The sequence below is a fragment of the Aricia agestis genome, chromosome 5, assembly GCF_905147365.1.
Source record: "Aricia agestis chromosome 5, ilAriAges1.1, whole genome shotgun sequence".
In the NCBI taxonomy this organism is placed as follows: domain Eukaryota; kingdom Metazoa; phylum Arthropoda; class Insecta; order Lepidoptera; family Lycaenidae; genus Aricia; species Aricia agestis.
Genome location: NC_056410.1, coordinates 1,814,086 through 1,925,855, shown reverse-complemented (window position 1 = coordinate 1,925,855; position 111,770 = coordinate 1,814,086). Strand labels below are relative to the sequence as shown.

At 37.4% G+C, this 111,770-nt stretch overlaps 3 protein-coding genes and 1 long non-coding RNA gene across 10 annotated transcripts; 2 read left to right on the top strand and 2 right to left on the bottom strand.

Annotated features, from left to right (window-relative positions):
- The first annotated feature begins 4,511 nt into the window (after window positions 1–4,511).
- On the top strand, window positions 4,512–103,341 carry LOC121727329 (mitogen-activated protein kinase-binding protein 1). Of its 7 annotated transcripts, none has more exons than XM_042115097.1 (36): window positions 4,512–4,820; window positions 22,516–22,852; window positions 61,050–61,141; window positions 70,426–70,585; window positions 71,563–71,631; window positions 71,906–72,010; window positions 72,179–72,289; window positions 72,628–72,810; window positions 73,259–73,419; window positions 73,879–74,014; window positions 74,356–74,520; window positions 74,883–74,998; window positions 75,390–75,594; window positions 75,806–75,940; window positions 76,236–76,346; window positions 76,611–76,700; window positions 77,088–77,218; window positions 78,552–78,680; window positions 79,221–79,343; window positions 82,314–82,441; window positions 82,628–82,725; window positions 83,388–83,504; window positions 86,827–86,916; window positions 87,342–87,466; window positions 87,907–88,060; window positions 88,491–88,635; window positions 88,987–89,102; window positions 89,484–89,610; window positions 93,935–94,033; window positions 94,953–95,068; window positions 96,212–96,344; window positions 96,844–96,954; window positions 99,972–100,082; window positions 100,392–100,508; window positions 100,952–101,080; window positions 101,494–103,341. In XM_042115097.1, exons 2-36 carry the CDS (start codon window positions 22,709–22,711, stop codon window positions 101,640–101,642), a joined length of 4,431 nt encoding a protein of 1,476 aa, XP_041971031.1. In that variant the 5' UTR covers window positions 4,512–4,820; window positions 22,516–22,708; the 3' UTR covers window positions 101,643–103,341. The 7 variants fall into 7 exon arrangements, with proteins under 7 accessions (XP_041971031.1, XP_041971036.1, XP_041971035.1 ...); XM_042115100.1 differs by lacking the exons at window positions 4,512–4,820; window positions 22,516–22,852 and adding exons at window positions 29,987–30,121; window positions 54,277–54,521; XM_042115098.1 differs by lacking the exons at window positions 4,512–4,820; window positions 22,516–22,852 and adding exons at window positions 29,987–30,175; window positions 54,277–54,521.
- Window positions 80,253–81,470, bottom strand: LOC121727340. The gene is made up of 2 exons (XM_042115114.1): window positions 81,430–81,470; window positions 80,253–81,297 (listed from the first exon to the last, which is right to left on the bottom strand). The coding sequence occupies exons 1-2, from the start codon at window positions 81,454–81,456 to the stop codon at window positions 80,353–80,355; spliced, it is 972 nt and encodes a 323-aa protein (XP_041971048.1). The 5' UTR covers window positions 81,457–81,470; the 3' UTR covers window positions 80,253–80,352.
- A 180-nt stretch (window positions 103,342–103,521) lies between the features above and the next one.
- LOC121727015 lies at window positions 103,522–104,539 on the top strand. The gene is made up of 2 exons (XR_006035611.1): window positions 103,522–103,619; window positions 103,702–104,539. It is a non-coding gene; the product is annotated as an uncharacterized LOC121727015 (long non-coding RNA).
- A 174-nt stretch (window positions 104,540–104,713) lies between these two features.
- Window positions 104,714–109,069, bottom strand: LOC121727042. Its single transcript, XM_042114720.1, has 4 exons — window positions 109,036–109,069; window positions 107,488–107,580; window positions 106,065–106,172; window positions 104,714–104,908 (listed from the first exon to the last, which is right to left on the bottom strand). Exons 1-4 carry the CDS (start codon window positions 109,067–109,069, stop codon window positions 104,760–104,762), a joined length of 384 nt encoding a protein of 127 aa, XP_041970654.1. The 3' UTR covers window positions 104,714–104,759.
- Window positions 109,070–111,770: the final 2,701 nt, after the last annotated feature.

Genomic DNA, 111,770 nt, shown 5'->3' with positions numbered 1-111,770 from the left:
ACCGAATATCCGACATGACGCTCGTACATCGCGGTATGGTTGGCGGTTTCCGCCCTCATCATAAAGGGTCGAGTTGGACGCAAAGAGCATGTCATAAGATCGGCATTCTCTTTTGTGTGTTGAAGGAAACACAGTGCAAGCGCTGTTTTACGCCGGTTTTTTCGGAGTCGACCCATTTTACCGAAGGTTCGCTCTCCCACGGTTAAAAGGGAAAAAAATTCTTTTAATTAACGCACAGGCCAAGAACTTTTTATATTCAAATATAAAAAGTTCTTGGCCTGCGCGTTATTAGAGTCATTAGTTGCGTTTACTCAAAAACAGTTCTCATTTGCATAATACATTAATTTGCATGTACATAATATATAGGTTCAAGACTGTAAAGGTTCACAATGGACTATGCAGGTCCACTACAAGTCATCGCCATTGTGTAAACTGAATAATGGTGTATGATGGCGGACGATTTTCAGGCGTGGCGAGCAATCGCGTGCCCTGCAGTGGGTCATCGTGCCATTGTGTACTGGCTATATAAGAGACAAGATTTTGCACACGTGTTCCTCTAATGAAATAGGCATCAATTATAATTGTATTTCACAAAATTCTTACGTCAAAGAGGTTTTATACCTTGAGGTTGGAATTGTATAGGCTCAAGGTTAGCTAGTGGAACCTTATAATTTCTTAGACAAAATTACACAACAATATTTCGTATTAAGTACCTACAATTACTAACAAATATTGAATTACGAGTAGATACTCGTACTCGTACGTAGGTACGTATATTAGAATTTTTCAAAGTTCAGCCTAAAGGAGGGATTAACGTTTTGAAATTTCGCACGCGTGTTTCTCTTAACGATGAAGGCGTCCACTAAGACGATTTATTCAATCCCCAAGTGTTAAATGCTACCTTTTATCACTGTAAAAAGGTAGTATACTTTAAAGAATATTAATACGACAGATACAAAGCCAAAATTTAGAAAAAAGTTCAAAAAGACACCGTCACTCTTTGACATGCGCGCCGAAATTCATGAAAAACATGGTTTTGTATTGCAAACATACATTAGTTTAAGACTTAAAGGGGCTTATTCGAACAGTTACGGGCTAGTGACCAAATTTGCATTATTTAATGGAAGTTTTACTAAGTATTTACTAAAAAAAATATGTGAAAACGTACGCTGAATTATAAATACCCACCATTTTTGGGTATTTACCCAATCTACCCGGTAAATACCCAATCTACCCGGTAAATACCCAGGTGGGTAGATTGGGTATTTACCCATCGCCCATCTCTTAATAGCCCGTCAAAAAAGTCACGACATTAATAGAGTCGCCACTTGTTTCCGGTGTGGCCTCTTATGGCCACACTGTATCCAGTCACTATAAAAGATTTTGATACTTTACATTAAATACAGTTAAAAAAACACGTTTTAAATAATATGATTTATATAATATTATATTACGTAGTTAAGAAAATTTAAAATAATTATGATGTAGTTATAGTGTGTGTTTAATTTACGACATTACAAGAAACAATTTAATCTATGTATGTAAAGTATTATAATCTTTGTATATGTCATAGTCTGTCACTGTCAAGAAAGTGAAGAAATTAAAATGTGGCATCATCCCTTTCAAATCAATCTAAGAAAAAAGGGTTGCACTACGATATTGCCACTTTTTAATTTCTTCACTTTCTTGACGGACTATATAAAAAATGCAATAACTCGATTAAACGGTTGAACCGATGTGGCTAATTTTAGTCTTAAAATATTCCTGGAAGTCCAGGGAAGGTTCATAAGTAACACGAAGTTCACCGGGACATCTAGTCACTAGTGTCACATATTATGAATTTATAACATATGTGATTTAAGTACCCTCTCCCTGAGAGCTGCAGAGCTACTTTGATGAGCAGTGAGAGCTGAGAGAAGCTCACTCCTTTTTTTTAAATTAAGGAATTACTTATTTAAGAAAATACAAAAAATAAATAAATGAAAAACAGGGTTTTGTTATTTTAATAAAATATAATCATCCAAATAATATTCTACAATGCAGCCGGAAACAGAATCATCGCCACTTTCTAGGTCCATGTAGTTACAGCAGTGGTGTCAAGAGGCACTTTCATCTTCAATAATCAGCTCTTCAATATCCTAATAAAGGGTTAATTCCCACTCCTTGTATTTATTTTCAGTGTTTTTTTTCAAAATAATAGCATAAATTCTCCCAGTCATTTCGGTTATAACGAAACGCTTTTTCTGCTACCTGTAAATATAAAACGTAAAAATTATAATATTATATAACACTGCATCAAAGTGTTAAACAATAAATTTGCTAGTAATACTAGTAACATAGAATATCATTGTAATTACCTGCTACTATGGCGATTGAGCGATCAGAATCGGAAATGTGGACGCGAGAGTTTCAGTGATATTTTCGCGGTTTACTATTTTTCTTCAATGAAAATCTTCGAATTTTTAGCACTATGACACGTCTTTCACTTTAATTATTAATAAAAATCACTTTAACATGTAGTTTTCAGATTGTAAAACTAAATTTAAGCAAATTGAAAATCTTTGTCTTATAAATTTTATGTCATAGAGTATTGATACAACAAAGGGACAAATATCAAAAGAGTGTTGCTATTGCTAAAAAAAAAAGTTTCGCCTCCTAGACATTCTTGACGCACTATACTTTAGGGCACTATAGTCTTCGATCACTAATATACTTTAGTCCATAATACTTAATCTATGCTTTAGTCAAGTAAAAATTCAAAGTAAAAAAAAGGATGATGAATTTGATGATTGATGAATGAAACTTCTGTTTACCGTTCTGAATGAGTAAAATTAAACATTCTATAATGGTGCCATATTCTTATTTTCTGCTTACATAAATCCCGAGGTCAAGCGAAATGAAATCAAATATACGTACCATAATCCGAATTCATACGACATCTGGGTGTATATCCAAACAAATAAAAAGGCTCTTGACCCCCATCTTCTGACACCGCAATAGTTAATGGCCAGAAAGTCACAAACTAAATCTTGAAAAGAAACTTCTCGTCTATGAAAGTATCCTAAAGTATAGTCTGACAAAAAAGTAAAGAAATTAAAAAGTGGCAGCACCGTAGTGTCATCCCTTTTTCTTAGATTGATTTGAAAGGGATGACACTACAATGTTGCCACTTTTTAATTTCTTCACTTTTTTGACAGACTATATATTATATATCTGGATCTACGGCAGTGTTGCCAGATCAGGGGATTTCCCCCTAGATTTAGGGGGTTTTCGACCAAGTTAAGGGCAAAACAGGGGGAAAAAATATTAAGGGGATTTTTTTGGGGAAATCCAAAATACACGTCAAATACAGTTTTTTTTGCAAAATATCACGTTCCTAATATATTTTTTACCATCTTTAAATTACTTGAGCGCCACAACAACTAATCGAGGTCGAGATTCGAGATGTTGAAAAGATGAATACAGTTCGACAAGGCTTTATTTTTAAATGAATATGTAATGATGTCAATGGGCGCTGCTGGTAAAGGAGAACTGTCAAAAATGACGTTTTTGTATGATAGAAGCGTTAGAACTCCTTTTCTCGCCACGTTCATATAAAGCCTTGTCGAGCTGTAATAAAGTTTAGTAATATATTTTTATTGAATATTAAAAGAAAAAAGTAATCAAATTAGTTCAGGGGTACGGCGCCGAGACCATCTGGCAACACTGCTACGGCATCTAGCTGTGGGGAACAACATCTCCATCAAACCATCCTGCAGAGCTTTTGTAAAAAGTCTTTAAAAAATGGGTAGTTAGTCAGAGTAACCTTTATTTTTAAATAGCACTTTCAGTATCGGTACCAGAGAAAATTCAAATTATATTGTGCATTGATATTTATTTTAGCGAAAGCTAAAAGAAAAAAGTGTGTTGATTAAGAAAAAATACACTATGATTGGTTTTCCTTTTCTCATTTTCTACTAACAAAAACAGGAGTTGGTGGATCCAGCAGTGTGATAGTTGCGCGATTTGGGAGTGCTACTGCACTGGTGCAGCTGTCATAGATAATACAATATAATAATAATTTTAATAGAGGCAGCTGCATTGGGTGCGTGCTCCGAGGACGAAATCTTGTCCTTGTGAATATTATCAGGGCGAGCGAAGCAAGCCCACAACATGTATAATTTTGTGGTACACTTTTCGGAAAAAGTATCACGCCTATTGATTTGTGCTATTTTATTTTATTAATTTTTATTATAAATATTATGTGTTATCATCAGTCAGTCAAGGTTTTTTTTAATGTAGATGTGTCATCATCAGTCAGTCAAGGTGTGAAGACGCGATCCCTTACAAAGCTCGGCTTTGAACTAGTGATAGACAGAAAAGATTATAAAAATAACTCAAAAAAAATTGGAAAAAATTTGGGGGAAATTAAAATTAAAAAAGGGCAATACTCAATTTTTGTGACATTATTGTGACGTGAACGCTGAACGGAGACCGGTGATCTTGTTTCTTCATTCAGCATTCTCGTTAGGACTTCGAACAATCCAATCAATTATTTTTGGAAGAATTCGATTTTACAAAGATTTTACATACACGGTTTTAGTTGTTTACTAGGAAACTAACATAAATATACATAGGTGGACATTTTACCGTGTAAACAGTGTAGATATAAAGTTTTTATTCAGTGTTTTTATTATTGTGCTGTAGAAACCTGTGAACAATGTGAAAATCAAGAGACCGACGCACAGTTTTGTCGAGTTTAACGCAATAATTACTCTTTATCGCATATCCTTATCATAACTATTGCATTTCCGATGTCCTGGCGTTCATAGTTTATTTTGGTGAGTAACTTGATTCATTAGATCACACCTGCAACTCTTTGTATCAATTTACTAATTCAAAATTCAGAGATTGAGTTGTCGTTTTTTGGATAAACGGTGAAAGTGTCAAACGGATCATTTTCTGACCTTTGAATGTAATTGTATCCATATTTTAACAAAACAAGTCTAACAGGCATTGTGAATGATTTTTATACTCATTTGAATGAAATTTCCATATGAGGAAAATTATTTGAATTGAGCATAAAAATCCCATTTATTGCTCATTTGAATAAGTGGTGTCAATAAAAGCTAATATTTAAGTTTGCGTGATGTTGATAACGTTATTGCATGTGTATGAATCATATTGGATTGATAATATAAAAAAAAAACAGTACAGTTTTACTAAAAACATTAATTGGTAAAATCTTTTGGTGTAGGTACCTACACCAAAAGAATTTACCAATTAATGTTTTTAGTTAAACTGTATTATATTTTATATATTTTGTATAATATTTTTGTATTATATTTTGTATAATATTTTTACTAATATTATAAATGCAAAAATGTGTCTTTTTGCGACTGTGACATACTGAGTTTTATCACGGGAAAATGATCAAACCTCAGCAGGCGCCTAGGCATCCTAGTTTTCAAATTAATTTGCTAAACTTCCAAGTTTCCGATAACAATAATGCTAAGTACTCACATACGGTTTTGCTCAATAGCAATTACGTTGAGCAAAACCCGCGGCTCCATCTTTCGTCCACACATTTAGCATTGCTCGATAGTTTTATTCTAAATTGATGTATTTCATTCCATCAATCCGGCTCGATCCAGTACCATCAATCCTTCAAGCGGCTCGATGCGAGCCTTCGAGCTGTCAGTTTTGTGGTCCACACAGTAATTATTACTCGATTTGGAGTAAAACTATTGATCAAAACCATATATTGTGAGTACTTAGCATAAGATAAACTTATTGTCACTAGTCACTACTATCACATCTTGATTAAACTAGATTCATGATATGGATAATATTAATAACAAACACAAAAGCATATCATTTGTTTTATCATTTGATAAAAATATGAGGACATTCTTGTGTAGCTTTAATTTTTTTGTAATATGGCTTCAGTATCATCACATACTTAAAATATGTTATTAGTGCAACAGGACACACTGACCTCGGAACCTATAGTTGTGAGATAATACCTCAACGCAATAATATATGATTTAGATGAATAGAATTCAATAATATTCAAATGATTACCATTTTTCTTATTTAACGTCTTGCTTAAGTTTTAGCTACTAAATAATTTATTAATGAAAGTGTAACAAGTATAAAAACAATGTTGCTTGTGGTTATAAAATATTTTGTAAATTTATATAATATGAATATATTCTACAGAATAGTATTAAAATACATCATATAAATTATGTTTTTGGAACATAATACCATCACAGTAATAAAACAACATTATTACGAGCAAATCTTTTAAATATTAATTTACTTTTAAGATCACTATGCTATATTAGTATGTCACTAGTTTAAACCGCCTGTTGTGTAAGATCATAATTCAGATGATATTCAGATAATATTTTGTAACAATACATGTTTGAGTTACCAACCAACAAATATTTTTATGGACTAAGTAACAATACATTATTAAATCATAAAATTATATTAATTTGTATTTAAAAGAATATTAACACAGTAGGAAATACACAAGTTCTCTTAGGGTGGGTTGCACCAACTTACTTAACTATAACTTTAACTACAATGCAAAATGTCAAATCTTTGGTTAAAGTAAAAAATGGTTGCCATATTTTGCCTTAACCATAGAGCTTGACAAGGCTTTAAAATTTAAATGCATGTGGCGAAAAAAGGCAGATGATGAGATGACAGAACTGTCAAAAATTGTGTTTTTGTATGATGACAGTGTTAGTTAAAGTGTCTGGTAAAGGAGAACTCCTTTACCAGCAGCGCCCCCGCCCACATTCATATAAAGCCTTGTCGGACCAACAACGTCTTCTGTCAAATTCTGTGGTCAAAGTTAAGGTTAAAGTTAAATTTGCCTTAACTATAACCATAACTTTGATCATCATAACTATAAAAATAAGTGCACTTAAATTAATTATATTTTATTTTACAAAACTAGAACATATAAAATGCGGAACCAATTTGGCTGAACTTTAGTATGGAGATTCATTCATTCCCAGGTTGTTGAGCAGTTTTTTTAGCTATCAAATATACAGTTTCTGGCGGATAAACGAATATCGATACAACAAGGTTGTGGGTAACATCTAGCACTAAATAATATGTCCTATTATCTCAGTACATAACATGTAGTAAGAAGTATTAGGTAATTGTTACATACACAACAACTGTGAGTTGTGACATAATTTTTATGGATGCTACAAGTAGCATTCATTTCTTCATATTTTGGAGTAATCAGTCCTCTCTTCACACTCACGCCCGTCTTTCATATGCCAGGTGAAAAAGGACGACGCGGAATCATCGATATAGATTAGTTTTTTCCTAATAACTCCGATAAATATATTATACAGCATTTTTAAAATCTGCCAGGTCAGGCAGTGTCTCAATGATAGAATTTTATACAATGTGTTAAAATAAGTTAGTTTAATGCACGGTTATGGCAATATATTATGAAAAATTGGTGAAAATAAGATGCATCTTTGTGATTTTTTTCTATCGAGAAAATTTTAAGATATCGTGTTTTCGCTCCGATCAAAATATTCTTGGAAATATAATATTGTAGTACCGTATCTAAGTTTAGAAAATGAAACACAATTCGAGGCTTATTTTCAAGTATAAACATGAATTATAAAATCGACAATTTTGAGTTAGTCGCGCCCTTGAAGTGCAATTAAAAAAACTATAGAAAATATTCGAATAAGCCACCTTACTAATATTAATTTGTGATGGTAACAAAAGAAATTAAATAAAGATCATAATAAAGAAAATGCTACTACTGCTTACTACGATAAACAATTGTTTACGTAATAAAATGATATCTTATCATTCACTCACATGATACGTTTTTTGGCAAATCTATTTTACTTATATCAGTCAAAGTCGCAAATCCATTATTTGATAACTAAGTGGCATTGAAGCAGGATCGTATTAATATGAAGTAGGGAAATAGTATTTAGAATAAAATAATTTTAATATTAAATAAAAGGTGAGACCGCACTAAGGCTGGTATAAATAGTCAGTACTCAAGATGCGACCCGGTCTCAAGACGCGATTCGGCTCTGTGATTGGTCCCAATTTTGACAGCCAACCAATCATAAAGCCTGAACCGTGTCTTGAGACCGAGATGCATCTTGAGTACTGACAAGAGTCTTGAGAGCTACAGCGGATCGACGCGACATTTTAAGGCGACTTCCGATCCTCGTAGCACGCTACATAAATCGATCGATCTACATAAATTCATATTAATTATTGCTGAAGGCAGGTCAAGTAGCCCTGATGTCACTGCGACCCTTAAGGATCTATTGTGACTAAATTCATATTAAATATTAAGAAATTTAAAAAAAAACCCCGCCAAACAACTTTAAAAAGTAATGAAATAATATATTTTACTGACTTTAATTTAAAGTGATATTTTAGTCCATAATTGTTGTCAAGGTGTGTCGGGGGACCGCTAATGTAGATGTTTGATTTCACATAACACTATAGTGTAAGGGTCAGTTTTCAGCGAACCAAATCGAGACAATCAGTGACATGGCGATACAAAATGCAAAAGACACTGTTGGCGGTCCCCCGACACACCGTGACAACAATTATGGACTAAAATATCACTTTACACTTAGGAATTATTTAAACTTAAAGTCAGTAAAATAGATTATTTCATTACTTTTGAAAGTTGTTTGGCGGGGGTTTTTTACATTTCTTAATTTAATTTTATTTCATGCTTTTTAAACTTGTGTTGGTTATAGTGCAGAATAATTCCTATCAACAGGATCATATTATATCCCAATGAATACATCTAGGAATGTCCTTTTAGATGAGTCCGTCAATATGAGTCCAAATATGAAACCTCCACTTTGGGTTCATATGGAGCTCGGCTCCTATACAATCCAGGTGATGCTGCAGCAGCAGCATGCAAACATTTATTGGTTATCTACGTCTTACTAGTTGTCTCAATTAAAATGAGCCCAAACACGAAACCATTGTTCTAAGTTGGTGAGGAGTTGGGTATCCTATTGATTACCAGGTGATGCTGCAGCACCAGGTCAACTTTCCATTAATGTGTTAATATTCATAAATGTCACAAACTAGAATGCAATAAAGCCCACCAAACGTCTGCAAGTTGCTAATTGGCCCTTCACGAACCAGATGAACCGCGCAGCACGGAGCAGACTGATGATGATGAACTATAGCTAAGAAAACTCTCAATGAAGTCAGCTTTCAAACAAAAAAAACTAGATCAAAATCGGTCCACCCGTTTGGATGTTACGACGCCACAGACAGACAGACAGACAGACAGACCGACACGTCAAACTTATAACACCCCTCTTTTTTGTCGGGGGTTAAAAAATGGTAGGTGTTGTACTGCGTTGCCGACAACTTTGATCGTGCAGAAATTATTTATCACGATGTAACCGCAAATTTAACCATTTCTCGGGACTCAAAGTATCTCCATACCAAATTTTATCCGAATCGGTTCAGCCGTTTAAGCGTGACGAGACAACAGACAGACAAGACAAACTTTCGCATTCATGATAGTACAAGATTAGTTGATCGCTTTGTTGTAGGTTAAAACGTTCAAAAGAAGCCACATATTGTGTAAATATACTGAATAGATATATATATTTATACTCAAGTCACATACACACGTTTTGTATCAGAATACGTAAAACAAGGCCTACTTAAGATTACGTAAAAGTCCCAGTACTTACATTAAGATGCTAAGATAAGACTTAGGTAATTGATGTAATTGTTATTAGGTAGTACCTAGTAAGGTATGGTACTGATTATTATTTATTGTCTATTTTTGTCTATAATTATTCTAAATTTTTAGATGTAGTAGGTAATAGGTACAAATTATCACGAAGAAACTAAGATAAGAAAATAATTGAGCTTCATACTTTATCGAAGTTTAGGTAGACCCTCAGAACTGGATACCTCCTAGGGTAACCGGGACGTAAACTCAATAGTTGCTGGTCGTTCACCTTTATAGGGGTCATAAAAAGGCAAACTTTTAGCTTTTATAAAATGACGAAATTCTGACTGTCGCTGGCTCTTACTCTAATAGTCCAGATACAAAAACCATTAATATATATATATTTTAATATGACTAGGTCTAAGATAATTGGATTTTAGAGCCATATAAAATGAATACATTAATACTAGCGACCTTTATTAAATGCGGAATGATGAATTTATAATGCAAACAGCATAAAATGTTCTTTTCCGTCGTATCTGGATTTTTTGGCACGAGTTTTACAATCTGCAATATTTATACTTATATTTAAAAATATTATGCCAGTTGATACCAAAATTGTAACACTACATTTTGTGATTAAAATATGTTAAAATCCACCACAACAATAAATATAATAACCGGTTTACCGGAGGCCCAATCCCCTAACCCCTACCCTATTCCCTTCCCTACCCTCAACTATTTCCTTCCCTTCCCTTCCCTACCCTCCCCTATTACCCTATTCCCTCTTAAAAGGTCGGCAACGCACTTGCAGCTCTTCTGATGCTGCGAGTGTCCATGGGCGACGGAAGTTGTTTTCCATCAGGTGTCCCGTTTGCTCGTTTGCCCCCTTATTTCATAAAAAAAAAAGAGTTTTATACTTTAAATTTTAACCTTAAAATCTTATCTTAATATATATATTTCTTGTGTGCGTGTGTATGTGACTGAACTCCTCCTAAACGACTGGACCAATTTTGATGAAATTTTTTGTGTGTGTTCGTGGAGATTCGAGAATGGTTTAGATTTACAGTTTGGTCTACTGGAAAATGTTTTTTCAATTAATTTCTTATTTATAAGGAGTTGTTGATTTTGGAATGTTTTACATTAGATCCGGCGGACGGCGCTATCATCGCATTCAATATTATTCTATTTCAATTTTAGTTTGTCCTGACAGATGGTGCTACGATTAATTTGAAAAAAAATTTGTTATTCAATTCATGTGCTGATTAAAATATTAAATAAATAACAATTAGGCTACAATTTTAACCGACTTTCAAAATGGGGGAGGTGTTATGTTCGTTTTCTTATATTCAACGATTACTCCGCCGTTTGTTAACCGATTTTCAAAATTTTTCTTTTGGTATATAGGGTATCATCCCAATTTGGTATTATATTCAGAAAAGTGGTGATCTGATGAAGGATCCATAAGTAATCGAGGGAACTCCTCAAAACTTATAGGGAAACATATGGTGACTTCGGTTTCGTGAGAAGTATTCTAAGCATATGCTACCAACAAGTAAGATTTTGCACCGAGATATACCTGGTATACCGTGGTTCGGAAGGTGCTGAGAGAATTCCTGATTCTTTATAGATACAAGTTTGGGAGTTTCGGCGTTGTTTTAAGAACAGAAAGCATATGCTACTATGCAAATTACATTCTTCATCATCATCATCATCATCATCACTACCATATTATACCATTTCATAGTCTTTTAGATCGAGACTCGAGTTTGTCAAGCGATAATTAAAAAAAATCTATATCTACCTAATATTATAAACCTGAAGAGTATGTTTGCTTGAACGCGTCAATCTCAGAAACTACAGGTCCGATTTAAAAACTTATCTCAGTGTTAGATAGATCATTTATCGAGTAAGACTCATCATTTATCGAGAAGGTTATATTATATTATTACTCTAAGACTAATACGACAGAAGAAACTCAGGGAAATGTGGGAAAAACGGGGGAAATATTTTTTATGGGAAAATGTAGCTACGGATTCTGTAAAATTTCTAATTTACGCGGGCGAAGCCGCGCGGGACATCTAGTTATATATAAAATTCTCGTGTCACAATGTTCGTTCCCGTACTCCTCCGAAACGGCTTGACCGATTCTCATGAAATTTTGTAAGCATATTGATATTGAGTAGGTCTGAGAATCGGCCAACATCTATTTTTCATACCAAAAAATATTTATATGGCAAAACAACATTTGCCGGGACAGCTAGTATCTTATATTTATATTATGTATTATGTAGTGGTAGTACGTCTACTTCTCCGCAGTATACACTTACGTGTTGGTACTTGGTAATACTTTTATTACAAGTGTGCTGTCTCTTGACTGCACTTTGTGGTATTAAAAGTATGTACTACCAATACCTTTAATACGGCGTCTCTTACTTGAAAATAATGAAAAACTAATTTAATTGCGCGTATAAAAATGATTTTGCCGAAAGCCATTCCTTTTCGTATGTAATAAATTGTCGCACTGCTAGTCATAATATTTAAAAACATCCTTTATTAGTTATTACTCACTATATAATGATAGTAGTATGAGTAACCTAACGGAGACCACACATGTACCGTTGTGTGGGAAAGGTTTTTGTTCAACAATTGTACATTTTGGTGGTGGTGTGATGAACTCAAGTCTCCACTGCGGAAGTTATTAGTATCCACGCTTTGTTCAAATAATCCCAAAAATAAGTAAATTCTTGGTAACGTTGACGACTGACGATCGAGACTCTTGGCATTATAAGATAGGTCTTAAGATCATACAGTTACGAAGTTATAATGAGCTACTCACTCTACTGTTGTCTTCGACAAAGCGATAGAAAAGTTTATATTAGGTTAAAATTTGTACAAAATATTTTGACTAGCCTCCTGGTTTGGACAATTATTTATTTAATTTGGGAATTCATCAGTGTCCTTTCGCCTTTGGAGGATACACATTGTGTAATTAGGTGGGTCTTTAAATTATAATATTTACTTTAAATAATTAAGTCTATTGCGTGCCATTGAAGCAACGAAGGTGCGCGCAACATCTAATTGTGTAATAGGAAGGTGTGTGATGGATAAACATCTCTTAAAGTTGCTTTTCACACTAACAAAAGTTCAGGGTCAGCGGTAATTCGCTATGGTACTATGATAACACTGCTGCAGTGGTCTTATTGGTGTCACACGCAATAGTCGCTGTATTTGTATAGGATGATGCCGTAATCGCAGACATTGGTATATGGTATTTGGGTAAAGCGTATTGTGAGAGATTTCACACATTGCGAAGTACTATGCTGGTTAGTTACGTGGTATCTGCTTCTAGCACAGTTGAAAAGAAGTGAGAGTCGTGCAGGCGTCAGAAAGGGTCTAAAAGGACATCTTTATTTTTATACATTTATTTTATTTTCTTCTTCTTGACTTGCGCTTAGTTCTGCTATAATATAACTCTATATTTAGGTTGAGGGAACATATTATAGTAATACTTCTTCAATAACGGATCTCGTTTGTCAGCTTAGCTCAACTATGTATTTCATATAGAGACTTTACAAGAGCTAATTTTGTTGCGGGTCCGAAGACAGTCTTAGCTTGATGTTCCGCTTAAACCACTTAATAGGTTTTGTCGTGGTAGTGGTGGTTGGTTACTAGTTACTACAGTCGATCCTTGCTCACAGAAGGTCCAGTGGTGGGAATGTAAGTGTGCCAATACCAGTTATAAAAAGAGGATAACAATCCAAGCATTTGCTACAGGTGTATGTAAATCCACGCTTCTCTCGCTAATCAATTGCATTTCCATGGATACTTGTCATTCGATGCAGTGTTGTGTCACATACGAAACAACCTGCTCGAGTTAGTTATTTCGAAAGGGACCTTGGGTCTCGGGTAACTAAGGCCGGTGTAACTCGTTCAATAGTCGGAATCGCCCTTTTCCACTCCTTTATGCTTGTGGAATAAAGGGATCGAAATTTGAATACAATTTGACAGAAGAGAAGAGTAAGGAAGAATTCCCGAAATTTATGTTATTAAAATATTTATTGTGATAGTTTTATTAAAGTATATTCCTAGGCTGTGTAATTTGAATGGATTCTACACTCGGCAATGTAAATTCTTCATGGTCGGTTAATATTGTATGAGAATTTGCATGCAATGATACATTTTCATTGTTCAGTAATCGCGCTGGTTGACGAAGAGAGAGGTTGCCTCGTTTGATGTTTATCATCATTATAATTTAATCAGCTGGGTGTTCGCACACAAGTCTGCTGATGTGTCATTAAAATATGACGAGATGCTTTATAGATTTGGCTCACCTTGAAAGTTACTAGGGTAGGGACTACCCTACCCTAGTGACTTTCAAGGTGAGCCCGATCCTTATTCAACACTAGTTTAATAAGGATCAGGGATCTAACATTCAGATTATAAAAGCTCTTATTCAGGAGACACAAAGAACCTTAGGTAATCTTGCCCTGCCAACCCTATTTCTGCGCTATTTCTGAAACTCGGATTGCTAAGATAGGAATAAACCGAATTGATGACTTCTAGACTGGTCATGGACACGTCATTTAGGCCGTTAACCCTTTTCGCAAGGTCACGATTGTCGAAAAGATCGAGTACATTGTTGTATAGCATAATTTAGATTTCCTATTGGTGAAGATGATAATGCAGGCAGCAGGCTTAAGATTTGAACTTGTTTTATTTCTAAGTTGTACGTATACTTGGACCTAAGTTGTAAATTTTTCCACAGTGCAGTGAGCAGCTGCAGCCTGCAACCTATGCGGTTATCAGAGTACATATTTATAACAGCGACTTTGATGACTTTAAGAGTTTCAAAAGTTAAAGAAAAGTGTCTTTTGCAAAAATACTTGGTAGCAGTATTCTAGGTTCGTAAAGTAGACCACTACCTTAGATATCTATGATAATATCAGTTGTCACCACACTCAATAAAATACACAAAAGATCACAGTGAGCTGGTCCGAAATCCATTTTAATCTTGTTTCGAATTAAAATAGGATTAAGATACAAAACTGAAATGAAAACTCATTCGAGCGGAATTTAGCCGTTAATATCTCAACTCGTGGCTCTTAATGTTTTCAACCCTACAGCTCTCTGATTATGCTTCAAATTTCATTCCTTCGGTTAAGCAAAAGTATATAATAGCATAATACTACGTACCATTGCGGAATAAAGTAGAGTTTTGATTGTTTTTGGTAAATGAGAAGGGTTTACTGGCTTGGAGCCAGTTGGTTAGTCATTGGGAATATAAATATCTATTCAGCTTGGAAAACCCGGGGACTTGTTTTAAACTTACAAGGAAGCAAGTTCATAATGCTTGTGGCTTGCGAGTTGCGACTTGCGATATTCAACTAAAAATATATCCTATGTGTAGAAAAACGTGAAAAAAAGTTACATATATATGAAACCTCAACTAAACTTAAATTAAACACTTCTTGTTTTAGGTACTCATTATTTATCATCAAAATTATAGTCGATATGTTCTGGTTGCCAGTGTTTCTTGTTACTGGTAAAGAATAGGAAATAAACTTTTTATCGTCCTATCAATCTTGAATGTTCAGCAATTATTTGATAACGATCTCTTGTTGTGAACGCTGCAAAACGACACCTCGCGTCTTCAGTATGATCATCACTACTAGCCTCTTGTTTATTGAACATAGTATTCGTAAGGGAGCTGGGAGACACAAAATTATGCTGTTTCTCAGGGGTTTTCACGGGAGTAAGGGCCTTTTTTACCACTTTCTGATAAAGTGCCGAATAGGCTATTCACAGCTTTTTTTTTTGAGAATCTCTCCATACTTCATCTGTCAAGTTAAGTGGTGGATAGCCTATTCGGCACTTATCAGGAAGTGTTGAAACAGGCCCTAAACCTTTTAAATAGCTTCATTGATTCGTTAATGTTTTAAATTAAATAATGAATTCATCAAATATTGTCAAAAACCTTATAAACGTAGCATAAATTGTTGGTTTCATACGTTCAGAATATAGTTTCGTTGCAGATGGGGCATATCTACTTATTGAACTTGGCACAGATTCATCAAAAATTGTCCATCAGCAATTTTGCATGAAGTCTCTTCGCGTTCGAAATTGAGTTTTAGAATTGCAGTCGTAGTCGGGAATTCATTCCAATTTGTAAGTTGTGACCGCTGAGTCACGTCGTACTAGTAAATTATTTTCCCTATTATGAAAGTGAAATGAAAGGTTGTCTCGGAAAGCGGTTGCAACTCGCAAGCAACGCGTCCGATAAGATAATATGGGTGTGTTTCTGTGTGTTATTCTAGTAGTCGACTTATCTAGACTACCGATCGAATATTATAATTAGATTCGAAAATTCATTTCAAATATTGACCAAAACTATATTTACAGTACCTACTCTGTGAGTTTTCTATCATGGTCTTCTTTACTAGGAGTTCTGCGCATTCACGACTTTGCAGTAATCCCATGTAGAGTAAAGAGTGCTTTCTATGACCAGGCAGAGACGAGAGAGGAGGATATGAGAGATTAAAAATTCGATGCAACTCATTAGTATAGACTAGAGTATAGAATATAGATTATAGAATATCATAATGGTATCTGCGCCGTCACTCTACTTGGCCTATGATACAAGCGATAGAGGTTTTGATTGTAGCAATCCCATATAATAATAATAGCTCCCACACCGATTTCGGTGACGGTGGCCGGTTTCATTGAAACCAGGCCAGCTACGCAGGAGTAATTTTATAGTGCCCAAGTGTGTGCGCAGTACACAAGAGCACTCTCTGTTCCTTTACTCTCATAACCCAGTGGGACGGAAGACCGACACGACTGGCGAGAGATCAGGCGCAGGACCGACTTTTTACATGCCCATCCGACGCATGGATCATCTTGTCAGACAATCAGGTGATCAGCCTGCATCGTCCTAACCAAACTTGGAAATAACATGTTTCCAACGCGGGAATCGAACCCACGACCTCCGAGTCAAGAGCCGCGCTCTATACCACTAGACCACGGAGGCGTTAGCAATCCCATACACCATGATCGACGTTGATTGAGTGTGCTGTAGCCAGCTTCGCAATCATGGCTAATGGTTACACACCGTGTCCCAAGAATAGGGTAAATAAAGTGCGATAATGGAAGAATTATTTATTAAGTACTACCACAGATTACAGAATACAGACTTGTGGTAAGGATTAACACGTAACAGGAGAAATCATTATCACTGTTTAATTGAATTTATATAAGCAGCGCGGCGCCTCATAGAAATAGTCCGCTGGAATTCTATAGCGGGATTAGATAGATTACGGTAAGCCTGTTTTGATACCGCCACATTAATCCACATAATTGCTGTTGTCGTCGTACCGCCAGATGCCAAGCTGTCCTCGTAATCACTTTTAAATGCTAAGCGGTTTCTTATTAGGTCCAATCAGCAAAATGCGGCATCCAGACCAGGGAAGTCCCGGAAAGTGAATTTTGCGCGGAATCTTTGACTTTTGTTCTAGAGCAGTTGAAACATTGCCTTAATTCTATATTCTTGGGATTTCTTGAAGTTCACCCTGCGTCGAAAGGAGAGAAGACGAAACACTGTCACTTTTGTTTGGATGGGCCTTTTTAGCTGGAGTGACTGGACGTAATATTTTTCTCTCCCAAGCAATATGCCGCTAATATAATATTAGAAATAGGTAGAATGTTGTAGCCACCAGCGTGAAAACATTAAACCGGCTTAACGACATCGGCGGGGGTCACACTAACTGGTGCGGAACCAAAACAATACATCTTAAATCCTCGTGTACCCCTATTGTATGGCTACAAGAGCTGTTCTGTTGTATTGAAATTTTTCATGATAAGCACTTAGCAGCCAATTTTAGAACAAAATTGATGGTTTCGATGAAAATATTACCGTAGTTTTTCTAAGTTACCTACTCAATGTGGAAATATTGCCGTATATTTTTGCTAACTACGAATTCTAGTCGTATGCTCGTTACTACGAGCTACGTGCAGACGATAATTATGCAGGCGTACATTGTTTTGCAATTTCCTTCGATTACTTAGAAAATTTTATCCTCAATGGCATTGTGTTATCCTTGTTGGCTTTGTTGACGATCTTGCGTAGTGTCTTGACTCTTGAGTCTTGCTCATCTCTGAGTTGTCACAGAAAAAGATTTCTACGAGAGAAACCAAAATAAATCTGCCATTTTTCTCTTAAATTGTCAATATTTGTATTGTTTTGCATTTCTACTGTATATCCATACTAAGCCTGCTGACATATCAGAAGCCTATTCTTAGCTATCAGTCCACAAATGTAAAAATTAAGCAACCCTTTGAATTGCTTACTTCTCTGTTTAGAAGAGGGACCAAAGCTTCTTCGATTGATTTTTTTGACTTCAAACACAGACTATTAATTAATATAATGACTAATGAGGTACATAAAGTATATAATAATAAAGAAGTTGTATATAATGTCTTCATGTATACACGTGGGAACGTCTGGTAAGACGATTCTGTCGTTTTGTGCCAATTAGAGCGTTCAGCTGTCGACGGCGTTCGCTTTATCCCGTTGATGACATCTCATTTTACACCAACTAGCAAGCCCAATGACCTGTGGATTAAGCGTGGGACTGTGTCAAGTAGCTGATCTTTTACTAGTCTGAAAATTCGGAAAAGCCTGGAAACGAGAGGCCCTAATTTCTCAGCTTTGACAAATGTTAAACGAAATTTTAACACTGCGCACAAAGTTAATTTGTCATAGTAACCATCAAAGAATTTATCAATAACGATTGAGGCTTAATGAATATAGAATTCTGGTCCTATTCGTGAATGTCCCTCTTGTTTAATAGTTTTATCTAGATTAGTCTCGGGTGTGCAATCTACGAACAAGTCAGCTTACATAAGCGCTAGACTCCCTTAGTTGTTGTCTACAAAGTTACCTATCTCGTCATTCAAAGTTGTTTCCTAATAAATGGCTGTATGTAATAAATGGCCTTTGTAGCTTCTTCAAAAATAAAGCAATATTTTTGAAGAAGCTACAAAGTCTTTTCCCACCTTTTGTCCTGATTCTGCAGAACTGTCATGGCAGATAGATAAGTATTAAGTAGGTATTGGTACGTGCGAACAAGAAAACGCGCAATAAATTGACACACATTCGAATTAGTCATCAATAACTTTCGGATAAAAGATCTTTGTTATGAGTAAAAATTTGACTCATAAGTCATAACAAACATTGATATACTGCAGTACCTATACATACTTTCATTATGTTTCGAAAATGTATTGACCTTTAAAGTAATTAAAGCTTATGTTAAGACAGTAATTGCTTCAAGTACCTCCTAAATACTTGGCAAATACAATATTTTAATTAAATTAATAAGCTAATAGGATTATGTAGAAGGCTATAATAAAATTAGTTCATAAAAGTATAAAAATATATAAGTAAGTACTTACCTTCTTTTCGCATTTTTGGGCCTGTCAAAGTTCAAACGCTTTGAATTCAGTTCCTAGTTGTGAGCTCGTGTTCAATTAGAAACCTACAAAATATTGTTATTTGTTACTTAATCCATTTTTAACCAACTTCCAAAAAGGAGGATGTTATATGTTCAGCTGTGGATATTTTTTTATAACTTGCGCTTACGACGCGCACGCTACTCGCCTTAGTTTCGTACTCGATATATCGTCGACCATTTTGGTGTAAGGTTGAAACTTGAAAGGTTATAATTTCTGGATTGACTGCGAGGGCGGTGGGTTCAGACTTCAGATATCATTTAGCTCTCGAATAATAATTATTAGCGTCTGTTGTATTATAGCAAATTTTGCTATGTTGTTGTGCTTTATAAATATGGGAAATAATAAAACGAGCGAATAAAAAATTACTTTGCGACTGATGATGAACATACTGTTTTAATAACATGAGTGGTATCAATTTGACTAAGCGAAAAATAAACTAAACTAACGACTAATATTGATTTATAATAAAATCCAAAACGAGCTTACAAAATGTGGATTGCGATTAATCTATTTTAGATATTAAAATTCTATCCGAGCGACTGTATTACTAAGTGAGCGACTGGAAATACATAGCGGGCAACTTCAATCTATTCTAATATTATAAATGCGAAAGTATCTCTGTCTGTCTGTCTGTCTGTCTGTCTCGCTTTCACGCCAAAACTACTGAACCGATTGTAATGAAATTTTGTACATAGATAGTCTAAAGCCTGAGAAAGGACTACTGTTTAACTGGAAAAAGGGGTTGTAAGGGGGTGAAAATGCGTAAATTTGGTCAAATTAAGTTAGTTCCAAAAACTCTAAACAGATGGCGCCAAGAGTCCCCTAGATCGCGCTATTGCTTGCTCATGCGTATTTCTATAAGAGGTGGTACCATGTTGCGTTAATATTTCGATTCTTTCGATTGTTATAGTATGTAATTTAATAACTCACGTACCAACATAGATATCAGAAACAACAGTCTACCAATAATAAATACTAAATAGTTTATGGGTATTGGGCAAATCTAAAGTTGTGTAATGCAGCTAAGTTGTGTAACGCTAAATAAGCTTGGTATAAAAAAGTTTAATTTAAAAAAAAAACATATTATGTGCACACTACACGGCTGTTTTGGGTATTTTGATTTAAGGGGTACCAGGGTTTCGAAAAAGCTTTTGACACCAATTTTATTGACACCGCGCGCTATAAACTGAAGTCCACGCGGACGAAGTCGCGGGCAACAGCTAGTATTAAATATAGATTAAATTTTTCTAAGTGAGGTTATTTATTACTAACTACTAAAAAGTTCATTTTGAGCAAACTTTTGTGAGCTGCTTTATTAATGATAATTGGTTACTGATATTCTATTTGAGGCTTTATATTTTATATTTTGATAAGTGTTTTAATGAAAACACACATTGTTAAATGCGTGCGAATTCGAATGGGAGCGGGGCGACGAATCGTTGCAGTCAGGTGAGTTGGGCTGCGGACCAATACGACTTTTTTGGGTTAGGTTAGATGGCTAAGGCGGGAGCGTAGCGCAGCGAAGCTCCCGCCTTAGCCATCGTGGTTATTATTTTGTAAATCACCCAGAAGTAGGAGGCTCCGTCGAATCATAATTAAAGCCAGTTGTTTTTTTTTTTTGGTATAGGTCGCCATTAAAATTTTACCCATTATTTGACGTTCCGTTAAGGATTATAATTTGTGTAATTTATTAATGATTTTATATATAAACGGGGTTTACCCCCCCCCTCCCCCACTCCTCCCCTGCCCCTCTAAATCGTTGGGTATGATTCTAAACTTTTACCGTTATATAATTTAAGTTCCTACAAATAGAACAATACATATTTTGGGATCATCAAATCAAAGTATGAAATCCTCTCTATCTCTGTTAGCTACCGCTTTTTTTCACATATAAAATTGTTGTTCCTCTTATCCAAATGAAGCTACTCACAAAAAATTTAATTGATAGTAATAAAAAAAAATTGTTCTATCCCTGTCCGTAGTAGTCCCTGAATAAAAGTGTTTCATCAAATAGTTATTTCATATTCATTTTTTTTGTTTTAATGTGTGCTCATTATACTCTGCTCATTAGTGTATTATTCAAAGGGGTTTTTGGTATTCGAAACACTTCATTTAAGATAAAATGCCGCTCAGTATAAAAATTACATTTGCCAAATATTGAAAAAAATGCAGGACGTAACGTTGACACTCAAACAGATATTAGGTCGCTCAAAAATTATAAAGCTGCTCATTTTGTATTTTAAGTAACTCAAATAAATAATTTCTAGGTAGCTGTTCTGTTAATTTCTCGTCACTCACTCTCAGTCGCTCAAATAGTAATTCTGTAACCCAAATTTAGTAATTTTGACACCTAAAACTGTAATTTACAGTCACTCGATTAAATACTACCCTATAAATATTATGTCTCATTGTCTACCGAATTGTCTGACTGTTACAGTTACTTTAACTAGGTGATTACCGACTCTGAAGCACCACTTTACCTAGCTTATATTCCGTGAAAAGATTCATGTCATTAAAAAGTTTATCCTAGTTATGCTTCTTGACTTCTTGAGTCTTATTAAAGTTTGTGGATTTGTGAAATTCCTTAAGGTTCATAGTTTTACTGAAATCTTTAACTTGAATGCGTTACGTTTGTACGTTATTCGAAGGAAATCAGTAGACCATGGCATCTAGACTTGGTAAAGTCGCAAATCGCCAAGTGTGTGTACTAGGAACCCTAGGAGAGCCTATTATTATTAGTTTTTTTTTATTATGTGCAGTAATTGACTGTTTTGGGGTCGAATACGTGCGCCGTAACGGCAAGCGGACTCGATCTGTTTTTCGCAGCGCTCGGATGGACACAAATCGATTCTACGTTATTCGTATAATGTCGTTTGTTTCAGTTATGATTAGATTATTTATTACGAGGCTTAGACGCCAAGCCTTGTATTGTCTACTTTGACAGGATGTTCTGTCTGTAGGCATCTAATTGAGACTGTTGAAATGGGCATGAAAATGAAGTATGCATATTTACGATAAAATAAAGACTAAAAAGTAGCATAATTTTCCGAAAGATTTTAATATCCTGCTGTTATAAAACCACCAATAAGATAAACTTAAATTATAATATGAAATATTAATAATACTATAATGACTTGTGCAAATGATCAAAAACACATAGCAAAAAAAGTCGCCAGTCTCGATCGTACCTAATTTTGTTTTCCTTTACTCGTCGTGACCTTGATAATTATTCTATACTCGTCGCCAACCAGTTTCGATAAATTGTTTTCGTTACAATAATAAAGTCGTTCTTGTTCCAGGTAGAAGATGTTCGGTGATAACGAGTGGAATTGATCAGTATTAAGTTCGTCCATTTCGGAAGCTCAATGTGTTTGTGAAGTTCCTCACCATGGCTAGTGATTTACCTAATTCGTCCAACAGTGAATTGAAGTGATTTTCGTGTGCGATGCGAGTGTTTAGCGCCATCTGTTGTCGAGTGGCTGTGATGTGGTGATGGAGGCGGGGTTCATACCGGTGAGCGGCGGCGGCGCGGGCGGATCGGTTCCGCCGCCCGCCGTCGTAGCGCCAGCGGCGCCGAACGTCATACGAGCGCCGGGCCTCAAGCGCGGGAAGATGGAGGAGGCCATCTCGGACCGGGTGAGTTCTAAAATCTTAAGCACTGGGTCGGAAACGGCTAAGTATATCACACAGTGTACAGACTACAGTGGATATCTAAAAATTTATGAAATAACGCTTAATTTGCAACAAGACGTAATCAATTTTATTGTTTAGGGAGTGCCTCCGCTGCCGGCGCCGTTTTCCGTTGTTTGCCGAAGTCACGAGATGTTTGCCGAATAGGCTGCCGGCGCCTATTCGGCAAACATCGCTTGTCAAATGACAGAATAATGATCAAAAACTAGCTAAAGGACTATGAAAAGTACAAATAATAAGGTCATAATGTGAGGATGCATATTTTAATGGTAGTGATGATGATAAAAATGTGATCTGCATAGTAGCATAATAAAGGTACCTTTGCTTCTTTAACCTATCAAGCCTCATAAGCTCACCGGTGGGCGAGACACAATAGAATAACAATAGATTTCCAAGAATCCACGATCGATGGATTAAACAACGCTGAAACTCCTTCGGAACTCGGAAGTATGTACCACGGGGTATATCTGCGGTACAAAATCTTACTTTTTGGTAGCTGAAAAAAGGTAGTAAAGCTAAGGTGGATGACAATGCATCACAAAAAACTAAAATATCCACAGCCGAACATAATATAACCTCCACCTTTGGAAGTCGGTTAAGAAGTCGAATATTTGAAATTATAATTATTTATTTTTAAAATTTGTTTTTAAATCGGTATTCGGCGCTGGAACCTAGCGTTTTACGCATTTTCACCGGTTCCCATTTTGAACGCCGGCGCCGGCAGCGGAGGCACTCCCTATTGTTTAGGGAGCATACCTATACTACGTGACCTACTTTTAAAGATTTTTGGACCCCCCCCCCCCCCTCCCCCTCGTGACCACGCGTAGTATATGCCAAGAGCCCCCCCCCCCCCCCCCCCCCCCCTTCAATTGTTCACGTGGTATTGACAATAATAATTTTTAATCATTTTGTAAGTAGAAAGAGTATCTAGCAAATGAAAATAATTTGACTAGTACAAACATGTACTTTGTGTTTAGAGGAAACACTAGGGCCGTTTTTCCATACAAACGTTGTTTCCTCCCTGGATAATGCCGGCAGAGTTATAATTTTTTTCCTGAATATCTAATATCTATGGCCACTATTAGCATGTTTTCAGTCTTTTTATAATTTAATTATAAAAAAAGATATGAACGTTTAAAAAACAAAAAATGACCAGATTTTCCGCTGTGTTCAAACATCCAGAAAACAAATTTGGCTAGATTATAGAATAAATAAAACATTTATTTATTCTATAAAGCTTTAATTTTTAATGAAAAAGGTACTTAAATCGGTTAAGTTTTGGAGAAGAAATCAGGAAAATTCAAGCTGAAGTTGTCTCTATCGCGCTCTGCGGCGGGAGGCTTGAGGTTTAGGGAGACAGCAATAGATTTTACGAATACCGTACTTGTTTTTCATTTCTCTAGCCCTTGGTGTATCCTCTTAAGTTATTTATTACAAAATAATCTTTGCATGTTTATAATAATTATTACTACTTAATTAAATATGAGAATAAAAATAACGATCACCAAAAATACATTAATACCCAATAGTTTGCCAAAGAGAAATACTTGACACTAATATTAATTAAGATATACTATACAAGGTGTACCAAAACTAAGTGATAATACTTTAGGATGTGTACGTATTCCTTATATAGTGCAAATAGCAGCGCTAAATGTATGGGCAAGCGCCCCAGTGTAACGAGTTTCTCCATAAAAAAGTGAATAAAAATTTTGGTCTTTTAGCGCTGCTACTATCACAGTGAACTCTATGTAAGGAACACATACACACCCTAAAGTATTATCACATAGACTTATGTATAATATATATAATAATAGTCTAAAATTACAATAGAACAATCAGGAAATTAACTTCTAGGCAGATGGCGGACCCAAGTAATTTGGTCGCGTTTAAAGTTAAACCCAACCGACAGATCACAATTAACATTGAATTGACATGATCCGACTACACGACGTTGGTCTGTCATCTATCTAGGAATCAATTTCCTCGATGGTACATACTAGCTATTTTAGTCACGACTGTAATTCAAATTGTAATCGAACACCAAATATAGTAAATGATCACCAAGCTTGATAGCTTCACCAAACTTCAAAATGCCTGACAAGTGACAACAGTGCCTGTTTTTTGCCTTTGTCTGCTATAAATAACCATACTAAATGCCAGTGTCAAGTATTAAATGGCGAGGAAAAAAAATCGTATGACGTTTCTCTCGGCGAAACTGACTACGTGACAAAACTCTAGACCCCCTCCCCCCCTCTCGTGACCGAGCGTAGTATTTTGAAGACCCCTCCCCCCCCTAAATGGGTCACGTAGTATGGGTATGCTCCCTTACGTCTTGTTGTAAATTTTTGGTGTTCAGCCTGTAGCTATGTACATAAATAAATATTAGGTACTAATTATAATATAATAATAATTTATCTAAATCATCATCATCAAAATCAGAGTAGACTGACGTCTTCACTAATAACATGTTTGACAACATGGCTTTACTGACTGTACTGGCGAATAGTCACTAATTACAAGCTATGCAATCGGTTATTCTGTAATCTGTATTCAGTAGGAAATTAGGAACCAGTAAATCCTACTTAGTAGTTCTCGAATAAAATTAGTAAGTACTGATAACTCACAGGTCTAAAAGGAATGAAAACATATTTTATGACAGAAGGTACCAAAATAAGATGCTTTTTTTTAGGGTTCCGTAGCCAAATGACAAAAAACGGAACCCTTATGGATTCGTCATGTCTGTCTGTCTGTCTGTCCGTCCGTATGTCACAGCCACTTTTCTCCGTAATTATAAGAGCTATACTATTGAAACTTGATAAATAGATGTAGTCTGTGAACCGCATTACGGTTTTGATACAAAAATGGAAAAAATATAAAAAAAAATATATTATAAATAGGTACAACTGAAACAATTTTTTTTTCATCTAACCTTTTTTTTTTTTTTTTTTTTACATGGGGAAATGCGTTACGCATCCCCGGCGGATTGGGGCATCGGCCGGGGTATGTGGGACTCTCCGAGGAACTACCCACTAAAACCCCATGGTGCTCAACTCACCGCTTAGGCAAAGTTACGGGCACGATCAACCCACCGCAACTTTGCCAACGTTTGTCTGTGTCAGACCCATCAAAACATGCAGGCTATTCTAGGTCGCCTCGCGAGGTGGCCTAGAAAAGCCCACACGGTGGCCGCGATGTGCAGGAGCACCATGCACATCACGGCTCTCTCTGGAACTCGGTGTAATGGGCGGCGGTGTCCCCACACTACCACCCCGAGTATCCTAGCTAAGAAAAGGCGCTGCGGCCACTCCGTGGTGCGCGTCTTCTTCTCGGCCGTCTCAAGATGCGTGTGGGCTATCTATGGATCTTCAAAAATTATATTGAGGTTTCTAATATAACTTTTTTCTAACCTGAATAGTTTGTGAGAGAGACTCTTCCAAAGTTGTAAAATGTGTGTGTGTGAGTAACTAACTTCTAAAGTAGGGGCATGATAATTCTAAAAAAAATATATGATGTACATTACTATAAAAGCTATCAACGAAGATTGGTTTGAACGAGATCTAGCCAATAGTTTTTTTTTATACTTACGTCATAAATGGTAAACCTTAATTTAACTTTCATTAAATCAATTGAAATATAAAAATAAATCAAAAAATATTTAAGTTCATAGAAATTAACCTTATTGCTGCTGCGGGGAACCCTTCATGGGCGAGTCCAACTCGCACTTGGCCGGTTTTGTAAAGCTTATGATATTTAACGATTAAAAATGCACCAAGTTTTTTAAACATAGTTCGCACTGAATTAAAATTGACTTGACTTGACACTGAAAAATAATACCAGGCCTTGATTTATAGGCCTGGTAGCCGCACTGAGCGGGCGAGGGGCGTGTGCGCCGCGGCTAGTGCTGTTGAATGCTTTGTTTGTTGTCGATTGTGCGCAAGTGTTTTCAGCTGTTGTGATATTTACGTTTTAACCTATCAAGCCCCATAAGCTCACCGGTGGGCGAGACACAATAGAATAACAATAGATTTTCAAGAATCCACGATCGGTGGATTAATCGCGTGGTAAATATTAAAGTGTTATGAAATGGCGTCACAAATAATATTGTTTCGAGTAGTGACAGTCTTTGATATATTTCCCTTTTATTAAACCAAAAAAAGTTAGACCTGTTATTAAACCAAAAAAATCTGAAAGAAGAATACCAGCTCAAGAAAAGCATCAGCACAGCATTGAATCAGATTTTTTTATCATTATCCATACTTATATTATAAATGCGAGACTATGTATGTCTGACTGTTACATCTTCACGCCCAAACTGCTGAACCGATTTTGCTGCGATTATGGAAATACTCTGACTCCCGGGAAAGGACATAGGATATTTTTCATCCTGGAAAAATGTACGGTTCCCGCGCGATAAACTAATTTTGGCACAACGGGGTTGCGTGCGTCATCTAGTTTTTTTTAAATTTGTCGATATGATGCATTTGTTTTACTGTCCCATCCCTATTATTAATAATAATATCTATGGACGCTACACACCACGTCAGTCTGGCCCCGTGCTAAGTACCCGAAGGACTGAACACAAGCCCTTGGGGTAACAGACAACGGAAATATATTTAATACTTTTATACTATACATATATTTAATACACTTCCCGACCCGGGAACTTTGAAAACTTTTTGTTCCGTCGGCGGGACACTCAACCAATTGAGCTACAGAGGTCGTCAAAATTATGTATATCTTTATTGTGCTTGAACAGGTCTGGTAAACCTGGTATCTTTTTTTTAAGACAAGGCATTAAGTTTCTGTCCAATTCCCGGGCGAAGGTAGTTTCAAATAGGTCCACTAATCAACTTTATACACGCGAAATTTCATTCATAAAATCCTAGTATTGTTGATCCTGCGCTCATATTTCTATGAACAGCTTTCACCAGGCCATTAAAACCTCGTTCGCATACGATGAAAATTTACTACCAGATCGAAAATACCTGGTATCGCATGGTATGCTAGTTACAAAAAATCAGTCTCGCTGCTCGCAGTTAACGTGTTCAACCACTGTGCCATTTACTTATTATGTAGATTACAAACAACAATTAATTAATTTAAAAAGCGACATAAACAAGAAATGGGCGAAAAGCCGATAGAAGACTCAAATTTGTCATAAAAAACACTGTGCCATAGTCCATAGTGTTACCAAAGTGTCGCGTGCGATCGTGTTCACCGGCTGTGAAGTGTGAACTATTGCTGGCTCGACAGTCGACACTGCACGGTCGACACTTTCTCCCGCGAGATAAACGAAAGTTCTGATCATCTCCATCCTAATCTCTCTAATCTATCAGAAAGATTTTTCCAAAACCTAATCAACTTTTACTTTTCATCGTGTTTTAGGAATGGTTTGCGATTTGTACCGTGAAATGTTATTTTTAGTTTAAGAGTTAAGGCCCTGTATTCCCAAAAACGGACGATTTTCAAGATTTAAAAGTGACAGTAGACACAAAAATATAGTAATTTAAATTCTGAAAAAAACCTTTTAAATTGAAACACTGTGTTAGAAAAAAAAGAAAGAAAACACAGTGGAATTTATATTCCGTTACACAATATCATGAACTTCACTCGATAGAAAAAAATCCCAAACTTACCTCCTCTTTTAACGAATTTTCCATACTATGTCCAAATTATTTGGAATTTTCAGATAATTTTTGCACTGAATTAAAGACAAAGAATATATCTAGGGCGATTCGTTTTTTTGACTCGATTTAATTGATGTATAAAAAAACGATGATCAAAAAACTATAAAATAGCAGGCGCAAAGGTTCGGCTGGTACGCTTTCAGTCACACACTTTGCGCCTGCTATTTTATAGTTTTTTGATAAATGAGCTATCTAACACTGAAATAAGTTTTAAATCGGACCTTTAGTTCCTGAGATTAACGCGTTCAAGCAAACATACTCTTCAGGTTTATAATATTAGGTAGGTATAGATTTTTTAAATTATCGCTTGACAAACTCGAGTCTCGATCTAAAAGACAGAGACATGGGACGTTGTATGGTATAATATGGTAGTGGTGACTGGTGATGATGATGATGATGAATGTAATTTGCTTAGTAGCATATGCTTTCCGTTCTTAAAACAACGCTGAAACTCCCAAACTTGTATCTATAAAGAATCAGGAGTTCTTTTAGCACCTTCCGAACCACGGTATACCAGGTATACCTCGGTGCAAAATCTTGCTTGTTGGTATGCTACCAACAAGCTTAGAATACTTCGCACGAAACCGAAATCACCACATGTTTCCCTATAAATTTTGAGGAGTTTCCTCGATTCTTTATGGATCCTTCATCAGATCACCATTTTTGTGAATATGGTACTAAATTGGCATGATACTCTATACACCAAAGGAAAAATATTGAAAATCGGTTCACAAACGGCGGAGTAATCGTTGAAGATAAAAAAACGAACATAACACCTCCTCCATTTCGAAAGTCGGTTAAAATTGTAGCCTATGTGTTATTCTGATGTATAAGCTATATTATTGTAAAGTTTCATTAAAATCCGTTCAGTAGTTTTTGCGTGAAAGAGTAACAAACATCCACACATCCATACATCCAAACAAACTTTCGCCTTTATAATATTATATATCGCCTTTATAATATTAGTAGGATAACTGTGCAAAATTTCATTCACCTACGTTTCCCCATTTTTCGTCAAATGGGATACAAAGTTTTTGGCTCACGTATTAATATATAGATAACCTAAGAGCCTGCCTCCACTACTATAAAATGTTTATAATTGGCAAAAAAGTTAAATTATTCCTATATTCCCATTTAGTATTACTTTGTCCTAACTTTTAGCCTGCAGAATGTATAATATCCCAAACATTATAAATGCCACATTTGGGACCTATCACCTAACAGCTCTCTTCCCAATATTCCAGTTTTTATAAGTGCCAAAGCAGGTATCTATATTCTATAACTCAGCTGTTCAGATAGAACTTTTGACTTATCGAATAATAAACACACCGCACACGTCTGACATGGCTGGTGGCAAACAATCACCGTGTCAAAAGTTAGTTGAGTGTGAGGCGCGGTGCGCGCCGGTCGCGTTTGTTGAATTACTCCACAGAGTAGTTCGAGTCCAGTTCTGTGACCTGTGTTCGCCTCTGTGCGTCCCTGTGCGCCTCTGTGCGATACCTGTGCATTGCTGTGCGAATCACCTGTGTGTGCTCGTTTCTGTGTCTCCGTAAATGCGTTTAGATTGCTAACTTGTGCCGTAAGTTGTACGAATACCTAATAGAATAGGATTATGTAATTGTTATTAAAAACGCCGAATTATACTATTTAATAATTTAAATAATACAACAAAAATACATTACCATTCACGACGCTTGCTGCATTTTTATGTAATGAACATGTACAGGATTGAAAATTACAAACTTTCGGTATCACTAATTAATTAAGATTTAGGCATACATTAATTACTTATGATTTTGGAAATAATTTGTAGGAGCCTATTGCTGTTTTTCTATTTGGTTTCTCCCTTAACAACAGATAGGACGCACTAGTGGATGCAGTGTTGCCAGTGCCGTATGTTCGAAAGTTAATACTCTCATTCGAAAAGTAACATTTTGAGGGAAAAAGGAACATTTCGGATAATTTTAAATAAAATTGACTTATAATTTATGGCTAGCTTAAAAAGCTCATGAATCGAAATTAACGTTTCTCTTGAATTTCTAAAATACTCCTGAAACTTCTTCGTTGACAGATCTTGATAAAGGTTAAATTCGCCGCAGATTTTTCTCTTTTTTATGTGAGGCTCTATCCAAATGTTTCTCCTTTTGGAATGTACTACTGCAATCTGCATTTCACATTCTATATCAGAATCATCGTCTGAGGAGCTGTCTAACAAATCAAGAAGTAAGGCTGTATCGCTCATAGTCCATCACCCTGTATATAGAACTCTAACAAAGAATACGTGTGGCACCAACGCAGACTCGTAAGGAAATTAACAGATTTTTATTAATATCGTATCTTAGCCGTGTGTGATAGTTTAAGATACTATAATATTTTATATTTGGGCATCTTAAGATAAAATATGATAGTATCTTCACCGTCTGTGATGCGCTTTAATCTTCCATTTACAGACTAAAAAGTAACATTTGACTGATGAAAGAACATTTAAGTAGATAAGCAATCTCTGAACCAGCCACCGTGGTACACTTGGCACAATTATCATATCATAATAACATAATTCGTCCGTACTGCGGAGAACTGATAATAAACTGACGTATAATAATTACCCTCTCATCACATATATAATAATTATATGCTCGTCTATATTACGCGAAAAAATATCGTTAACAACAATCTGCTAGATAATACATTACCCGTACAAATTAAACGCGTTATTACCTCGACGAGAACATAAAATTATAAACCTGTGTTTATTGTTACTGTATTTAAATAGAGTAAGCATAGATTTTAAATAATGTTTTGTCACGTGTTTCTTATAAAAATCCAAGGCTATGATAAAATTATAAGACCAATAGCAGTCGAATTGCAATTTGGTCTAAAGATTCAACAAATTTCAGTTCCTGCCTCTCGCAAAGGAACATTTTCTGAAATAATTAAAGAAGAAACGAATAATAATATATTTAACTCGAACAGTTTCATTTCGAGCGTGTTTAACTAACGATTTCTAAGTCTGTAAATTGTGATGTCGCCTTTGGCAAATATAGATAACAATTCGTGTTAGAATAATAATGCTATTTAAACAGTTCAGAGTGGGCCTCAAGGTGAGGTTTTTAATGATACGTATCTGCAAATATCACTAGATGAAGAATCATCTGGTACTCATCTACCACCATAGAAAAACTTAAAAACAATATCCCAGTTAGCAAAGTTTATGCCACCTTAGTAACAACCAACACTAAACATTATTACCGTGCCCGCTACGAAATGTAAAACTATGAAATGATAATTATTCATTATTAGTAATTACACGAAATCCACTTGATTCCTACATTACATCAGCGCTAGGAGTTTATTGTTCTTTGACTAGCCGCGCTATCTGTTTCATTGTACTGCCAGATAAGATGAACCGAGATAGTTTGCATCGCAAATACTGAGAAATAACAAAATTGAAAACCGGGTTTCGTTTAATGCGCAACGATATTCGACAGTCGTATCGAAAGGTTATTTTTTCTCTGGCATAAACTTCTTCAGATAATATAGATAGCGAAGATGGAATCGTCCTAGTTGTAAACAAATATAGAAAATAAATCGGACCAAAGTTCAGCTCTTTCTACTGATGAAAGCGCCGAAAAATATATTATATATGACCTTATTTGCGTCATATGCCAAGTTTCATACTCTCTTGATCTAAGGGCTCCCACACAAAACTGCGAATTCACATCGCATCTATATCATTTTGATTATGAATTTTGTCGCAGATATGTGGCCCTAAGCCCTAAGATTTGTGGGAGCCCTAAGATTTTGGCAGAACAGTTTGAGATTAATTGCAATAGAGACGCTCGGTCATTAACAATTTTCAAGGACGATATAAGTAATAATTAAACCTTGCGAGTTGCGACGCTCCGTCTAGATTTTGTGTCGTAATAGAATTTGCGAGACGCGGGCGCTGTGGGCGGGTTACGCGGGTAGGCTCAACTTTTGGCGTCCTAGAGGTCACATTTTCAATATCGTGTGCCAGTAATTACAATAATTTGAATGTATTAAAATGAGGGTTTTATCTGCCATCTATGGTCCACAACTCAGGAACTTCTTAAATCCCTTTGTGGGGAAACTTTTAGCAGGCAAACATTTGCCCCCATGGTGACTCAGGGTTTATGCGACTTTCAATATAAGAGCACTATCAGATAATAAAATTTAAAATGTGCAAAACTGATGAGCATGATTCATGAACTTTACCAAATTCAGTCTTTTCAATTAGCCAAGGACAAATCTATATCCCGTTTTCTGAATATGAACTCCATAAGCGCGAGAATTTCGGCGTTTTAAATCACTCATTGTGCTGTCACTATAGGAAACTGAATCTGGCCATATAAAGCGGTAAGGTATTACTGTACATGCCTCGCGTGCCTTCGAGTAATTAAGAGCAAGGAAGTCGTTCTGACGCCGGGCCGCGTATGGTTCATAGCCATCTTTGATATCGGCCTTCGAATATGGATGCTGTGATTTGTGATGGCGTTCCGGGTTGGATGTTCAATTAGATATTCCGTAAGATGCGACAATGTGAGATGAGTTCCTCTTTTTTAATTGTGTCCGGTTTCTGGGGCTCTTTGAGTTGGTAACGCCAAATCATGAACCAATCGGCAACGGCCAAAGCAAAACGGTTTGTTATTTATGCCTACATGGTACACCTGCACCGTTATCAAACTTGGCGATCGACACCTTTACCTCAGCTCTGTCAAATTGTCGATACTCCTTTGTATGTGGTACACGCTTTTAAAATCCATCACACGTACTCGGTGTGATCCAAATAGTTGTGAGAAACTTCCATTGAATACGCATCGGCTATTTCAATATCATTAATAACCTTCGTGGATTCGTTTAGTTGAGTACCGAGCAATATAAGGTTATCATTAATAATGTAAACCTGTGGTGACATCATGCGGTAATCTGCGCAGTTGCTGCATGTTGACAAGTGACAACACCAACAACCAGGTTTATAGCATCCGTGTTGATGAACCGCCCACCGTTCGGTTTAGCCATAACTTACCTAGTGTAGTCTCTAGCCAGTTGTTGTCTTAGTGACCATTTAATAAACCATAATATTTTGAATTCGATCCTTTTCCTACACTAAAGGCACTCTTGTCGTACAAGATTTACAGTACCTCACCTGAGTCCTGAAGTTATCAGCTTAGTTATCAATTATATTATCTTAGAAATATTTTCTTAATTGCAATCAAATTGCCATTATAAAAACCCATTACTTTAACAATGTAGAGCGGACTATTAAATTAGAATAGCCATGTGCCATGTCCGAACTCCGACGATACATTTCATCCTAAATGGAGTAAGTGCCAATTTAAAGCCGAGTATCTATAAACCAAGATAGCTAAGTGAAGGCTAGCTGTCCTCGACTAGATGTGTTTTGAAATAATTTGAGATTGGGTTAGACTTGCTTAACCTTTGGTTTCAATTAAACTATTTTAAGCATTAACTGAAACTATATACTATGCAGTTCAATTACACCTAACGTTTATTTGATTACGAGGAGCGTAATTTCTTAAATGCATTTACTTCACAAGAAATGTTATAATAATTATTGTTAATTTCTGAACACACGAACGTTAGTCATCACATCAATGTCCCAATTTTACGTATTTGGCAAGGTCTGATCGATCACCGACATATCGGTGGCGGCACAAGAGTTATCATAACTAATGAACACTGACAGACAAACAGTATCATGTCTGCCCGCCGGGTGTACTCGAGCCCACACACAGCCCACGCGTGAAAGTCGCTAGTATTGTGTAAAACGTACACCAATTTTTTTCACGCCTCGATTAGATTCCTCGCTGGAACTCCGAGAAACTCTCTCGAGATATTCGATCAGCGCTCGCAGAGTTCGCACTTGGAAACTATCGGCTCGGCTTCCCAAACTTTATAAGTTTGGGAATTTTACTTAACTGTTAAAATGCTGTAAGTGTTCTTAGTTTTTAACCGAATTCCAAAAATATATAGTTAATAGGTATTACTATTAAGTTGTATGTACGACTGACAGACGAGACAATTTTGAGTACAAAGCATTTTAAGTTGACCGTGTGGTTGCAGTTACAGAGAAGTCTAAAATCAGAAAACCTTTTGAACATTATACCAATTTAGTCAAAAGTAATAACTTACAACAATATACAGTCTTGATATCTTTTAGCTCTCTATTTCTTTAGTCTCTCATAGGCGCAAAGGTTTCATATTATGCAAATTAAGGTAAGTCTTCAATAGACCACTTTCTTTGACCGGCGTGTACGCACTCTAGATTACGATCGAATCTAAAAGAAATTATACTCCATCAGTTACAACTTACATCTATTGTTGTAGATTCGTGTTATGTCAGCTCTCAGTTCCTCGTCACAGTATTACGTTTAATTATACACTAGTTAATGCCCTGCCGAGTGAAGAACACTTTCACATTCGATACTGGATTACAGAGTGAACATGTAAATTGGTTAAATATTTAATTGGAGGCGTCATGCATGATGCTAACTAGAGCTGTTATAATAAGTTATGGAGATTCGAAGGGACCATTTATAATGTCCGTCGACCGTCAGTTTCACACTTTGCACTTCAACTCTCGTTTCTGAATTGAATGAAGAAACAGTCTTGATTATATCCACAATAGTTTCTGAATGATCAGAATCGATTGCACTAATATTACAATTTACATTGTATAATATTCTGTTCTTTAGGATGATAATAAGTTTGCCACCGTCCACCTCAGTAATGGGATATACGTTTCACGTTAGATTGTAGTAGCTAGTTGTTAGTTAAAATAAAATAAAAATAAAATATATTTTTATTCAAAATAGGTATCATGAATCATGATACACTTTTTGAAAGTCGAACGAACGAAATTTGCCTACCACCGGTTAACTTAATTAGGACAGCCATTTATTATCCCCTGAAGGACTCGATGAAATGCTTGAAATTAATCGATAAACTAATCCAACAACTAACAAAAACACTCGAGACCTAGATTTATTGCCGGCGTGGGAGCTATTCTAGATTCAGACTTCAGGCTTAACGTCATATCAAAGCCTATTAGGCTGAGCTACGATAAGATCCGAATCTAAGTTAACGTATGAATCTGGGCTAAGCAAATGTTATTACGACATGTATTCGTATTAAACATTACATAAACTGGTATTGAACGTCGAGTCGTGGAACGCGGTATGTACTAAGTGTAGAGTCTTAGAAATTGAACGTTCAAATTGGTCATGTTTTAATACAGTACGCTGTAGCCTGTACGACCCAAGTCCCAACCATAAGCAGAATTCTTAATTTTGTAGGGTTCAGTATTAACCATGAGGAACTGTAATTTCTAACGATGACTAAGATGCCGGGAACTTTAATTTTACTGTTATGAGTTAATCACACCAAATACTACTCATTATAAATACGAAAGGTGTAGCAACAGTAGTGAATCATTTAAAGCATATGTTAAAAATTATTCTAAAACCTTCAGAAAAGTTTGTAAAGCTGCTAAGGCTCTATATATCAAAAATAAAATTAAAAATTCTAAAAATTAAAACTACATGGAAGGTTATATCTGGTGAGACTGGAAATGTCACCTGTCGTAACACTGATTTTGAATTATACTTTGAAAATAAAAAGATTACAAATAATCTCAAAGTTGCGACGGTCTTTGAAAAGTTTTTTGCTGACATTCCGCTCTCAACTACAAAAAATCTAAATTCCTCACCAGAAGCTGCTGAAAAGCTACTCAGAGACAATGTAAAGGAATGTGATGTTAATTTTAAGTTTAGGGAAATTAGCCCTAGAGATATTATTGATACCTTTAAATTGTTGAATATTACAAATACTACTGATCTCTGGGGCATGTCTACAAAAATTATTAAATCGATAATTGACATCATAGCTCCTCATCTGGCAATAATTTTCAATGATTGCATAAAGAGTGGTGTTTTTCCTGACTTAATGAAGCACAGTAAAGTCGTACCTTTATTTAAAGCGGGAATTAAATCAGATCCGACTAATTACCGGCCTATTTCGATTTTACCGACTCTTAGTAAAATATTTGAAAAAATAATTTTACAGCAATTACTGTTACATTTTAATTTAAATAATTTATTACACAATAACCAATACGGTTTTACTAAGGGTCGTTCCACGACGGATGCTGGTATAGGTCTTCTTTGTAGCATATTTGAAGCTTAGGAGGAGTCACAGGATGCCTTAGGTATTTTTTGTGACTTCTCTAAGGCATTTGACTGTGTCGAGCATGCTACTTTAGTCAAAAAATTGCACCACTATGGCATAAGGGACTCAGCACTCAGCCTTTTGACTTCTTACCTCAAAAATAGGACTCAAAGGGTTGAAGTTAATAGTAAAAGATCCAATGGGACCAAAATAGAATTAGGTGTACCACAGGGATCCATTTTAGGACCATTTCTTTTTCTCATCTACATTAATGACTTACCTTATCTAGTTAAGGATAATGAGATAGTACTTTTTGCTGATGACACTTCACTTATCTTTAAAGTGAAGCGACGGCAGTCAAATTACGACGAGGTAAATAGTGCTCTCTCAAAAATAGTACATTGGTTTAATGTTAATAACTTACTTTTAAACTCTAAGAAAACCAAATGTTTAAAATTTACTTTGCCCAATGTTAAGCAAGTTCAAACCAATTTACTATTAAATGATGAGAAAATGAATTTGGTGGACTCCACTATATTCTTAGGCATTACATTAGATAGTAAATTACAGTGGGGTCCTCATATTGCTAATCTTGCAGGTAAGCTCAGTTCTGCAGCATATGCAGTCAGAAAAATTAGGGAAATTTCTGATGAAGACGCGGCAAGACTAGTTTATTTTAGTTATTTTCACAGTAGAATGTCTTATGGTATCCTTTTATGGGGAAACGCTGCCGACATCAATACAATTTTTGTGCTGCAGAAGCGAGCTATACGCTCAATTTATAAAATGTCAGCTTTTGAATCTCTGAGAGAAAAGTTTAAAGAAATTGGTATACTAACTGTTGCTTCTCAATACATTTTGGATAATGTATTGTATGTTAGAAAGAATTTAACTAAATTTAAAACTAAAAGTGATAGTCACGGTAGAAACACTAGAAATAGGCACAAGCTGGAAATACCAGTGATCAGACTTAGCAAAATAAGTAAATCTTTTAAAGGTCAATGTATACGCCTTTACAATAAAATCCCGGAAAATGTTCAAAATCTATCAATTAATAAATTTAAAAAAGTAATTAAAGAACGTTTGTGTGTCTACTATACGGTCAACGATTTCCTAAACGATAGCACATCTTGGGAGTAGGATGGCTGCTTGCAAGGCTGCTTCTACATATTTTATTATATGTGACTTACAATTGTATAGATTAAGTTATTTACATTGTAAATTTTATTTTTTTAAAAGACAAATTTTCCACTTTTTTACTAAAAAGTGGCCCCGTGCGAGTTTCTTACGCCGGTTCTTCTCGCCGGGTTAGTTCCCGAACCGGTGGTAGGCAACATGTAGTTCAACGTTCTGAAAATATTTGATTCGAATTTATTCAGAAATAAAACAATTTTTATTTTATTTTATTTTTTTAGAACAAAGGAGTACGCTGTCACTGCTAAACGTCAATTTTCTTGTACTATGTACGTCGATTACACAATCGTGGATGTCACGCTCGTGGTATGACCTAACCGGGTCTTATCTCAGTTTGTTCCCGTCATAAAATTGTAGACGCCCACCGAACTGAACTTGTCAGTTTTACGGCTTTAATGTTTATGGATATTTCTTAACTACTATGACCGATGTCTATTATGTATGTTTGAGATAACTGCTCTTGATGTTGCAGCAGCTCTAATAGAATACGTTTTCTTTGGATGGTTTAAGACTGCATCTTTTTGTGGTTTGGGCAAATTAAAATCTGCTTCATTTGCAAGAAACACAATCTTAAGTTGAGTTTTCTAATCTGCATAGAATCCTTAATCTTAATAATCCGTCAAATCGCAGCTATGGTTTGCATTTATCGACCAATTAAATTTTAAATGTCGACGTAAAGCAAGTGTCAAATAGTTAATGGCTTTATATTCTAACAATATTCCACGCTAACTCGTGCGTGCACAGTGACACCTACGACCACCGCAGGACGGAAGGCTGTTACGTACAATTGAATAATTTGCCTTTATAATGCAGTTGTAACACGGTTACCGACGCAACGTAACGCTAATTGTCGACGAATTTACATACCCAACTAACTGTACTTCGGCGGCTCGCTGTTTGCAACACTTTCAACCAACTGAAAAACCACCCATGTACATGTACACTTGATGGGCGGTTCCTTAGATCCTAAAGACTCATGAGACAATATTAGCTTTGGATATTTTTTGACATTTCCGTTGGGGTCTTAAAGTTTAAATGGACGGTTGAAGAAAATGGCCTCTAGAGTTCTATCTTAGAGGTATTCCCCTCCTGCTGCAATGCTTAGTTATGGTTAGTGATTTAATTGAAAGTTAAAAGCCAATTGGGCCATAAAGTTGTACGGCAACTCGGTCAAAAATAGGCAGCATTTTTACTGTTGGACTTAGAAGCTATTCCATTTCCCGAGCCTTTTACGGATAATTTTATGATTTATCCATAAAAGGACTCTTTGTGTTTCAAACAATGCATTATGCAACATACGACAAAAACGCCCATCAAAGTCTCTACCACATCTCTACGCCGGTTTAGCATACGACATTGGGATCGTTGGCAAATAAGATAGCGGCCTTCGCGATTCGGTTGTCACAACAACAATGGCAGGGTCCAGACGTGGGTGCTGCCGTTGGTGTGGTGAGGTTAAGGTGAAATTGCCAACACCTTATATCACCGGAATATGCGGGTTCCGGACGAATAAGGACACGCGGCCTTGATATTTCGACTTGTTATTATTGCCTTAAATAAGGTCTATTACGATATTCTTTACGATGAGGCTTATGTGTTGATGTTAGAAAATAGAAATAGTTAACGCCTTATTACATAATTTTCGAAGTTTGCGTAAATTATTACGGCTGAAAATATTGATCTATCTATCTGCAGATTTATTAAAAGAGAAACAAGGTTAGACGTCAATCTGAGACATAATCATACGGCTGAGCGGCCACCAAAATGTCGTTCATTTTGCGATAACCGCCTTCGTCTGGCTCCCGGAGCGAAGAGGTTGAGATGTTATGACTTGGTGCAAATAGTGCGTAATCTCGTAAGTCGTATCAAATTATGAGGTAAAAACTGGTTTGTGCAGTAAAAAAAGTTAAAAAATCATTCAATAGCTCTAAGCCTAGTTGGACAAAAACTACTGTTGTTTACATTTATCACAATATGGATATTGTGTCATCACTTAACTCGAAATATAATAAACAAGCTCAGATATTATGCACACGATGACGTAAATTAGGCTTTATTATGTTGTGGCCTGGGCGCACAAGGCCGCGGCTCGTTAGGTCTCATTCACGTGCACTAATCCTAGGCTTTTGAATGCACTAGCGTCAATGTGTACTTAAGGTCCGCGTGTTTGCATACGGGTCGAGGTCGTGGTGCTTAGTTCTTAGGCTACTTTGCGTTTTGATTGCAAATGCGTACAAGTATTTTATTTCCATCGACGGCCAGGAATTTATTCACTGTAAAACCCTGCCCGGCATTGGGCGCCCTTATGGGCATCGAACCCAAAACGGGGTCCGAACTGCACCGCCTCTTCTCCGAAGTACCATTTAACGACGGTGACTTCCCACGCCGTAAATGCCAGTCGCATTACTGCATGTGAAGACGGCACGAGAGCGCTTTGTTTTTGTCCATTTGTGATCAATACGCAATCGATGCACCTTTCACTTTTATGTGTGCTTTCCTGCGCGCGCGCCGATGTGATAATAGACGCATTAAGGAGAGATTAGGTGCCAACAGCTCAGACCTTTACATTTCCGCGGCGATTACTGAGCGAGAATAATGGTGCGCTACCGGCTACGTGCCATACCTACCAGTACCACAGCGCGCAGCGTGGTTATGTCGACACTCGACTCGTTATTGTCGACCATGTTATTGCTTTTTGGATAATATGTACATGTATTTTAGTGTCTGTCAACTACTATGATTTTACGTTTAAACCCATTACTTACTAGTATTTTTATTTTTTACGTTTCAACCATATTGTCATAATCTACGAGGGCTGCTATTTATGTATCCGGAACTGGCCACTTACAAGAACAATATTTAAAAAGTAATTACAACATTTGAAAATATAACTCTTTGGTTGAAGAATACATTTTGTTTCATGTGACTGTCAATTATTTTTCCATTGTGGCGTCATTTTGAAAATTGCGTGTCTTCATTTGCCATGGATTTAACGCGTGAACATTTTCGTGCAATGATTTACTACGATTTTCGGCGTGGGCTAAATCAACAACAGTGCTTTATTCAACTCACCGCAACTTTTGGAGATGAAGCACCATCAAAAACCACTGTTTATCACTGGTACAGTGAGTTTAATCGTGGGCGGTCTATGCTCACGGATGAAAATAAAGAAGGTCGCCCAAAAACAGCTGTTGTCCCACAAAATATAGATGCTGTGCGGGAACTAATAATGCGTGATCGTCATGTTACATATCGCGAGATAGAGGCGTCCTTAGGCATAAGTATGACGAGCATACATAAGATATTACACGAACATTTGGCTGTAAAAAAATATGTTCGCGTTGGATTCCGCACAACTTGACAATCGATCAAAAACGGGCTCGTGTCGATTGGTGCAAAAAAATGATAAAAAAATACAACCGTGGTACGTCAAAAGCCGTTTATAATATCTACACAGGTGATGAATCTTGGATCTATGCATATGACCCCGAAACTAAACAACAGTCAACGGTGTGGGTGTTCCAAGATGAGCCGAAACCAACAAAAGTTACTCGTGCAAAAAGTACTTTGAAGCAAATGGTCGCCTGTTTTTTTGGAATTAATGGACATGTGGCTACAGTGCCATTAGAGAATCGTAAAACGGTTAATTCTGAATGGTATACGACCATTTGTTTACCAGAAGTCTTTGAAGAAATAAGAAAGGACAACCGACAACGCAGAATCATATTACATCACGACAATGCTAGCTGTCACACCTCAGCTGAAACAACTCAGTTTTTGGAGGGTCAAAAGATCGAATTGACTGGTCATCCGCCGTACAGCCCTGATTTGGCACCTAACGATTTCTTTTTATTTCCATACGCGAAGAACAAATTACGTGGTCAACGTTTTTCGAGCCGCGAAGAGGCTGTTGATGCGTTCAAAATGCACGTTTTGGAGATACCTCAATCAGAATGGAAAAAGTGCTATGAAAATTGGTTCCAGCGTATGCAATGGCGAATATTTTGAAAAGCAATAAAACCATATTAAATTATATATGTTTGTTTCTTTTTTTAATTCCGGATACATAAATAGCAGCCCTCGTATATTGTATGTATCATGTCAACCATCATCTAATTATAATAGCCAAATATATGCTCTCAAAATGTTCCATTCGGCAAAACGCTTTTCGAAACAAAATAACTTCTAAGTGCTCAATTTACTTTGATGTTAGCTTTAAATTTTAATTATGTGCGTTGAATTTTGCCTATAATAATATGTATATAATTTTTGCAAACAGTCTGCGGTGTACAGCCTATAAGCAGTCAAGTTGCCATTTATAGTGCACAGTGTTTTGCCGCAGCAACGTAAAAGGGCAGCACAACTGTGATTGTATACGCGTTTCCGCCTCCAACGGCGCTGCTTCCGGCGTACGGTGTGCAAAAACATTCAAAAGTAGAATATTTACGAACACACACTAATTGTGCCATAATTATATTTTTGCCAATTACAAACGCAGGTACATAATATTTTAATTTTATTAGCCTTTATCAGTATAAAGCCTCACTGCAAGGTCTTTCCATGGAAGATCGATTCAGCTTTTTAAAATCGAAAAAAGCTATGAATCTAAAGGTGACGTTCCCATCTTCGCGGCAAGCGACCATGACAGACAAAAATTAAAATTAAATGCCACTTTATAAGTTATAAAATAGGCTACAGGTTTCATTTTCTACCGACATTGGTCTAGCGACCCATGCCGCCGCTGCTTTTGAACTGACGTAGAGCAAAAAGCAAAAACCTGTGAAAATTTTTGGCGATTGCATTCGCTTGCCGCCTTGATCGAAACGGTACCATAAGAGAGAAATGAACGTGACGTTGTCGAATACTTATTAATGTGAAATCAATCAAAAAATCTAAAAAATATCTATGGTAATTACTAATTACCAACTGTCGAATTTTTTTCCTACAAAAATATATATTTTCAATAACTTTACGGCAACTCACCCCTATACTGCTGGAACTATGCAGTACCTATATAGGTACTGCATAGTTCCAGCAGACAATTTAATTAACCTTAGGAACAGTCTTCTCGGTGAAAAGAAATAACTGTTTGTGTAATTCAACAGAAAAAAATACCTAAATTAGTTCACAGTAGACAATTCGTAAATCATAACGAGGTAGGCCCGTTTCAAATACATGAAAATTGTAAAATTTTTCTTTTTTAGCGACGAATGACGATAAATTTTTTGTTTTTGTGAGTACTCGATTATTTTGCCGACGGTATCTAGTCTGCTGTTATTTCTAGGTAAATATAACGGCACTTTTTATTTCGTTTCCGACCTAACTCAAAAGAACGAGTGAATGAAGACTTATTGTTTTCGTCAGTTTCCTACATACTATATTTAGACTGTACTGTTAAACGGTATTTAAATATAACCAATGGTATTCGATACTAGATGGCACAGTGAATTTTTCATAATTTCCCTCCTAAATACTCCTAATATAAACCTTCCCCGGACTTACACGAATATTTCAAGACTAAAATTGGCCGAATCGGTTCAGCTGTTCTCGAGTTTTAGCGAGACTAACAAACATTTATTTTTATTTATTTATAGATTTTTGACTAACTCACATGTGTAATTACATGTGAGTTAGTCAAAAATCTATTTAAAAATATATAGATATTATAATATATTAAAAACTATCAAAAATAATATCGAATAACGTTTTTTAAGCTTGTGTGTCAATTTTTTTTAATAAATAAAAAAGTATCTACCAACTTCAGCACCACGTATTGCAAGGATGCTGGCTTGGTGAATGTGGATTCGGAGTACAATAAACGAATAAAGTCAAAAGTTTGTCAAGAATCAAGATTAATACCTAAACCATTAACTAATACATCCGTTTAGATTCCAAATTGATATCGACGCTAAAACAGTTGATACTTTCAATTAAATGTAATCAACTTTCGATCTCGACCGTTGTGTAACAGCAGCTATAGATTGTTTTAGCGATGTTATTGACCTGCAGAAGGTATGATCATTTATATCTCGAGAGGTAATCTGTACGAGAAATAAACTATTCATTATATATGATATTGTTACGTGCTAGGGTTCGAGGATTTGGAGAGAAAGACCTGGTGACTCTCTTGAAGACTTTATTAACACTGCACTAAACACTAGGTCACAACACTTAGCACTAAGTCCAAACACTAATCACTAGGTCCAATCACTAAGCACTATCACTGTCCTAGGTCGTAGCCAAGTCGCAGGTTTCACTGGTTCACTCACTATTGATCACTTGATGTCGCCTTGAAGATCGCTCTGATTGAACTGAATTGCCGGGCCTGCCTTGCGGCTCTTTTTATATGGCGAGACGAATTCCAGAAATTTCCCGATTCACGTAAACAAGTAAACAACCGTGGGAAATTTCTAGTAGCCTCGGGCATGTGCCACAATAAAACTGCCGTCCTTGCGATAAGTGCAGTAAGTTGAATTTAATTTAGACCTTATGGACTCAGTCATAAGGTCTAAATTCAAACACGCTAACAAATAAAGGGTAAACACGTAAACAAACATTGGACCTTTTTAGAAGGTTCGAGTATGTACTTGCGCACCACGTGTCCGTATACCATGTACCGTAACACTACTCCCCTCTTAGAGATGCTCGTCCCGAGCATCATTGTTACTGCCATGGTATCGCGCCAGACGGTCTATGTGTACCACTTTGAATGTCCCTCTTGGTTGCTTTTGAATCCTGTAAGTCACATCGTTCAATCGGGTAACCACTTTGTATGGGCCGTCCCACTTGGTCTGCAACTTTGGAGATTTGCCTTTTCGGCGAGTTGGGTTATGCAGCCACACCAGTGACCCTTCTTCGAAGCCGCTTGTATTCGATTTCCGGTCGTATCTGGTCTTCATGTTCTCACTTGACTGCAACCCATTTTCCCGAACCATGGCGTGTATATAGCGCATCTTTTCCCTTAAATCGCAGATATAATCTGGTACGGTCGTTGGTTCTTCCGGTGATCCTCCTGTCAAGAGGTCTACTAGTACTCGCAGTTCTCTACCGTAATTGACATACGCCGGGGTAGCTTTTATGCTCTCATGCTCGGCGGTACGGTACGACAGAAGGAAGAGCGGTATATACTTGTCCCAGTCCTTTTGTTTGTCATCTACCAATTTCGCCAAATGCCTCTCAAGGGTCTGGTTAAATCTCTCAACCATTCCATCAGACTGTGGATGGTACGCGGTGGTCCTAGTTTTATGCATTCCCAAAATTCTGCACACTTCCTGGAAGACCTGCGATTCGAAATTCCTGCCCTGATCGGAATGGATTTCTAGAGGCACACCAAAGCGAGATATTACTTCTTCGACTAGCTTAGAAGCAACTGTTGTAGCTTCCTGGTTTGGTATGGCGAACACTTCGGGCCATTTGGTGAAGTAATCCATGACAACCATGAAATACTTGTTTCCTGATTCCGTTACAGGAAATGGCCCAGCTACGTCAACTGCGATTCGTTCCCACGGTGCGCCAACGTTATACAAGCGCAGGCTCCCACGGCTCCTTGTCTGTGGTCCCTTCACTGCAGCGCAAGTAGTGCATTTGCGGCACCAATCCTGTACATCGTCTCGACAATGCAACCAGTAGAATCGTTCTCGCACTTTTGTTAACGTCCTCTTTACTCCTAGATGACCTCCTGATACGCCATCATGCATTTCACGGAGAACATCCGGTACTCTCGTTCTTGGGACAACTATCTGAAGATGGAACTCTCTGCCGTTGGTCTTCTCCCATTTCCGGTAGAGTATTCCGTTTTGAAGTATCAGACTGTCCCATTGCGCCCAGTACGCCTTAGTGACAGCGCCAGTGGGTGCTACCTCACTCCAGATTGGTTTTTCATCACGCCGTTTCTTCCATGTGATGATGTGCCGAAGGTCGTCATCTGTTTCTTGAGCCTCCCTCATAGCATCATTCTCCCATGGGCCCAAAGGACTTGTTTTCGTTAACTTTAATGTTACTTCATTAGATTCCTGCTTAACACAATGTTTGCAGTCTTCTGAACACGGCCTTCGTGAGAGTGCGTCGGCATTCCCATGCGACTTTCCGCTGCGGTGTTCCGTCTTGAAGTCATACTCCTGGAGTTGTTCTATCCATCGAGCTACTTGGCCTTCTGGGTTCTTGAATTGTAGTAGCCACTTCAAGGCTGCGTGATCAGTTCGCAGTAGAAACTGTCTGCCGATGAGATACTTGCTGAAATGTTGTAGCGTCTTTACGACAGCCAAGAGTTCTCTTCTTGTCACACAGTAGTTTCTCTCTGGCTTAGATAAAGATTTGCTGAAATATGCAATTACAACTTCTCTTTCACCCTGTTTTTGAGATAACACCCCTCCAATGGCCGTGTTGCTTGCGTCCGTGTCGACTATAAACTGACCTTCAGGTTGTGGATACCCCAGGATTGGTGTTTCACACAGATGTTTCTTTAGTTTCTGAAAAGAATCTTCGGAAGTCTCGTCCCAAATAAACTGTCGTTTATCTTCTGTCAGCCGATGTAATGGCTTGGCTATCTCAGAGAATCCCTTAACAAAACGCCTGTAGTAGGAGCATAGGCCGAGAAATGCCCGCACTTCGGTTTTGTTCTTAGGGGTTGGCCAATTTTGGACTGCTTCTAGTTTCTCCGGGTCCGTCTGAATTCCATCACTGGAGATAACATGGCCGAGATAGTTCACCTTACTCCTGAATAAACGACACTTCTTCGGATTCAACTTTAACTTGGCCCCCTCTATTTTGGCGAAAACTCGTTCTAAGTTTCGCAAATGGTCCTCGAAGTCGCGGCCAACAATGATGACGTCGTCCAAATAGACTAAGCAAGCCTCTCCAACTAAGCCTGCCAGTACACACTCCATGAGTCGCTCAAATGTGGCAGGTGCGTTGCACAATCCAAAGGGCATGACGTTAAACTGCCATAGACCTTTACCGGTGGAGAACGCTGTCTTCTCCTTGTCTTTTGGATGAATTTCCACTTGCCAGTATCCAGATTTCAGGTCCAGGGTCGAGAACCATTTCATGCCACTCAAGGTATCCAGAGTGTCGTCGATTCGAGGTAATGGATAGCTGTCCTTCTTAGTGACATCATTGAGACGTCTGTAGTCCACACAAAATCTTGTGCTGCCATCTTTCTTCTTCACTAATACAACCGGTGAGCACCACGGACTTGCAGATGGTTCAATTATCTTATTCCTTCTCATGTCCTCCAAAAGGCCTTCAACTTCTTTTTCCTTTGCAATGGGTATTCGTCTTGCTCGTTGACGAATTGGGTTCTCGCTTCCGGTATCTATCCTGTGCTGAACCATCGACGTTCTTCCAAGGTCGCCTTCCTGACTGGAGAAGATTTTCGCGTGGCGTTGTAAAAACTTCTTAGCTTTCATGCTCTGCGAATAAGTCAGATTACTCTTGCAGTCATCGAGTAGCTCAGTCACTATTCCATAGTTGCTGGTGTTTGCTGAGTCTGAGCCTGTGATCGAACTACATTTTCTCATCCAGACAACTTCCTCGCACTTTCCAATGACGTCACCTTTGTTCAAGCAGATCTCGCGATCACCAAGATTCAAAACCCTGACCACAGCGTTACTGCTACCACTAACAAGGGTTCTCGCCGTCATTAGTTTTTGCGCTGATATCTTGGTAGGTAAGTCTTCGATCAACACGCATCTATTTAACTTCTTTTTTCCAGCTGGCGGTAGTTTCACCAGCACTCTAGCTTCCGCTCGTCCAGGTATTATGACTTTCTTTACACATTCAACTTTCCCGCAAGCGCCTCCAAGGATGAAAATTTCTTCTTCGCCACACTTGAACACTCCGTCGGCGACATTAATTCTGCAGTTGTGCTTCTTCATGAAATCCAAACCCAAGATGCAATCATCCATAATCTCAGCCACGATAACGTCATGAGGGTATGAGGATCCCCCTACATTAATCGTAACTGATATTTCTCCCAGGACGGGTATTGGCTGACCGGAGGCAGTAAGGAGCCGACAGTTAATTCTCCTCTCATGTCTTCTTGCGGCTTTTACCAGATTTGGGTTCACAATCGTTCTAGAGGCTCCTGTGTCTAGAGTCATTTTGCAATCCGTCCTGTTAATAGTCCCCTGAATCACAAGACTGTTCCCGCTGCATGCTTGGGAGATAACAGTTATCGGGGCTTTCTCCGTGTCAGCCAGCACTCGCCCCTTAGTCCTGGCTTTTATTCGTTTCCCTGATCCCGGGCAGGGAACGAGGCCCCTTGCTTTTGCAGCTCCTCCATTTGTTCCAGACGTTCCTCGAGCATTTTCATCCTTGCCATTTGGGTCTCTTTCTGCGGGCAGTTAAGCTGAAGATGGCCCCTCTCGCCGCACTTGTAGCACATGGCTCCAGAACTTCTCTTCGTAGGAGCCTTAACCTCCTTGACTTCCTCAGAGACCTCGCGGATCTTATATGTCTGCCGTATGTCACGCCGAACAGCCTCGACCTCTAAAGCATGCGCCAATGCTTCCTTAAGCGAGGTGTGGTGACGAAGCCTCACTGCAGCTCTGACCTCCAGATCCCTGATTCCGTCGACAAATGCTTGCACAATATTGGAGTCGACCATCTTGGCGTCAGCTCCTGGGTGTGCCTTCTTGACGAGTTTTTCAATTTCCAACGCCCATTGTTGTAGTCCTTCTCCTGGGCGTTGGACTCTGTCACGCAGTTGGGCACGGAACACGTGCTCCAGGTGTCGCTCCCCGTATCTGGATTCAAGTGCCTCCATCAGGTCTTGAAACCCATTTCCTGTATGCGCTTCTAGGACCGACAAAGCTTGCCCTCTGAGCGCAACAGTGAGAGCGGTCAGGCGTTGTTCATCATTCCATCCGTTGGCAGAAGCAACAGTCTGGAATTGCTGACGATAAGCATTCCAAGAAGTAGTGCCGTCGTATGGTGGCACTTTAACTCTTGGTCCATGTGCCACTCCAGAATTTCCACTACACGTCGCGACTCCTGTGGTTTCCAGGCGCACTACTTTTTTCTGTAGTTCAGTGAGGCCGGTTTTCACATTTTCCACATCCACTCCCAACCCGGTAACGCGTTCGTCCATTACGTCGACGTCTTTACGAAGCTTAGTCACCGTGTCACTAACATCCTTTATAGCCAAAAGCGCTTTTTCTTGGAGGTCCTTTTGTTGCTCTTGTGACTCCTGCAAAGCGCCGAGTTTGCGTTCTTGTAACTCTTGCAAAGCGCCGAGCTTGCGATCATGTGACTCTTGTGACTCTTGCAACGCGCTGAGCTTACGGTCTTGTGCCTCTTGCAAAGCACCGAGCTTGCGGTCTTGTGCCTCTTGCAAAGCACCGAGGTTGCGGTCTTGTGCCTCTTGCAAAGCACCGAGCTTGCGGTCTTGTGCCTCTTGCAAAGCCTGAATCAACTCAATTATGCTTTCCAATTGAAGAGCCATTTGAGGGGCTGCAGAAGCTACGGGCGAGTCAAGGTGGGTAGAGCCAGTGGTCGTGTCTCGGTGGGCTGGGCCAGTGGGCGTGGCCAGAGTGGGCGTGGCCTGGTGGGCGGAGCCAGTGGGCGTGGCCACGCCCAAAGTGGGCGGAGCCTGGGGAGCGTGGCCTGTGGGCGGGTCCCGGTGGGCGGAGCCAGTGGGCGGGGCGTCACCCAAAGTGGGCGGAGCCTGGTGGGCGTGGTCAGTGGGCGGAGCCTGGTGGGTGGGGCCAGTGGGTGGGGCCTGTCCCTCAGTGGGCGGAGCTTGGCCCCCAGTGGGTGTGGTCTCCGCAACTCCTCTCTCGGAGTCAATGGCAGCAGCTCGCTGCGCCCTTGTCCTGACACTCCCCTTGAAGTCCTCTCTCGGAGTCAATGGCATCTCCAAATCCCACTTCTGACACCAATTGTTACGTGCTAGGGTTCGAGGATTTGGAGAGAAAGACCTGGTGACTCTCTTGAAGACTTTATTAACACTGCACTAAACACTAGGTCACAACACTTAGCACTAAGTCCAAACACTAATCACTAGGTCCAATCACTAAGCACTATCACTGTCCTAGGTCGTAGCCAAGTCGCAGGTTTCACTGGTTCACTCACTATTGATCACTTGATGTCGCCTTGAAGATCGCTCTGATTGAACTGAATTGCCGGGCCTGCCTTGCGGCTCTTTTTATATGGCGAGACGAATTCCAGAAATTTCCCGATTCACGTAAACAAGTAAACAACCGTGGGAAATTTCTAGTAGCCTCGGGCATGTGCCACAATAAAACTGCCGTCCTTGCGATAAGTGCAGTAAGTTGAATTTAATTTAGACCTTATGGACTCAGTCATAAGGTCTAAATTCAAACACGCTAACAAATAAAGGGTAAACACGTAAACAAACATTGGACCTTTTTAGAAGGTTCGAGTATGTACTTGCGCACCACGTGTCCGTATACCATGTACCGTAACAATATCATATAAAAATAAAACAGACTCATGTCTAGTAGGTATAATACACTTTCCAAGCCTGGCATTTAATTTACAATCCTCAGTCTATAATAGTGGACAATGGAATTGATTTTCGTACCCGCAGGTCATGTCTAGGGCTAATGGAAAATGTCACTTTGTGGTCATAACGATTAAGCTCACTAAGTTGAGCTTAGCCGTTATTACGCTTTAAAGCTTACGCTCTAAGGCTTACGCTCTAAGGAAGGTAGTAGCAAATATTTGTCGAGGTAATTGTATCCGGGCGGGTCGGAGGTCGCCGCGGTCGCGACATCGGTAAATGTCACTCGCTCGCAGGCAGTCGTGACGAACGGACGTTCCGATAATGGGAATAGAAAGTCTCGTTATGCCATACACTGATTGTGATATGCGACATGTCTAGTTTGGATGTGATTGATTCGGGCTGTTGTATCTGGTTTAACCCTAACTGCAGCACAATCATGACTTAAATTATGTTGTCTAATAAACTTAGTACAATAATAAATTAAGCAGAGTTAAAAGCTTTTTAGGCTTCCGTACCCAAAGGGTGAAAATGGGACCCTTTTCATGAGACTTCGTCTGTCTGTCTCCAGGCTGTATCTCAAGAACTGAAATTTTTACAGATTGTGTATATCTGTTGCCGATATAACAACAAATACTAAAAACAAAATAAAATTAATATTTAAATTTCGATATCAATAATGGCAATAGGTATGCACTTAATGTTTTCACAAAGGCCTTAATTATATGTCTACTTCAATATTTAAGAATAATATTAAAACAAAGAAAAAATTAAGGGGGGCTCCCATACAAAAACACAATCTTTCGCCTATTTTTCCTCTATAACGGTAGGGAACCCTTCGTGCGCGAGTCCGACTCGCACTTGGCCGATAATTCGTATTCTATATTCAAAAGGTGATACATAAAATTAATAATCCTATTATTATGGCCTAAAGTTAATCTGTCAGGCACATAATATTATTCTCATTACTTTTTGCGCAATTGGAATGTTCAGATAGTGAGTTTATTCGAGACTTGGGAGCACCTATGTCAAAACGTTAATATCGGAGTGTAAAAAATAAATTGTGCCATTTATAAGGCGTGGCCGGGCCTCGTTTTCGTGACTATTGGCAACTGGCAAGTCGTGATAGAACTCACTGCGAACAGTATCGAAGTTGCGAAACACAAATTGGTACATTTCATTCTTAAGCATACCTATGTAATATGTATGCTTAAAACTTGTCAGATCACAAGTATGAGCTAAAAATATAGGCATTTTGTATGTTAATCAGATGGTTGCAACTTACAAGTTCTGAAGAAAAATATTATATACAATACATCAGTATGCCACTCCTTTAAAGTTTTAGTTTCTTTAAAACCAACTACATAGTTTCATTGACATTAGTGGGTCAGGGGAGGTCTCTTAAACTATATTTGCGAAGAATGCAAAAATGTAGTGCATTTCGTCCTTTTCATAGCATTTGAAACCTTTCAAATGCTTCAGTTGAGAACTGCACTATAGCAGGCCTTTGCCGGCACCCGGCATTGTTTCTGTTTAGAAAATATTTTTCTTGCACAAGTCCTTACTCCTTACTATTGTAAAACGGTATACCTCTATTGTTATGTAAGAATTGTCAAGAGTTTAGGAGTAAGTGAAATAATATTTTATGAATACGCCACCATCATTTCCAAAGATTGTGCCTATGTTTGAAGCCTACTGTACAAATAAAACATACCATTCCTCCTCAACTTCCCGTCCCTCAAATCCCCATCCCCGGCAGCCATCACGGTGCATTATAATATGACTGGTAGAAAGCTGTTCAATTAAACGGAGAGAGATTTAGCTCGAGAAAGTGGGCAGGTGGTAGGGTGGAACCTACAGCCTTCCGTCTAAAGTGCCTGACACACGTACGACCTTAAAGTACGCGGGTTTTAAGTTTGCGAACTTACTCAGCTCGCGTCGGTGATAGACGTACGAACTTTAAGTACGCGGGTTTTAAGTCCGCGAACTTACTCGGCTCGCGTCGGTGACACACGAGTACACTGGGTTACCATGTCGTCGACGGAATAAGCTTTGTGTTATTTAAGAATAATATCATATTACGTTTTAAAAACTAATAAGAAAAAACTAAATCGAAAAGTTTAAGTGTATAAGTACGTACATATTTTTCACGCGTCTAGTAATGGCTACCTAGTCGCTTCAGCATGGATATCAAAAATTATAGGGCCTTCTGTGTTCTGAAAGAAGCGGCTAACCATACATTACTTCACACAAATTTTGATTTTTTAAAATCTTTTCCTCGATATGACCCCTACCCCCTTTAGCTGTTATTTTATATGTGGATGACCCCTAACATGGATTTAAGCCATTTGGGGCTCGAAGTTCGAACGTCACTTCTATTGCATTATGGATCAAGACGATTTTACACATATTTTTTAATATTTAATTATTTATGTAACTGCCATATATGGCAATACCAATATAGTTATTAGGTACGGATATATATATCCGTCAGCAAGCCTTCCCTAAAAACCGATAACGGGGCGTCCACAAATTACGTGAGGTGTTTACGGGGTCGATTCAAATCTCATCTAATCTCACGTTGCACGTTGGGGAGAGGGGGGGGGGGGGGGGGTCTCGGCAATACTCACGTAATTTTTTTCTCGACAAAATAATACTATTTTGGTCCATTTCATCCAGATTGTACGTATGCTTAAGATTTATTCGTAAGCGTAATCGTTATATACGATTAAGATCATTCACAAATTCGTTCGAAAGAAAATCTAGTACTGCCTGTCAAACCAAACGTTTACATAAGAAACCCACATATTGAACAATCTCACGTGAGATTTGTGGAGGGGAGGGGGGTTGAATAAAATCTCGCGAAATCTCACTAGGGAGTGAGGGGGTCAAAAAATTAAAAAAAAAAACACCTCACGTAATTTATGGACGCCCCCTAGTTGTATGTGGGCGCAATGCAAAAAGTGTTAATTTCCTCCAACCTTGGTCAATGTTAACGCGACCACTAGGAAGTGTTACGTATGTAAAGTAAAATTGATTTAATATGTTTTACTTATCAGAAATACTGTTATAATAGAAATACAATTAGGTTAGTACTTAGTTAACACTTATCATAATAATTATTGATTTCTTCATTTGCAGCTATTAAAAATCATTAAAATGTGATAAGTGATAACTGTTTCTCAATTAACTTTTTACAATTAACTTTTAACTTACTCTAGAAGGTTTTTTACTAGAGAAGTGAACACGATTTATCGATAAATTAATATGTCGAATATCGATGAAATTCTAGACGTTCATTGTAGATGTCAATAATAAGGGTAATGTTCTGTTTGTGTTATGTTTTTAACGAGTATTTTTATTACCAACACACTATACGTGACCTTTGTATTCTGCGTAATCGTCACGATTTACTTATTTCGAGTAATAAAATGGGGTTCTTTAAAACATGTAGGGTTTTCCGTTTTGAGGTTATTGTGTTTTCTTACGAAATTACAAAGCAGTTTCTACAATGTGAATGTGTTTTGTATTTTTGTTGTATGCGATAAGAATTTATTTTCGCAGAATTGCGAATGAAATTACTACAAAAATGTAGGTTAGCTATATAAAAGTTACAATAATAATTTGTTTAGTCATCAGTCAGTCTAAGTCCGTTTAACGAACCGACATCGTGTCTTGGACAGTTTAATTGAACTTGCTGAAAGCTTAAAACTGACAACTCCAATGGGTATAGCGAACATATTATAGCCATCAGGTTGCATCAAAAGTCAAAACGCATCTTCGAGACACTAATTTAAATATATCCCGTGTTGTAGATAGTGTATGCGTCAAAAAGTTGTAGTGCAATATCGAGACGCGCACGCTAGTGAAGTGACAGTGATATCGACCGAGACTGTCGAAATTGGAACGTATCGCATTCGATACATCGATAGTTTCGACGCACGGCAATCGGTGTGGCGGTGAATATATTTTATGACACTAAAATGCGAACATGGCGTTCATTGGGCCGAGGAACAGCGCGCCAGTCATTAAGGACAGCCTGCACTTGCCGGCGTACGAGGTGAGTTTTTATCGATAAAACATCGAGACATCGTTACGATTAATTACATTTTTTATGGAAAGTCGATAACTAAGCCTGCTTTCAGTGAATAGTGGGTTATTAAAACTAACGTCTGATGGCCTACCAAGATATTGTCAACGACAGTAATTAACACGTACATACATCAGAATAAAACTTAACCCATAATTTAACATAGGTAATTAATTTAATTGTTATTCTTTATTTGATAGGTATTTAATATCCATATTATGTCAAAAAAAAACATAAGTTTCATCTCTACATCATAATACATACGTCATACAGGCAACATAGTATGTTTTCTATAGCCTGTAAATTGTTATTGGTTACTAAACTAGCTATGCTATGGCATATATGTATTATAGTTATTGGTTGTTACTTTACTTGTTATGTACAAAGTTCATAGTTTTGATAAAGGTTTCTTTATTGTGATTGGATGTTGCAGAAGCACTGACATAACTATTGCTTTATGTGAATAAGTATAAGCTAGAAAGTTTGAATATTACAAGTTAATGTACCATGTTCCGCATAATGTATAGCAATTTGAGCGTTATAAAATAATATTATGTCATAATAAGTAGTGCGCATAAATATCAATCTGGTTGAATCACATTCAGTTTTGATACAGACTTCTGCCACCCACGTGGCCGTCAATTGATACATACGGACAATTTTCTTATTTCACGCTTATGACCTCATTTCTAACCGTAACCGCTCTGACCTTGGGGCCAACAGCATTTGGATGATTGCATTCTTAGTTACGATTCTAATGCGTTAAATTCTCGCTTTATTATAAACGAGTTTGGCGTGTGCTTCGGAATACCCCACTTCCGGAAAATATTTCTATATGCACGTCATACGAGTTAAAAGCAGTTTTTCTGAGATTGTTACCTTTAGTGGGTAAAAAAGAAATAATTGTGATTAGGGTGTGTACTTGTTAATAATTACTCTCCAGACTCAATTAGATTCAATATCGATAAACATTAGGCACATCACTTTTTGCAATGTACTTAATTTGTAATCTTCGTAATAATTATTGTTGAGTCTTGACATTATGGCTTTAATATCATTCGATAATTGGACTGATGTAATGGTTCTAACGTCCTCTATTACGCGTGGAAACCACACACCGGCCTTGTATTCTTCGGTGCCTCCGCATTACGCTATGGTAACATACTGATCATCTACTTGACCAATTAGATCATAGAAGCTGAGAGTTTTGGGATGTATAGGAGCAATCTTTACATTCAAATAATATTTGGTAATTACGAACCCACCGAAAACTCATATCCATCCCTCGGTAGCAGATACCGTACGTCAAGGGGAAATTCACATTTGTACACAAGGGAAATTTGTCCACTGCGGATGAGCACATATTGCTGACAAGTTGATGGTTCTAGAAGGCAACTAATATGGTGTCTGAATTGGCTCTGTGACGTACACGAAGGTATTGAATATTGATCAGCTGTCGCCTGATGTATCCGCGGTGGTTTATTGTCCATTGAATTCTGACGTGCTTGTTTAATAACATGATACATCCAAGCAACAAGTTTTTAAAAAGAGTTAAACCGTTAGTCTATAGAATTACACCTTTAAATCTAGAGTATAGGAAGTACGACATCGAATCTTAGAAGATAAATAATTAACTTAATCCATATTAGCGGAATTGTGCGTAGCTAATTACAATCAACGTTAATCGTAATATTAAAATATTTAAAATGAACAAGTAACAAATTACACATAGTTTTGAGTAGCAAAAAGTCATACAAAAAATTATAATTGATCGCTGCTTTACCAGCAAAAAATAAGCATAATTGCTTGTCATTATACGGGCTTTAAGATAATATTAATTATTCAACAACAGCATCCGTCAACTTCTCAGTTTAAACAGTTTCCGAATTCTTCATAAAACATCCAACGGATGTTTTCATCAGATGCCTTGTGCTTATGAAAATATTACAATGCATTTGACTTATACTTGAACCTGGCACTGCGAATAAAACATGTTTCCTTTACATAAAACTTACAAGTAATTAATATGTTACTCTTTTGCAAGTTAATCTCATTGAAATGAGCAGTAAATTATATTTCTGGCGGGCTAATTTGAATCTTGTAGCTACGTGAATAAGTTGACTATCCCTCGCAGACGGCTCGTGTAGTTATGTAACAGTCAATGAAACCGGTTATGGTAATTCGGAGGTCGGCGGTTGGTGACGTGACGAAATTCCTCGGCGGATACCCGAGGAACGCTGCTCCTCCTACGCCGAACTGCCACCAGGTCAGGGAGGGATTTTGCAATGTTACGTTTGGCTATGTGATCTGAATTCCGAATATCACCTGTACTCGTATCTTGCTGTATTTTGGAAGATCAGTGTACATTTGGAAGGATTTCTTAACATGCTCTTAATATTCAGATCAGAATCTTGAAGTTGTTAAGGTCGAAATGTTTCTGTAAGATGTGTTGTTTGTAAAGAATCTTTGCAGTGCTTTGAAACTTCTTTCTTCTACGTCGTCTCAACTGCCGTTTTACTGTGTTTAGAACATTTGTACATCTTGAGTTACTTTTAAATTAGAATTGATTTTCTTACCATTTTCAATTTAAATAAAGCTTGCAATGTTGAGTTGGTAAAGAATCTTTACCGTGCTTTAGAACAAACGACTTACTTCGTATTCAAATTCGTGCCCTTTTGTCACATTTCCAGTAACGTGCTATTTCCAACTGTTTCGCATTCACGCGTTAATTGGTCACTGTTTGTTTCATCGACAGTCTCAGCTAGATGTGAACTTTCCAATGGCCGCCGGTAAGATTAATAATTGTAGCGAATAGAACCGCTTTCACTGACGCTCGATATGTGCACTGTGGACAGTGGACAGACAACTATTGGTATACACTAGAATCAAGATAATAATTAGGTTCTGCTGGTTTGAGTCCAGCCGGAATTTGAAAGCTCCATTCTTCCCATGTCTGGAACGCTGGTCTAGGACTTCAAATATACTTTGCTCTTAATTAAAAGCGACCAAATCTGAAGGAGGTTCTGGTCAGAAAGGTAGCAGTAGACTAACTGATGGATACTCTACTACTCGTTTATAATTCAGGGCAGTGCCATACCAATAAAATCGTTCTAGTGTTTTTTCACTGGATTGCAGAGATATCTTAGGGCCACAACATTTCATTGACAAGTCGCCCATGTTTTTATGAAGCCTGAATTCTTCTCCCACGAGTCCTCGCGGCCGTGGAGGTTGGAACTTGGAGCGACAAGGTCGGCTCATCTCGCGGCCTCGCCAAACCTGTTCCGTCGTCCTTCCAATGTTACTACAGGCTACAATACCCGTATCATATTCACTTTTTGCGGCCACCGGAGGCTCGATTCTTGTATCTCGATTCTCGAACTACAGTTTCTCTAGGTTCGCCCGATATCGTGAGTGCGCGAACGGGATGTCCATGGGAGTAGAAGGTCGTACAGGTTTAGTATAAATACAGTTATAAAATAGCTAAAGATTTTACGACAGATTTGGGACAGTCTTCTGTGGAAAGAAATAATTTCTATGTAAGTAGGTCTTGTTTAGGTTCGAGAATCAGACCCCAAGCGACCTAAACGTTGCTGTTTAAACTTAAAACTGTTAATGGACCACGTCTTGTTGTTTACGATTGAGAAAAATGTGTATTTATTTAAAATAAACTGTCGTGGAAAATTAATTATAGCTTGTAAGTAGCGACCGTTTTGAATAATTATTTATTCTCTGACATTCAATCGGTAATAACTAATAAGTAATAACAAACGTGATGAAAATTTGATTTATTTCTTATCAATCTTGTTTGTCTTGAATCATGAATTACTTACGTAAATTCTGAGGTTTTTGGTATCTTCTATTTGTCTTTCTCAAAGGGTAAACGAATATGACAACCAGCCGTACCTAATGCCCTTAGAATGAGGTTACTAGGATGTTTGAGTAACAGTTAAAATTAACCTTGCGCCTATTTGGCTGACTCGGTGAGTTTACACTGCCATGGTTATCAACGCGGCCTTAAACACCATGGGCCATGGCGTTTATAAATAGCCTGCGGTAAACGAAGAAGAATTTTACTGCAGTGTCAACTTTTTTGTTTGGTCTAACAGGAATCTTGTTAGGGACTTATAGCACTGGTTTAGAGTTATAGATATTAGAATACAATGGGAAAGAATTTGAGTTTGTGATCGAATTAGATCTGATTTTATTAATACCTCTCGAAGTGTTACATATAGCAATTAATTACCACCTAATTGAGCGTTTTCATAATTATAAAAACATCCGATTAATTAAAATAAATTGTAGAAAGTACTTACTATTATTAATAACTTAATTATTAATAATTATGAAAAGAGGTCACAAAAAGCCAGTAGCGGAACTTGCGGTCGGCTGGAAACTGCAGCAAACCGCACTTACAACTTCATGAAACGACTTAAACCATTGCGTGTATAGGGTGTTATCGATATCTTATATTAGGGTTGTTGAGGAAGTGATTATGAGGAAGAGGAGGAGGAAGAGGAATTGTCACGCGCAAGTTTAGGGGATGCGGATGAGGAAGAGGATGTTTTTTTGAGGAAGAGGACGCGGACGAGGAAGCGGAAGAGGAAGTACGTCCATATAGTACAGCGTTTGTGGGTGATTACGCCCCCTTATGCCCACAAGGCTCAAGGTCTTAAAGTGGGACTGAAAAAAAAGACGGGTTACACTCCGGGAGTGCCGGCAGAAGTGAAAACTTTATTATTAACGTTGTGCATTATTTTTTTAACCCATTTTTTATGAAAATCTATTATAAAAAAATCGATTTTTTAAATTAATCGAAACCCTTACAATCGATTAAATTTTAACCCGTTTTTTATTAAAATCGATTTTTTTAATTAATCGAAACCCTTACAATCGATTAAATTTTTAACTCATTTTTTATGAAAATCAATTTAAAAAAAACGTTTTTTTTTAATTACTTAATCGAAACTCTTACAATCGATTAAAAAATATCGATAATCGAAAAAAACAATCGATTGTTCGATTAATCGATTTCGATGTTACAACACTAATCTCAAACCGTCTTACGGTTTTTCGATCAGCACGAGAATCGCAACGCGAGTTTCACAGTTTTTACCCATCCGGCATCCCACATCCCACCCACAAAAGTGCTCAACGCCGCTAAAGAAGTTTTCACTTCAAAAATGGCGGCGTTTTGTAGAGGTTGGGGGCCGGGGGGGGGCTAATGTTACCGACAAATTTGTGGCAAAATTCCCTTAATTTAAATTAGGAAAAGAAAGTAGGTGAAATATATTTTGTTCTCAAAGTGGGCAGTGGACAAAAAAGGTCTGGGAACCCCTGATATAGCACTACACTTCGGTCTCATTACGATTTTCGATAAAAGAAATCAAATTATTAGATTATTCGCACTGCGTACGCTTGCTATATTATGTCAATAAAATTAAAACAAACAAGCAAGGAACACCGCGGGTGGCGAGAGGGGAGGTCTCGCTCTCCCGTTCGGTCCGGCATCGCGCTCTGGCGTGTGCGTTGCCATGATTGCCGTTACGCGACGCGCATGCGCAGTGAAATTCCTTATAAATTCCTCCTAAATTTTGAGGAAGCGATAGCGGAAGAGGATTTTTGTATTTTTATTTATGAGGATGCGGTAACGGTTGAGGAACCCAAAATATTGCGGAACTTCCTCATTATGAGGAAGAGGAAGAGGAATCCTCAGCAACCCTATCTTATATCTTTAAACGAGCAATTCTTGTATATATATAATTGGAATCTCGGAATCGGCTCCAACGATTTTCATGAGGGGTTTCGGGGGGGGCGATAAATCGATCTAGCTAGGAATCATTTTTAGAAAATGTCATTTTATTCGTGTTTTATCGAATACCTAGCAAAGCTCGGCCAAATAGCTAGTGGCTCTTTATTGCAGGTATCTACTACAAGGAAATATATATCTTTCTGCTATTTTGTCACGTTTAAAATATGGTATGGAGATATTTTGAGTCCCTGGGAAGGATAATAATTATTTATTAATTAATATTTAAAGCGAATTTCTGCTCATCGAAGCTGCAGACCATGTAATATTATTTATGTTCTGTAGGTCCACTATGATTATTATTATTGAATACTAATGTTATCCTTTATTTTTGATATTTATCAACTTACTCAATGTTAATAAACCTGTGCGATGAAAGCAGAAATTATCGTAAGCCTCAGCTCTAGCGGATTAATCTTTATCAACGCTGGTATTTCCTTTTATAAACGAAATGATTCAAAGTTTGTTTTGTACAGTAATATTATAAGCGCACACTATGATGCCTGTGTTTCACTGGTTCCTATACAAAAGTAAAAGCTAGGCACAGACTACTTAATAGTGACTACTTGAGCCCGCTTAAGTCAAAGTTAATCATGGATTTTTTACGATAACTCTTTTGTTCTACGTATTTATGAAATAAAAGTCCTCTTCGCCCTTGATAATGATTAATATTAACGAGAAAAATGTTCCAGATCAAATTGGAGTCTGTGTTCGGGCTGACGGTGAGCAGCAACGCGGCCCTAGACTGCGACCCCAACACCGAGCTGGTGGCGTACCCGGCAGGGTGAGTATTACAAGCTGTATTGGGTCTCGTAGGGCCGGGACACAAAAACACGGCACGACGTCGTACGGTGCCGTACGGCGCCGTGTCGGACGCGCGTCGTAAAAAACCACGGCACGGCGCCGTACGGCGTCGTACGACGTCGTTCCGAAGAAACTCATCTTGAATTTCTACGTGAGTTTCTACGGCTCGACGTCGTACGACGCCGTACGGCGCCGTGCCGTGGTTTTTTACGACGCGCGTCCGACACGGCGCCGTACGGCACCGTACGACGCCGTACGACGTCGTGCCGTGTTTTTGTGTCCCGGCTCTGAGCCTTCAGCGAAATTGCCATGCCAAAGTTGTTGAATCGGTCATGGCAATTAGTTTCTGGCTCTATATTTTAAGTCTCTATTTCTTAAAAACCTCATATAATATGGGTAATGGGATACTCTCGCATTTCTACGATTACCTATATTTTTCTATATTATATATTATTTCTATATTGCGAGAAATTTTGCGAATTAATCCTATGGATATATCTTTAATTAAAGTAATTTTATGCTCCATACTCTACCATAGCAATTTCGATCTAATTTCGAACAGTAAAAACTTTCCAAACAAACAAACTAAACGAATACTACTCTAGTTCCAGTTAAAAAGTAATATTAGTTTTATTTGTGAAAAGTAAAGTGCATTCGACCTCCGGGTCGACTCGGGTCATCCTGTAGGCCACCGGGTCGGCACGAGTCGCATTACCATAAAGTCGAGTGCACACCGCTATTCCACTACTCTCAAATTAATTTTTTGTATATTTTATACGAAATCTGTGCCAACTCTTCAACTGAGGTAGGAGCGAAGCTTGTTGTAGGTCAAAAACTGTGAAGAAATTGAAGAGCGAATTTCTTGGCTTTTGATTTGACTAATGAGGAAACTAATATTAGTTATATGTATAGGCTTTATAAATGTAGAGTGGGTTTATCTGTTACCTCATTACGATTCAAATTTTGAACCGATTTTGATGGAATAAAAAAAAAGATATAGGATAGTTTTTATCCCGTAAAATGTACGGTTCCCGCCTGACATACAGGCAACATCTAGTACATTATATAAAGTATAAACGTTTTGTTTGTGTAACGGAATTGCTTAGGTGTCAGTACCGGATATTCTATCTGCTCAGAGGCAGTGGGATGGGAGGTAGACGAGTGCCAGGAAATTTGTGCCTTATGAGCCTCAGCTTGTGTGCCAAGTGATTTGTTGGCAATCTAATAAGATAGTTTTGTATGACGACTTTTGTGCCTTTGTGGCGGGAATTTAATATCAGTCTAAGTTATTTAACTGAATCTTGATAGGAATTCAAAGTATTCAATAGTTACCGTAACAATACACTCATTTTTCATCATTTTTGGAAGAGAAAATAGTTTTTAGTAAAATTTAAAAAATGGCTTCAAACTGACCTCATCCTTTCATGTTTGATGTTCCGTTACTGCGTACTTGATATGGACGAACGGTGGTAACTTAGTATTTGGAAGTCTCTCGAAGACTGTTATCAATATTACAGCAGTTATGGCACCCGCGTCACACGTTTAGCATAAGTGTTTAGGCACGGACGTGACAGACAGACAATGGGCTGTTACATCACTGGCTAACGACCGGAATCGACCCGGCGACCGCCACGTATGACATATTTTGACGTACCTAGTCGTCATATACGGCAAAATATGGCAGTCGCAAATGGCATACAAAAAAAGTCGACGGGTCACAGGATTTTTAATATTCAACTTCTTTGGTCTGAATTCAACCGAAATAATAAAGTATTTTATCAACTTTGAAAGCTCTATTGCTCCATTTAGCCGGAGCTTTTTCTGAAAGTTTTTTTTTGCCCGCGGCTTCGCTCGCGTTAAGAAGTATTATATTTAAACCCCTTGGGGTTGGAATTTATCAAAATCCTTTCTTAGCGGATGCCTACGTTATAACATCTACCTGCATGCCAAATTTCAGCCCGATCCGTCCAGTGGTTTGGGCTGTGCGTTGATAGATCACTATGTCAATCAGTCAGTCACATTTGAGTTTTATATACAATAGATTTTGCTTTGTTATAAAGCTAAAGTTTTTCAAATTGCACAATATCTTAAAGCTTGATTCACAATGTGCAATTCAACTTGGATTTGGCACTTTTGATGCGCGATAGCCAGTAAACGCGCTTTGCGTCTAGCGTTGATTGGTAATTGATTACCGCGCGGTTAGTTTACGAATCGAATCAAATCGAATAGGAATTTGTGAATCAACCCGCTGAATCATTTATTCTATGTTTAGTAAAATTGCTATCATGTCTCGAAACTCGGTTCCTTCTGCAATAGTACCATAACTGGTTCGTAATGACGCTGCTATTTTCGCTTTCTATTCACGTTCTGCGGCAACGGTTTAACCCTGACGGATTTATTATTCCCGTTTAATTTGAAAATGGCTTCCATATTAACAGACAACAAAAGCTCATTGAATGAAAGTTGGAAAGCTCGCCCCCTCGGGTTAATACGCGTACATATTATTATGTTGGTGTATCGGAAGCAGTGACGTATCATACGATTTGACGTCACTTGTGAATTTCCAAAAGCGTCTCTCATTAAGGTAAACCTAAAGTAGCAAATTAAGGCTTTGGATCTGGTGGATAAAATTGAAGGATCATTATGGTCTTCTTTAGTCGTCTATGGATTAATGTAGGATAAAATCTTTTTTATTTGCGCTCTCCATAAAATTCTTAGTTACAACTTACAAAGACAAACTACATAAAAGCCAGTTTTTTGGTCCCTGCAGTATATTTCAGCCAACCTAAATCTATGGTACGTCCATGGTAGAGGGTTTTTTTTGTGCACCAGGCAGGCCGCAGGAGGGAAAGTGGGCGTGCCGGGGCGCGGTGCAGACGCACCTGTGGATCGATAACAGCGGAACCCTCGACAGCTTCGTGTCGGTTGAGCGGTTCCGGTCGGGGTGGCCGTTCATAGAGATGCAATAACTGCAATGATTCGGATGCATGGCTCGCAATAATGCGATGATTGCAGTTTTGGTTTAATTGCTACTCTGATTCTACGTCAAACAAACGCTGTACATACGTTGTTTTGACTTTATATGAGAATAGCATTTTGTAGTTTGATATTATGTAACATACTGGATCGAACAAGAAACGAAACTGCAATGCTGCTACAAATATGCAATAGTAGAGTTGGAGTACTGACGGTATAGCTCTATGAGCCAAAGGGTCTGCTAGCCAATTGTATTCGTTGTTAATCGTAATACGTTTTTTTGATAGGTGGCATTTGAGCCAAATGAAGATCATTTTCGCTTGAAGCTAAGTTTTAAAGGAACTTTAAGATAAGGTGGGCTCTTACTTGGCTCTGTTTGTTTCTTAAAATTTTACTTTACTAACAACTACAATGAATTAGAAACTTCTAAGTGAACTACGTGAAAGTAACCTAGGGGCTAGGCTGCACCCATCTAGGATGTAAAAGGGGACTAGTTCGGGGAAATAGTATACAGGGCGTAACAAAACTATTTAAACACCACCTTATTAACATAAGTGATTTAAACGATGGACATGTCCTGTTGGCACGCGACGGGTCAACGCACGGACATTTGTATTCATTTCATTATCTCATACGCTTCATACACAACATGACTGAAGTTTGTTGATAGTGCCAAAGAACAGTTTTTACCACCAGCACAAAGGTGTTATTATTTGACGGCTTCTGTAATAGCTGATGTCTTGTGTCAATTTTGGAAACATCGTCTACGTATCGTACCTTTATTCGATATTGATATTGAATGTACTCTAACTTCTTGGTGGAAATTAGAAAATATCTTTTTTTCGGTATTTATTTGGTGTACTGCGGGGCTAAAATGGTCGCTTTGAAGAATCATGACATGAATCATAATATGATTATTTTTTCTAAAATCGCAAAATGCAACTCTGCTTGCAATTCATTTGTTTGACAGTTTTGATAATTCATTTGCTGAATTGATTGAGAGGAATTGCTAAATGTGACCATTTTAGCCCCGCAGGCCTTACTAAACAATTAGTTTTGGATCTTTGTATTATTGCCCGAATCAGTCGCACGCACACATAAGCGTGGTTTCAGATCACTTGAGCAGAGCAATTCATATTATCAACGTCGAGTACGAAAAAGTTATAATATTATGAGTTTTTGATTTAAAGATGCAAGCTGTAGAATTTTTTGTACTAACGTTTTTATATGTGGCAGTAAACTCTTGTCAGATGAAATATTTAGTTTATATATGCCACCTTTGTATCTTCTCTGCATTGTTACTGCTATATTGTATAATATGTAACATTATCCTAGGAACGGGAATACTTTCATGACAATGCACGCTTGACATGCGATCCCTTTGGGAGCTCTAGAACGGGAAAGGTAAAAGCATTTTGATAAATTTTCAACGAAACAACGTTCTCATAGTAATATACTGTCGAATTACAACACTTGAGGGAAAAGAAAGCTAGGTAACACATTAATTTTGTTGTATTATGCCTCCGATGGACTCTTATGTAATATACTGTGGTAATTTAGGCTGTAATATCTGTTATTACTGTACTTGCGACTTTCTTGTAATTTTACCAAAATGCTGTAGTAATTAGGGAATACCTTATGGTCGTGAGAGTAGCACCGGATATAATTTTATCAATGATAAATAGTTTATGGGTAAAGTTGTGTAATTGGGGGGCTAAATAAGCTTTAAAATTTGGCATAAAATATAAAGTTTAATATAAAAAAATGAAATACTTATTGTGTGCACACTGGACAGCTGTATTGATTTAAGGGGTACCAGGGTTTTCTTATAAAAGCATTTGACACCAATTTTGTTGATTTGTTGACATCGCGCGCTATAAACTGAAGTCCACGCGGACGAAGTCGCGGGCAACAGTATAACGAGTAAGAGTATATATATATATATATATATATATATATATATATATATATATATATATATATATATATATATATATATATATATATATATATATATATATATATATATATATATATATATATATATATATATACTCTTTTTACTCGTTATACTGTTGCCCGCGACTTCGTCCGCGTGGACTTCAGTTTTATTTATGCTACTTTTCTTATTTTTATTTTTTGTTCATTCTTAGTTAGGCTAGTTACAGTTCATATTAGACTACTGTTTTGTATTAAATAAATAAAAAATAAATAAAATATCTTTTTATTCAAAATGGGTATCATGATACACTTTTTGAAAGTCGAACGAAGAAACTACGTTGCCTACCACCGGTTCGGGAACTACCCCGCCGAGAAGAACCGGCGTAAGAAACTCGCACAGGGCCATCTTTTGCAAAAAAAAATGGAAAATTACAATGTTATGGCTTACAGCTATGTAACAAAATTAAAAGAAAAGTAACCTGCATGGAGCCACCCTATTCCCAAGGTGTGCTGTCCTCGAAGAAATCATTGACTTTATAATACGCCTTAGCACACAAACGTTCTTTAACTGCTTTTTTAAATTTGTTTAAAGGTAGATTTTGAACATTTTCTGGGATTTTATTGTATAGGCGTATACATTGGCCTTTAAAGGATTTGCTTATTTTGGCTAGTCTGAACATTGGTATTGCTAACTTGTTCTTATTTCTAGTATTTACATTATGATTATCACTTTTCTTTTTGAAAATATTTATGTTCTTTCTAACATATAAGAGATTTTCCAAAATGTATTGAGATGTGACGGTCAGAATTTTTATTTCTTTAAATTTTTCTCTTAGAGATTCCAAAGACGACATCTTATAAATAGGACGAATAGCTCGCTTCTGCAGCACAAATATTGTATTAATGTCCGCCGCGTTTCCCCACAAGAGGATGCCGTAAGACATTATGCTATGAAAGTAGCTAAAGTAAACTAATCGCGCGGTCTCTACATCAGTGATTTCACGAATTTTTTTAACAGCATATGCTGCAGAACTAAGCTTATCTGCCAGTTTCGCAATATGTGGACCCCATTGTAACTTACAATCCAGCGTTATGCCTAGGAATACGGTGGTGTCTACTAAATTCATTTTCTCATCATTTAATAGTACATTGGTTTGTACTTGCCTAACATTTGGCAAGATAAATTTTAAACATTTTGTTTTATTAGAGTTCAAAAGTAAATTATTAGCATTAAACCAATGTACTATTTTTGAGAGAGCACTATTTACCTCGTCATAATTAAATTGTCGCCTCTTCACATTAAAAATTAGTGAAGTGTCATCAGCAAAAAGTACTATCTCATGCTTATCTTTAACAAGATAAGGTAAATCATTTATATAGATGAGAAAAAGAAAAGGCCCTAAAATGGACCCTTGTGGCACACCTAGTTTTATTTTGGTTCCATTAGACCTTATGGAGTTAACTTCCACCCTCTGCGTTCTATTTGTAAGGTAAGATTTTAGAAGTTTAAGTGCCGTGCCCCTTACACCATAATGGTGTAGTTTTCTTATTAGAGTATCATACTCCACACAGTCAAATGCTTTAGAGAGATCGCAGAAAATACCAAGTGCATCCTGCGACTCCTCCCAAGCTTCAAAAATACTACACAGAAGACTAATGCCTGCATCTGTTGTAGACCGATCTTTAGTAAAACCAAATTGATTATTATGTAATAAATTATTTGAGTTAAAATGAGCAAGTAATTGATTTAGAATTATTTTTTCAAAGATTTTACTTAAAGTCGGCAATATGGATATTGGTCTATAGTTGGCTGGGTCTGATTTCTTCCCAGCTTTAAATAGAGGCATCACCTTGCTGTGCTTCATTAAGTCTGGGAACACACCACTTTCGATACAATTATTAAAAACTAAAGCTAGGTAAGGGGCAATGATGTCAATTACTGATTTTATAATTTTTGTGGACATACCCCAGAGATCAGTCATTTCAACATCATTTTAACTGTTCTGTGTTTTTTTTTTGTTTTTTTTTTCTGGTAATGTAGTGTGGTGTAATGTCCATAGTTCATGAATAAATGTTTTATTATTATTATTATTAAAATATAAAGAGAAGAAATTTTGATTTTCAAAAAGCGGATGAATTAATACAATCCTGGCTCCTCGAGCGCTACAATATGGTGACTTTGAAGCGTAATTTGGGAAAAATATAATAATAATAATAATTATAATATATTGAATATATTATAATTATTAAAGAGCCACATGAAAGTTGTATTCATAAGATTCCTATATTAAGGAAAATTTGTGGATTTTTTTCCCTAAAAAAAGTTGCATGACATAATATTCTTGCACATACTGCAAAAAGGCCATTTGCGGGGAGCTCATTTTTTCTATTTATAATAATTGCAGGAATCACTATTATTTCTATTTATTTATTTTGTTTATTTGCTTAAGGAAAACTCTTTAAGTTTTTGTTAATTTCATAAAATAAAAAAATACGGTTTTTAAAATATGTAAGTTTTATTGCGTAGTCTGTGAGTCGAAAGGTTAGTGACAGTGTAACACCAATTTAAGGTTAGTGATCTAGGGTTAAGAGGGAATAGGGTAATAGGGGAGGGTAGGGATGGGAAGGGAAGGGAATAGGGGAGGGTAGGGAAGGGAAGGGAAGGGAATAGGGGAGGTTAGGGAAGGGAATAGGGGAGGGTAGGGAAGGGAATAGGTTAGGGGATTGGGCCTCCGGTAAACTCACTCACTCGGCGAAACACAGCGCAAGCGCTGTTTCACGCCGGTTTTCTGTGAGAACGTGGTATTTCTCCGGTCGAGCCGGCCCATTCGTGCAGAAGCATGACTCTCCCACGTATAACACTTTTGTTCTTGGCTCTAGCAAAGCCACTGCAAGATTATATCTAACATAACAAAGAACGACTGCAGGAAGCTACGCCTCACATAATAACATGCAGTCTCCGAACACGGGCCGGGCGGCGCGGCGGGTACAGAATACAATATATACATTAGTGTGTATGTGTCACGAGCGTAGGTGAATATTGACAATGGGCTGGACGACTAATCTTAGCAGGGAGGGCACTGAGCACTGAGAGTGGAGGAGCGGTTCGCGATTTTGAGGATAAAGCGATAGGTAGAAGTTGGCTGTAGTCGTATTGTTCAAAATAAAATATGAATTCAATGGGGCCTATTGAATTAATTTATTTTGATCCTGGATCCAGCATCTTTTTACTTAGTCTTTATACTAGTAAACGCTCACTATATGTATACTAGTAAACTTTAAAGCTCTAAACTCTAAAGCTTAGCATATTTTGTGAATTAAGGCTGTAGGTGTAGGTCCTTATATGGGTGTATCCTTAGGTGTATAAAGCTAGAAAGGATTGTCAAGGATTCATGTCACGATAAGGGTGAAGCCAAACGAGCGTAATTTTGTGAGTCGTGAGTCGCAGAATTTCTGCCGCGTAAATATCTTTTCATACAAATCATGACTCACAAAATTACGCTCGTGTGAATCAAACAGGACTTTTTTATGAAACTGAATGCGGCAGAATTTCTGCCAGCAGAAATTCTGCGACTCACAACTCACAAATTATGCTCGTTTGGCTTCACCCTAAATCGCTCAATCAAAACAGAGAAACAGATTGGCCTGCTTCCCGCTCAGTATGTGTCCTCGGTCCTCGCTAACTCATTCGTATGTATGACGGATGACTCGACGCGTCCTTTCTCACGGCCACGACCACACGGCGTATATACACTTTATATACCTTTACATCTTTATTCCTTACACAAAACAATGTGCCGATTACACTCGGGAGAACATCGTTGGATGTGTATGGTGTTCTTCCTTAAATCTATAGGGCAACTGACACACTGCATGTAAAAATTCTAGTATTTCCACCCCAAAGGTGTTGTCAGTCTAATTCGAAACGAGGTGAAGTTTGTACTAATTTATGTATTTAAGGTTTCCTTTCGCTGTAGCCTGTAACACACTCAAGTGCGATAAATAATTTAACATGTTTAGCACAGTCGGTTGGATAATACTTCGAAATTCTAATCATTGTATTGTTTAACTATACATTTGGATCACTCGGGAGGACATAATTCCATTACCTAATTCTGGCATCATTAACTGTTAAATGTAACATCTACATCAATAGTTTCAGATGTTTTCTGTTGGTTAAACATTAGGGCAGTCCTAAGGATATAACTCCCGTGATATTATTCTAGCATCTGTAACTGTTACATCTACATCTCAATCTCGGTATCAGCAATGACTGTAACAGCCGATATTACTCCCGTGTCCTTATTCTGGTATCTGTATCTGTAACGTCCTCACTTCTCGTTCCAGATGCACGGTGGTGCTGTACAACGCGCGCAAGAATCGGCAGACGCACGTGCTCAACTCGTCGCGCAAAAGCGTCACGTGCGTGGCGTTCTCGCCGGACGGCCGGTACCTCGCAACCGGCGAGTGCGGACACGCGCCCGCTGTGAGGGTGTGGGATTTACAGGTATATCATTATAACTATAACGGGCGATGTCCCCAAACTCAAACTCAAACTTTTTTATTCAGAATAAATTTTTGCAAATGTTCTCTGAACGTCTACATGATGCCTACCACAAAGGCTACCTTACTATGAAAGTACCTTACTTTCAATTGTGCATCCATAGTGGGTAAGTGCGTTTTAGAGTTAAACGGATTTAATGGCGAATGCAGGATGGCCCGCTTTTTAAACGCAAACTATGAATAAAACGTATTTAAGATACAAGTGTTATGCAGTCATACCCATCGCAAAATATCCCACTCCGCGTGCATTACGGATTAGGTTTGAGATTAAAAACGTCCTCAACGAGAAAACTTCATCAGCGATTACTGTCGCCCATCAACACTACAACAAAAAGAGTCAAGTTGTCATTCCCGTGATTAATGATCGTTTCAACACCCTCGCGTCGTTATTGGTAATCCAATATGACTCTCATTAATGGTCACTTACTACGTCAGATCCATATAACAGTGAATTTTGTAAATTTGTTGCTACGACCTCCTACAATAGAACTCAAGCGTCAAAAAACGTGGATTAATATACTAGGTAGTAGGTAGTAGACAAAACTGTGATAATGTTAAACATTGATGTTAATACCTTGAAGTTTGGCCTGACGTCACCCCCTTAATTAGCGCCGGTAAACTGCTTCCTAATTGAATTATAAATTACATTATACCTATATTCATGTTTTGGAGTGTCAGTCTAGGCATCGATATCAGCTCGTAATATCCTTAATTAGTAAATTAAATACCATAGTAGGCTATTTCAAATAAGTTGTATTATATTTTAACACTGTCTACCTCTACATATTATATTATGTATCTAGATAGCTGAAAGAAAACAAAATACGTGACCTTCATAAACTCCGTAAAGTTGTATTTAAGTTCCGTTGAGCGCCATCTGTTGTCGAGTAGTGGTGAACGATGACTGTTTTGATGTTTCAGGATCCGACGGCGTCTGGGGCTGTGCAAATAGCTGAATTCCCCGGGCATACGCATGGCGTAAGCTGTGTGGTAAGTCTTAACATTTTGGTTTTGGTTTGGTTACCTGATGAAATTGAATTTATTCTGAAACTAAAAAAAAAAAATATCAGTAACGCCATCTATTGTTAGGAATTTTGTACTATGTACCGTCTTGCTTTGCTGTTATATGAAATATAAAGATTGAAAATGCAGAGAATTAAGTTGTGTTTTAATTACTTTTAATATTGAAGTCAGCATTTGCAATGAAATAATTTATTCTGATTCAAATTCGTAAATTATGAAATATCATCACCTTTATTTCCAGGCTTTCTCCACCTCATCAAAGTACCTGGTATCCGTGGGTTCCCAGCATGACATGATAGTCAATGTGTGGGATTGGCGTGCCAACTTAAAACTAGCTAGTAATAAGGTAAAGCCACATTGTCACTCCCTTTGAAAAAAGTTCAATTAAAATATTGTGTATCTATGTCAAACAATTGCTGTTAATCTTGATTTTTTAACACCACAAAAGAAATGATTATTATTTTTATTAAATTTGTAGAAGCGTATTTATAATTTTATCTCGTCTCATTTCCAGGTGTCATCCAGAGTGAAGGCTGTGAGCTTTTCAGAGAGCGGCAATTATTTTGTGACTGTGGGCTTCAGACATGTGAAGTTCTGGTACTTGGAATACTCTAGAAATGCTAAGGTAATTTTAATTATGCTCAAGTGACATATTTGTCAATGTGTTATGATTAATCTCTAAGGCCCCTTGTCGCTTCTTGTTTGCATATTTGAATTACTAAGTACAACTTCTGTGAAGTCGGGATTTAGTTAGGGAGTCGTTAGTTGGTTACCATCAACATACTACCATGAGACATTGCGGCTCACCACTCAGGATTATATTAACTTGCGCACCGGTGAGGACCGACGAGTTGAAGAACTCGCGTAACTCGAATCTCAAACAGATGACAGCCAAAGAGATAGTGCGAGTGTAATGGCCTTATTGTCCCATAGTTATTCACCAACGACTGATTACATTTCCAGGTGAAGGAGCCCGTGCCGCTGATGGGTCGGTCGGCTATCCTCGGCGAGCAGAAGGACAACGAGTTCTGTGATGTAGCGTGCGGGCGCGGCGCCGCTGCGGGCAGCACGTACGCCATTACCCGCGGCGGGCTACTGTGCGAGTTCAACGCGCGACGCCTGCTTGATAAGTGGGTGGAGCTACGGGTGAGTACGGAAAATTTCACCCTCAATAATAGAAAAATTTACCGATTGTGTTACTATGTAAGGTCTTTGTCTATCTGTAATTTGAGTTATTGTTCATATTTAAACTAATTGAAAAAATTCAATTATTAAATTTATCGTATGCTTAAGACCGTTGCTGGTAATGACCTACGAGTTATGAAATCTAGAAACGGACCTCATTGGTCGCTCTTGTTAAATTTAGTTTTACTAGACATGCGCTACGTTTTTAATAACGCTGATAAACTGATAAATTACCGATAAGTTAACCTAAGGGCGTAAGATAAATCTTTTTAAAGTAGAATTATATAATATTAAGTTATGAAGAACTTGTTTAGTTACTGATGATTGTAGTGGCTTATATTTTATTGACAAGTAATCCATAGAATGTTCACGTTACCATTTATTTATTTACGATATATCGTATTTTCAGACGACGTCAGCGAACTGCATGGCGCTGGGCTCCGAGTACCTGTTCGTGGGTTGCGCGGAGGGCATCGTGCGGTGTTTCGAGCCGAGCACGCTGCGGTACGTCACGACGCTGCCGCGCACGCACTACCTCGGCGTCGACGTGTCGCAGGGCACCGGTATCAGGTGAGAACTTGTGTTATGTGTACTATCAGAGAATTCGTTTCATATGCTACAACAGTAATAATTATGTAGAGAAGTTGATTCAGAGGTAGATGGCGGGCCTTCGTTATTTTGGTTGGGTTATAATGTCAAGTCAATGTCAATCCCGGGGTGCCGGATGCCTAACATCTTCATACCAAATCTCATCGAAATCAGTTCAGCGGTTTAAGTGTGTAGAGTAACCGACAGATAGATAAACAAACACACTGTAAGACCGACACAAATTCGCATTTAAAATACTAGTACTGATTTTAACAAGCATGAATTTTCAAGGCCGAGAAATCCCCTTAGTTCCAATCTCGTTCGCCTATCACGACCGCATGTCTTTAGTCTACTATGTCGGACGAAGATTGCATATAATATGAGCTTATATTAGGCATCCTATATTATAATATCAATACTAATACATCATTCAATTCACAGTCACATGTTCAGCCAGCCGAACAACGCTCGATATCCAGACGCGGTGGCGCTGACTTACGACGAGCGCAACCACAAGCTCACGTGCGTGTACAACGACCACAGCCTGTATGTGTGGGACGTAAGGGATATTAAACGGGTGAGAGATTTGTTGTGTGTGTTATGTTGTTACATAAACGACATCTTCTTGTGAATAAATATAAACTCCACGCTTACGCTACTTCATGCGGCTGTTTCTGTTTGATACATTGATAAAGAAGACACCAAAATGTTATTTTATTGACAGGCATAATTCTAAATTAATTTATAAAACTAGAATTTGAAAATATACTATGGGAACCGTGTGTTTCCTTCTCCGTTGCCTATTTTATGTCAAAATCGGCCTAATAGTTTGAGCCTATGCCATAGAAACAAACTTTTCCTCTTTATAATTAGTATAGAAAAATCAGCATAACTCACACAAAATACCGAATGTTTCAGGTGGGCAAATCCCACTCGGCGTTATACCATTCGGCGTGCATATGGGGCGTGGACATGGTGGGCGGGGACGGGCCGCTGCCGACGGGCACGTTCCTCACGTGCTCCAGCGACGACACCGTGCGCATGTGGTCGCTACGGCCTCAAGAGCCCAATATATACAGCAACGTGAGTATTATTATTTATTTTAGAAGGAGCGAGTGAGATACGACAGTCTTAAAGACTACTGTATTACAAAATATCTGTTATTGTGTGTGCGTCTGTAAACGTTTTGTATAGTAATAGTGAAGCGCGAGCCTTTAGGGTTATAAGAAAGGGAAACCAACCTCCTATTTAGTAGATAAGATTTCCGATATAGAGGATGCTAAAAGTGATTTGGTGTTAAGTAAATTAAATTTAATCATTTGAAACTCGTCATTTCTGCATCCGCCATGACTTACTGCATGAATAACATGATTATATTTGTACTTTACCTGTATATATTATATTTGTAACTTATTTATTTATTTATTTAACATTTTTAATTTCAGGAATTAACCAAAGTGCTATACATAGATCCTGAGCTTAAGTTTTTGAAAGACGTTGATCTGACGGCTACTAGTGATAAGGACAAGTCGAAGACTTACGACGACAAGATCGGTGTGAGGTAACACGAATTTATTTACTTTTATAATTATTAGAAATATTTATATATATTATAAATAGTTCTAAATATGAGTACAATGTCTAAGCTTAAATAGTCTAGTAAGTAGTCAAAACCATTACAAAGTTTGTCACATTATGTATTACAATTTTTTGTACATGCAACTTATCATGTAACACAATCGTTCCTTGTCACATAGTAAAATTACGTGACCTACTATAACGCCATGGCGCCGACTTTAGTATTTACGCGTTTGTTTAATTGTAAGGCAAGGTCTCACTTGGCTATCTCTGGTCACCAAGCATTTCAATACAAAACATTTTGATACGTAGCCGGTGACGTCACTATTGGATCTACTAACTAATGTCTTAATTAACTAATATAAACTCATCAGATGCGTGCGCGCTTCGCCGGACGGTCGGCATATAGCGGCGGGCGACCGCGCGGGCAACGTGTGGGTGCACGGCGCGGGCGGCGCGCGGCTACACGCGCTCGAGGCGCACGACGCGGAAGTGTTGTGTCTCGAGTACAGCGCCACGCCCCGCCTCCTCGCCTCCGCGTCACGTGACAGGCTGATACACGTGTTCAGCGTTGATCAGGTAGGTGGGAGTTCCATTGGGTGATATACGACCAAGTGAGATGGTATACTTATTATTCTTTTATTTATTTATTTAAATCAGGCGTCTTGGCCCGTATTATAAATTAATTATTATATTAGTAAGGGGGCTAAAATAGACCAACAAAGAAAGCTGGATTTCGAATACGCGGCGTAAATATTTTTATATCTAAAATAAAATATATTTATTACAGGGCTACCAGATCCTGCAGACGTTAGACGAGCACTCGTCGTCGATAACGGCGGTGCGGTTCCTGAACTCGGGCGGCGCGCTGCAGATGGTGTCTTGCGGCGCCGACAAGACCATACTGTTCAGGCATCTCAAGACGGTCAGTTTTTGCGACAAAACCAAGGGAGGGAGGGAAAACATAATATGTCGAAATAAAAGACTCCTAGTAAACACTTTAGACTGGGTAAGGTTGAATACTTTCGATGTAAATAGTGACCTGAACACAAGATTTTTAGGGGGGGGGAAAAGTCATAATACCTACCTGCAGTTGAAATAAAAGATACACAGTAAAGTAAGCATTGAATTTGGAGAGGGGTTTGCTCTATTCAATTAATACAATTAGTAATTTTCGAGTTTGACTTCAACGTGTATTGTAAAAAAATTGAATTTGTCAGGGTCAAGACGGCAGCCATCAATTCGCGCGCGGACAGAACGTGTCCGGGCGCACTACCCTGTACGACATGGAGGTGGACGCCGGCGGTCGGCACATACTCACTGCTTGTCAGGTAATATGCTAGATGTGACATGAACCATACACTTTCCAGTATGAAAATTATTCTGTGTACTTTACCCTTTGACTAAAAGTCAAGTTTGTCTGTTCAGGCGTGAACAGTACACAGCCAGACAACCATACTGAAATATTCACAGACACTTAATAATTAGTATGGAAGTCAGGCTTTGTCCCATTCTATAAACTAGCGATATACGAGTATAATAAATAAGTCTTATTTGAATAGTAGCTGTTGTAAAATGAACGTCATTATTTCCAGGACCGTAACGTGCGAGTATACAGCGCGTCGCATGGCCGACACACCAAAACATTCAGAGGGACAACAGCCGAAGACGGAACGCTTATAAAGGTAATTACTGTTTAAACTTTAAATATAATATATTTAAATGAATTTCTATGAACGAATTAGCCTCGTGAGTTGTGTGCAACATAAACAATAATTACAGGCAACAACAGTCATAGAAAATAATAATAGTAAAAAAAAACTAACTAAAAACGCTTTTTTTATTATTATTTTCAAAATATTTTAACAAATTATTGCATTGTCATTGGCTCTTCATACATATGTAAAGTTTCGAATTTATAAGACTATTGGAGATAGGTAAAAATCGTGCTCAAAAATTCCGCTACATACATACAGCCCAGGCTTATAGAAGCGTGTTAATAACATTGTTCAACTGGATATTATATTGTAGGTCTTTTACAAAATATAAAGTGGTTAACATTATGTTAACAGGTGGCACTAGACAGCAGCGGTATCTATCTCGCTACCTCCAGCACGGACAAGCTGCTGAGCGTGTACGACTACTACTCCGGCGAGTGTATGGCCACCATGTACGGACACTCCGAAATCGTCACCGGCCTCAAGTGAGTACGGCATAGCTTATAAACTTGACTAATAGTGGTTTTTTTTTAATGTAAGGTCGAGACCCAGTTTCATCAAGCAATGTTAGATAAACAATGGCTTATTAAATCAGTTAATGGCCTGTTAGAGCTATCGAGCGTTCTACCATACGCTAATGTCATGTCAAATCGCCTAACACGGTGTTAAATTTAATTCCTGCTATGGAGGTCCGTTAAATATTTAACAGGCTGTTATATGAGTCAAAATAACAACTTTCAAAGACAATAATATGCAATATCAATAAAAGAATCTGTTTTGACTATTGAGTCCTTCCGCCATGTTTCCGCTACGTCCTTATTATTAATTATTTTCATAGTTATGAATAATTATTTTTTTTCACTTTGCCAAAAATTCAGCCTTCGGATTTTCCTTGACATTGCAAATATACTAACTTGTATCAAAATTACCAAACCGAAATATGTAAATAAAAGTTTGTAATATGATTCATGTTTTCACCTTTGACAGATAATAATTATTAACGTGTTAAATTAAGAAGAACTATTATAGCGTAACAAATGTATGCGATCAGTGATATTTTAATTTGGTCGCATTATCTACTATTATACTACTATGAAAGAAAGTAACACATTGCAGCAAACATGTCGTATTAATCTTGTACATTGCAATTTCGTCGCCTTATAACAAGAATGAACGAATTGATAGTTGTTCACTCGTTGTTCACTTAACATTGCATTTACTAATCCGCTGTTAAATTTTTACTGTGGGACATAAGTATTTTAACAGTCTGTTTAATTTTCTAAGCTCCGTTAAGTAATGCCTCGTTAGGATTTAACAAACATAGGTTGGTGAAATTGGGTCCGAACAAATTAGAAAAAAACTACTGAAACGAATGGTGTATAGTTTGTCAAGAAAGTGAAGAAATTAAAAAGTGGCAACATCGTAGTGTCATCCCTTTTTAGGGTTCCGTATTTCTTAGATTGATTTGAAAAGACAACACTACGATGTCGCCACTTTTTAATTTCTTCACTTTCTTGACAGACCATAGTTTTCATATAACACATTTCTACGAATACAAACAATATGGCGATTGCTTCTCTGATAGCGTCGTAACTGATAATAAATTTTACTTTCATAACTCATGGCTGAATATAATTCAGGAGCACAATGTGTAATTTGACTCGAGTTCGACAACTTCCGCAACTACTAACAAATAAATGCTCGATGAGCTAAGATCAATAACTGAGTGGTATGTTTTCTTAACTAAGTCGACAAGTAACTCGACATAATATTAAATTATAATAGTACCCTACATAAGAATATGTGAATTTGTCGTAGGTTTACTCCCGATTGTCAGCACCTGGTGTCGGCGAGCGGCGACGGATGTATATTCGTGTGGCGCGTACCGCACGACATGGTGGTGACGATGCGCGCGCGACTCGCGCAGCAGGCGATACGGCAGGGCAGGTTAGTTATAGAAGCTTGTGAATATATCTCTTATGTCCTTTTTATGTCCAAATATTAATGTAAATGTAGTAGTTATTTATAGACTTAAATGCTACGAATTCGCTATAGTGTAATTAAGTTTCAGTGATTTTACTTAAGGCATGTTCATAAACTTGCTATTTGTTACATCATTAAAATGAAATAACTTAATTGTGACTTTTTTACTCAAAGTGAGCTCTTATTAGTTAATTATGTTGCGTGGTCGCAACTGTCTATATTCCCATTCCCCTCTTATTCTCATATCTGTCGTTTCTTTAAAACGTCGCTGTGTCGATGCAACGCACCAATATGGTCCCGCTGTGAAAGGTTTATTTTAAATTCATCTTTACCAGTATCTGTTACTACTTACTAGTGGCGAAAACTAAAGATACGTGAAAAGGACAAAACTATGTATATTCTAAAGCAAAGGGGTTAGTAGTTAGACTTCAGTAGTTTTAGTTTGATGTGTATAGACCGTCAGTCTGTCCGTTTCCTCCTACAAATGACGTCATCTCCTTTTAGGAAGGTGGGAACGAATGGCGTGGCGGCGGTGTGCGAGAGCGAGCCGGACGCCCGCAGCTCGCCGCCGCGCGACGCGCCCGACCCGCTTGACCCGCTCAACCCTCTCAACCCGCCAGACTACACGTGAGTATAATATGTTAAAGTTTTTAAGTATTGTACTAGCTGTGCCCCGCGTTGTTACCCGCGGTTTAACGTGTTTTTAAATGATTTAACATAAAATACTATGAAAAGTATCAATAATAGGGTGAAACGGGACGACACATGGTTCTATAACGGTTTATGGAAGTGATGATAATTAAGATGAAAGTAATTTGCATAGTAGCATATCCGGTCACCGCTTTTATGAATATGGTACCAAATTGGAATGTTAACCTATACACCAAAAGAAAAATTTTGAAAATCGGTTCAGAAACGGCGGAGTAATCATTGAAGATAAAAAAAACGAACATAACACCTCCTCCATTTCGAAAGTCAGTTAAAATTGTAGCCTATGTGTTATTCTGATGTATAAGCTATATTATATGTAAAGTTTAATTAAAATCAGTTCAGTAGTTTTTGCGTGAAAGAGTAACAAATATCCATACATCCATACATCCAAACAAACTTTCGCCTTTATAATATTAGTAGGAAGTAGGATATTAGTAGGATTTATATTGCAAGTTTGTATGCATTATCATAGAAATCTATACTTATGTTATAAAGCTGAAGAGATTGTTATTTTGTTTGTTTGAACTCGCTAATTTCAGGTTCGAATTGAAAAATTATTTGTGTTGGATAGTCAATTTATCAAGGAAGGCTTTAGGCTATACTATATATATATATCAGAGAAAAATATGTAAAAATCGAGGATAATATCATTTGAACGCGCTTATTGCACAACTCAATTTGACAAAGCTATAAAGTAAACCACAGGGAAGGACATAGGCCATAGCCGAGCAAATTAAGTAGGTCTCATCAATCATGCTTTATAATAAGGATAATCTTGCATTTCATTTTATAATGCGATTATAAAATAAATGCAAGATTATCCTTATTATAAAGCATGATTACTAAGTTGCTTTTTAAATATACATGTTTCGAATACTTGTTGAAGTTATTCTATTCGTTGGTCCTAGGGGGGTCTAGAGTCTGACTAAATTAAAATATTTGCATCCGAATCTTCGACGTCCATATTATCTGCCGCATTCTTTCTTCTGCTATCCATTTTCTTCATGAGATCCACCTTCTGCAGCGTAACTCGGACTAGGTCCTTCAGTATAGCGCTGATGTCCCCGTCGTGGCTTAGGACTCTTCTGATATAGTCGCGCGTGCTCGAGTCCCTTCTACTCGTGTTGACCAGTTTGTCGATTGTATCGTCGATGTGTTTCCTCTGAGCGCCGACGTTGAGGACGCAGAAATGATAGAAATCATATCTGGAGGCCGTTTCGTCGTAAATGAGCGTCACGTTTCCCTTCTCTCGGCCGACTTTCTTCACTATGTTCAGTGTTAAAGATTTCGTTCGCCCTCTGTCCCCGCTCCCCTCGTCCACACCCACGATATCGAAGTCGTCCTTGCACAGCATGTTTATTATTCTCGCGACTGTCGGCTCGACGAACGCCTCGCGATTCAAATGTTTGACGGTGAAAGCGACGCGGCCCTCCTGTGATTCCTCCGGTTTGGCCGTCACGCTGCTCGGAGTGGTGGTTCGGTTCGCTTCGATCTCGTCTGCTGTGGGCATCAGCTGGTCCTTACACTGGCAGGCGCTCCCGCAGCACATGTTGACGCAGGATTTACACTCGGAATTCTCCGGCTGGACTTCCCCGATGGCCTGCTGGATCTTCTCCAAGGGGGCCGGGTTCTTGCACTGACATTCGTCCCCGCAGCACACCGTCACGCACATCTTGCACTGCATCATCATCAGCTGCCGGGGAGGGGGAGGGGTGACCCGTGCATGCTTCAATCCCGTGCCCGGCCGAGGCGTTGAACCCTTGCATTCTCTGTAGTAGAATACGTCTCCTTCCATACTAGTATCTTCTATGCTGGTGTATCTTACCCGTTTCCTCGGCATTACGATTGTCAGTTGGAGGAGAATGATCATCTGTGATAACAAATAGAATACTTTTAGTAGTTCTTTTACTCTAAATTCAAACCTTTGAAACTAAACATTGAACGTTAGGAAGTATAGGAAACAATAAATTCATAAATAAAATAACGAATTGTTAGAAAATACCTTTTGGATTATTATCCCTAGCTTCATCGTTGAGTGCCTAATGTACACAAGAAACGGTTCGTAATCTTTGTTTACAAACTTGGTAGTTTTACCTTTTTTATACATTTTCATTTTCAGAGTAGTCGACATTTTGTTGCGGCTTGCACTCCACTTCCGCAACAAACAGGGATTTTGGTTTTATTTTGAACTTACCATCCTATATCTTTATTCGTATGGTCTTCAGCTTCATATTATGCTATTAAACTATCATAGAAAAAAAAGTTTATTTGAATAAAATTATAATTACTTTAAATTATATTTAAATACGCTTTAAAAAAAAAAAGAAATTAACTACTAAAACTTTTCTGTAAACTATAAACTTCCCTACACGATTTATATTTTACAAAAGCTACTCGGGAGATGTTAATTCTCGCATTTAAGTACTTAATACCTCGATCGTGGGAACCGCAGACACAATGGCTTTTAAATTTTTATGCGGCACCTGGGTGCCGCTTGGGAGTTGATGGGTTAATTTGGTAATTTCTATGACATCAAGTTACAAATCATCAGTACGTCTGGGACCAACCACGTGCGGGTTTCCTCAGTATGTTCGTATTCGCCATACGATAACCATTTAAATGACATATACCAATAAGATCTAAAAATGTATTAGTATACGCCTTCAAATTGACATAGCCCGACCGAATAACGTAGGTAGGTTTTTTTATCGGTAATTAAAAGAACTCTCAAAAATAGAAACATCGATGAAATAATGACTCTGATATCTTAAAATTATCCAAGATATAAGAATTCGAAAATCACATAAAACGAACCTTCCCAAAAAAAAATGTTAATCTTTGACCTTGTCAACATCCCATTAATTTCTCTATATCTATTGTAAACAGATTGCGAATCGGTCGTTTACCGTCGTGGGCAAAGAAGAGTTTGGGTGACGAGTTGGCCGCGCCGGAGACACCGAATCCGGAACCACCGCCGAGAGGGAAATGGGCTACACGAATACTACCCCCACCTGGTATGATAAAACCCATTTTCGGCCTAGTGTGTTTAGACCTATGAATAATAAAAAGTTTAGACACATAGATACACATAGATACGCCAAATTTTGCAAGAAGACAAACTCAATTTCATTTCATTTTCATTTCAATGCTAAATGGTGATGTTGTTACTTGTTAGGCTTAACATTTTGTGAATATTACAGACAAACGTGGCGATTCAGACGGCTCAAAGGACAGTTCTATAGACAGCGGCACAGACACGAGGTATATAGAGAAGAGAAGAGAACTGAACGTGAAACAGGTACGCGAATATTATCATTACCTACTCACTTGACTTTTGAGTTAAAGAAATTTGAAGTATTTGTGTGGCTCGAAGGACCAATAAAATTACTCGTAAAGGATAAGTTTCAAAGCCGAGGTTCTTACAAGAAATGTTGTATAAAATTGTAAATAGTGTAAATAAACGACTAATATGTGGCGTTAATCACTCACAACCGCTTGGTGGTGGTATCTGTGGAAACGGCATTGCCATGTTCTTTTCTTACTTTGAGATAAACCATGACTAAGTTATCTAGTTTGTGTATTATAAACAGTGTATATATACACCAGGCACATAGAAATTTCGAGACGGGCCAAACGCTACTTGTCTCTTTCACTCTCACACAGATACACAGCGTGAGTAAAAGAGATCGGCGATAGATTAAAGATATTTATATTTTCTTCGCGGCCAAACTATAATCTTTGGCAATGCCGTTGACTCAACAAACTAATATTTTAAGTTATATGTATGTATTGTTATGTCCTAATAAAAATGTTGTTCTTCTACATTTCAAAAGTGTAAGAAATGGTCAAATGGGAGTTATTTAGTTCTTACTATTGTTTTATATGTTACTTTTATTTTCTTATGTTTGTAATGTTTTTATTTACTTTACACGGTTATGGTACTTATTCCTTGTGACATAGAGGCCGAAATCGCTCAACTTGTCTCAACTGCCGCGCGTCGAGGCTCTCTTCAGGAACTTTGACGCGAAAATGAAAACAACTTACGATATATTGACAATATCGCCGAGAGTCGAGAAGGTTCCACTATTTTTTTAAGCATTGTGGCACACGCTTCAGCTACATTATGCCATGAAATGTGTCGTCCATGTTCTGTTGTCATCTTGTTTTTGTGCCCGATTCTAGTAAATCCAACATAAATATCGTCGCTTCTTGTTCAGTTCAGTCCGTTTCGTACAAGCGGGCCCCTAGACGATCAATTTTATTGTGTAACTAGCTGTTGCCCGCGACTTCGTCCGCGTCAGCAAAATGTGATAAAAAAAGAAAATGAAAAAGAGAGAAATTTTCCCTTCTTTACCCAAATAGTAAAAATGGGATCTTGTTATGTAGTTGATCTGATAACTTTTCATAAATCATCGAGTAAAAAACGGTTCTTTCAACAAACAGACACTCCAATTTTATTTATATATACAGTGTGTTTGTGTAAACACCGTTATCCTTGAAACCATCAAATGAGACTGTCAAAATGAACAACTTTTTCTATAAGAACAATACTGGGAACTCAAAAAAATGCCGTCTTCATACCCATACAAATTGCCCATACGGATGCCCGGATCGGCAATTTGTATGGATATGAAGACGGATTTTTTTGATAGTTTCAAGGATAACGGTGTTTACACAAACACACTGTATATATAGATTATAGATATTGAACATCCCGCGCCTTCAATCTGAAGGCGTGGGCGTGTTCAATATCAACCCTACACGGTCAATAATATTACGCAATATTATGTGATATCTATACATCTATACATCTATATACATCTATATACATATAAATAAAATTGGAGTGTCTGTTTGTAATATTGAAAGAACCGTTTTTTACTAGATGCATATGAATGTATATAGGGTATAAACACCAAAACAACATTTTTTACAATTTTAGTCTGTATGTCTGTCTGTCTGTCTGTTTGTTCCGGCTAATCTCTGAAATGGCTGGAGCGATTTTGACGGGACTTTTTTTGGCACATAGCTGATGTAGTAAGGCATAACTTAGGCTACTTTTTAACCGACTTCCGAAAAGGAGAAGGACATATTTAACTTTTTTTATATTGGTTCGTGGACAACTCCGTTGTTTGTAGACCGATTTCCAAAATAATTTTGTTGTTGTATGAGATGTAGCCCGTATTTAGTAACATGATCACAAAAGTGATGATCTGATGATGCAATCCATAAGAAATCGACAGGACTCCTTAAAATTTATATGGAAACATATTATAGTGATTTTACGTTTTTCTGAAGGATGTTAAGCTTAAACTACCAAAAAATAAGAATTGGCGCTGAAGTACACCCTGGTTCCGAAGATGCTGTACAGAACTCTTGAATCCTTATAGATAAATGTTCGGTAATTTTGGCGTTGTTTCAGCAACTAAAAGCATATTATTATGTTAATGTGTCAATAATACTAATCATCATCATCACTATAATTAATATGCCATGAATCATCACATTATTATCAAAAATCTTGCCTTTGATTATAATATTGTTCCACCGTTAGTTGACTGATTTTTAGGGTTCCGTAGCCAAATGGCAAAAAACGGAACCCTTATAGATTCGTCATGTCTGTCTGTCTGTCCGTCCGTATGTCACAGCCACTTTTCTCCGAAACTATAAGAGCTATACTATTGAAACTTTGTAAGTAGATGTAATGTGTGAACCGCATTAAGATTTTGATACAAAAATGCAAAAATTATTAAAAATTTTAGGGGTCCCCATTGGTACAACTGAAATAAAAACTTTTTTTTCATCTTATATATGCGTGTGGGGTGTCTATGGATAGGTCTTAAAAAATCATAGTATTGAGGTTTTTAATATTATTTTTTTCTAACCTGAATAGTTTGCGAGGGAGACTCTTCCAAAGTGGTAAAATGTGTCCCCCCCCTCTAACTTCTAAAGTAGGGACATGATAATTCTAAAAAAAATATATGATGTACATTACTATAAACATTACTATAAAGATCTAGCAGGTAGTTTTTTATACGTCAATATAAATGGTAAAATATGGTTAACCTTAACTTTTCTTTCATTAAATCAACTGAAATAATATAAAAATAAATCAAAAACCTTTTAATTTCATAGAAATAAACCTTATAGCTGCTGCGAAACCCTTCATGGGCGAGTCCAACTCGCACTTAGCCGGTTTTTACTATTTGGGTAAGGAAGGGGAAAAGTTGTCTCTTTTATGTATGTAAGTATGTATGTTACGGTGGAATTTTGGAACTCAATTTTAAGGTAGACATTTCATTTTCTTTTTTTATCGCATTTTGCTGACGCGGACGAAGTCGCGGGCAACAGCTAGTTGACAATAATTGACAATAAAATTGCTCGTAAACAACAAAATAGTGTGCTTATATTATTATGTACGTCAAGCGATGTCGAACGCTTGACTTTTGGAAATCTGGCCAATTGCCAACGCGTTTGACGTTGGTTTGACATTTATGAGTACACCAAGTAGTTGATAAAAAGCGGACTGGATCAAAGAAGAATTGAAACTGTATTTATGTTTCATTTAACAGCAGAATCGAGGTGCTGGGTTTAGCCTTCATTGATTTAGTCCAAGAAGAGGATCACGTAATTATTATTGTTAAAAATGATTTTATTTGCACGCTGTCCTACTCGCACACTATTTGACAGCGTGTCAAACTAAACGATATTTTAACATCAATAATCACGTGATTTGGTTTGACTGAGTTAATGATTGCAACTCCTTTCGCTTATTTCAAATCATTCTTGACTGTTTTGCTACTCCGTTCTGCTTAGTTGATGTTGGTAGTTTGTAAAAGTTGTTTTTATATTTCAACTTTTTTTTTCTTTTTAAAGTCTATTTTATTATTTACTTTTTTGACAACATCAGGAACATTTGTATTTCACGAAAATAGAGTAATACTATGTGTAATATTCTCTTTTTCTCAACAGAAAATAAATTATTCTATGAGACTACTATAAAAAGTATCTTTCTCTAAAACTTGAATACTAATGTAAATTACTAACAAAATATATAATTAATTTTAAAATAAGATTGTAGATGGTTACTAGTTTAATTTTAATTATCTTTTGTTTTTGCCAACGATAATACACTAGAACATCTTATATCATAGATATAAGTTTTAAAATCTAGTTGTAAACGTAGAGGTTTAATATAGATCTAGATGGGCTATTCTTCAACGCATGTCTGCTTTATGTGGGTACGCTTGTGCTTAACGCTTTTTATTCTTTAAGCTGTATCATTTTGTATTTTGTTGAATCATTTTAAAAATATAAGTTTATAATTTTTAATGATTATTTACTTTTGCATGATGTGTTTTTTATTTTTGTATATTTTATGTTGACGTTTTTGCATTAGGTGACACTAAACCTATCGAAAACTCGTACAAACGAGGTGCGAACTCGGCACCACACTGACGACTCGTCTCTTGGCAGTATAAAGTTCGAGGTTTGATTTTTGTTTGTTATTATTTTATTATTGTTTCGTTTTTCGTCTTGGGTTTATCTGGAGTAGGCTAGGTCTGGGATTACTGATTAGTTATAAATAATTATATTGTGCTACATAATATAAGTTAAATGAATGGTAAAAATTGTTTTACAAGCTATGGACTCCTAGTTTATGTTTAAAAATTTATTGTGGTGATTGGCCTTATTTGCAATTTTCGGATTCTTTCTCTGCGCGATAGCCAATAAACGCGTACAGCGCCTGACGTTGACCAATAACCGCGCAGTAAGTTTTTGAATTTGAACTGAAATTGTAAATGACCCCGCTTGTGGTGGTTTGGGTTGCTACATGCTATTATGTAACAAAGATTATGGTGTGAGATATTTGAAATCTTCTGGACGTTGTCACCAATCACACTATCGTTTCAGGACCACGAGTCTACGGAGCACGATGGTGATATCGAGGACATATCGGACGGGGAGCGGACCTCGTCGTCCGAGAGCCGCAACCGCCCCACTTACTACCCGGGCAACAACGACGATGAAACTCCTAGGTATGTAGTTCATATACGTAAAGGAGCATTGTATGCAATGCTCCTTGACATAATATAGGAAGTGTACATATTATAGGAATGCAATCAACACACTATGGAAATTGAGTAGCAGAAGAATAATTGGAAGGTCATATATTTTGGTACTAAATTAAGAAACTATGATCTTATACTAAACATTAATTTGTTAATAGCATTGGACACGCTTAAATTTTTTACCGTAGGATAATTATTTTAAAAATGTCGACAGACGTATAAATACGGAATTCTATAAACTACGACACTTAATGCTATTAGAAATAGACGCACCTGCATAAAGTGTAAAATTAATGTCAAAAAATGGATGTACCATATTTTATACTTCTACATCGAAAAAAGTCAAATAAGTTAATAATAATATTGTAAGACACAGTACCTGATGATTATATTGGTTCAACTCACAGCGAGTTCATGGTGACGGCGATGGACGCGGCCGAGCTGCGGCAGTCGGTGCGGCGCTCCAAGCGGTGGGCGGCGCCGACCACGCCCGCGGCCACGCCCACACCGACGATCGCTACGTCGCTCAGCGGCTCGCCTCACGACTCCGAGGACGATGAGGTATCATTCAATCAGTCATTTATAGAGAGTAGAGTAGAGAATGTCAGTTATTCATTCCTAGAATGGGATTACAAAATAATGCCCAAGTAGTGTTAATACAATGTGATTATAGTTTCTGCTCGACCGGTTTTAGACCTTCCTACGACCTAGAATTTAACAAAAAAGTAATCGCAAAGACCGTAAATAGAACTGCGTATTTACACGTGTAAACATTTTATATATGGGCAAACATATGAGTAACAATACGTACAAAATAAGGCGCGTGCACGTACGTAACATATCATAATTATTGTGTGTCTCTCTATTAAATTTGCCAACTTTATCTAACATAAACAAAGTTTTTACATATTTTTAAAGCTTTATAAACATTACTAATTTCATCATACAATTTTTTACTTCCATAACTAATATTTGCGGCTCTCGCATGCAGGTATCGACGCCGTCGGGCGACAACGGCGACCGCAACCCGCTGTCGGGGTCGTGCGAGTCGATAGACACCGCCGGCCGCCGCGAGAAGTACCTCAAGTCAGCCTTCGACAGCCTGAGTGGGGTTGAGGAGAGCACGCTGCCGGGAGGTAAGATAGTATAGATATAAGATAGTTTTCTATGTAATGAAGGTTAATCACGCTGTTACGTTCTGTAACGCTGTTTCAGTAACGTCAGTTGATCAGTTCACGATTCTTAGTTGAAACTACACAAGAATTACGTTTCATTGCATTTTATTGCCTGTCATTTTCTTTTTTTTTGTTTAGATTAGAAGAAAATTTAGAATAAATTAAATAACCGCCTTTGTATTATAAAAAGAAAAACATAAAATTGTGGATAACTAATTTTGGATTTGTAATCTCTGTCTACCCTAATTCACTTTCAAGGGTTTATCTTGTAAAGCCTCAAATTGATATTAATACCTTCTATAACCCCCACAGGTCAGCGGTCATTATCATCGCAGCACATGCAACAGCGAGTACCGGACCCGGAGGCGGCGCGGCGGCGGGAGGAGCTCCAGCGACGCATACGCGAGACAAGGAAGCAGCTCGAGAGTGTGCGTATACGTTAAGATATGATGTGTGTCATAGCTCTGAGGAGGGGCTAGGGGCGGGGTTAGTGCAGGCCACGCCCGACTATCGTAAAATATCTCATGGGGAAAGAACCCTGACACATTCCTTAAAATGCGCGCACGGATGTAAAAGACACACCTTCGTTGTATGCGTAAATGTATGTCGCATCTGGCGTTGTGTATGCTCAAATGCCTGATGCGACTTAGGAGGGGATCAAAGATGTATTTTTAAAAGACTTTGAATACTACCTAGTCTTCTTAAAACTTCGCTTTCACCTCTGAGAATCTATGTCTATATTTGTAAGTGTGATAGAACTTTAACTATTAGTTCTAGTATCTAAACTCCCTGATTTTTTTAAATTGCAGGTAGCATTTAGATCGAATCTCAAGTCGAGTCAGTCGACTACGGACCTTTCGTACATACCGGAGAAGGATGGGTCCAGGCGCAACAGGCCGGTATCCATGGCTGTGCCGAGCAATCCGAGACCTTATGGTGAGACCACCTAAATTAAACTTGTTTGCATAGTTAGCTTGTCACAACACGTCTAATGTTATTTTTGTTTCTTATTGTATCTTCTACATTAAACGATTTAGCAAACGATATGATCAATAGAATATAGTTAAACAAAATTTCTTGAATTGTATTTATAAGATTTACCTCCAATTTTCAAGCTAAGTATATAAAAGATGCCATACTTAAAAACGTAGATAAAATTTTGTGTCATTCTATTAACATGTTTTGAATTAAGATATGACAAGGAACAATAATTGAGTTACAGAGTACAATAACATTGATTGCATTTACTAACACATTCATAAAGATCAACCATATTGTCATTTCTAGGAAACTAATTCATTGCTACGAGCGATTACATGATTTTATATATAATAATATTTTGTCAGTGTACTAACCGATTTTATTCCTCCCTATACGCTGACCAGGATACGCTAATCCCCATATTTTCCCAGAAGAAAATTTAGACAGTCTCTCTACTAATTACTTTGATAGTCTCAACTACCAAAACAGTAATTTAGATTATCGCAACAAAAACCCTTACGCCATTCCCGCTAACTTGAACCACAAGGCGCTACCAGAATATCTCGACAGTGTATCATCTTGTATACCTCCCCGAAGTCACGCGGCAAATGACGAGCGACCGACCAAAATGACCAGCACAAAACCTACGGTAGCCAAGAAGCAGCCGCAAAAACAAAACTTAGCATTCACTATAGACTTCGGGAAGAAACCAAACTCCAAAGTTTTCGACCGTCTATTTCCATCTGCGGAAAAAGACGACAATAATCCTCCGCCTCCTAAAATACCGCCCAGGAACTTTCATTTGAATCTAAACGAAAAACCACAACCGAAAGCTACCAAACCCAACGCTAGGAGTATATTCAAAAACTATAAATCGTGTCCAGTGTCTCCGGTCTCTGAAGAATGCAAATGGGCGGATAAGGTCGCTCAGAATCAGAGTCAAAGTAAGCAAAAAGAAAGTCTGATAGACGCCAAAAAGAGAAATTCCTTAAGTTTCTTTGTCGGACTTGACAGTAAAATTAAAGACAGAAGAAATATTGTAGACACCATCAAAAGTGATACTGAGAAAATGATAGCTGAAATAACCAAAAAATATGGGGACCTCGATGATTTTGAGCCAAATAATCAGGGAGATTTAGATTTACAGCCTACAAAAGAAGTTCAAGAGAAGGACGACGGAAACTTTTCGTCTGATTCATTGGAAGACTGCAGCTTGAGTTTAGATGCTAGTTGTAAAAACAAACTTTATTCTAAAAAGATATGCAAAAAACATAATAAAGCAAAAAGTATGCCTCGTCGGGCTGTGTCTAATTATGAAATTCATAAAAGCTATAACGACAAGCCTGCAGTTCCTATGAAACCTTTAGGTATATCACAGAAAAGTTCCACATTACCTCGTAATATGCCATCCAATTTAGAAGACATTATCGATGAGGATGTCAATTCAAATAATGCAATGTATCGATGTCAAAGTGTTTTGACTAAACGTTGTGTGACTCGATCGAATGAATCCATGTTGAGCGATCATTCCAACTGTTCTAGTGTTTCTAATGAAATATTCTTTAAGTATGGGAACGAAACATCCTTCCAACAGGCTAGGTTTACTGACAGCCGGTACAACTTGAACGACTCGCAGAATTGTTCATTTGAGAATCTAAACGAACCTGACCAACGCTACCTAGAAAATCATAGACATAGCAGTGCAAGTTTCTTTTTAAACCAGAAAAAGTTTATGAAATCAAGCTGCAGCCAGGAATCTATGCTTTCAGACGAGTATCTAGATAATGAAAATCATTTGTCCAGAACCAATTGCAATTCTTTAGAAAGTATTTTATCGGATGATTCTGAATGTACAAGAAGTGCTCCATTAGAGATGTTATTTGAAAATGCTAAACATTTCCGCAATAGAAATAACCCCATTGCGGTCCCCAATAGTAAAAGCTGCTATGAATTTGACAACACTTCTAAAAGTTATGGTTCAAGTCCAAATAATCCGCAATTTTTGACGGGTTACATGTATAATAACTATTTTGGTGAGGCATCTAGTCCACGAACAAATCAAGTTGAGCCTGCTTATGTTTCTGCGGCGTCAAAAGCTCCCGTTCATAAAGTTTGTGGGTTTGAAATTCCTAAAGAAGAGTTTTCTGGCCATAAAACTGTAACTAGATCTAAAAGTTTGTATGATTCGTCAACAAAACAACATCCTCCTCCAGCTAAAAATATTGCTTACTATTTCGACGGTAGTAGCGTTCAACAATACGCAAGTGAAAAGAAAAAGACAGATGAGATACCACGATTAGGTAAATCTGATTATATGGCAAATACAAGCAAATCTTTGCACCCCCAGTTTGCTGATAAACATAAACATATGAGCACAATGGAAGGTTGTGAACAAGGCGCGATGACTAAGTCTAAAAGTTGCAGCTTTGAAGTAGTATTAGAGCCAGCTACTAAACCTCTTAAGACTCTAACCGAAAAAAGAAATTCGCACGTGAAAAGAAATTTGGAAAAATTTGAAGAACAAATTAAAAAGGGCGCTCAAACTAAAACGAGTAAAAACCAGCTAAACAAGGAAAAGGCAAGTAACTCTAAATATTATAATGCCACAAAAAGCTTAGAGCGCGACTCGAGTCAGAAGAATAGTAATAATACCAAAGTCACAATGGAGTTCGTTCCGCATAAACCTCCAAAACCAATTAAAAGAACTCCTTCAGTTAAAATGAACAATAGAGTGAAGGCTGGTCTCGATAAATCCACACTGAGTTCATCTATTTCTTCCCAGTATAAAGCAAAATTAGATGGTCTTCAAAATAAAAATTATATTTCTGGTAAAAAGCGCGAAGACAAAAACTCAAACTTAGAAGATACTGCTGATAATGATGAAAAAACTTTTGATATTTATGTAAAAGAGAAAGACGTCAATGAAAATAGATCAGAAATACAAATGGATAGCCTCGAAGTGTATGCTATGCAGAAGATGGAAAGAAATAACTACGTGAGCATGGACTCGTTAGACGTTACCGCTGATGACAATCACGACTTTGCTAAAGATTCATTAGACTACTATGCAGAAAGGGATGCCGCTTACTATGATAAAATTCAAAAGGAGCAAAATAATTTAAAACTTTCAAAAAGTGAAGCAGATTTCATATCGGCAACATACAGTGGTGAAAATGTTAACGCTAAAGAAAATATCGCACCGGATACGAGTAATGAGGTTATGAAATATAAATACATCGAGAGAAAATTGGAAATTATCAACAAACTAGTAGAAATGGAGGAAAGGAAAATCTTACAAGAGAAAATATTCAAAGAATGGCGGATGCGGCCATTGCGAGCTAATATAAATGATGGAAAAGGAGTAGTAAAAGTGTTATCACGAAAGTTTGAAAAGTTAGCGAGCAAACGGAATACGGTACCTAATTTTGCATCATTGACACTAGAGGAGGTAGACACAGATCCGGAAAGTCCTGAAAACAAAGAAATAAAACGAAATTTAAGCTTGCCAGACATATTAGATACGGAACAAATAGGATTGACGGTAGAAAACATTGACATTTCGAATACAGCTGAAACCGAGGCGGACCATCCTAACGCCGAACCCTCAGAGCCCGAAGAGAAGACTCAACTGAATAACACGTTTCAAAATATCGTAAAACCTCCCAAGTCACTTCCCCAGAGAGTTTACAACGAGATGGTCATACCGAAGACGGACGTACATTTGGACAGCGAGAATTACGAATCTTCGACTACGTCTTCTAGCTGCAATAATTCCCCTAAACACATGAGATTTTACGGGTTCAACAGACCGAAAACTCCATTTCGGAAAGTAATGCGTCATCCGACTCCGAGATTATGTATGGAGAATCAGGTTATGCAGGGTAGAATAAGGCCAATGTTAAGTGGGAATGCCGTAAGAGGTCTAGCCAAAAAGATGCCCCTAACCCCGGTACTGCCGTCGAAATTCACGCCGTCAACAGGTTGGCTCGCATGTCTAGATGTTACGGTCGTTTCTAGCTTTGGATTATAGCCGCGTCTATTTTGTTTGAGCGTATCTTATGATTTACAGCGATACCAAACCACGAATCATGGATTGCTTTCGACATTGTGTTTCAGCATGGTTTTATTTGCATTGTGTAGTGTTTAGTTTTGGGCCAAAATAATTTTTGACGTTCAAAATACCTTTCTGCACTTTTGCATTAACTAGATCGAAGGTTAAAACTGACGTCACAAGTTATTCTGGCATGCGTGTGCGCATGTTAACGTTGCGGGTGTGCAGCGCGCTCGTTAGCGCCGCCGGAGCCGGAGGAGGGGATGCGGCGGGCGATATCCCTGTCCGACCTGGCCAAGCCCGTGCCCGCGCCCAGGATGAACCAAGGTTTGTGGTGCTGGGAGAAGGGGACTAACGCCCGTATCATTCACTCAGTCGTTTCCTCGAGATTTCCTCTGCTCGACTTAACCTCAACCCTAAAAAAATTGTCGTTTGTTCAAAAAAACGTTGTAATTTTTGGGGTTTGTAGAATTCGGTTGAGTCGAGTGAAGGCAATCTCGAGGAATCGGCCAATGATATGGGTGTAAAAGGGTCGAGGTGGCATTTACTCAAATTTTCTACTAGAAAAGGACACCAATGGGATTTTCAAGTTTCAACCCTTGAACTTCTGCTGCGTTTTGAATAACATTTTATTTGCTTAATGCTTTTCTACTTAAAGCCTTTAATACTTTTTAATGTTTCTTTTTTGTAATTAACACTTCACAAACTTGCATCTGTCACTTTTGTGTTTTAATATCAATGAATGTAGTTGCATGAAATATATTTAGTTTTAAATTCTTAAATGGTAAGTAATTAAGTATGTTCAAAAAGTTTATGTCATAATAAATCCATATGGGTCATAGTGAAGTTATGGCTCAATTCTGGCTTGCTCTTTAAAAAAAAAACAAAAAATAATTATGATAAGCATTTTTCCTTATACCGAGATATGGGGGTGCTTAATTGATACATCGATGTAGTAATAATGTAAAATAAATATAATAAAATTAGAAGAAGACACATAATTCTTTACTTTCTATCACTTATGTTCAGTCTCTAACAACAAGTAATATAATAACATCGAGAAAATTGATTCCTAGGCAGTTAACAGACCAACGTCATTTGGTCGGGTCAAATCATTTCAATTAATTGTGATCCGTCGGCTAGGTTTGACTTAACGCGACCAAACTACGTAGGAATCACCTTCTCTGATAGTACCACGTAACCAACTGCTAATGTTTAATCTTTGCTAACTATACATCTGGTGTAGGTGCGCCGAAGCCCGCGCCGCCGGCAACGAAGTCGCCGAGCGGGTTCGTGCGGCCCGCGCCAAGACACACCAAGACCAACATGACCAGGAGTTCCAGTGTTGGCGTGCTCAATCAGGTACACAGCGGTAGTTCTGCTAAAAGTTGCAGTAAAGTAAAAGGTAACTGAGACACCGAGCTTAGCTTGGAGTTCAAAGGGAAAAATAATATAGATAACCTAAAATCATTTGTCTTTTATCGGTTTTTCAAGGATACGACCTAGACCCAGTTTCATCAAGCAATGTTAAATAAATAATGGCTTGTTAAATCAGATAACGGCCTGTTAGAGCTATCGAGCGTTCCACCATACGCTAATGTCATGTCAAATCGCCTAACACGGTGTTAAATTTTATTTCCTGCTGGGGAGGTTATAATAGTCAAAACAACAACTTTCAAAGACAATATCCAATATCAATAAAATAATCTGTTTTGACTTTTGAGTGTTGCCGCCAAGTTTCGTCACATCCTTACATATTATTTATTATTTTTCATGTTATGCATAATTATTTATTTTCATTTTGTCAAAAATTGAGCCCTCGGATTTGTCTTGACATTGCAAATACACTGACTTGTATCAAAATTACCAAACCGAAATAAGTAAATAAGAGTTTATATTATGATTCATGTTTTCAGCTTTGACAGATCATAATTATTAACCTGGTAAATTAAAAAGAACTATTGTATTGAATAACCAGATGACGTATTATACGAATAAGGTGAAAATGACACATTGCAGTCAACACGTCGTATTAAACTTGTACATTGCAATTTCGTTGCCTTATAACAAGAACGAATGAATTGAATGTTATTCACTCGTTGTTCACTTAACATTCCCCGCGTAAAAACGATCGAAACGCTCAAAATGCCTCCTATTTTAAGCGTTTTGATTTGATTTTAAATGGAACGCGGGGATTGTATTTACTAATCCGCTGTTAAATTTTTACTGTGGGATATAAGTATTTTAACAGTCTGTTTAATTTTCCAAGGTCCGTTAAGTAATGCCTTGTTAGGATTTAACAAACAGAGGTTGGTGAAATTGGGTCCTAGCCTTACAAATGTTTAAATTGTGTAACGACTAAAAAAGTATTAATAGTATTGTAACTGGTTATCCGCGTCACGTACCAAGTAATCGGGTGTGCATTACGCCTGAAATGTTTACGGTAATGGTACGTTTCCAGATCGATTAGTAGTTTGTATAAATAATCACCTTGTTAAATTACAGAGCGACTCGGAGTCTGACCAGCCGACGCGCCAGCAGGCGATGCGCGCTCAGGGTCTCATGCGACCTACCATCAGCTCCATGAACAAGGCCGCCGCCAACACGCGCCGACGTATGCCCAACTCCTATTACACAGGTATAGAACTTAGCAGGCCTAAACCGGCCACTTTGAGTGAATCGTAAAATGTTTTGAAAGAAGATGATTTACAGTAACTTCTAACAATTCACCTTAATTATATTTCAGTGTATTGACATTTGATGTTTCACATTTTCAATGCCGTTTCACGACATCTGAAAAAAATGAATGAAAGAAACAAAATATGAAACACTCAAAGTGGCCATTTTAGACTTAATGCTTGAAAATTCACAGACACTGTAAACTAAACAGTGCTTAGTTAATATTACGCATAAAGCAGCGAAAATACACAATATTATAACATAGAACTTAGAAGATTGAAATTGAAAAATGAATAAACAAACATTAATTTTTAAACATAGATAAGAAAATTGCACAATAAAAGGTGATATAATCAAATTAAACTACTTTATAAGTGAAACAATTTAAGACGCTTATAACTAACGCAGCCAGCCACACGCTAGTGCTGGAATAACTAACCTCACTGTTGTGCACGTAGATTGCTTCGTAGCGGGGCGCTCGGAGTCGTCGTCTGAGGAGGGGGCGGAGGGCGCGGCGACGCAGCACCGCCCCCGCGCCGCCTCCGCTGACCGCGCCCAGCGACGGATAGGTGAGTGGGATAAAGCTTAGAACAAACCTACGCGTCAGTGACGGAGCGTCAAGTTGTCAAATGTGTTTTTTGTTCACAAAACACACATTTGACAACTTGACGCTCCGCTTCGCAGTCGCCTGGTCGCGTTGGGTTGGCCTAAGTTTAAGGATGTATATATTATACCCTAATTAAAACTTTATGAGTGGGATTAAAAAGATGCTATACTCTTAAAGATTGGAACTCTTAGGTAAAATATGACAAGTCGAAAGTAATACAATTTTAGCCATTTTGCTTAAAGTTATCCTGTCTGTACTAATAAAATAAATAAATAAATAAATAAAAAATGTTTTATTTCTGAGTAGATTTTAAGAAAATACTTTCAGAATGTTAATATTAGCTACGGTGCCTACCACCGGTTCGGGAACTATCCCGGCGAGAAGAACCGGCGTAAGAAACTCGCACGGGGCCCACTTTTTTTACCAAAAAAAAGTGAGGTAAAAAAATTAATCTTTTAAAATAAAATTTACAATGCTGTAACTTAAAATTATACAATGTCAACATACATACATAGTAAGTCATGTACAATAATGTAGAAGTAGCCTTGTAAGCAGCCATCCTACTCCCAAGATGTGCCATCATTTATGAAATCATTGACCTTATAATAGGCTTTGGCACACAAACGCTCTTTGACTACTTTCTTAAATTTATTAATGGAAAGGTTTTTAACGTTTTCTGGGATTTTATTGAAAAGGCGTATACATTGACCTTTAAAAGATTTACTGACTTTACTAAGTCTGATCACTGGCAAATCTAGCTTGTACTTATTTCTGGTGTTTCTACAATGAATGTCACCTTTGGCTTTAAATTTACATATATTTTTTCTAACATGTATTACATTATCTAAAATGTATTGAGAAGCTACTGTCAGAATACCAATTTCTTTAAACTTTTCTCTCAAAGATTCAAATGTAGACATTTTGTAAATCGAACGTATAGCTCGCTTCTGCAGCACAAATATAGTATTAATATCGGCAGCGTTTCCCCATAAAAGGATACCATATGACATTCTACTGTGAAAATAGCTAAAGTATACTAATCGTGCAGTGTCTTCGTCAGAAATTTCCCTAATCTTTCTGACTGCATATGCTGCAGAACTGAGTCTATCTGCGAGTTTAGCAATATGAGGACCCCACTGTAATTTACTATCTAGTGTAATACCTAAAAATACAGTAGTGTCCACCAAATTCATTTTCTCATCATTCAATAGTACATTGGTTTGAACTTGCCGTACATTGGGCAAAGTAAACTTTAAACATTTAGTTTTCGTAGAATTCAAAAGTAAATTATTAACATTAAACCAATGTACTATTTTTGAAAGAGTACAGTTTACCTCGTCGTAATTAGACTGTTGTCTCTTCACTTTAAAAATAAGTGAAGTGTCATCAGCAAAAAGTACTATTTCATTATCATTATCCTTAACTAGATAAGGTAGGTCATTTATGTAGACGAGAAAAAGAAACGGGCCTAAAATAGATCCCTGTGGGACACCTAATTCTATTTTGGTTCCATTTGATCTCTTATTATTGATTTCAACCCTTTGAGTCCTATTTTTGAGGTAAGATGTCAAAAGGTTGAGTGCTGAGTCCCTTATGCCATAGTGGTGTAATTTCCTAATCAATGTAGCATGCTCGACACAGTCGAAGGCCTTAGAGAGGTCACAGAAGACACCTAAGGCATCCTGCGATCCCTCCCAAGCTTCAAATATACTACATAGAAGACCTATACCAGCATCCGTTGTGGAACGACCCTTAGTAAAACCGTATTGATTTTCGTGTAATAAATTATTTGAATTAAAGTGTACCAATAGCTGTTTTAAAATTATTTTTTCAAATATTTTGCTAAGAGTCGGTAAAACCGATATAGGTCTGTAATTTGTCGGATCAGACTTAATTCCCGCTTTAAATAAAGGTATAACCTTGCTGTGCTTCATTAAGTCAGGAAAAACACCATTCTCTATACAGTTATTAAAAATCATTGCTAGATGAGGAGCTATGATGTCAATTACTGATTTAATAATTTTTGTAGACAATCCCCAAAGATCGGTGGTATTCTTAATGTTTAATAATTTAAAAGTATCAATAATGTCTTTGGGGTCAATCTCTCTAAACTTAAAATTGACATTACATTCCTTTATATTATCTTTGAGTAGTTTTTCGGCAGCTGCAGGTGAGGAGTTTAAGTTTTTCGTAGTTGAAACCGGAATGTCAGCAAAGAATTTTTCAAAGGCTGTCGCAACTTCTAGGTCATTGGTAATTTCTTTATTTTCAAAATACAGTTGAAAATCCGAGCTACGACAGGTGACGTTTCCAGTCTCACCAGCTATTACCTTCCAAGTAGTTTTAATTTTATTTTTGGAATTTTTAATCTTTTTCTTTATGTACATAGCCTTAGCAGATTTGCAAACTTTTCTAAAAGTTTTAGAATAGTTTTTAACGTATTCTTTAAATGCTACACTATTATTAAAACATTTTTCTTCATACAGACTATACAATCTTTGCCTGCTTATTTTAATTCCTGCAGTCGCCCATTTAGTAAAATTATTTTTCATTTTTTTATTGTTTCTAACCGTTACTGAAGTAAACACACTGTTAAATTGGGTTCTTATTATCTTAAATAATTTATTAAAAGCTTCATCTGAGCTATTCGACCCATTCAATAATTGAATACTTGAACTTAGATTATTTCTAAACTTCTCAATGCGTTTAGTATTCACAGGAATAAATACAAGCTTTTCCTCTAAGTTATTATCACAATTTATATTATATTATATTAATTGACAAATAATAGTAATTAGATGGAGTACAATGAAAAGTAACTATGCTGTATTAAAATAGGACTAGAATTCTGTATCGGGAACATCTTTACCTATTTTGATAGAAGATAATATCCAACGTATTAGCATAATTTCGTTTAGAAGTTATTTTAGTATGTTATCGTACCCTTCATATCAGTGTAACGTGTGTATCATGTATAAGGTCGCAGCGGCAGCGAGCGGGATATCTCGGCAAAGGCGCGCGAGGTGACAGCACGACTCACTACCAACACGCGCCAGCGGAACAAGCCCGACACGCCGCCCGACAAGGACCGTAAGTCCCACCCACTACTTATTTACGTACTGATCTTCTTTGTAAACTTATGTAATAAGAAGTTTAGTACAAATTTAACTGTATTTTTTGCCGTTGTTTGCAACTAGGAGCGCTGTTTTGATTCCATGAAAGTCACAGTGGCAAGGATTTACAAAAATTTGCGCGCAGCATTCAAGCTGCTTGCGAAGTTTTTATAGATAATTTATAAAAATGTCTGTAGCTTGAGTGCTGCTAACTACTTCTGTTTGTTACCGAACTGTTATTCCAGTTGGCTGGTCTTGCGTATATCTAACATGAGATATTTTTCAGTATCGCCGGCGGAGCTATGCGCATCGTTGAAGGAGCAACTAACACGCACGGCCGGCAAAGTGGTGCAGCTGTACCGCACACTGCAGCACGAGCCCGGAGCCGCCGCGGAGATCAGCGGTGCGTATACACCTGCGTATACACCTGCATATACACCTGCATATACACCTGCATATACATCTGCGTATACGTGCACGCATACGTACACGTATCCTTTCCCAGTTATCTAATTGCAGCAATAGAGCGCATTATGCTGCATAATGCTACGTTCAAAGGTTCAACTACTACAAGCACTCTCAAAAAATATTCACGTTCCAAATTAAGCAGTAGAACACTTGGGCATTTTGCAATTGGAAAACAGGGGTAGTCTCAGTGAGACCTCAGAGAACTTGTCAATACTGTGGCAGTGGTTCCAGTGCAGGGTGTTTTCCGATTGCCGTGGACTCGCGTTTGTCTGCTTCTTAGTCCCGATTCCTTGGGGCTCGTGCGCAGAGATATCGCATCGATACATTACTGCGCACGTACTAGCATGTTGGTTATCAATTATAAAATCTATGTATCAGGTCTGGAGGCGGCAATAGTGGAGACGCAAAAAGTGCTGCGTGGAGCCGTGAGCGCGCAAAACGGCACGGACGGAGACGAGCGTGCGCTTGCCGACGCCGCCAGGCACCGCCTCGACAGGGTAGCTAAAGGTATAGCCATCACACTTGACCTATTTCTCTGTCTTCTTCATGGCACCACGTAGATTTTACACGTAAATAAACGATGTAGTAAATTATGTGTGGTGACATTAGCGAACGGTACATCCGTTTAACCGTTATTGTCCTACATTAAAAGACAGTTTTTGAGATTCACAAGCACAAGCTCGTGTTATTTTATATATCAATTTTACTTCTGCGTGCCTGTCGATCGGCGGGCAAGAATTCCTTATGCAAAGAGTATAAACATAAGACGGGGCAGAAAATTAGTTATTTGCTATCGTGCCTTTAACTCTCAAGTTCTAATCTAAAGTTAAAATATAATATCAGATGAAACTTAATTATAACAACCTACATACATTAAAAAAACAGTTGTATTGAACACAATATTAACTCTTTGTCAACAGAAGCGACCTCATCAGGTAACCCTGCCATATCACTGATAGAGCAGTATTCGGACATCCTCCTCAACATGATGCAGAGCAAGATGGTGAATCAGTTTTCCCAGAGCCCGCAGAGCCTGCCGCCCGCCGCGAGAAACGAGGGAGACAGCTAGTACATAGACAGGGACGACTAAACCAAATATTGTATTACTAATAAGGATAACATTCGTAGATTCATGACTTTGAGTGGTTCGTGTTTAGGTCTTGAGTCAGTCTGACTTAAAGTTAATCTTGGATTGTTACTCTTCTTCAGTATTTATGAAAGGGCTTACAATATGATAACAGACGAATATAATTGTCGCAAGCGGGGTAAAGTGTTGCGTTGTTTGTATTTTAAAAAGAAAATGACATTGAAATTATAACATCAACTCTGTCTTTTTAAACTTATAATAATATTCTAAGCTATGAGTATTTTATTTCACTCAACTATGGCATGTCAAAATCATGCGAATTAAAATATCTAAATCATTGTAACTAATACTTTGCTAATTTTTGTGCTACCTTATACTGTAACTATTCTACTTATTTCTACTGTATTGAACTGTTTTACTTGTAATTATGTAAATATTATTCTTATGTTCTAACATTTTTAGTCTTCCTAAGTTATATATTCTGGATATGAATACGCGCTGCGTGATTGGCTGTCAGATGAAGCGTTATGCGCGCCCACCTTTGTAATATACTTTGCATTTATACTTAATTTGCATTTTAAAGGCGACCATTTTGTTACATTCCGCCATCTTATGACGTATGACGTGTATTACTGATACAGTCGTTTCATCATACTATAATTGTCGACAAATTATGTTTTATTATCCTACTCGAAAAAAGGAGGAGGTAATAATTGTTTGCGGCAAATGTCATAATTAAAACTAAGTAAATGTCTAGTGTGATTGTCTAACGGAATAAATAATTCGCTCACCATGTTTGATATTTAAGGTTAAATAGGACGCTGTTAAATAATTAAGAATAAAAAACAACAAAAGCATTGACAGAATGAGAGGAAAATATGTGTATGGCTCCTTTGAGTACTTCGTGTAGGAGAAAACTTGAAGTCACAATTTTTAACAATCACAATTTGTAGCGACAAGTTTAGGTATTAGAATTATTGTCTGTAAATAGAAGCTTTGATTTTACGAAGTCGAAGACAAAATATATTTTCATTGATTATGACATTCCCTATTTAAACATTCGTCCTTTTTGAAGAATGTGTGATATCTCTCAGTATTGCCTCTCTTTCTCAGTGTTGCCAATTTTTTTCAAACAACGAATGAAAGAGAACGCATGAGAGATATTTGACACGTTTTAAATGAAATAAAATCGTCAATTTGAGCCGTCGCTTTTGCAATTAATTATATTATTAAATCGTAATTTTAATAAGTAATAGACACAAAGCTAACTACGGCTATTTAAACGATGTAAAAACGGTACCAACCTATTTTTACTTATGAATAATTGTATTTATGTATATTCATTTAATTTTGATAACTGTCAAATATTCTACATAAATAAATGATAATAATATTATGTTCACACATGATGATTACTAAGCATGATAGTTTAATAGGTTTTGTATTTAATTCCAAAAAACATTCAATTATTGCTGTACGTGATTCTGCATGCACGATGTCAAAGACTATTTGACAGCTGTCAAAATGCGCGCCAACATTGTAAATGCAATATTGTAGGGTCATTGACCTAATAATGTAGATAGTTTTTTTATTTAATGTTCAAAATTGTAATGCCATTTACGAAAAAGACTAATGTTCATATAAATAATGTTTAGTGTAATATTATACGATAAATATTGTTTTTTTTTGTTTTTTATTTATTTTATGTTGTTGCTGGACCCTTATTTTTTCCTGTTGGTATTTTATTTGACAACATTTACCTTATTTTCCAAGTATAACTTAAGTATCTTTTATATTCTATTATGTAAATGATCCAGCAACATTTTCTCCTTTTTTTCTTATTTTTACCTTAAACGTTAAAGTTGTTATTTGTTTAAAAAAAACAACATGGGTTGTATAATAATTGGTGGAATGCACTTAGTACTTATATAAGTTGCTTCAAAGAATAGGTTATAGTCTGTCGAGAAAGTGAAGAAATTAAAAAGTGGCAACATCGTAGTGTCACCCCTTTCAAATCAATCCAAGAAAAAAGGATTGGAAGGAGAACTGATCAAAAACTCCGCGATAATATAATGACTGCTAAGTGCTTAAGCTGACTAACAATGTTGCAATATGCTGTTAGCTACAGACACTATAATACCACCTTCATCTCGTCAGGTGGAAAAAGAAAGTTGTTTACACTCTTAAAGTAACTACTACTTTGGTAAAGGAAAATTTTATATCAGTTAAGTTAAAACGCGAAATCAACCTGCGGTTATGTTTTTACTGTATTCATAATATTTTATTTTGTGAACATTTAAAAATATGTCTCTCTCGTCGTGTCGTTGAGCATTCTATTTTAGGTATTAGTACTAAGGACCGCTGTGAACTATCACTACTTTTAACGTAGGTGAAATATTTATTGAATTTTACTAATTATGGAATTGGGGAGGAATTAAATTCTTAGAATAATATTATCACGTCTTCGTAGATAATTATTTTTGGTAGAGGCCAAATATTTGCAATTAACCGACCGGTTTATTGCGTAACTTATTTGCACTAATATTCTTATACATCACACTTTAGGATAAGTTTATAAAATTCTAGGCTATAAAGTAAGTTTTTTAAAGAGAAATTGAAGAAGCCATCTTACAGATCCAGCAGTTACATATTTGCCGTTTCCTAATCTACTAACAATTGATGTTGCACGCATTACTCTGTCCGCCATTTTGTACCGTTTTAGCCGCCATTTCGTGCACTACAAGATGGCGTCGATGTGTGAGGATGAATGTTTCATTGTAAGGTAGTTTGTTATGTATTGGTCGTTTTTCGTCCACAGCGACATAAGTCGTTCCTCGTATGTACAGAATTTCGTGTAAGTCCATTTTTATAGAAATAAACATTCAAAATGTAACAAAATTTTATTTAACCTTTGGGATTCATATACTTACAGGGTAACACCCAGAGCAAAGCCGTCCAAATAGCCACGTACATAATGCGAAAAAAATGGAAACACTTCCCTATTTCCCACATCTTAAGGATTATTGTCTACTATCACGTTTAGTATGATGTCCTCGTAATATGTGGACGACCCCACAGAGACGAAGTTCTTTGGCACTGTTATCTGGGTCCATCATCATCATCATCATCATGAGCGTCGTGTATGATGTTCAGCTCGTACGAGGGTGTTTGCAGGATGCCGGCGCGGATCAGGAACTCTATGAATGGCCGACGCACTTGACGCTGGTGGTATCGCGCTGATCTTATCACTGAAACGGTAAGAATGTCGTTTATTATACGTAAGTATATATATAAGTTTATTATAGCTGTAGACTAAAAATGTTCTTTAATAATTACTGTAGGCAAATTATCGTTTCAACCACAAATATTAAGGTGATTCACCTTAAAAATACCCAGTAAATTAAACCATTACCTAAGAAAACTAATTAATATTTAAGTGCATTAAAACACTCTTCTATGTAAATGAAATTAAGCGTAATGTTGGTGTTACCTATATAATTTTTGAAACAAAATGGTGATCCAGATGGTAAGATAAGAGTTTTAATTTGATATTACTAATGTATGGATGGTGATGGTGTTAATGGTCAGGGCCCCGCTACCATATGTGCAATGTGTGCAATGCACACGGGCGCCATCCTCAAGTGGCGCCAAATCGCTATCTTTAGGGGCGCCAAAACCAAGGACCCAAAAAATTTGCCTAAAGGGGCGCCACAATCCTTTTTTTGCACACAGGCGCCAGTAGCCCTTACGGGGCCCAGTTAATGGTGCATTCAATAATGCACCATCTGAGAAATTTATTACAGGCAGATGGCGGGTTTAGGCATTTCGGTCGGGTTATGTGAAGCCCAGCCACGACAGCCCAGCCCAGACAATGGCCCAGACAGATCACGACCAACATCTATCAGTAGATCCGCAATCTGCCCATGAATTTCGCTAATGTTACACACGACTACAATGCATATGAGATAGTATAATACCTACTTTTGTAATGTGGGAGAAGTCAATAAAGATTTTTGACTGATTGGGATAGGTAATATTATGTTGAAGTTCCATAAGGGTCAATTTATATCGCAACGCCACGCGTAGATGCATTTCTGTACTGGTGCCTTACTCCTGAAACTGGTGCCTTACTCCCGAAACTGATATCGATTTCGATTTTCGATTTCAACGGTTTTTTGACATTTTTTAGACATATTTTAGATGTCTAAAGTGTCAAAAAACCGATGAAATCGAAAATAGAAATCGATATCTGTTTCGGAAGTAAGGCACCTGGATTGAAAGATTTCAATTGCGTGAGACGTCTTGCAAATCTGTCAAATCCATACAAAAGAAATGCATCTACGCGTCGCGTTACGGTCTGAATTGACCCTAAGAGTTTCCAATCTCGCTAGTAATATCACTCACGTGTGGCCTGCAGCGGCCTGGTGTTGGTCTGCGGACCGAACTCGTACAGCACCTGCAGGTCCGCGTGGTTCCCGAACCGGAACCCGAAACCCACGCGGTGGTCGTTACCTACGATGTGAGTACATGATAAAGTAAAATTTATTATGTAGGGCGAAAAAAATGTTAAATATCTATTTACGTTTCACACCATGTCAGCCTGGCCCCGTGGTAAGTACCTAAAGGACTTGTGTTACGGATACCAGATAACAGAAATATATATTCATAACTTTTATACTATACTTATACATATTATTATATTTAAGATTTTTATTATATCAGATACATCTTAGGAACCGGGACCCATCAGGAACATACATTTTTTTTTCCGTCAGCGGGGTTCAAAGCCCCGACCGCTGGGTTGAGCCGCCACACTTTCAACCATTGAGCCACAGAGGTCGTCAAAATTACTAAATAGTATTTTAGTAAACATTCTGCATTTGTAAAACTTAAACCGTATTATTTAATCCGTCATTGCATCAACCCGAAACAAAAATAACCCTGTGTTAAAATGTCACGCCTTTCCTACCATAAGTATTTACTAGAAACGAAACGAAAGAAATTACGTAACATAACCATTTTAGAGTTAACTGACATAACATTTAACTTAGGGTAAACCCAGACTGGTGCAAGTAAGGTTATTACTAATTTATTACGACAGGAACTTTAAACCGATAACATAATGTTAGGAAAAAATAAAATAAAGCGGTTGAATTTTAAACTCGGCGGGGCTAAAATAGTCGCTTTGGAGAGTCATATAATTAATCATAATATGATTAATTTTTAAACTCCACTTTGCGTGCAATTTATATAGTGATTCACTTAGATTAATGATTGGTCCCGCGAGTGGCGCTCGCGCGCGGAGACCAATCATTAATCGAATCGAATCACTTTTAAACTTCACTTTGCGTGCAATTCATATAGTGATTCGCTTCGATTAATGATTGGTCGCCGCGCGCGAGCTAAAAAATTAATCATATTATGATTCAATATATGATTCTCCAAAGCGACCATTTTAGCCCCGCAGTTTACTTTTTTCATTCGGTTTTATACAGTTCGATCACATCCCGTGACGCAACTACTACGGTCCGTTCATCTACGCCGCGCTATGACGTACTCGTAGCGTATCCCGTAACCCGTTATGTAACCGCTACGTAACCGCTACGAACTGCTACGTCACGTTACGACGTAGACGTCCTGTTACGTAAGTGCTACATCATGCTACGAGCTACGTAGACTACCGCTCTACGCAGCGCGTCCTAAATATTTTTTTTTTCAATTGGCTTTTTTTTACATGATTGCAGATGATTTCTGGTTTTTTATTCGACATTTTTAAACAGAAACCTTATCTGATATTTGAAAAAAAACACGCCATTTGGGGTGTTACCTTTTAATATGCGCGGTGCGAATCCGTAAATAGTAGTGAACGCCTGCGCAACGTCCTCCGGCGCTATGAAGAAGAAGCCATATGCGGGAAAACCTGTAAGTGTATTATAGTAATATAATATCAGTTTTGTTACTTTATTATCGGGGAAAACTTCCTTTATTTAGAAACGTGCATGGTAAAATTTTAACTAGTTAAATTATATATTAATTGATAGACAAAAACAATACGAATCTGAATGATAAAAAATAAAAATCTTATCTTACTCTATAGAATCGGTGCTAAGTTTTGTACCGTAATTAACAAATTTGTTAGAAGTCTAAAGTGTAATCTATCCTATCTTACTTATATTTTAATAGATGCGTAGACATATTTTTGCTATGCCTATTACGGTTTTATACCGCTATAACTCTCAGGAATTAAATTGTAGGCCCTAAGATTTTACTACCGGTAATTTACAAATTGATGGTTATTCATGAAGTTTTGAGAAGAATCTGTATGAAAGTGTGTCAGGGATAATGTGTGTGTGTGTGTGTGTGTGTGTGGCAAGCGGCCGTGAACTGTTGTGACACGGCGCACGCGTGACGATCAGGACTGTACCATTATATGTTGCCATTTAAGGGTCAATTCAGACCGCAACGCGACGCCTAGATGCATTTCTAAATTTGTACTGAATTGACTGCTTTGCATGTCGTTTCACGCAATCGAATCTGTTAGAAGAAATGCATGGGTCAATTCAGACCACATATTCTTGTGCACCTGTTCTTTTTTGCGTTTACACAGTACAGAAGTCGAAGTACAACAAGCCACCCCGGCTTCGTATTAGTAATTACAGTAAAAACTATGAAACGATCAGAATTTTTTACTGTCTTCTGGATATTATAAACATAAACTCCGGTTGATATACCTTACTGTTATTTTAAAAATCTGCATCAAATCCATACTAATATTATAAATGCGAAAGTGTGTCTGTCTGTCTGTCCGTCTGTCTGTCTGTTACCTCTTCACGCTCAAACCGCTGAACCGATTTTGCTGAAATTTAGCAAAATCGGTTCAGCGGTTAAAAAGGAGATACTTTGAGTCTCGGGAAAGGACATAGGATACTCTTCATCCCGGAAAAATGTACGGTTCCCGCGCGATAAACGAATTTTGGTGCAACGGAGTTGCGGGTATCATCTAGTTAAGATATATTTTTAATGATCTAAGCATAATATTATATTATCTAAGGACACACAGCGAGAAGCTATTTTACACTACACAGTAGTGATATCAATTTCGTTACTGTAGAAAATAATAATATTTTTTTATTACAGATTAATAATTACATAATATCAAAATATATGGTTTTAAATTACATAATTATTTGATTTAATTTTCCAAACCAGCTTTAAAGTTACGCAAGGCGACAAAAAGAAAGTATGTTATGATTTTATTAATTTATAATAATTAGCATTCTCAGAAGAAAGCTGGGTAGCTTTCTTCTTTAGCTTGGTGGGTAAGCCTAACTAACTTATAATCGAAGATAGTAAAATATAACTGTCGGAGACTGACCATCACAGTTAACTACCTTATCTAGTATAAACATTGTTGCAAACATTATATACTGTTAGTGTTTGTACTTTGTAAGGTTTTATACTTATTAACCAATAGATTTTAGAAGGGGAACCATAAAAAATTATTATATCTGTATAACCAACTACAGTATGTAGATATTTAAGTTTTAATTTATTTTACATATTTTACAACACCTTTTGGTAAATTTGCTTACACAAATAATATGTTGCAATAAAAGTTTATACTCACATTGTAACAAAAACAGTGTATAGATGAAATTTTCATTCATTATAAAAGTTACAACTAAACTTTATTTAAAACTAGCTGACATGGCTTCCTCAGCAGCAATGAATGCCTCTAAGCAACAACAATAGATATTAAGACATTATTGTTTAAAATAAAATCCCACGATTAAAAGTAATTAAGCACGCAATATATTGAGTAGGGTATACTTAACCTTTGAATAGCAGCCCTAAATTAGGATCAATAGCGCTCCATAATAATCTTTACAATAGAAGATGCGCCAATATTTGGTCGTCATGAAACGCTGCAAGTTAAAAGCTATCATGGTCTCGCTTTAATGTTATAACTTCATATGATATCATAATATTTGTTTAAGAAAAACAAGGCCTTTGCATCCGTTGTGGATGATTTATGCAGTATTTTCAGAGCAAAGCAACCACTCGTCAAATTGCCTGGGACAAGATTTGAAATGTCCGTATGGTTGCCCAAGCTCGGCATTCTCGCGACATAGTCGGCCTAGTCCAAGAATGAACACTGAATAGGTCAATACGTCTGGGACCATTCATGAGCGGCTTTTTTCACGAGTTACGATGTTTTCTTCCATCGTACAGGCGTCCGTATTATGTAGTTAAGTTTTAAAAATGTCCAAAAGATCACGTTAAAAATTACCGTAAATAGAAATCACAGTACTCCAATATCCTATGGTCACATCCCAGAACATAACATCAGTTACAACTATTATTACAGTCGAGCGGTGCAAGCGAATAGTAAACAATGTCTGCCAATTTTAGTCCATTAAACCTTAACGCAACCATTTAAGTCGCAGTTTTATTTAAACTAGTGATCGCCCAATGGTCAAAATTCTTTGAAACAGCTCGGTGCACTCCTTCTCCATTTAAATTTTAAACTATAAAGGAGTGAGCACATTGAGACGGGCCGTGCCGGGGCTCAGCGTGCCCGGGCTCATCGCAAAATCCGCCTCCATACAAATGAATGACGATTTAGTAGTCCAAAGTTTTTTGTAAATTTTAATAGAAGATCGATATTATATAACAAATAATATAAAAATTTAAAATGCATAATGAAGACAGTCCATATAAACATTTTAGTTTTATTTTAGTTTCAACCACGTAGAATACATTGATTAATAAAGGTAGATTTTCGGTAGAAGCTAAAACACGGTCTAGTAGATTTTAGTAGAATATAGCAACGTTTTTAATATATCGAGTCACGAGTGATTTAAGAGTGGTCACATTGGAGCTATCCAAAGTACTCAAAATCCGTCAATGCGATGCGACCCGGCCCGGCAATAGTGTGCTATAGCGCATTTTGCGCTGCGTTGAGTCCCGATCCGCCCCGGCACGCCCCGGCACGCGCCGACAAACTGTGCCCGTACCTTTACAGTGCAAAATTTCATACACCTACGTTTCCGCATTTTTGGTAAAAATGGTCCAAAGTTTTTGACTCGCGTATTAGTATAATATAATAAAGCTTAGCTATGTTCAGCATTCTATATAATCCTATCGTGTATCAAACTTTTTCTAGCATAGAAAAATTATTTTCAGGGGAATCAAGTTTTCAGTTTCGTTTTATCTTTAATTTTCGTTATAATATTTAGATAGAAATGAATAGTAGGTATATTGCAGCGGATCTACGACGCCAAGTATTCGATAGTGTTTGGTAGAGAAGAGTGTAGTAGAGTCTTGTGTTACTCAGTGTTGTTATTAGTGTGTCACAAAAATTATTACGATAATATACGTAAGCTATGCCCCTCATTTATAATTTCACGTTAGTGAACAAGAGTGATAACCAATGATATTCTACTTATACAGATATGTTACATCCATACTATTTTCCGGCTTAAATCTCTTCCGAACAATTTTCAAATTCAAAATTGCAAACATTGACAAATTTGACAGATAAGTGAAACAAAAGATACGAAAAACCATTTACATAAAAGAGACAGTTCTATTTTTAAATGTCGAATCGTATCGCTGTCTCTTTCTTCGCCTAAGCTATGACGAAAATTAGATTTTTTCCAGATTGTTCGAAAAAATAATTGAAAATGTAAATAATCGAGGTATTTATCAAGACAAAGGATCAAGACATGTGGTAAGAGATTCCATGTGTTTTGTTCACTTTCGAGTCATAATTGGTACATTTTCGATACACGCACGACGTCATTTTCAATTTATTTAGGTAAGACAAGACGCAGCACGTTCGTGACTGCGCTCGATGCAGACTAAACAACAGACGCCCCAATTGGGCCGTATTTGAATCTTCACAACGCGCGCGGTAGTAACATAATATCTGCTTTGAGTTTTTCATCATTGGTGATAACTGATAAATGACTCGCTACACAGATAAGTGGATATTACTCTCAGTCCATGCTAATAATAATTACCTTTACCACTCGTAAGCTTTCTATAAAACCTATCCCACCGCTCAACTCGCCAAATATGAAAGCGGAGAAATTGAGCGAGGAAAAT

Excerpts from the sequence above, each read along its gene's own strand:
- LOC121727042 (XM_042114720.1), bottom strand. The coding sequence starts at position 109,069 with ATGTTTATACTAGATAAGGTAGTTAACTGTGATG. Across the intron at positions 107,581-109,035 it reads TAAGGTAGTTAACTGTGATG|GTTTTCCCGCATATGGCTTC; the intron begins GTCAGTCTCCGA and ends ATACACTTACAG. Across the intron at positions 104,909-106,064 it reads CAGGCCGCTGCAGGCCACAC|TGATAAGATCAGCGCGATAC; the intron begins GTGAGTGATATT and ends TTACCGTTTCAG.
- LOC121727340 (XM_042115114.1), bottom strand. The coding sequence starts at position 81,456 with ATGAAGCTAGGGATAATAATCCAAAAG. Across the intron at positions 81,298-81,429 it reads TAGGGATAATAATCCAAAAG|ATGATCATTCTCCTCCAACT; the intron begins GTATTTTCTAAC and ends TTGTTATCACAG.
- LOC121727329 (XM_042115097.1), top strand. The coding sequence starts at position 22,709 with ATGGAGGCGGGGTTCATACCGGTGAGCGGCGGCGGCGCGGGCGGATCG. Across the intron at positions 73,420-73,878 it reads TCGCAGGGCACCGGTATCAG|TCACATGTTCAGCCAGCCGA; the intron begins GTGAGAACTTGT and ends TTCAATTCACAG. Across the intron at positions 94,034-94,952 it reads CGCGCCCAGGATGAACCAAG|GTGCGCCGAAGCCCGCGCCG; the intron begins GTTTGTGGTGCT and ends CATCTGGTGTAG.